The sequence below is a fragment of the Malaya genurostris genome, chromosome 2 (genome assembly GCF_030247185.1).
Source record: "Malaya genurostris strain Urasoe2022 chromosome 2, Malgen_1.1, whole genome shotgun sequence".
In the NCBI taxonomy this organism is placed as follows: Eukaryota; Metazoa; Arthropoda; class Insecta; order Diptera; family Culicidae; genus Malaya; species Malaya genurostris.
In genome coordinates this window covers 4428865-4573043 of record NC_080571.1, presented here as the reverse complement: position 1 = coordinate 4573043, position 144179 = coordinate 4428865, and the positions used below count along the sequence as shown (strand labels likewise).

General features: G+C 36.6%; 5 protein-coding genes across 10 annotated transcripts; 3 read left to right on the top strand and 2 right to left on the bottom strand.

The window, feature by feature from the left end:
- Nucleotides 1-2019: 2019 nt before the first annotated feature.
- Nucleotides 2020-6193, top strand: LOC131430287 (vam6/Vps39-like protein). Its single transcript, XM_058595145.1, has 7 exons — nucleotides 2020-2203; nucleotides 2273-2550; nucleotides 2599-2802; nucleotides 2861-3382; nucleotides 3447-4357; nucleotides 4425-4570; nucleotides 4629-6193. The coding sequence occupies exons 1-7, from the start codon at nucleotides 2134-2136 to the stop codon at nucleotides 5177-5179; spliced, it is 2682 nt and encodes an 893-aa protein (XP_058451128.1). The 5' UTR covers nucleotides 2020-2133; the 3' UTR covers nucleotides 5180-6193.
- Nucleotides 6194-15658: 9465 nt separating this feature from the next.
- LOC131432306 (intraflagellar transport protein 46 homolog) lies at nucleotides 15659-16994 on the top strand. The gene is made up of 4 exons (XM_058598507.1): nucleotides 15659-15797; nucleotides 15877-15922; nucleotides 16054-16415; nucleotides 16569-16994. Exons 1-4 carry the CDS (start codon nucleotides 15660-15662, stop codon nucleotides 16992-16994), a joined length of 972 nt encoding a protein of 323 aa, XP_058454490.1. The 5' UTR covers nucleotide 15659.
- Nucleotides 16890-18604, bottom strand: LOC131432305 (uncharacterized). Its single transcript, XM_058598505.1, has 5 exons — nucleotides 18344-18604; nucleotides 18158-18281; nucleotides 17890-18096; nucleotides 17585-17821; nucleotides 16890-17520 (listed from the first exon to the last, which is right to left on the bottom strand). Exons 1-5 carry the CDS (start codon nucleotides 18369-18371, stop codon nucleotides 17067-17069), a joined length of 1050 nt encoding a protein of 349 aa, XP_058454488.1. The 5' UTR covers nucleotides 18372-18604; the 3' UTR covers nucleotides 16890-17066.
- A 56147-nt stretch (nucleotides 18605-74751) lies between these two features.
- LOC131428259 (gastrula zinc finger protein XlCGF57.1) lies at nucleotides 74752-128135 on the top strand. 6 transcript variants are annotated; one of them, XM_058592058.1, is made up of 13 exons: nucleotides 74753-75100; nucleotides 108669-108744; nucleotides 109414-109499; nucleotides 109558-109596; nucleotides 109661-109699; nucleotides 109759-109891; nucleotides 121665-121742; nucleotides 121812-121918; nucleotides 121980-122026; nucleotides 122391-122522; nucleotides 122937-123351; nucleotides 126552-126686; nucleotides 127085-128135. In XM_058592058.1, the coding sequence occupies exons 1-13, from the start codon at nucleotides 75077-75079 to the stop codon at nucleotides 127283-127285; spliced, it is 1512 nt and encodes a 503-aa protein (XP_058448041.1). In that variant the 5' UTR covers nucleotides 74753-75076; the 3' UTR covers nucleotides 127286-128135. The 6 variants fall into 6 exon arrangements, with proteins under 6 accessions (XP_058448042.1, XP_058448041.1, XP_058448037.1 ...); XM_058592054.1 differs by having other exon boundaries at nucleotides 74755-75100; nucleotides 121980-122227; XM_058592056.1 differs by lacking the exon at nucleotides 74753-75100 and adding an exon at nucleotides 92217-92338 and having other exon boundaries at nucleotides 121980-122227.
- A 177-nt stretch (nucleotides 128136-128312) lies between these two features.
- Nucleotides 128313-129617, bottom strand: LOC131428261 (protein Vhl). Its single transcript, XM_058592060.1, has 2 exons — nucleotides 129501-129617; nucleotides 128313-129070 (listed from the first exon to the last, which is right to left on the bottom strand). Exon 2 carries the CDS (start codon nucleotides 129020-129022, stop codon nucleotides 128522-128524), a length of 501 nt encoding a protein of 166 aa, XP_058448043.1. The 5' UTR covers nucleotides 129023-129070; nucleotides 129501-129617; the 3' UTR covers nucleotides 128313-128521.
- Between the last annotated feature and the right edge of the window lie 14562 nt (nucleotides 129618-144179).

The following is a 144179-nucleotide window of genomic DNA, read 5'->3' as shown; positions in this document are numbered from 1 at the left end:
TTTTACTCCATCGACCGGACCATTCCAGTATGAAAGTTTCCATGTGTTCAACTGGATCGAGTGCCTGCGTGAGTCCGGAAGTTTACCCGCTCCTGCCGAATGCTTCAAACAGGCCGGCGGTATGAAGCTAGAGACACTGGAACCATGTAATGCGACATCAACCTGCATCGGTAGTGTTGTGGGAGTTCTTGGATCTCGACTTCGGCTTCGGTTGGATGGCAGTGACAACATAAACGATTTCTGGAGGCTTGTCGATTTGAGATACCACGACGTTATTAATTGCTTTTTAAGCCATTGGAATTATATGATAATTTACTGAAATAAATCTTTTATATTTCATGGCATTTTTCATTTCATAGATTTCTATCAAAATCTGGAATCTCCCTTTTGACTTCAACCAATATATAAAATAGTAATTTTCCGGTATCTAAATTTGATATGAACTGATAGATAAATGTGATATGAATAGTACATTACATTTTACCTATGAAACACGTAACTTTTACTGGATTATGCATTAAACAGCTTTTAAATGCCAGTCCATTAAAACTTACGTGAAAAGTAGGGTGGAAAATATTCACATAACTTTTCACGTAACTATAATATGATTATTGTTTTGAGTGTAGGTATTGAGGTTTCTATGCCCAGTGAAAAATGAACGGCGGCCCTACTGAAAAATGGGTGGCCTACACGTTTCCTGATGAAAACAAAACAATATGTAAAAGCGATTCACACGCAGCATCAAGCGACTATCGCCTGCATGGAACGATTACGGAACAACAACATTAATTGTAAGAAATTCATATGAAAGGACACTACGTCAAGTTCACGGATAATTTTAACGTCGGATACGTGAGCAATATTCGACTAAAAAAATTAATAAAAATAATCTGGACGTCAACCGAAGTTGATTGATCGTCTGAATCGTGTTTAATGCATGCGTTTCCTGATGAAAACAAACCAATCTCATTTGCATTTGTGGTTGTAAGTGAGCTGTCAGAGAGCCTAATACACCGTAGAATGGGTGCACTTCCATGTTATTTACAGTAGAGAACACAATTCGATTTTGCGCAGAAAATCAGATTCCGGCTACAAATAAAGAAATGCCTCAATAAAACATGAATATTTGAAGAAATATATCACACCGGAGTCCAATCAATTTCATGTAGTAGATTAGCGTTACGAGGATCTTTACTCCGTATTCTTGGAGGATTTCTTGTCATGAATAATCGTCGAACATTGAACAAATTTGTTCTTAATATCACGAAATTTCAGTAAAATATCGCTTAGTAGTTTTTTTCTGCATTCTTTTTCGCAGAGATCAAAAATAAGTTTTAGGTGTGTAAACAATAATAATTAACAATTTATTAAATTGAGATTATTTAATGAATTTAATCTATCGTTTCAAGTCAGCACGAGCTTCTCGGTGACACGTTGAACATCACACTAGAAAAAAAATGATCAATCAAGCTTAGGAGCAAACGTCCTTAAATGAATACAATTATATCTCAGGACTCGAAATTTTGCAATTGACATCATCGCAATTTGTATGTGAAACTATTTCGACCTCCCGAGTTTCTTGATGCGCTTCAACGTTTGTAATTTGTCCCTGGGTAGGCCTCGAGTAACGTTCGTAGATGAACACAGCATTGTTGCCTGAAGTCTGAAAAACTCAACCAGCGATAATCGTTTTTATCACGTTCATTGGCCAATCCATAACGTCGTTACTAGTACGCATATTCCATGTCGAACGTGAAAATAATGATTGCGCTGGAAATATTTTCCAGTTTCCATCTGCAACGAGAATATTTACAAAACATTAGACTAGAGTTTGAAATGTTCGGGGACAATAAATGAATTCTAGCAAAAAACACTATTAAATTTTCTATAACATTGTAATAAAATCTTGCAGTACCAGTTTCGATTGATTTGTACACCCCTAAACCAATTGTGTGCAACAAATATACGGTTCGGACGCTTTGCAACGCGACATTCTGCTTCGCGTTTTGACAAGTAACATGTATCAAAAGCTGACCGGACGAAATCAAAACAAAAGTGCTTTTTTATCAGTTCCTGCTGATTAGTTTATTTTCCTATTGTTCTTTGTGATCAAAATATCCAGTTAAAGCAAAAATGCATGAAGCATATATTTTATATCCCCCAGAGAAAATACACGTTCAAATTGAATCCATGACGGGATTTGGTATGTACATATTTGTTTTTCTTCACAATGTTCGTTCATTGGATTCGAATGAATCATCATACATTTTAGATAACAAACTGATCCTTGGTACACGTCAGGGACATCTGCTTATGTACTCGTTCGAGCCAAATCCGGACACGAATAAGCTGGACCTACAGTTACTGCAGTACGATAAAAATTTTAGTAAAAAACCAGTCACCCAGATTGAAGCTATACCCGAGTACAAGTTGATTTTCAGCCTATCTGACGGTATAGTCAATGTGAACGACTACAGCCGTCATGGGTTTCCACTGATTCATACGGCTCAAAAGACAAAAGGTGCTACGGAATTCGCATTGGACATCAAGGTATGTTTGCGTTTCAAACGATATTCGATACTAACAGGGATATTGTAGAAATCGAAGTCTCTGACCGGGGAGTTAGCTCTAGTCTGCCGTTTATGTGTGGCAGTAAAGAGAAAATTACAGTGTTACTATTGGAAGCAGAACGAACTGCTCGAGTTTGGCAATGACATCGACTTGAATGATGTGCCCAAAACGATTGCGTGGAACAATAACTATATCTGCGTAGGGTTCAAGACTGAATATGTCATGTATGATGTAAGTATTAATTCGTTTGTTATTTCTTACAAAATGGATAACTTTAAAGCTTCTATAGATTTCAGAAGATCAACCAAAAAAGATTGATTTGTTTCCAACCAGCTCGTCAAAATCAATAGAACCGTGCATTTCTCTGATTAAAGATGGCGTGTTTGCCGTCGCGAAGGACGAGTACCTCGTTACAGTCTATACCGAAAAGTATAAAACCGAAGGAAAGGACAGTAGCGGGGCTGTTAAACCAGATGCTTCTTTACTGACGACCAAGGATGCCAGAAATCTTAAATCGCTAATATGGAGCGAACCCTTTCATGGACTGGTCTGGGACGAGCCGTACATCATTGGACTGATAACCGATGCGGTGGAAATAAGAGTGTTTGACAATGTGGATATGACCGATAAAGGAACATTGATTCAGACCATTTCCCAGTTACCCAAAGCACGGTTTTTGGTGCGTGGTAAACAAGGTTTACTGTATGCAGCATCCGCTTCTCATCTGTGGTGCATTCAAGCGGTTGATATCTCTAAGCAACGCGAGTACCTCTTGCAGGAAGAAAATTTCCATTTAGCACTTCAGTTAACGGTATGTAAATGGTTGATACATCAGCATTATTTTTTGTGATATATTTTGCTTTCACATTTTCTAGAACATCTCTGACGAAAGTTCAGAGTTCAAAGTAACCAAAATAAATGAAATTCAGACGCGTCATGCATACAACCTGTTCATAAAAAAACAGTTTCGTGAGTCAATGAAGGAATTTGCTAAATTGAATACGGATCCTATTGATGTTATCAGACTATTTCCGGATTTGCTTCCCGACAGTGGCAAGAATAAGCTTAGTTCTTATTCGAAGAAACCAGCACCGGTACTTGATGAGAAAGATATTGAAAACGGAATTTTAGCGCTAATCGATTACCTTACCGAAGTTCGTTACAGTCTTCGACAAGAGTTGATCAGTAAGACCGAATCGAAACTTTCTTCGGGTAAAAACATTTCCGCGCTGCTTTCAATAATCGATACCACACTGCTCAAATGTTATCTGCAGACAAGCGATTCGATGGTAGCTTCAGTGCTGCGTATGAACTATTGCTACTTGGAAGAGTCTGAACGAGTGCTGAAAAAGTACGACAAATATGTCGAATTAATTATCCTGTATCAAACAAAAGGTCAACACAAGCGAGCATTGCAGTTACTTCAAGCACAAGCTGACACTCCAGGCTCGCCTCTGCATGGGCATGATCGAACCATTCAATATTTGCAGCATTTAGGAAACGAAAATAAGCATCTAATTTTCGAATTTGCTGGTTGGGTTCTAGCGAAACATCCGGATGATGGACTAAAGATCTTCATCGAAGACATACCGGAAGTCGAGAGCCTACCCAGAGCGGAAGTATTGGATTTTTTACTGAAAGATCACAAACAGCTAGTGGTTCAGTATCTGGAGCATATCATTAACGTGTGGGACGAGCAAAAGGCGCTATTTCATAACATTTTGGTACAACAGTATCGTGAAAAGTTGATTGCATTGAAAAATGATCCCGATACCGAATCTGATGTGTGAGTAGTTCAATCGTTAACATGCAATGCAATTTATGTATATCGTTTTTTTTTTTGTAACTTACAGTCAAAAGAAAACAGCCCGTGACACAATCAACAATAAGTTACTGAATTTTCTAAGAAAGTCCAAATATTACCATGCTGAGAAAGTTCTCGGAGAATTTCCCTATACAGATTTGTTTGAAGCGCGTGCCATTATACTCGGACGTCTGGGTAACTATCGCAATGCTAGAAAAATAGTACACTATTCTAGCCAAATTCATGTTTTCAGGAAAGCATGAAAAAGTGGTCGCCATATTCGTCCAGATACTCGGCGATTTCGACAAAGCCGTCGAGTATTGCAACCAGACGTATGATGAAAATGATCCAAAGAGCTGTGATGTTTATGTGACTCTGATAAAAACGATACTCACTCCGCCGGTTGCCCCTCCATACAGCGATCTAGAGTTGCATCCTCGCTGTCTAAAGCCAGATGTTGAGACCGTACTGAATATTATGGAGGCAAATGCTAAAAAGATCAACCCGTATGCGGTTTTGCAGATCCTACCGGACGAAACTCCTTTGGCTCGCATAAAAAATTTCCTCGAAATTGCTTTAAATCATCATTTGGAGCGCAAACGAAAGACTCAGATACTGAAGGGTTTGTACTACGCAGAGCATCTTCAAACTCACGAGCAAAAAATTCATTATGAATCGCAGCATTTTCTTGTGACCGAACTAAGTGTCTGCCCAGTATGTAAAAAGAAATTCAGCTACCAAAGTGCATTTGTTCGTACCCCTGATGGCAGTATAGTACATTTCTCGTGCCAAGATAAGATATGAAAATGACAGCTGGTGAAACTGTCAATGCTGAAATATAATGCACGCTATTTAAAATAATATATTATTTTCTATATCTTAGTCCCTTAATAATAAACAAAAATGCCGGTATCGTGAAACCTTAAAACGTGCACTCTAGTTAATTTATAACAGTAAAGGATGTGCCGTTTAAAAACCGCACACACTCAAATTGCTCTAACTTTTGACCCGTTGGTTAAAATAATTAAAATCTCGCTACACATAGACAAGTTCAATGTGTATTATAATCTGTGAGTTCATTTGATCAGGTATGAGAAAAAGTTTTGCATGAGTCCTTCAAGAACAAGGATCTGTTACATCGCGCCATCGGAAAAAATGCTGAGAATTGCAAATTCAACGGTGTTTAGTATCATAAAACGGTTCGAAGAACGTCTGATTGTTGTTCGGAAGCGAAGATGCCGTCCGGTCAACGTGAATGATCACAAACGTGTGGCTGGGGTCTTTAAACGGAGATCAAACACCTCAGTTCGAGATGCGGTTAAAAAGTTGCATATGAACAAGACTTTCGTGTAGAATACCAAAACTCGAGCTGGACTTCGTACGTTTAAACTTCAGAAGTTCTAAAACCGTGACAAGAAACACAATACGGTACGGCCAAAAGTTAACGATGCAACACTACTGCGTAAAGGATTACATGAAATATGTGAAAACACCCGTTTCCAAAGATGAGTGTAATGTTCCCGAAAGCCTCCGTACACAGAAGATGTCGAAGTTTGCCAAGAAGGTATTAATTCAGCAAGCGATTTATACTTGCGGAAAGCGGAGTACACCTTTCACTGCCATGAACGACCAGGTGTATTTGAAATAGTAGCTCTATAAGCGACTTCGACGTTCTAATGGCAAGTTTTGGCATCATGCCACTGCACACGTGCACTTTCGATTCTTAGGTGATGCAAATCCTTATGAATGAGACTAAGGCCCAGGTTCGTGCTTCAAATTTAAAGGCGAAATAAATTAATCGAATGATGTCAAAACCAACTTTGATTGTTTCATTTTACTATCTAAAAACTTGATGAAAATCGAATATAAACTCGAATTTTGATAACGGATTTCGTGTGCGTTAATTTTAAACGATACACGATTTGACGAAAGTCTGTGAAAAACTCGACTTTAAAAAGTCAAAAAAGTCACTATGCACTATTACTGAATCTGCAGATTTACAGACAAATCTACAGATCTGGCATCTCTGCGTATGACCATGAATAAACATAATAAATGAGCCCAACTTTGAAGATTGTTTGGTATCGTCATCTTCTATGACGATTTGAGCTTTGAAAACTCATCACTCTGTGATTCCAGAATCGAAATAAATTTCGGAAATTTTGTATGGAATTATAAGTTTTTTCATTTGACTTCGTTTTGACATTCTTGGGAAAACGATTGAGCTCCTCTGTTCCCGATATTATCGGAAGCCGATGCAGCCGAAGTCAGTTAAATTTATCTAAAGGATTGTAAATAATTTCGTTTGATTAGATTTTTTTAAAAAATCGATGTAGCCTTTGAGAAATCATGGTGCGTTTCAAATAAGACTTTTTGATACTTTCCTGAATCGAAAACTGAAATAAGTTTATTTGGTCATCGACTGTCAAAATCTGCAAATCCGATAAACTCGATTATTTAAGTGAAAATGAAGCTTTAATAGTTCCAGAATCAGAAGTCGGATCCAATTGAAATTAAGGAACCTTGTATGGGATCACAAGACTTTTCATATGAATCTAAGTGTATAAATCGGTTGAGCCATCTCCGAGATAAATGAGTGAAATTATTTGTCACATATATATTTACTGATTTCGACGAACTGATTCGAATGGTATAATGGGGAATGGGGGTAAAAAGTTATGTTATTCCAGCATATATAGCTGTAAGTAACATAACTCAAAATAAATATAAAATTGTTTTGAATTCGATAATACTGCCACTTTATTAATACACATGTCAAATTCGAACGAGTATGGTGCCAAAAACGAACCGTGCTAAAATCGAAATGAGGAAAAATGCCATGAAAAAGGTGTACAGTACAGTCTATTTGATGCTTGATAATCTTGTTTCACTTTGCTCCCAAGCAGAAAGTCCTACTGCTGGAATACGGGAAGAAGTTCCCGATCAGAAAAACACATCAGAATTATATAAAAATAGTAGCTCGTTTTGATATTTATTCCAAAAAAGACATATAACTGAGATGTATAGTTTTACAGTTCATAGGTAATTTTATTTAAATTGTACCAAAATTTAATTTGTTAATAGTGGTATTTAGTTATATGTAAAATAATGACAAAAAACTTTGTGTTTTAAACATTATAAAAAATTATAATTATTTTTCTCTACGAAGGGCTGGGGTCCACTAGGAGATTGATAGCACCTATTGTCTTTCTCCGGATAGTACCAGCCTAGATGCCGTGTGGAATCCGGTGGAAAAAATGATCCAAGAATAGATCCACTGGGTTCCTGCTCCCATGTCATAAAAGGAGACAATTGCAGGAGTTTCTTTTTCCTTTCAGTTCTCAGATATTTCCAACGTTTCACTTCTGATTACTCTATTTTACTAAATTTTCTCTTTATTCAACTTTATTAAACTTATCGATTTGTGGTTAGCTTCGGAGAAAAGTTGTATTTGGTATGTTTTCTTCTCTCATGTTATTACTTGTCTTTTATTATTATAAATTGATTGATAAAAATCAACTAAAGCGCAAAACCATTAATATTACAAAGTTAATAATAGAGATAACATATATCTTTATTGAATAAATAGTAAAAAATACTTGTTTGTTTGATAAATGAATAATTTTTTCTCGGTAGCCATATTAATAATTTTAATAAATAATAAAGCAATTATAATTTTATGATTTGTTTACAAGGACAATTGTGAGAAATGTTGAAAATTTTGACCTAAACACTCATATGACTCGAAAAGTAAACCTTACATTTTTCATTTCACTAATGTGATCAAAATAAACCTGAGATCTCGACCTCTTGGTTGACAGCACACATACAGACTCACACAAATGGACATTTGCTCAGTTCGTCGATTTGAATCGATTGGTATATGACAATCGGTCCTCCGATCGTTTCTAGTTTGAGTTAATTCTATATCTATTTTAAATATTTAAAATAACAATTTAACAAAAAAAATTGGCTCAATCGGCATGTAAAGCTTGTACGCAAATATAATATAATAATATAATAATATTTGATTAATACAAAAACTTCTATCTTAAATAGTTCCAAATCGTCATATGGACCCTGATAGAGTTACCATCATCTGAATTCGAACTAAATAAAGTAAATTCCGAATAGTATTTTTGTTTGATTTTCGTCCCGATTATGTTTCGGAACATACCGTCCAAATACGATGCTTCCATAGTGCACGGAAAATTTAACTGGATGGAAATACAGAAATTGTCACACTCTATCGAATCATATTTTCCTTCGAGCACGGCACCGCACAACACATCAATAATCATAATTTTAAAAATGCAACCTAGTTAAAATATAAACTTTCAAATATTTGGAATTCACTCTAATTTACCAGAAAAATGCTACTATATCTCTTTCCTGAAACTTTTACATGAGTGTTTTTGCCTTTGTCTATAGAAAGGTATTAGAATTGCTGGGAAAACCAACTTTTGAACGAAGCCTCGGAGACCCATAGTGTTATATACCATTCGACTCAGTTCGACGAGATCGGAAAATGTCTCTCTCTCTCTCTCTCTCTCTCTCTCTCTCTCTCTCTCTCTCTCTCTCTCTCTCTCTCTCTCTCTCTGTGTGTGTGTGTGTGTGTGTGTGTGTGTGTGTGTGTGTGTGTGTGTGTGTGTGTGTGTGTGTGTGTGTGTGTTTGTTTGTGTGTGTGTACTTTTCGAAGATAGGCTTAAGTGACCCAGTCGCTCTATGCGTCGTAACTATGATGATGTTTGTTTTCATATTAGTAACAAATCGTATACAAATATGCATAATATCGAACATCGAACAATCTCATAACACTTTCTGCGGATCTTTGTATTTGAATGGAGAAGTAATTTATTATATTCAACTAGCCTAATATTTAATTCTTTTAAGACGGTTTAATCTGCTTTAGAAGCAATCAAATCCAAAATTTTTACTACGCAAAACTTGCAAACTTTTGTTTATTCAGTTCGCTTTGTGCTGCGGTACGTATCACATCGTTTTTGAATACTGTGCTAGACGAGTTATAATTTTCTATACGTTCTATTGTTGATCGAACAATGCCGAACGCTTTGCCAGTCCGTCGTGTGAGAAAGTACAATTCCCAACACGAGGGCCCATATTTGGTGATTGCAGAAGCAAAACATGGTCATTTGCACTGTTCAAAGGTGGCCAAAACAATCATCCAAACCTTCGGAAAGGACTATGAACGAGCTATACCGATATCTAAAACAAAAATGAAGATTCTTATGAATAATGGAGAGGCGGCAAATAAGTTAGTGGACATAACCTATGAAAACGTTATATTCTCGATTCCTCAACGTTTAGTCGAATGCCTAGGAGTGGCTTACGTTGAACCCGAAGTAGACGAACAGGAACTGAAAACTGCAAATGCTTTTAATAAAGCCAAAATGGTACAGGAAGGAAACCCTGCTGTAATTGAAGTCCGCCGAATCGTGAAAAAAACGGAAGATGGCGAAAATAAACCATTATTTACCGTGATTTTTACATTTCAAGGTTTGAATCTACCATCTCACGTTGAAATTAACAAAGTATTATACCCCGTTAAGCAGTATGTTTACCCTACTCGCCAATGTGGTAAATGTTGGCGTTTGGGGCACGATAAAAGAACTTGTAAAAGTTCAATGCGTTGCAATAATTGTATCGGCGAAGTTGACGAATCTAATCACGAATGTGACCAATCCGCACCACGCTGTGTGAACTGCAAAGGTTCACATCGTGCTAATGACCACAAATTGTGCCCGAAAATTTCTCAACAAAAAAGAAAGGATGCTGAACGCCGACAAACGTTTTCTCAAGGTCATACCGACTGGTTCACCTCTTCTACAACTCAAAGTATGATCCTGTCCAATCAGGAAGAGAAAGATGTTAACCACCCAATTCAACCTCCACCGGCACAAAAACGTAAATATAATGCAAGCGCGGAGTCGGAAGACGAACTTCCACCGCTCGAAATACATATTTCGGATCAAGTCTGCAATGTAATTAAATCAAGCATCGGATCAGAAGAAATGATTAAACTAATGGCGGAAATTTTGGAAGTGCCACTTGAAGAGGACGATGTGAGAGAAAAGATTAAAACATGCATTCTATCGAAAATCAATTCAGTTGTTAACAATAACGTGAAGGAGTATATAACCTCCTTGAGGTTATGATAAACCAATACATCGGTCACCTCACAGAATGGAATCCCACTGCATTGTTTACAGTGGAACTGTAGAGGTCTATTAAGCAAGCGTGCATCTCTTATTAATATGGTTAACGAACTCAATGCCAATGTAGTTTTTCTCAGTGAAACGCATATTGATCGATACACCAACTTCAACATTCCACGTCATGTTATGTTTCGCAAAGATCACAGGAGAAATTCCATGGGTGTTGCACTATTTGTACGTCATGAATTGCAACCAAAGCTATATAACATAGCGTCTCCTCCTGATATCCAACAAGTTGCCTGTCAGATCAATTGTACCATCGGAACTGTGACAATGGTCTCATTGTATATACATCCCCAAGCATCAATATTCCTAACCGAATTTGAAGATTTTTTCTTATCTATTCCTTCGCCCTGCATCATAGCAGGAGATTTTAACGCGAAGCATTACTTGTGGGGTGACCAATTAGAAAATCGACGAGGTAATATTCTGTATCAGGCATTGGAAACTTGCAATCTAGTAGTTCTGAATAAAAACCAACCGACTCGGTTCGATGCTAATCGATCATGGAGTGCGATAGATATAACTTTAGTGTCCTCAGAGCTAAGTTTGGATTTTACCTGGGATGTTCAAGATTCACCGAACGGAAGTGATCACTTCCCGATAATATTCGGATCTGCAGCGACGACAGTCGATGCTCACCATGAATCAATCAACTTACGAAAAATAGATTGGAACAACTTTGCCGATGAACTGGACCAGTGCGGTAAAATTTCATTTTCAATCGAATAATATAAGATGAAAATGAAATTTATGGCCGCTGACCGTCAGCGTATCCCTACTAATTCATTTGACTTTTGTTGCCATTTTCAAGTGAAGCTCCCAGAATTCATCGTCAGTTGAATAGTCGTACCTAGTCATTTGAAGTTTTGCTTGCTCAGTTTCAAGTGCCAAGTAGTATAGCTGCTTCATTGTCTTCGCTCTTGGTAGTAAGCAGATTCGAACGAATAGAATTATAAATGGAGTAAAGTATTAAAAATGAAAACTGAAGGAGGAAACAATTAATTTATGTGTATTCTGTGATTGATATTTCATCTATCTGATTAGTCTTTCATCTATTATCTTGAACCAATTCGAATGTTTACATGAACCTCATCTGAAGGCCGCTTTCACACTATTGAAATAAATATTTTGTTACTTCAAGGGATCAACTGACGGTGGTTAAACTGAGCCTCGATTGAAGAGAAACGAGTGATGAACTAAATGCTGCTCGTTCGGGCCGTCAGCAAACATTGTGTGTGTCAGAGATTGAAGTTTACTGCAGTGGAGAGATCGTCAATGTGTTTCACATTCAGTTTCAATTGAATTGAATGAAATTTTACTGCACTGAACTGGACAATCGGTTAGTAAACCTTTCTTTTGATTTTTCCTTCGAAATTTTTTTCGAGCATATTTGGAACGCACTAAAGTCGTCCTGTCCAGCACCGAAACGAATAACATGTAATTCGAAAATCCCTCAACCATACTGGGATGAAGAACTCACTGCAGCTAAAGCGCTAACACGAAGTGCTTACAAAGCATGGAAACGTCTATTAACCACTGAAGCATATTTTGAATATACTGATTCTGAACGTTCCTTTCGGTTTATGGTGAAACGAAAAAAAGTGGAATACTGGCAATGGTTTTGTGATTCCTTAGATAGTAACACCTCCGTCGGTAAATTGTGGAAGATGGCACGTAGATTAAATGGACGTGTCTCTTCAAGTGATCGAAGTATTATGCCTGAATCGTTACTTGAGGAACTGTTAGAGCGGTTAGCTCCTAGCAATGTTAAACAATGTACAATTGAATTCCGAAATTGCAGTTGCAATGATCATGCAACTTCCGACTATTTCACAATGAATGATTTGAAGAGCGTACTGAAATCCGGAAAAGATTCCTCACCTGGAATTGACGGAGTACCATATTCAGTTATTAATCATCTATCGGCCAATGCCATGAAATCACTCCTATCTATTTATAATCGTATACATGGTGGTATGAGTATACCGCAGAGCTGGAAAATATTTAAAATTGTGGCAATCCCAAAGCCAGGCTTAGAGTTAAATAATGCGTCTTCGATCCGGCCAATTGCTTTAGCATCATGTTTCCGGAAAGTGTTCGAGCTTATGGTGAAAGAAAAATTAGAATGGTATATAGAAAGCAACGATGTCCTACCCTTGGAGATGTGTGGATTTCGCAAGGGAAAAGGTACGATGGATGCGCTTCATCTCCTGGTTGACCAAGCATCAAAAGCGTTACACCAGCGAGAACATCTTGTAATCTGCAGTATAGACTTGAAGAGTGCCTATGATAATGTGGATATCGATTTGCTGGCTCGAGAACTCCGAAGAACTCATGTATGTGAATGCATCATCCGTGACATTTATAAACTATTTGAAGAACGTATCGTTACCGTTTCCTTAAACAGTTGTGTAGTTCAAAGGACAACTTGGAAAGGTCTTCCTCAAGGCTCACCTCTCAGCCCTATCTGTTTCAATGTGTTTATTGCTGGATTGATGAAATCTATTTCAAACGCGGTCATAAAAATTGGTTACGCTGATGACATAACTATTGCAGTTCGGGGAAGACAGCTGAACGATGATTGTGAAATCCTTCAAGGCGCAGTCGACGATCTGATTAGAAATGTGTCCAACCTGGGTTTAGAAATTTCGTCATCCAAAAGCTATATGATGATAATTTCAAGAAAACAAATGGAAGATCAACCGTGTATTCAGATCAATGGCAAACCGGTATCATGCGTCGACTCGATGAAACTTTTAGGCCTTCATATAACCTCAAAGTTGACCTGGGGTCTTCATATCTCTGAATTGAAGCGCCGTACGATGCCATATGTGAAGTCAGTATTGGGGAGCTCACCCCTCGGCATTAATTAATATTTATAAATCATGTATTCGACCCATCTTGGAGTATGGTTCAATTTTTTTGAGCAATATTCCGAAAAGAGAAGCCATTAAGCTAGATCGTGTGCAGTGGGCATGCATTCGAATATGCCTTGGATCTACAAAGACTACTCACACTAGCTCACTGGAGGTCATGGCAGGTCTGACTCCACTAAGCTTACGTCGTGAGTCAGCGGTAATGCGTTTTGTTAACAAGCGTATCTCATTAAGGCCTTGGTATGATCGTTTTGCCTCGCAGGTGATTAGCCGAGAAAGCAATACTACAGCGATAAGCCACGCAATTTCGCAATTCCATGAGTACCAACCTGTACAGCATACCTTACCAAATCTTCCATGCTTTATGTTCGGTCCGGAAGTAAGACTACAGACATTGCAAATTGACCTAACTATCAAACGTTATCTAACTCAAGACAAACGACTGAAAGTAGCAGAAATTGTTCAAAAAAGACTGGAGGAAAAATATTTTCACGCAAAAATATTTGCGACGGATGGGTCTAAGGACGCTGATAATGTTGCATATGCTGTAGTTAATAACGTCAATCGTCCCACCATATCTACCAAACTTCCTTCTGCAATCTCAGTATACATGGCGGAATTACTTGCCATACGCAAAGCAGTACAAAAAATTGGTTCGATGAAACCTGCATGGTATGTCATCATAACGGACAGTTTAAGTAGTTTAATGAGCCTTTCTGTTACTAAATTGGATCCTACTTTACCAGTTGCATGGTATGATATTAAACGAGAAGTCGGCAGTTTTAAATCCAGAGGAGGAGAAATATGTTTCCTTTGGGTTCCATCACATGAGGGAATCATCTTAAACGAGCTTGCTGATCAAGCAGCCAAATCAGCCTTGGGAAATGGCGCCAGTGAAGAAGACTATCGTATTACTAGCTTTGACATCACATTCCCCTATAGACTACGCACTAAAGAAAGATGGCAGACAATGTGGACCGAGGGTAGTAAAGGACGTTTTTGCTACGATATTCTACCCAAGATATCGATAAAACCGTGGTTTGAGAATCTCAATCTTACAAGAAGACAGATAGTGATTCTTTGCAAACTAATAAGCAACCATTCGCGGCTACCCGCTCATCTGTGTCGCAATGGTATAGTCGACGATGCTATGTGTTCCTGCGGTTCTGCAATTGCAGACCCAAATCACATACTGTTTAACTGTATGGATTTTGTGGAGCAACGAGAGAAGATGCTGCGAGTTTTATGTAGAAAACAGATTCCACCGGATATTCAACTGATACTGAAGTCAAACGATATAGAACTTTTATTAATTGTAACTGAATTTATTATAGAGTGCAATATTGACATGTAATCTAAACTATCACAGTATTCCCACTTGGCAGGGCTATGTAATAAAAGTTAAGCCAAAAAAAAAAAAAAAAAAAAAAAACTTTTGTTTATTTTCTTTTGGTTTTGTAGCGTAACCATGGTATTTTTGCTACGCATTTCTATGTTTAACGACGCTTTTTAACAAGGGGCTTCTAAAAGTATACTTCTCGAGTTCACGATTACCGAACAAGTTTTGTTCTTCGTAATCTTGAGTTTATCTTTGATAATACTATCAATGTTTCAGTGCAAACCAAACAAAACGTGAACCGATGGTAGTAGCCAGAATGGAGGGTTGATTATGGGTTTTTGTTCAATTCAAGTCTTACCAAAAACTGATGAACAGCACTGACTGGAGGCTGAAGGTGCATGAACGGCCAAAAAAGGTTTATCAATTATCATTATTATTTTTACTATTTTTGATTATTCGACTCGTGTTATCAAGCGCTATCTGAACGATGTACATTGTTTTTATAACATTTTGTTTGGTTTCATACCAGCGCTGCTTTTACGTAATAATGGATCCGGGGGCAAGATTTTTTGTGTGCCCCTAGCTAACTGTGCTTTTTTGCTCGGTTGGTCCGAGGTCCCGTGGGCCCGGGGGCACTTACCCCCACTAACCCTATGTAAAAGCGGCCCTGTTTCATACCGTTTCAACTATACAAGTCTGTTAAGACTGGTGCCATGAAAGCGCATGTACAAATATTTACACGCCGGTCGGTTGGATGGTTACCATGGTTACGGCGCGATGCAAAAACAAAAGGGCCAATAGTTTGAGGAAGACATCTGTAGAAAACAAACATGGATTTGTATGATGAAATGTATGAAATTAAAAACGGTCGAGAAATTGACGATAGTCCTCCGCCGGATTTGGACGTTTCAAGTTCGTTGAAGTTTGTGCACGAAAAACATCCAAGTGAAGAACAAATTTCGGAAAAGGTAGTGTTAAACACTTTTGGCGAGCTGGGCCAATCCGCAAAACAAACTCTTCAGTAGTTAACTTTCCATGTTTTTGCAGGACGAAATTGTTAGCAAGATTGATGCGGATGTTCCGAAACCATCAAGTAAGTGTGTTAATATTGATTTACATTACTGACTGCAGTATCATCGTACCTGATAATAATCACATAGAACTCTGCAAACATGTTTTCATTTCGTGCGTTGAAAATATATTTCATTGTTTTGACGATTGCAGAGGTGAAAGACATCTATATCAAAAGAGATAGTTTGCAAAAACACGATTCACTGACGGACAGCAGTGGCAGCGTTTCTGAGGATGAAAAGGAAATTTCGAAAAGCTTGGTAGAAGAGAAAGAATTCAATCCCAAGTTCTATGAGAATATCGAGGCACCGAATGAGCTGAAGGATATGTTTCAGTACATAACTCGATTTTCTCCACAACGAATCAACATCGACTACAAGTTGAAGATATTCGTACCGGACTTTATTCCATCCGTCGGCGATATCGATGCGTTTCTGAAAATCTGTTCACCCCCCTTGCTGAGTGAGGAAAAGAAAGCGGTTTTAAGCGAGCATATCAAGAGACTCGGGTTGGAGGTGAGGTTTAGTAGTTTTTTTTGTGCTGTTTTCTCGAGAGCTCGGTTTGGCGGCAGTAGTTTTCTGTGAGCTTGTTTTATTCATGGATTTCAATTTGCTTAATTGGCTGTAGTTATTCGAAAACCATTTAACTTTGACTTCTCTTTCCCGAAGACATTGGATGAACCGTGTGGGGAGCAAAGTGATCGTGTGTTGCTGCAGATGAAAATGCGATCAATTTTCACCAAACCTCTGGAAACACCGTCGGCCATCGCAAAGAACCAGAGAGACATTGACCGCTGGATTACGGAGATACAGCAGCTGAAGACGAATCAAGCCACCCAGAACATTAATGCCCTGAAATCAACGGTCAATATTGACAATCTCATGTCTGAGTGGCCCGAGGAGGTCGAACGTATGTTGGACACGGTTGGATTTCCTTCAGCGGATTTGGACTGTTCTTTGACACAGTATATTGAAATAATATGCAATGTGTTTGATATCCCTGTGCAGCAAGGCAGTGACCAGGCAGGCTATATTCAGGCGCTCTATCATTTGTTCAATCTCTACTTAGCCGTTAAGCAGCAAAGTAACCCTTGAACGCATATAAATTTAAAATAACTGGACAGATCATTATACATTGTTTAACAGAGACTATGCTAATGCAATTGATTATTTTAATATTCTAACATAGGCATCTCGTACACCGAACTTGAAGATAGCCAAAAATGGGAAATAGGTTATCAGAAATCTTGAAAGTACCATCTGACTATTGAAGTACCATCTAAACACAATAAACCTGAGTAGTGTCTCATGCACGAGTAACAGAAAATACAGTATAAATCGACTATATCTGGTGAACTTTACGTACACCGTTTCACAACCCGGCGAGGGATGTTCTTCTGCCCAATAATGATAGCCGGGGACGTCTGTTAAACGCGACGTGAGAAAAACAAAAGCATCGTAATCCAGAAAAGGGTTGAAGCACCATAATCCATTGACCAGGGCATTTCCCATCTTCTCGAAATTTTCCTTTCTAGAGACTAAAGCTGGTCTCAGAATTTGTTCTTGAACTTGAGTCATACGTTGCTCAGTGGTGCTCAAGCGATCCGTACATAAATTGTAGCTAAAATATAAAAAACAGAAATCAATAAAAAAAGAGATGACAAACATTATTCAAGCATAGTCACCGATCTTGAATCCCAATCATATAACCGATGACACGCCAAAAATGTATCATAGCTTCCATATCTTCGGTTTGATAAACAATTCCTAAATTTTTGTAGCCTAAAACGATGTATCCCACGAAACCGAACTGCGTCACGGCCATATCTTTTTGCGAGATGATTCGTCCCGATAATTTCGAATGACTTCTTTTGCTGGTGGAAGCATGCATTCTCCGAACGTAGGCAATCGATTTCCAGGAGCTGAAGTTAAATGACATTGGAATGCACACGAAAAAAAAACAACACAATTCAATTCATACGAAACTTACGCAGAATTCGGCACCAGATCTTCGTAGTACCAATTAAGCACATGCATGATGGTCGCCACGTACCGACGGTATGCGGTGACGGCCGTAGACGACTGATTGGTATATATGAGAACATCCAGAATGCTAGGAACGGCCAATATCACCAACAAACCGCACATTTTGGCAACAAACATGGCAAAGAAATTGCGCTTGAAATAGCTCTGCGCTCTAGATAGTAAACAATTATGAAAAACAACGACAAAATTTTATCGGGGACGAAATGATTTACCTCTTGAATTTGCCATCGTCGTACCACGGTGGTAGCTCCAGTTCATAAGAATCCACATCGCTATCAACTGGCGTGATCGCTCCATCGGTCAACAAACTGTGCAGGAAGTTTGATTGTTCGTCATCTGTAAAGCCACAAAGAGAAAGTGGGTTACACGTCCGAAAGCTCATCAAGCCATTTGCGCACTTTTCGACAATTCTTTTTCTGCGACCATCACTGATTTATTCACTGATTGCGAGTCTAACCACTCTTCAAAAATGACATGCTAGTTCGAATTCACGTAGTAATTTCTACCGGGAATACGTTCAAAACTGTATTATCACAGCACGCTGTACCAGCATTCTTCTCCACACTCGGTACGATAATGAGCTTGTTGACCGGTTTACCTTGAGACGGCATGTTGCTTAAATCATTCCTGAAATATTTCTCAGTGAAAATGTTAACGCATGTTAAATGAAGTTAATGCAAATGAGAAATGACTGAGAAATTTACTGAGGACGGTCACTTTATGCAAAGATAATTAAACAAATACGGAAAACAAATTCCTAAACTTTTCACCTGTTGCTTCTATCAACATTTGTGGAACCATTTAAAGTTTAGCTTCTGCTCAAGCATGATGCCAATGATTTGCGCTGGTGGATGTTCGATCGTTACTTTCTCCATGCGTCAAGCGTAGAAACAAAACAAACTTGTATGCAATAAATTGTATGATACCGTGTGGCAGATGTTCCGAAAGAAAATGTTGCAACATGACGCAAAATCTATGCTGTGCTACATTGCGGCTATAGTATGTGTAAGGGGATTGTATCGTCAGTACTCGGTTCTTTAGATTGAAACAGGAACAATGCTAAACTTTATTACGTAGATAAAAATGTAAGCATTTACATTATCTCGAATATATTAGAGTTTTATTTATAAAAATAATTTCCCCAAACTGTTATGTGAACGGCAAAATGCAACAATCGGTTAAGTGCTACTTGGTTTAGAAAACTCCGGACAAAAACATTGAGTGCAAAAATCGGACACGACTTTAGCAATGCATAACTGGTTTAAAAACTTTGTTTCGCAAGACCCGTCAAAAACTCTAAATGCCTTTAAACCAGATAAAAATAGTTGTGATACGCTATGGTTAGTTTATTTTTTTATAATAGAGTAATCGTAAGATGACTAGACCCATCAGAAGATTGATGGCACTTTTTGTTTTTGAACGGAATCAGCCTAGAGATCGTGAGGTATTCGCTGGCCAAAATGTTTCAGCCAAAAATTGGTGTATTGGGTTGCTGCTTGTATGTCGTAAAATAGTCAAATCATGGAGTTACATTTTTGGCATTAAAAATGCCTTACTTCACTATATGGGGTCGGGTTGTCAATTAAAAGTTTCAAAAATTGTCGCGTAACCTTTTTGTGTCATAATTTTGAACGTTAATAACTCGGTCATGTTTTCATCCACCAATCCCAGTTGTACAAAATGACGTCAATTTCTTGTTCGGCATAGGAGGCTTTGCGTCATGCATAAAAAAAACACCGCATCGTTATGCGTAGTATGAAGAGAAATCTATAAATATAGGCTGCACAATATTTCTTTGCCTAGTTGATGTTTGACTGTGAATGAAACAAGTAGCTCGTCCAGTGAGCTGATGACTGGATTGTATATGCGTTCACTTACTGGATTGTCACTTTTGCATTATGTGTTGGTGAAATTTCCTGCTGTCTGCGCAACACCGTGTTCGCTTGAGTATCTTATATATCATCTAGCTATTGAAAAACCGAATCGGCGTGGTCACCGTGGTTATTTTGAAATATCCCATGTATTTATCAAATTTATGGTCGATTTTGCCATTAAAAATGCCTTACACTTCGCTTCCTGAGGCTGGGTGTCAATTTAAAACATGCAAAACTAATCGCGTAACATTTTTCTGTCATAATTTTGAACGCTTATAACTCAGTCATTTGTTGATGGATTTGTATAATTCAACAACCAATCGATTCGGAAACATTTAACTTAAACTTATGAGACAACGTCATTTGAATATTTCAATTGCATATCATTGAAAAATTGATTTGAATTGAGTATTTTATTTTGGTTCTCTGGTAACTATCAGGCCAATTTAGAATTATCGGCGATAGATTTTTCGGATCTAATTTGCAGCGCTTGTTCCTCGATGATTTGTTAATGGATTTTCCTAATTTAAATGATTCCAAAGCTTCAATATTGTAAGCTTAAAAATGTTTTAATTTGTCAACGGATCAGTTTGCATACTTAAATCTCAATTCCCATACGAACAAAACGTGACAATGTGACTGAACAAGTTGTTGTCCCACCAGGAATTAAACGCTTCAAAAGATTCAAAATTAAATTCTGAAACTTATCTAAAAGCGGTCTCCTCGGTTTAGTAGTATAATTTAGTTCCATAGGCTCACATATACAGTACAATTAGATGCAATATCATATAGTATCAAAGATAAACTCAAGATAAGTTTACCAGCGATTTTACATGTATCGTTTGAGTAGGAACCCTCGTAGAATTTGGTGAACCACCAGTTTCAGTTCAATTATTATTTTCTCCAAAACAATAAGCGTCTAATGGCTACACGCGTTGTAACTATGACAATGTTCATTCATGTGTTAATAACATTAAGTTACAATATGAACAAAATTTCGGAATTTTGTTCCGTATATTCCTAATATGCCAAAGCGAAAATAAGTAACTTAATATTTTATGCGGACTGTTTCACATGTTTTCTTTCTCGTATTGTTGCCATATTATTTACCGATACTTTCCGAAGATTATCGACGATTTTTAAGGATTAATAAAATTACACCATTACTGAAATTACTGGTACAACATTCCCTTGGATCGATTAACTGCTTATAAAGTTAATAAGTCCACCCTGTGAACGACCATTATTAGGTTAAAACAGGTTCTTTTGTTCAGGTTTAAATCTTTATCTTTTGTATCTAAAATTGAGCTTTCAAGTAACTTTGAAGTGTAGTGAAGTTTAGTGTATCATCATCATTATCATCTTTATTTTTGTATTGATTATGAAGACCCTAGAAACGTTTCATTTTTAATGTTATTGTGCTCGGTCGTGTCGTGTGTGTTTTTCCGGCTGCTCGGCCATCCATGGAAGTTGACCATCAATGTTAACTTCCCTCTCTGAGTAGCCTAGATAGCCGTGTAGTGTCGATAGCGGTTTCCCAACTGGCTAAGAATAACGCTACGGTCCACCTGTACCGGTGGTATAAGTCCACCAAACAGGTAAGCCGTGTGGCATCCGGCGGAATTATTTTTTACCAAGAATTGATCCACTGGTTTCCTGTTCCATGTCGTAAAAGGCCACAAAAATAGGAACTCCTAAGTCAAGGTGTATTTCCGTGCCGATGGCTGAATGGCTGCAGGAGGTTAAACATTGCAGTCGTGAACGGAATATCTTGGATTTTTCCCTTACTGGATACACGCAATGCTTAGCAATCAATTTCTTTGATCATCGCTTCGGCGAGCCAGAGATTAGAAATCTGAGTGTCTGTGGGTGTCCTCAAGGTGGTGTACTATCCCCACTTTTATGGAACCTAGTCGCTGATGGTTTGTTAAGGAAACTTAATAACCTTGGATTTCCGACTTATGGTTTTGCCGACGATTATCATATATTGATGACCGGTATAAGCATTAACACTCTCTTGATTTAATGCAGCAAGCCCTGCGATCTGTTGAACAATGGTGTTGTCAGGTTGGATTATCTGTAAATCCGGGTAGGACATCAATGGTGCTTTTCACTCATCGTAGGATAATCACAGGAGCTCGTCCGTTGCAGTTCTTTGGTTCAGAGGTCACTGTGGTCGATCAAGTTAAATACGTCGAGGTTATTCTTCACTCAAAACTGAATTGGTCTGCTCACATTGACTTCAGGATTGAAAGAGCTTGCATGGCTTTCGGCCAATGCAGACGAGCTTTTAGAAAATCATGGGGACTCAAACCCAGATATATTCATTGGATCTACACAACTATTGTTAGACCAATTTTAGCATATGGATGTCTTGTATGGTGGCAGAAAGGAGAAGTCGCGACAGTTCAGTCAAAGCTAAATCATCTCCAAAGGATGGTCCTAATGGCGATGACAGGAGCATTCACGACAACTCCTACTGCTGCTCTAGAGGCGCTACTTTGTATTAAACCACTACATGTGTTCCTAAAACAAGAAGCATTATCTTGTGGATACCGTCTTAGGGTTACAGGGCTTTGGAACAGTAACCCATTAGATTATGCTACCAGCCAAACTCGCTTGTGGTCTCAAATGGTTACGTGGGATGAGTATTTACTCGCTCCTAGTGACCTAACTCTCACATGCAATTTTCCTTTTAAAACATTCAATGTGAGCTATCCTCTTCGTTAGAAATGGTTGTCTGGTTGTCTGGAACGACAACTTGATGAACACATAGTTTGTTTTACGGACGGTTCTCTGTTGAATGGTCGTGCTGGTGCTGGTGTCTACTGTCGTGAAATGAGGCTGGAGCAGTGTCATTCACTTGGTAGATACTGTACTGTGTTCCAAGCAGAAATCTACGCAATTCTGTGAGGAGTACAATCGGCACTTCAGGAGAGGATCTGTGGTAAACGTATTTATTTTTGTTCCGACAGTCAGGCAGCCTTAAAAGCACTCAGTTCGAATGACTCACGGTCGAATCTAGTGATCGCATGTCGAACTCAAATTGAAGACCTCAGCATTTCAAATGCTGTTTACTTCTTATGGGTACCCGGCCATTCTGGTATTACTGGAAATGAATGGGCTGATGAGTTGGCTAGAGCTGGTGCAACGAATGATTTCGTTGGTCCTGAACCAGCTTTACCACTTTCAACTAGTTGGATAAAAGACAAGATACGTTCTTGGGCTGCATCCAAACATGCCAGCTACTGGCGCAGCTTGCAAACTTGCGCTCAGACAAAAGCATTTCTACCAGATTTAAATCTGAAAATGTCAAAGTGTCTACTGCATTTCTCCAAGTATCATTGAAGTATTCTGGCCAGAGCTCTGACTGGACATTGAAAACTTAATTATCACATGGCTACTATTCAACGTGCTGAGTATTATTCGTGTGATTTGTGTAAATGCGATTATGGTACTTCATATCATCTGATATGTAACTGTCCCGCATTGACGCAGCTACGTATCCGGGTTTTTGGTTCTCCATACATGGTTGAGTCTGTGTATGCGGAGCTAAAATTGAAGGATATTCTCTCGTTTCTCACCCAATGTGGAGCTATAGTCAGAAGGGTTCATCGTTCTTCCTGGAGTGAATGAATCCCTTCTGTATTCACCTTAAATAGGGTTTAGCAGATTGTTTGGCATCCTTTGGGGGTACCGAATTTACTTCTGCTCGTACATACTGCGAGTCGTTCTGCATTCTTCCGGGAGTGCAGAATGGTGTCGCTTTTGTAAGATCTCTAAATCCTCTCGGGGGTTGGAGGTTTTATTAACAGCAGACTGTTCGGGACCTCGTAGAGGTTCAGAATTTCCTTCTGCTTCCACTAAATGTGATCCTCAGCAGATTGTTCAGCATCCCTTACGGGTGCAGAATTTACTTCTGCTTTTATGTGTTTTTGTGTCGTCAATTTTTCCCATCCTCCTAGTCCAACCCTTACCATTTCCTTTCGATCCTTCCCTCTTATATATCGGGAAAATGATGCTAAAAACATATTGATGGCAAGGCACAAATCTCCAAATATCAAGGGGAACGTGCCATTTGAGCCAATTTGTTCTGATTCAGGTTTAAATCTTTATCTTTTGTATCTAAAATTGAGCTTTCAAGTAACTTTGAAGTGTAGTGAAGTTTAGTGTATCATCATCATTATCATCTTTATTTTTGTATTGATTATGAAGACCCTAGAAACGTTTCATTTTTAATGTTATTGTGCTCGGTCGTGTCTTGAATACAACCCTGTAATTTTTTACTTTCATTTCTCGTAAGTATTATTGAATTTTGTGAATCAATTTTAGTTTACATTCATACGTACTGCCAAAAATGGGAGCTTGGGATTTTTACTCCGAAGTTTTTTCTAAATATTTTTTAATCTAAATGTTTTTTGCCTTTCTCATTTAGATAGGCTATGCAATCGCTGTGAAAATTCGACTCAGTTAGTCGAAATCACAAAATGTCTGTGTGTGTATGTGTGTATGTATGTATGTGTGAATGTGACAAATATTGTCACTCAATTTTCTCAGAGATGACTGAACCGGTTGTCACAAACTCAGATTCAAATGAAAGTTCTAATGGTCCCATACAAAAATCCTGAGTTTCATTTGGATTCTCGGAAATTTCTCAACCGATTTTCACAAACTAAGAAGAAAATAAAAGGTCTCATTTTCTGAGGGTGCAAATTTTTATAAAACTTACTGCTAAATTCATTTAGTTGGCAGACCTTGTTAGTTAGAGAGTATATAAAACTATTTTGTGACTACTAGTCCCCAGTTTCCTCTTCCGAAAGCACCGATAATGGTGAAGAAAGTCTAGAAAAAAGGAACTCACTTCGATTTCTCAGCAACGGCTAAACGAATAATGGTTAAAATTAAAGCTCTCATTGTCCTTAAATGTATTGTGCAATTTCATCCAGATTCAACTTTCGGCTCCGAAATTATAACAGATCGGCTGAAAAGTTCGTATCGTTTCTATGAGAGGGCGCTACTAGAATTAAATCCATACCATTTTCAGTTAGTACCAACCTTCAAAAGATACGTGTATAAATTTGACAGCTGTCTGATTATTAGTTTGTGAGCTACTTTTGTTATTGTGAAAAAAATGGAAAATAAGGAATTTCGTGTGTTGATGAAACACTACTTTTCGATGAAAAAAAGTGCCGCCGATACCAAAAAATGGCTTGATGAGTGTTATCCAGACTCTGCACCGGGCAAAGCAACAATTCGTAAGTGGTTTGCATAATTTCGTACTGGTCATATGAGCACCGAAGACGATGAACGCAGTGGACGTCCAGAAGAGGCTTTTACCGATGAAAACGTGAAAAAAATCCACAAAATGATTTTCAATGACCGTAAAGTGAAGTTGATCGAGATAGCTGACACCCCAAAGCTATCAAAGGAACGTGTTGGACATATTATTCACGAATATTCGGATATGAGAAAGCTTTGTGCAAAATGGGTGCCGCGTGAGCTCACAATCGATCAAAAACAACAACGAATTGATGATTCTGAGCAGTGTTTGGAGCTGTTATATCGAAATAAAACCGATTTTTTTCGTCGATATATAACAATGGACGAAACATGGCTCCATCACTTCACTCCGGAGTCCAATCGACAGTCAGCTGAGTGGACTGCACGCGATGAACCGAACCCAAAGCGTGGAGAGACTCAACAATCGGCCGGTAAGGTTATGGCGTCTGTATTTTGGGATTCGCATGGTATAATTTTCATCGACTACCTTGAAAAGGGAAAAACCATCAACAGTGACTATTATATAGCGTTATTAGAGCGTTTGAAGGACGAAATTTAAAAAAAAAAACGGCCTCATTTGAAAAAGAAAAAAGTTTTGTTTCATAAAGACAATGCACCGTGTCACAAGTCGATGAAAACCATGCTGAAATTGAACGAATTGCTCCCTCATTCCCCGTATTCTCCAGATTTGGCCCCCCAGTGACTTTTTCCTGTTTTCAGACCTCAAGAGCATGCTCGCTGGTAAAAAATTTAGAAGCAATGAAGAGGTAATCGCTGAAACTGAGGCCTATTTTGAGGCACAGGACAAATCGTACTACAAAAATGGAATCGAAAAGTTGGAAGATCGCTATAATCGCTGTATCGCCTCTGATGGCAATTATGTTGAATAATAAAAACGAATTTTGGCAAAAAAATGTGTGTTTCTATTAAACGATACGAACTTTTCAGCCGAACTGTTAGGGCATTCAAATTGTCGTACAATGATGATGCAAATCTAGTACGCAGCGGCGTGCGGCTTTGCTCCGTTCGCAGCGTGCTTTGTTCATTTCCATATAGCGTGCAGTGTTGCCACATTTATACTTATATTTTTTAAATGAAAAAAATATAAATTTCTAAATCTTTTATTTAATTTGTACCTACTTGTTAGTGTTATGATAAGGCCACATAGTAAGGGTGGTATAAAAATTTATATTTTATTTTATCCATAATGATTAAAATGAGCTCTAAAGACACATCATGATGGATTAGAATAAATTTAGATTTAAGGACACATAGTTCTTTAGAAAATGTTCTATTAAAGAGCTTGCTACATATTTTGTCATCGGTATCACATTCACATTAACAATATGTTGGAAAGTTTCTTTTTTAGAGTGGTTCATTCGCTGGAGTAGGATATATTAACAACTTGTATTTAGACCGTAAAAAAGATTTGGCTTAAGAAGCATACAAAGTATTCTGAACAGCCGTTTTTAAAAAATTTCTCATACTTAAATGTTCACCCGACGCAACAGATCTAACTTTGAAGCAGTTCCTTGTACAGCTTGTAAGGTGAAATGTAGCGTCATAAAATGCGCGCAAAATTTTATCCGCTTCAGTTGAACGAACCGTCGCACAAAGCATACCAAGTAAAACGGACACATAGAAACAAGAACTTTTTTCAATGATTGAGCGCAGTGGGCTTGCCTCTCGTTATATTGGCTTGTAAACAAGACTGGACGTAATGGATTTTTGAATCCTTCACACTTTGAATATATGCTAATTCAATCGTTATTGTTATGCTAATTCAATCGTTATTGTTAGTGATTACTCTTACACTAAAGCTATAAATCATGAGTAATTATGAATGACTAACATGAGGTTATATGTATATGTATGGACCAACTTGCTAACCATGTATATGCCTGTTGTTTTTCAATGTTTATCACATTGTTTGTATCACGATAATACTTGGTTTGTATTTCATTCAGTAGCTTGTCAATTATGAAGTTATAGTTTTGCTATAAAAATTGCTACAATCAAAAATAATACCTGTTCTAGATATCACACAGCCAGGCTTTGTTGTTTCAGCAATATCAATGCATTGAACTCAACAGAATTGGACATTATTAGCATTTTAAATGACAGATACTAGCAATAAAAAAAATGCGAAAAAGTTTATGTAAACTTTTTCAAATTTCGATTGTTTTAGCTAATATTTTATAATTTTGAGTTGCATTTTCAGATTCTTTGTGAAATTCTGCTACAAACACTACTTTTCAGTTCTAAAATCATCCCCGTAGAACGGAACAGTTACCGTTTATACATTTCAAAAAGCAATTACGGCTCGGCAAAGCAAAATTTCAAAATTCTAAGAATACTTAGTTATGATAAATTTGATTTCGAAAACTTAAGTATTTATGGTTTTTCGAAAATCGGTCTAGTTTTTGAATAATTGATCAAAAACGCGATTTTCGCATTCCGCTACATTTCACCTTAAGCAGCGAAAAAGTTTTCTGTGCGTTCAAGTTGCCAAAAACTGCCACGCGAACTTTATAGCTCTAATAAAGTTGATATTTTTCAGGTACTGTGGAACTTTTGGTTGCTTGGAGAGACGACGCTTAAATTTTAATTTGATATTGATCTTACCAATTTGAACATTCTTCACAGAATATGAAATAATAAATGGCAGTCTCAATCCATCTATTCATCAAAATGCAAAGACCTTTGTGCTTCTACAACACAATCTTTTCAGTGATTCTTTCAAAAATTTCTGAATTCTTTCAAAAATTCTCACACTGACAATGACCAATATTATTCATCTGATTCCATCAACTGGTGAACGATATCAGAACTTTTTTTCCTGCCTACAGCGGTATTTCTAAAACAGCCATATACAATCCGCCAGTCATTTATGTCGTTTTTGATTCTAAACCCAGTCATTTATGTCGTTTTTTAAGATAGAGATAGTTGAACTGAAAATCGAGTCAGTTTCGAACCTGGTTTTTACATCAGGTTTGCTCAGATCCCCGTTGCTAAGTGCGAAATCAACACAGTTTCGTGAAAAGTGATGAAACAGAAACAGATGAAACTACCCTGGGGTCAGTTTCAGTTTTCTCAAGCGATTAGTAAGCAATAATTTTGATATCCGATTAAGCACGTGGCTCGAAATGGATCAAGTATGCATGTGAAATCTCCACACAAAACTATTCGTTGCGCGCCAAACGATTTTTTCAACGATCTAGTTTTCTTTTTTTCGACAATCAAACACTTATGCAACTCGTTGCGCGCCAAACATCAATCGTAGATCTAGCAATCATTGGCGACTTTTTCAGTGGAAAATTCCATTGTCCATACAAAACAACCTTATGGATTTTTCCCACTTTTCCGGCAAGTTTTCCTAATTCTTTTGATGTGCGAACCCGGTGGGGGTAAAAAATTATCAAACAAAAAAAGAATCATGTAAATTCGTCCATTCGTTCTTACGAATTACGCGATTACAAAGAATGATCTCTGCATTTTTATACATATAGATATATTAATATTCGAGCTCGAAGAGAAACTAACGTGTATGTTCCAAGTTACCAAAAATTAAATTTCTGACTTAAAGTTTGAAATATATATGTATATATATTATATATATATATATATATATATATATATATATATATATATATATATATATATATATATATATATATATATATATATATATATATATATATATATATATATATATATATATATATTATATCATCGTATAAGTTACGTAACCGGAAAATCGATCTTTTAACAATCTTAGGCACATTCTAAAGCTACTATTGAGTCATTGATTTGAAGTTCAAGTTGAAAGAATAAATGTTCCGTTTCTGGAGATGAAATCGTTTAATTCACGTAACCGGCCAACCACATCTTTTTCTTTTCTAATCTATTTATCTTGCTGTTCTAATTGCGCAGAGATGGCTAATCCGATTTCAACAATTTTACGTACGTTTAAAGGCTACAAGGGCTATTGTACCTATTTCCATCTTATCCTCCGAGCCAGTGGATCGAACAGATACAGCCATCCCAATCATATTAACGGGCGGGTAGGGTCTAACATTTTTGAAAAATCATTTTTTTTGTTTTTTTTATAGTAAAATATTTCAAGAATATTCTGTGAAATTTTCAAGCTTATCGGAACAAAACTCAGCAAGTTATGGGACTTTATCGTCGTTTATCTTATACTGAGGAGAAATAAGAACTCGGCTCATAGCCCCAAGACTTCTGCTTTGATTGACTTAAAAACGTGACAAAACATCCTTGTAATGTTTCATTATAATAAATTATAAAAATTTTGATTTTTTGAAAATATTAGAATCTACACGGAACGACCGAAATTAGCTCTGCGCCTAATTCGTATTACTGTTTTTGAATTAGTTGATTTTAACAACAAAATTTCCAAAATAACTATAGAATTAGTTAAAATTGAGAATTTACTTTACTGAAAAAAACTCTTATTTTTAGAGAATGTGTTTAGTTGGCGATTATTCTGGACACAAACCAGCAATATTTCAATCCAGTACGAAATTCTCATTGACAACAAATTCTGTTATTAAAATCAGAAAATTTGTTTCTATTTATCTATCACCTTCATTACTGAAGGACAGGACAAAGATAACAAAAATGAAATTGGTTTTATTAACATGTTTATTAGCTAAAAACTCATGATAAGTGTCAAAGCAAAACAATCCATTAAAAAGCTAAAAGGGACAGTCTTGTTGAAACTGCTTGCAAATTGTTTAGATGTTTTTCGCATGTGTTACGATATATCCATATATAAATTTCTAAACCGATATGTAAAAATGACGTAAACTGTTAGTGGAAAGTGTATTTATTCAGAATTTGTGCGCATTTAAAGCGCTTGTGCGTAATAATGTTTTTACGGGGAACAGTGAAGTGAGTTTCGAATGTTGCACTCTAATTGTACAAGTCAAATGATGTTTTTTGTATCTTCCAGCCTTCCGGGCTACGCCATCCGGTGTACTACTTGTATTCGGTTTTTGTTTTCCGAGTGCTCAAAGTTTTCAGTGAGATAATCAATTTCGCGAAGTCGAATGAAGAAAACAGCAATTGAGAAGAAAAATTATCAAAAAGAAGTTTATGTTTCGCTTATGTCTTTTTCTCCAATACAACATCGTATTTATACCTGCCTATATAGAAAAGATAATCGTGACTGAAATTTTTTTCGGTAGTCGTGTGCCATCTAGTGGGTAGTCGTGCGCCATCTAGTGGCTAGTAGTCATTACGGTGTTAACGTTTTTTTCGGTGACAGAGCGCCATATAGCTGCAAATGGCAGAAACCAATTCAACCATTTATGTTGGTTGAAAACAACGTTTTATTTCTCTAATTCAACTAAAAAATTAGTTGAATGGAGATGAAGCGTGCCTTAGCTAAGAAATGACAGCACGTTTAATTGGTGAATTCAACTAAAAAAATAGCCATTTCAACAAATATTTCATTATTATTAAGGGAATTAGAATTAAAAAATCTAGATTAGCAAAAATAAGATTTTTTTAGTTGTCTCAAAAAATAACTTACTAAAATCAGAAAATCAACTAATTTTTTCGCCAAAATGCTGATTTCGGTCTTTCCGTGTACTGGCTCCCTTGAGTAGTAAATTGTTTCCATTGATTTTACAGACAAAAAACTTTGAACGCGTTTTTCTCGAAAGCAGTTTTTGAAAGTCCTTGTCCATCGTCATTCAAAAACTACTGCACCAATTTTGTTTAAATTTTGCACACACTTTCTTCATATAAAAAACTAGACCCCAACGTTTTCCCTTTGTTTGTTACTTTAGGGAGGTTTTACAGCTACAAAATGGTAGATTTTGTTGTAAAAAATCGTGATTTTCACTTTGAACAATCTCCGAAAATTAAAAAAATATTTAAAAAAATCAAACAGAAACGTTGGTATCTAGAAAAACTACTACTCTAACTATGCTGCTTTGATTGGTTCACTTCTGATTAGTGTGCGCTGCGATACAGTAAAGTCTTGGCATTACATTCCTTTTGTGGAATTTGAGCTTTCTGTTTCAACAGACTTCGCAGCCGATTCTTAGTGTACAGAATCATTGCATGGCTAATACTATGGATGCTACTGACACTAAGAATGCTTCCAGGTCGGGGCTCGAACATACGACAACTGGCTTGTAAGACCAGCGTCCTATGCATTGAACCGCCAACCCGAGACACCCGGCTGAGATACAGTGGACACCGCAAATCATGATTCTTAAGAAGTGTCATCAAAAATACCCCTTCGCCGAATTATTTCTCAATATTTTTCTACGAAAAAATTACAAATGTTGTGCGAATGATGCTTTTTAACATGCAAAACATTTGAATTTATTTTGTTGAACGATAATTCTAAACAAAAATCAGGAAATGTGGAGGAACTGTTATACCGCATTCTTTTCAACTTGCACAATTTGATGTCTTAACCGATTTCGACACACTTGGGCTCGTTCAAGCGTAGCAAAGAGGTCAATGATATAGAATGAGCGACATAAGTATTAAAGCACATTTTTGTGAATCACCCGAATCAATATGGAAATTATTGGATCTACCTAAATTTGTTAGAAAAATAAACATTATAAATAAAATGTTATTTGAATGACAAGAGAAAGGAGTGGATTAAGAAACGGTGTTTTGCCTTTCTGATTTAGAAAGGCTAATCAATAACTTTTGAACCGATGTATTTGGAAAAATCTGCGAGAGTCTAGGAATGAATGCATGGTTCCAGAGAATAGTATCTTCGTGTTTTAAATCCGATCACAAAAGAATAACAAAAGTCAGCATATACGAGGTCTGTTCAAAAAGTTCCCGGAATATTTTAATTGCGCGTCTGGAGAGTCCGGTGGTCAAAATTTTTTTCTATTGTGTTGGTACATATGTCCCCAAAGGAAGGATGAAATTTTCAGCTGTATTCATTGTTTACATTCTGTCTTGTAGCGGCTGGTGTAGACGTGTTTTTTTGAGCTCGGCGATTTTTGTCTTGGTGACGTTGGGTGCTTCCACGTGGACGATTGTGCTTTTGTTTCGACATCATAACCGTACACCCATGTTTCATCACCAGTTATGACCCTTTCAAGTAAATTTGGATCGTCGTTGACGTCGTTTAATAGCTCCTGAGCGATGGTAATGCGTTTGTTTTTTGATCAAAATTCAGCAGTTTTGGAATGAATTTTGCTGCCACTCGTTTCATGCCCAAAACATTTGAAAAAATATGATGGCATGAGCCAACTGATATGCCAACTTCATCAGCAACTTCTCTAATAGTGATTCGGCGATCGTCCATAATCATTTTTTCCACTTTTCCCACATTTTCATCGATTATTGACGTGCTGGGTCGACCGGAGCGTTCGTCGTCTTCAACGTCTTCGCGGCCATCTTGGAAACGCTTATACCACTCGTAAACACTTGTTTTTTTCATAGCAGACTCACCGTAGGCTCTCTGTAACATTTCGCACACTTGGTTACACTTTATTTCATTTTTCACGCAAAATTTAATACAAATTCTTTGACTCTTCAATTCTTCCATTGTTTAAACTAACAAAAATCGCCGAGCTAAAAAAACACGTCTACACCAGCCGCTACAAGACAGAATGTAAACAATGAATACAGCTGAAAATTTCACCATACATTAGGGACATATGTACCAACACAATAAAAAAAATTTTGACCACCGGACTCTCCCGACAAGCGCAATTAAAAAATTCCGGGAACTTTTTGAACAGACCTCGTATATTTACCAACGCCATCTGGAAGACTCATGAAACACTCAATTCATCGACCACTGCCGATCGTCAGCTGAAATTTGGATTTACGAGAACCCGAGATGACATAGTCTAATGATACTATTCTAGTTTTAAGTTAATCGTTAATTAAGATTAGAAAATACCCTTGGCATCTTAAAGCTTAAGCAGTGTGCCTTAAATTATATTACATTATTGAATAAAAAAAAAGAATAACAAATATACCACAGAAAGTAACTTTCAAAAATAAAGAATATTATAGAAAATAAAAGAAACGTATTTTATTAAATGAGTCGTATTGTGAAGGTTCTTATACCACTTGTGCATGCTCTCAGTTACTGCATAGTGGAATGTAGGAAAAGAAATGAATCCTTATTACACTTACCTACAATACTATTTACTGCTACTAATATACAATACTCAACTATTTCCGTGTCTAGATATACAACTATATCTTTTGATAGAACTAATTACAATATGTTATTAACAACCTCTGTTTAAAAAAAATCGTTTTTTTAAACAACCGTCCGCCGATTGCCGCAACACGCTAATCAAACCAAAAGAAGCTCCCTTTCCTGTTCCTACTGGCTGTATTCCTTCATACTTCAAACACACGGAAGCCACCAAAGCGAAACCGTCCCGCGTAGGATTGTATTGTATCTACATACGACGAATTCCGAGCATCGAAAACATTACTGCGTTATAAAGGGGGTGGCGGCATAATGCCTTATCCCATTCCATTTTCTTTTTTCTTCGCAGCTATATACGTCTGCTGCTGTTCGTTGGGAGGGATTTACGATTTCAAAAATTGAGGGTGCACATTGTAAAGGCCATCGCAAGTAATGCATTTTCGAATCATTCGCACTAGGGTTGCTGGTTGCAATGTAGGCAAAATAAAAAAAAAACATCTGCGCCATTTTGCACTGCAGCGATGGAGGTGCAAATGAATACGAAAAGATTGAATGAAATTCAAAGAGATCATTTTCACAATTTTTTTATGGCATTAATCATTAAAATTTTATAAGCAACAACAACAATATTTTCATCACAACAATTTTATCATTCATTTCATTTCATTAATTGATTAATTTGTTCAAATATAATAATATGTTGCATGCATATAACAAGTACTACTGTGGGTAAAAAATAGTAAAACTTTGTTCATAATTTCAAAATTCTTTATTTATTCTTCCAAATCTATTACGCCCCCCTCAAAGTACACAATACACTTGTGCCTACGTTTTTTCCAATTCTCGAAACAGTTGTTAAAGTCAATTTCCGGAATAGCCTTCAACACGCGTAACGAGTCACGTTTGATGTCTTCAATTGACCCAAAACGGTTTTCCCGGAGCGGAGGTTGGAGTTTGCTGAATAGCCAGAAGTCACACGGAGCTAAATCAGGCGAATACGGTGGTTGCGGAACGATATTGGTTGAATTTTTGGTGAAAAACGAACTTAATCCAGCTTGCAGTGAGATGATACATTTTTTTTATCAATCCGCGTGCGTTTTTCGCATGAATATTCTTCGGTGTGCTTAGGTTTCATCGTTCCAAATGACAGCTTGAAATTTCAATCACTCATAACCTGCAATTTTGGTACTGCAAGTAAGATCGAAACGAAAAATTGTATGAAACCATAAAATTAATTCTGTGAATCTTAACGTATGAAAATCGATTAGGAATTTCATAAGATGTCGCAGTGAGTTCCACTGGATTTTCGGTCATTTTGGTGAACGTTTTTTGGTCATTATTTACGGTACTCTTGAAACGGAATTCGGGGACCAAAAAGCAAAGCCAATACATTACATTTCCTCTGTAGAATTTGGCCTTTATGTTTCAACAGACTTCGCAAACGATAATTAGCGTATAGAATCATGGAATGTCTAGTACTACGATCCTACTTATATTAAGAATACTTTTCATCATAAGCCGAAACGGTTCGTATGGCCATGAATTAACACGTCGACTAAATTGGAATAGTTTTGAGCTCATTGACGGTTTGAATATTTAAACAACTTATCACCCTGTAATTCCAGTATTGACAGTAGGAATCGGATACAATTAATCAATTTTGTATGGGACCGAGAGTTTCTCAATTGGATTTTTTGTTTATGAAATTCGATGTGGTCTTCTTTGAGAAAACGATTGAGTTATTCCCGAAGCCAGTTTAATTGACATAAGGGATTGTAAAACATTTCATTTGATGTGTTGTGGCCATCTTTAAGAAATCGTAGTGCATTCCAAATAAAATTTTAGAGTACATTCCGGGATCGAAAACCGAATACTGGTCAAACATAAATGAGTTAATTTGGTCATCGACTAATAAAATCTGCAAACCCGATAAACCCGATAAATTTATGTGAAATTAGGATTTTTACACTAATTACCCTGTATCTCCGGAACCGGAAGTAGGATCTGATTAAAAACAAGAAGTATTTAAGGAATCCTAAGATATCTTATATCAATTTTATATGGAAAAATCGGTTATGCCGATAGAATTGAGTGAAATTTTTTCTCACAACACTTTTGCTAAAATCGACGAACTAATTCGAATGGTATATGGGTGTAATTAGTTATATTCTTTCAGCAACCATTGCTGTAAACAGTTTAGATAAATAACGTGCTAAAATCGAAACGATGCCAAATGTCATGAATATGGATGCTTATGTCGTTATCGCTTGATACCAAACCTAACCCAGTTTTCACCCTAACTGCTGTCAAACCGTTTATTTGAAGCTAGTTTCGAACCTAGTTTTAACGTTGTTGAACTGAAAATCGCGTCAGTTTCGAACCTGGTTTTTATATCAGGTTTGCTCAAACTCCTGTTGCTAAGTGCGAAATCAACAAAGTTTCGTGAAAAGTGTTTGTTTGATGAAACTACCCTGGGGCAGTTTCAGTTTTCTCAAGCGAAAACGACATTAGAAACAATTGCCTACATCGCTGCATAATCGTGTTTCGCTTTGCTTCCAATCATCGCATTATCATACTGCTGATATAGAAAAGTCTCAGAAAGGAAGTATTTTAACAATCTATGGTTTGTTGAATAGCTATTATCGTGAGAAATCTAAGTCTCAAAACATATTTTGATTACAAGGACAATTATGGCAGATATTGCCAACAAACTGAAAATTTTCAGATAAAACTTCGTATAACTCAAAAAGTAAACAGTTGATTCAATAGCGTTCAGTTCGCCGTGGAGATGTTTTATTAGCGACTAGTTTGATTAAAATCGATTCAGCAATCTTTTAGAACTCGACCTCTTTGTTAAGAATTTTTTTTCGCTCATTTTACCCCTTTACTCCAGAACACCAAGTCGGATCCGGATAAAATTCGATAGGAAGGCATTGGATTTTTATTTGAATTGAATCGGTTGAGCGGTCTTGAAAAGTTTGATGCATATGAAATTCAATAGCAGGCTCTACGATTAAGATAACCTTCAATTACCTCTAAGTTTTTGAGAATTCGTGCAACCAACTCCGAGAAAAGCGACTACGTATTTCGTACACAAACCTTCTAACTGACAATCTCGGAGAACTGATTAGGGCTGTTCAGAAGTGTTCTAGTTCTAGATGCATAATTTATGTCGGTTTTAAAATTTAAATCTATAATTTATAACAAAATAAACTGGCAGCCCCAGCAGCGTTTCATTTGTGTTTCAAATATAGAAATAATAGAATGACAGTTTATACCAGTTTTAAGTTTGACAGTAGAACTGTTCGAATAAATAAAACAAAAACGGTTTGCTGGGGATACGTTTGTTTCAGTTATATTATAGACCACCCATATGAATCTTGCAGCTGCTGAATTTGCTTTATGGTATGTGACGATAGATTCGGAAGTATCTTCTCTCAGTTATTGCATAACATTTATATATAAGAAAGGCAAACAGGGTTCAGCTCACTGCACCAAATGTCATGAAAAGGATGTTGTACACTGTCTTTTAGGTGCTGTACACAGTTTTTCAAATGCATATGAAAATCGTGTTTCACTTCGCTTCCAAACATCGATTTATCATGAAACGCTCAAAACTCCTTTTGCTGAAATAAAGAGGAAAAGTCATTTTCACAAAAATGCCAATATTTCCATCAAAAATGCACCACATCTCGATAATTGAAGAAAACTGTCAACATTATTGATTTTCAACATGCTTTATCGTGTTTTTTTTAATCATCAGAATCAAATCAATCAATTAATCAAAACAACTTGTTCGTTTTGCAACATTCTGAACGTTTCGGCACCAGAAATTTAATTTTCGGCACTAGAAATTTAATTCCACACACAAAATTTAATGGAACTTCTTTGTTGAATAATTTCACTTATTGTACTAAACATACCAATGAATATTTTGACATGACACTTGGCACAGATGACACTGACAGTCATACCAACCTAGAAAAAAAAACTTTCGACCAATAAGGTTTCCGCGCGAAATATAACTCAAAAGTCTTTCTACTTTTCGCCCACAGTAGTAGTACAAAGTGTTAAGAGTGTCTTGTTTCAACAAGAAATCAGTAAACTTTTTTTTTCATCTCTGAGAATCTCCGTTTCGTTACACAAACGACTGAATGCAATAGTCGAATGAGTGCTACTTAGTTTGGAAAACTCTTTTAACTACTTTGGAATGCAAAATCTGGATAAAAGCATTAAATTCCAAAACCGGACATGGATTTTGCAATTCAAAAATCGTTCAAAATCGTATTTTTTTAGCAAGAACCGAACAAAAAAAAACTTTGAATGCAAAAACCAGCCCGGTCAGCCGGGTTTTTCGAAAACAAATGTTTTTTTCTGGCATCTCTGGCAGTGAAATGACCGCTAATAACAAACAAGCAAAATCGCAGCAGCAGTCAGTGAAAAAAAACTTTGTTCGCAAGAACCAGATAAAATCATTTGTTTCGAAAGAACTGGTTAAGTTTTAGTTCGGTTTTTGTATTCAACGTTTTTTGTCTGGTTCTTGCAAACATAATGTTGGTTAACGATGTTTGCATTGGAAAATCCGTGCCCGTATTTGCACTCAATGTTTTTATCAGGTTTTGGCATTCCAAAATACTTAAATGGGTTTTCTAAGAAGTGTATTGAAAATAAGCTATCCACATACACTTGTGTTGTACGCATGTATTTGTGATAGTTTTTTAAGCTCAGATCACAGCATGCTGTGCATTTGGCTGTCAGCTTTCGTTTGACTACTTGTTTGTGCGGTTAAAATTCTTCGTTTACAAAATTTGGCGTATTGAAAAGGAAGTGAAAATTAAGGTTCTGGACACATGGCTAAGTGAGAAGGGTATTACTGTGCGAAAATTAGTGAAGCGGTTTGGAATTCATCATGCCAGTGTTAAAACCATCATTAATAAGTTTTTTGGATCACTATTCTTCTGATGAGCTACCAGGAAGAGGCAGAAAATCCGGTTCTTCCAACTCCGAAACTAGACCAGAAATGGTATCTCTACTCATATAGAACAAATCGATGTCAATACGTGATTTGGTCAAAAAAGCAGGAACGAGTGTCGGAATGATCCAGCGTATCGAGAGGCGAAATCACCTGAAGACCTACAAGAATCAGAAAATCTCGAAACAAAGTGTAGAACAGAAAAAGCGAACAGCAACAAGAGCCCGGAAATTGTATTCGCGTTTTTTGCAGTGTCCGGATGCATGCGTTTTGTTGGACGATGAGACTTATGTAAAGGAGGACTCAAAAACCCTTCCAGGTCCACAATATTTTACTGTCGTTGTTGGAGAGGATGTGAGCGATGCGGACAAGTCGATTCAAATGGAGAAATTCGGACGGAAGGTACTGGTATGGCAAGCAATATGTTCCTGTTTTGGCCGGATTTAGCGTCGGCACACTATGCCAAGACCACTGTCAATTGACTTGCCGAAAAGGGGTATAAATTTCATTGAGACAAATATCAATCCACCAAATTACCCTCAGCTTCGACCCATCGAACGTTACCAGGCAATCGTGAAGAAGGTCTTCAAGAAGACTGGTAAGGCAGCTGGGAACATGCAGGAGTTCAAAAAAATTTGGGCTCAAGCGTCCAAAATATGCGATGCAACACTTGTCCGGAACTTGATGAAGAGCGTTCGATCAAAAGTTCGAAAATTCGTAAAGGAATAACTTGAATTTCATTCGGTTTTCGTTATGCTCAAGTTTAACCTCGTACAATAAAGGATCAATTTTTAGTTTGAATTAGATATCGTTTTTTTATCATAGTTTGAAAGAAAAATTTAAGGATTTCTTATTTTCGATACACTCCTTAGACTAAGTTGCACTTTTCTAATTTTTATATTCAGCCGTTCATATTCAGTTACAAAAAAATTCAGGTTTGCCTAAATCAAAATTTGATTAAAACCGTTCGATAACCTATTATTGCCGCCACTACTATTTTTCACGGAAGCCATCTTGGTGGTTCAATTTTCGACCACTTTTTCAAGCGTTTAAGGGCATATTTCAGCAATGAAACGTTGAATATTGATTTCCAAAGCATCAATCGTTGCTGGTTTTTCCACTTAAACCAATGACTTCACGTATCCCCACAAAACGTAATTGAGTGGCGTCAAATCACTCGAACGTGGAGGCAAATTCACCGGTCCATTTCTCGAAATAATGTTGTCGTTGAAATGTTCTTTCACCTCTTCAGGCCAGAGAAACTTTCTGACCCTATGCGCGGGGTTGGGAATTGAACCCAGGTGGTCTGCATAAAAGGCATCGATTAAACCATCACGCTACACTCGTCCCCGATAAGGCGATTGTTTTGGCTGCAGTATGACAAGTGGCACCGTCCTGTTGAAATCACATTTCGTCTACATCCACTTCTTGAAGATTTGGCATCAAAAATTCATTGATGATGGTTCTGTATCAATTTCCATCCACGGTAATGCGTCATTCTTCCTTATTTTTAAAGAAATAAAGACCGATAATGCCATCTGTCCATAGACCGCTCCAAACAGTGCATGTATCGGAATACATCGGTAATTCTTTAATGGTGTTGGGATTATCTTTGCTCAAAATACGGTAATTTTGCTTGTTGGCGTATCCATTCAACCTAAAATGCGCCTCGTCACTGTAGAGTATCTTCGTTCAATTGATTAAGAGACTAATTATTGAATTCACGGTGCATGCGATGGTTGCGTGGCTTCCATTCTTGCACCAATTTTGAATTTTGTATGGTAAACCCAAATCTTTACGCAAAATTTTCCATAAAGTCCAACTTCTTGCGCACGACGACGAATACACAGCAAAATTTTCTTCTGTACGCACTCTCCTCATTCTTGTCGATGGCTTGGCATCCAAAAGAGTGAATGTAGACCAAAATTTTTATAATTACGGAGACCACAAAACCATAAAATTCACGAAGTACTCTATAACCAGTTTTAATTGAACACTTATTTGGTTCGTTGTTCTGGAGTTAACCTATTCATAATGATTTGCGAAACAATACTGAGTAGAGACGTCACTTTAAACTGTCGAAACAACATTCAGACAATATAGTAATACCTATTTAAAAAAAAACTCCTAAAAAACACTCGCTATATTTGAATCCTGCTTCGAAGATATTATCAAACGACTATTGCGCTTGAAAATTCAAGTTTTTGCACTTTAAGGATTTGTCCGACTTCCTGCATCCGATATTTGCATTAATATTTCACTTTGCACATTCTCGTCTTATTACAATTGTCTCCTTATGTTCGTTTTTGTATGAATGTCTACAGCTAGACGGCTCAAAAATCATACTATTTTTTTCCTTGTTTGTTGGTCTAAATGTGATTGATAGTTTCAAATATCTATTACATAACTTTTTTCCAAATCACTCGTTTGATTATCACTTATACTTCAACTCACAACAAATTTTGATTTCTGATGCCTGTCAACTGTTGATATTTATTAACTGTTCTAGAGGACCAATTCGTCAACACTGATTCAGGAAAGGCTGATTCAACAAACGTTGTCCTTCGCCTCCTGAAATTTGCTAGCCCGAAAGTTTCCCCGATACAAACAATTTTGCGTGCGACAACCATTAATGCAAAGCTATCACAGCTGGGTCATCCTTAAAGGAAACCCGGCACGAAGGTTTTGACGGACAACTGGCACGAAATAACCCCTTCCCTTTGTTGGACATTGTGTCATACGTGTATTCGGCTAAGAAAACCGGTTCTCACGGCCCTTTTTCCAGTAACGGTTCAAGCAGGTAGGAAAATCTGACCGTGCCTTGCCGAAAACTGTCCGTTAAACCAGTTTTTACCCTTCAACACTAGCATCGTATTTACTTTACTAACGCGCGGGGAATATGGTAAGCTATGTTCTAATGTCCGTCACATTAATTGCCCAATCTCACTATCTATGCCGGTCGATTCCGCTTTGTATTTGAATCAAAAATTGTGCCCAAACATCACATCCAATCATTCGAGGCCGAAAAAAGCAATTTCCTCAGCGGAACGTTATTTAGGAAACCGTGGAACGAACAATTCATCACGTGGGAACCGGTTTCCGGTCGATATTTTTTTTTTAATTTCGCCTATGACCAAGAACCAGTGTCCTGTATCAAAATAATACCCCATTCGGTCCAGCAGCGAAACCAGTTCCCGTGGTGTCCCCGTTCGGAAAAGGGACGCTAATTTGCATACTGCAATCCTCGAAAACCAGTTTTAACCCTTCCGTTGTTCCGTTGGAAAATAGGCACGAACACGAGCACCGGGTCAGTCCGTGGACCTTCGACTCCGTTGTTAGAGACAACAACAAAAAATGAAGAAAGGTCATTGTGTTCCTAATTTATGCACAATGTGAATCATCTGCCCGGATCAGGTAACGAAGCTGATGATATAAATTAAACACTCCTGTCGAGATTCGTACCGGTTTGACCGATAACACGCACGACGATGGTGCCGAGAGCGAGACGAAGGTTTCGTCTAGGGGGTTGGAAATTCGTTGGCACCCCTTTTAAGATTTATTTCTTACGCGGTGCATAAACGCGGTTTCGGTCTTGCTCTACCGAATGAACTTCGTCCGATTGACTGCTAGGAAAAATAAGAATGTGGTTTTAGTCTAAACAAAGAAAAAGAATTATCACCACTTTCTGTTTTTAGTGTGTGTGTGTGTGTGTGTGTGTGTGTGTGTGTGTGTGTGTGTGTGTGTGTGTGTGTGTGTGTGTGTGTGTGTGTGTTCGCACGTGCTTGCTCACCATCTAGCTTGAGTTAATGAAAGCTATCGATTTGACTAATGAACCATGTACAATGTAATGTAGAACAATTTTTGAATCCCAACCTCAAACAGAATTAAAAAATTCGTTTATGCCGATCAACCTCAGTAATGATTATGAACAAGTACACTGGGGTCTCTTTTTACGCGGTTTTTTTATGCGGTTTCTTTTTACGTGGATTTCCGAAGTTACGCGGTTTTTTAAACGGATTTCCGAAGTTAAGCGATTTTTTTCGGCATCAAAAAAAAATTTCGATTTTGAAAGTCTCAAAATTTGCGTATGTCCTACAGTCGATTTTCACAAAAAAAAAATTTTGAGATTACGCCAGATCTGGACGTTTTATGCATTTCTACACGGAAAGACCGAAATCAGCATTTTGGCGAAAAAATTAGTTGATTTTCTGATTTTAGTTAGTTATTTTTTGAGACAACTAAAAAAAATCTTACTTTTGCTAGTTTAGATTTCTAATTCTAGTTCCCTTAATAATAATAAAATATTTGTAGAAATGGCTATTTTTTTAGTTGAATTCACCAATTAAACGTGCTGTTATTTCTTAGCTAAGGCACACTTCATACCCATTCAACTAATTTTTTAGTTGATTTAGAGAAATAAAACGTTGTTTTCAACCAACACAAATGGTTGAATTGGTTTCTGCAATTGGCAGCTATATGGCGCTCTGTCACCGAAAAAACGTTAACACCATAATGACTACTAGCCACTAGATGGCACACTACTATCGAAAAAAATTTCAGTCGCTTTTATCTTTTCTATATTGGCAGGTATAAAAACGATGTTTTATTGGAGAAAAAGACATAAGCGAAACATAAACTTCTTTTTGAAAATTTTACTTCTAAATCGCTGTTTTCTTCATTCGACGTCGCGAAATCGACTCTCTCACTGAAAACTTTGAGCACTCGGAAAACAAAAACCGAATACGTAGCCCGGAATGTTAGAAGATACAAAAAACATCATTTGACTTGTACAATTAGAGTGCAACATTCGAAATTCACATCACTGTTCCGCGTAAAAACATTATTACCCACAATCGCCTCAAATGCGCACAAATTCACAAACAATTTGCAAACAGTTTCAACAAGACTGTCCCTTTTAGCTTTTTAATGTATTGTTTTGCTTTGACACTTCTCATGAGTTTTTGGCTAATAAACTTATTAATAAAACCAATTTCATTTTTGTTTTCTTTGTGCTGTCCTTCAGTAATGACGGTGATAGATAAATAGAAACAAATTTTCTGATTTTAATAACGAAATTAGTTGTCAATGAGAATTTCGTGTTGGATTGAAATATTGCTGGTTTGTGTCTAGAATATTCGCCAACTAAACACATTCTCTAAAAATAGGAGTTTTTTTCAGCACAGTCAATTCTAAATTTTAACTAATTTTATAGTTATTTTGGAAATTTTGTGGTTAGAATCAACTAATTCAAAAACAGTAATACGAATTAGGAGCAGAGCTGATTTCGGTCGTTCCGTGTAAGATATTTGGCATAAAAAATTTGTTTTTCTTTAGTTCGGAGGTTTTTTTTACGCGGATTTCCGAAGTTACGCGGTTTTTTTCGACATCAAAGAAAGTTTTTCGATTTTGGAAGTCTCAAAAGTCTTTTATTTCAAAGTCGATTTTCCCAAAAAAAATTAAATCGATTTTCACAAAAAAAAAATTGTTATATTTGGCATCAAACAATTTTTTTTCTCTAGTTTGGAGTTTTTTTTACGCGGATTTCCGAAGTTACTCGGATCCCCGAAGTTACGCGGTTTTTTTACGCGGTATGTATCCCCCGCGTAAAAAGAGACCTCAGTGTGTCGATATGATCAATGCCAAACTTTATAATCTGCCATATGTAAGCCAAACATCTTAGGCCATCTAGGGCTGTTGAAAAAATATTAACTGCACTGATGAAAATGACAATTTTTCATCCTGATAGTCGGACAGACAGAGGTCTGTGACATACAGCGGGTGCGATACTATTTTCATGTTGCAATATAACTTTTTCATATCTTTGGATCCATTTCGACCATTTCTCAATCAGTGCTTTATTCAGATTAATATTTTATTAACGGGGAAGATGCGATTTACTTGGAGCGAAACTCGATACTATGACGCTATTACAGTGCTGTTCGAAATAATAGCAGCGCGGAAATTTTTTTGAGAATCGTGTCTCGACAAGCCTATGTTGTAATTATATTTGCTATTTTTAATTGTATTAGTACTAGTGCTTTTATGAAACAATGATAACAGATTTGAAGAGAAAGTGATCACATCACTACAATAATTTATAAAGTGTTATAAGTTTATAACACATGGATCAATAAGTCCCGAGACTAAAGCAGATATGGCGCTCGTACACGGAACGCCCGAAATTAGCTCTGCGCCTAATTCGTATTACTGTTTTTGAATTAGTTGATTTTAACAACAAAATTTCCAACATAACTATAAAATTAGTTAAAATTTAGAATTTACTGTGCTGAAAAAAACTCTTATTTTTAGAGAATGTGTTTAGTTGGCGAATATTCTGGACACAAACCAGCAATATTTCAATCCAACACGAAGTTCTCATTGACAACTAATTTCGTTATTAAAATCAGAAACTTTGATTCTATTTATCTATCACCGTCATTACTGAAGGACAGCAGTGTCAAAGCAAAACAATCCATTCAAAAGCTAAAAGGAACAGTCTTGTTGAAACTGCTCGCAAATTGTTTAGATGTTTTTCGCATGTGTTACGATTTATCTCTATATAAATTCTAGTTTTTACGCGGAACAGTGAAGTGAATTTCGAATGTTTCACTCTAATTGTGATGAAGTTTTTTTGTATCTTCAAACCTTCCGAGCTGCGCCGTCCGGTGTACTATTTGTATTCGGTTTTTGTTTTCCGAGTGCTCAAAGTTTTCAGTGAGAATGAAGAAAACAGTGATTTAGAAGAAAAAAAATTCAAAAAGATGTTTACGTTTCGTTTATGTCTTTTTCTCCAACACAACATCGTATTTATACCTGCCAATATAGAAAAGACAACCGCGTCTGAATTTTTTTCGGCAGTAGTGTGCCATCTAGTGGCTAGTAGTCATTAAGGTGTTACCGTTTCGGTGACAGGGCGCCATATAGCTGCAGATTGCAGAAGCCAATTCAACCATTCATATTGGTTGAAAACAACATTATATTTCTTTAATTCAACTAAAAAATTAGTTGACTGGATATGAAGTTTGCCTTAGCTAAGAAATGACAGTACGTTTAATTTGTGAATTCAACTAAAAAAAATAGTCATTTCAACAAATATTTTATTATTATTAAGGGAATGAGAATAAAAAATCTAAATCAGCAAAAGTAAGATTTTTTTAGTTGTCTCAAAAAATAACTAACTAAAATCAGCAAATCAACTAAATTTTTCGCAAAAATGCTGATTTCGGTCGTTCCGTGTAGTAAACCAGTAACCACGTCTTTCTAGAGTACTAACCTTTGCTTGAAACGGGTCAAAAGTTTAAGTCGATCCGACCAGAAACAGCTGAGTTATCGAGGTTGGAGTAAAGTCGTTTTGTAGTGTGTTTAAAAAATGGAAAAAACCGAGTTTCGTGTTTTGATAAAACATTGTTTTTTAATGGGTAAAAACACCGTGCAAGCGAAACAATGGATTGAAAAATGTTATCCGGACTCTTGTCCTTCAAAAGCAACGATTTGTCGGTGGTTCGCCGAGTTTAAACGTTGTCGTACCGACACAAATGACGCGGAACGCTCGGGTAGACCAGTGGGAGCCGTTACACCGGAAAATGTGAGTGAATTGACAAAAATTATAATGAAAGATCGTAAAGTGAAGCTCCGTGAGATTGCTGAGGTGACACAAATATCATATGGAAGTGTATTTACTATTACTTCATGAAAAATTGAACATGAAAAAGATTTTTTCCAAGTGGGTGCCGCGATTGCTTTCGATGGAACAAAAACAGCCTGGCGAAATTGAACGAATTGGGCTTTGATCTGCTTCCCCACCCCCCATACTCGCCAGATTTAGCCCCCAGTGACTACCGGCTCTTTGCTGATCTTAAAAAAAACTCCAGGGAAAAAGATTTGGCTCAAATGAGGAGGTCATCGCTGAAACTGAAGCTTATTTTGAAGCGAAAGATATATTTTTTTATAAACATGGTATAGAAAAATTGGAAAAACGTTGGAACCATTGTATCACCCTAAAGGTGATTATGTTGATGAATAAAAAAATTTTGCAAAAAAAAAATTGTTTCCATTGTTAGTCTCGTGACTTATTGATCCATGTGTTAAAGTGTTATAACAGCATGGAACAAAAAAATTCCTAGCTTATCTAAACACTGTCCCAGAAAGTATGGACGCACTTTGATTTCGCTGTAAATAATTCACAAGTGTTAGCTATTCAAATTTTATTCGATATACTGATAAAATTAGACTACAACAACAGAATATTATTCTCAACATTTGCTACTTAGTCATTTTAGACTAGCTGGCGCACCTTCTTGCGAACGTTCTTCATTAAATTCCGTACAGACTTCTTGGCGACAAGTTTTGATACTTTTTTCCAATCTTTTTTGAACTGTTAAATGGTTTCGGCTGTCGAGAGATGTTTCCTAAGCCTTCGTTAATGCCCAAAATTCCTCAATTGGTCGAAGTTGTGGGCAATTTGGTGGATTCATGTCTTTTGGGACGAAAGTGATATTTTTGTTAGTATACCATTCTACCGTTGATTTCGAGTAGTGGCAAGAAGCAAGATCTGGCCAGCAGACAACAGAATCCTTGTGGCTTCGAATCATGGATAGAAGTCGTTTTTGTAAACATTCCTTGATGTATATTTTGCTGTTCATGGAAGCAGTGGTGATGATGGGTTTCGAAATCTTACCGCAGCTACAAATTGCTTGCCAGACCATAGCTTTCTTACCAAATTTTTCGACTTCAATCGATGTCTCGGACTGGTTTAACACTTGCCCTTCTCGCACCGTATAATATTGTGGTCCCGGCAAGGCTTTGTAATCGAGTTTCACGTAGGTTCCGTCGTCCATAATTATGCAGTTCAAATTTCCAGCAGGAATCGTATTGTACAGCTTTCGAACCCTCGGCCTGATCGACGCCTCTTGTTTCGGACTACGTTTGGTTGTTTCTGCTTCTTATAGGTTCGAAGATTCAAACGTTCTTTAGAACGAAGAACATTTGACTTCAGAGTGCCTACTTTTTTGGCCACATTCCGAACTGAAACCTCCTTTTTTTGCTCGAACGCTTTCAGTATACGTTTATCCAACTGAGGGTTAGCAGGACCTTTTTTCGACCCGTTTTAGGTTTACCCTCAAAGGTAAACCCCCTCCTCACCGAACTTCCTGATTGCATTTCGCACGGCTTTTTCACTTACTCCTTCCATTTTTGCTATCTTTCTCAGTGACAGTCCGCGTTCTGTGCACTATTTGTACATAATTTTTCGACGTTGTTCTGCTGAAAGTCCACGCATTCCGAATCAAACTAATGAAAACGAATAAACAACTGCACAAGTGGTTAGAGAAGAGTGTAAACAATAGGACGCAACCATAAACCGCCATTGACAGATTCTGAACCATTGCGAAATGGCAGCGGTTTTTGGTTGCGTCCATACTTTCTGGGACAGTCTTTATTGGAATAGCAAAGGGTTATTACCGATATTTCATGTAATAATACCATAATTTAGCATTAGGTAGCACAATAAATAAAAAATTGGAAATATAATTTTGATCGTCTTTTCTCTCGACTTGCCAATTTTCCATATGGGACTGATATGCAAGTATGAGCAGTGTAATAAACACACGAAACATTATTTGCTTAAAAAAATCGACTTTCTCAAGAAGGGAAGAAGAAACCCGGCGCAACGAATGTTTTTGATTTTTTGCTAACATGAATCTTAAAGTTAAACGGATTGCAGCAACGATTTTTGATTTTTGGATTCATTTTTACACCGCGATCTTAACTGTGACGTTGCTAACAATAAACTGTCAAAGTTAGAATTCGATCATTGGCCCGACATGTGTCGGCAAGTTAAGTCCGTATTCGATCGAGTTGCGCTGCGGTACACTTCGCGCGTGCGGGTCGTGATAGAAAAATTCACTGCTCTGAAAGTATTAATCTTTCCACTCTGAAACTTTGCCAAAATTGAGTTAAACATCTAAGGCTTCTTTTTTCAACTAAAAATATCAGGCCCAAGTTTGATTTTTTTTATTCGTTTAATAATTTTTAACTTTTTTCATTAAATTAACTTTAAAAGTTGTTTTATATATTTGCTTATTTGAAAGCTAAGGAAAAGACGCACATTTCATGTTTTGGACGAATATTTGTATCTTCATTAGATTTTACAGCAAAGGCTGTTGAAAAAAGGCTCTTTTTGTAAACAAGAAACTTAAAAAAATCATATCTCGAAAATTCCACATATCATATTGAAATAAAAAAATACGTGTCGAATATTTTCGAGTTCTTTACCGAAAAGAAAAAGTTTGATGAAAAAAAAATTTTTGTGTGGCTGATTTTGCGTGGAATGCCCCTTATATATTCTCACTGATTGCATTCAAAACCGACATGACTCACATATATTCAAGGAAAATATAATCAAAATGAGAGTTTATTTGTTGCGAAATTCATTCCATCCGAATAAATTTAATGTTAGTCGTAAAGCTGGTTTCAAAATTTCCCTTGAAATCATTCCGAAAACGCTGGATTATACTGATTCTTCACTTTATCCTAACAGACACGATTCTTTTTGCCATTCTCATATAGAAAGGTTATGCAATCACTGTGAAAACCGACTTTTGAACCGAGGCCCGGAGAGCCGAGTGTCATATACTATTCGACTCAGTTCGTCGAGTACGCAAAATGTCTGTGTGTATGTGTGTGTGTATGTGCGTATGTGTGTATGTAACGTTTTTTTCACTAACTTTTCTCGGAGATGGCTGAACCGATTTTCACAAACTTAGATTCAAATGAAAGGTCTTGTGGTCCCATACAAAATTCCTGAATATTATTTGGATCCGACTTTCGGTTCCGGAATTATGGGGTAAAATGTGCAAAAAATTGTGAAAATAAGTGCACTAACTTTTCTCAGAGATGGCTGAACCAATTTCACAAACTTAGATTCAAATGAAAGGCCTTGAGGTCCCATACAAAATTCCTGAATATTATTTGGATCCGACTTCCGTTTCGGGAGTTATGGGGTAAAATGTGCAAAAAAAAGAAAATATGTGTTCTAATTTTTCTCATAGATGGCGTGACCGATTTTCACAAACTTAGGTTCAAATGAAACGTCCTGTGGTCCCATGCTTAATTCCTGAATGTCATGCGGATCCGACTTCCGGTTCTGGAAATATAGGGTAAAGTGGGATAAAAATTGTATACCATCACTGAAAATGGGGAAAAACCTTAAAAAAATTTCTAAATCGACCTCAAATCTTTTCCAATTGATAGTTTTTATCAGTAGACGGTCAAACAAACCGAGTTCGGTTATTCTTTTAAGAATCGAAGAAAATTATTTTGAAGAATACCACACGGAACGACCGAAATCAGCATTTTCGCGAAAAATTTAGTTGATTTGCTGATTTTAGTTAGTTATTTTTTGAGACAACTAAAAAAATCTTACTTTTGCTGATTTAGATTTTTTATTCTCATTCCCTTAATAATAATAAAATATTTGTTGAAATGACTATTTTTTTTAGTTGAATTCACAAATTAAACGTACTGTCATTTCTTAGCTAAGGCACACTTCATATCCAGTCAACTAATTTTTTAGTTGAATTAAAGAAATATAATGTTGTTTTCAACCAATATGAATGGTTGAATTGGCTTCTGCAATCTGCAGCTATATGGCGCCCTGTCACCGAAACGGTAACACCTTAATGACTACTAGCCACTAGATGGCACACTACTGCCGAAAAAAATTCAGACGCGGTTGGCTTTTCTATATTGGCAGGTATAAATACGATGTTGTGTTGGAGAAAAAGACATAAACGAAACGTAAACATCTTTTTAAATTTTTTTTCTTCTAAAGCACTGTTTCTTCATTCTCACTGAAAACTTTGAGCACTCGGAAAACAAAAACCGAATACAAATAGTACACCGGACGGCACAGCTCGGAAGGTTTGAAGATACAAAAAACCTTCATCACAATTAGAGTGAAACATTCGAAATTCACATCACTGTTCCGCGTAAAAACATTATTACGCACAATCGCTTCAAGTGCGCACAAATTCTGAATAAATACACTTTCCACTAACAGTTTACGTCATTTTTACATATCGGTTTAGAAAATTATATAGGGATATATCGTAACACATGCGAAAAACATCTAAACAATTTGCGAGCAGTTTCAACAAGACTGTCCCTTTTAGCTTTTTAATGGATTGTTTTGCTTTGACACTGCTGTCCTTCAGTAATGACGGTGATAGATAAATAGAATCAAAGTTTCTGATTTTAATAACGAAATTAGTTGTCAATGAGAATTTCGTGTTGGATTGAAATATTGCTGGTTTGTGTCCAGAATATTCGCCAACTAAACACATTCTCTAAAAATAAGAGTTTTTTTCAGCACAGTAAATTCTACATTTTAACTAATTTTATAGTTATTTTGGAAATTTTGTTGTTAGAATCAACTAATTCAAAAACAGTAATACGAATTAGGCGCAGAGCTAATTTCGGTCGTTCCGTGCACAGTATTATTATTTTATATTATTTTGTTTTATAAACAACTAGAAATAAATCTGTTTCTCTTGCATAAATGATTGTATATCGTAAAATATATAACATTGTTAAAATAAAAAAAAACTTACTTGCACGATTGAATGAACTAGATTATATCATAATGGAATAAAATAGATTTTATTTTCATTGAAAACGATTCTTCTAGTATCTGTGGATTACGCACTTGAGACAAGTATCTTGATCAATTTGACATATCATTTGAATGTACCAAAGTGAAATTTCGGATGGTATCGGTTTTATAAAAAAATGTGCATTACCACACGGAAAGACCGAAAGCAGCATTTTGACGAAAAAATTAGTTGATTTTCTGATTTTAGTTAGTTAATTTTCGAGACACGTAAAACCATTATTACGCACAATCGCATCAAATGCGCACAAATTCTGAATAAATACACTTTCCACTAAGAATTTATGGCATTTTTTCATATCGCTTTTGAAAATTTATATATGGATATATCGTAACAAATGCGAAAACACATCAAAACAATTTGCAAGCAGTTTCAATAAGACTATCCTTTTTAGCTTTTCAATGGATTGTTTTGTTTTGACACTTCTCTTGAGTTTTTGGTTAACAAACCAATCCCATTTTTGTTTCCTTTGTGCTGTCTTTTAGCCATGATGGTGACAGATAAATAGAGTCAAATTTTTTAATTTTAATCACAAAATTAGTTGTCAATGAGAATTTCATGTTGGATTGAAATTTAGCTGAATCATGTCCAGGATATTCGCCAACTAAACACTTTCTCTAAAAACAAAAGTTTTTATCAGCAAAGTAAATTCTGAATTTCAACTAATTTAATAGTTATTTTAGAAATTTTGTTGTTAACATCTACTGATTCGAAAACAGTAATACGAATTAGGCGCAGAGCGAATTTCGGTCGTTCCGTGCACGTAAAGCTTAAGTAAATATTTTTTTAAGTGAAAGCAAAACAAAATCATTGTGGGGTAAATCAGCACAGTACGGCGAATGAACGCGATGCTTTTAATGTCGGCGAATCAATTCGATGCTTTTAATGTTCAAAAAGTCATTTATTTAACGTGAAGCGTGAGATCTTGCTTAGTAGTGATGGAGAACTATTCTTCTTTTACGGTCGTTCTCTACCGGAAGTTTTTAGGGTCCTGGTTGGATTCAGCTTTAAAAAAATGAGTCGGTCGGGTTTCGGATATTCAAACTTGGAACCTAACTCGAAAACGAACCCGCCCGGTGCGGGTCAAATTCGGACTGAGAAATGGGAATTTTGTCGGGCTTTGGTAAAGATAAAATTTTTATCGGATCGAGTTTGGGTTCGGAAAAAAAATATTTTCAGATGCGGGTCGGATTCGGGTTTAAGAAAGCTGAAACGAGTGTACCTTTACACCGATGTTAAAATAAACCACGGCAAAAGTGTTAACCAATTATTGCACAAAAATTTTCGCGAGATAATTTACAGCGAACCGAATTCTGCAAGTCAATATAAACAGCACAAGTAAACTCAATTGACAAAGTGTTCTGAGTACGCATACCATTAAAAAACAACAACTATTCAATGGTGATGTCAGATTTGACATTGGAAATGTTGGAGCGGCGCTGAAATTAAATATATGAATTTATCTACTCGAATCGAAGCGTAGGAATATTTCCAAACAGTAGGTGTAATGATATCGACAATCTGTTTAAAAACTGTCGTTCCGTAACGACTGTTCAAAACCGAACTACTATTTGTACGGTCTTATTCTCCGTACTTTGAATTCTCATCCCTATATAGAAAACAACGACGTAGTCCTACGTCACAGAAATAACTTGCCAGAAGAATTGATTGCCTTCGATGTAGAAACTTTTTCGTGAAGCTCCACTTTTCACTCTATATTTGTTCTATATTTTGTACTTCTCATTGTTCATTTACAATTTACACTTTGCACTATTCACTCTAACTCTTCACTCTTCGTTCTTAACTCTTAACTTTTCACTTTTTGTTCATCAACCTTCACTCGTCTTTCAATAGTCCATTCAACACTACTCACTTCTCACTACTCACTATTCGCAATTCATCATTCACTATTTCTTTTTCATTAATAACTGTTCGTTCAATGTATTATTAAAGAATTATATCTATATCGTATCTCTTTTTAAAACTTGTTAAAAATTTTATTATTGTCATCACTATTCACTATTCTCTTTTAACTTTTCACTCTTAACACTTCAATTTTCATTTTTTACTTTTTACTCTTCACTCTTTTTTTCTCTTCACTGTTTACTATTCACTCTTCCTTCTTCACAATTTTTCATTCACTCTTCTTTATTTAATCTTAACTTTCTACTGTTCATTTTTCATTCTTCACTCTTCACTCTTCACTCTCTACTCTTTACTATTCACTTTTCACTTTCCATTTTCCACTCTTCAATGTATTATTAAAGAATTATATCTATATCTTATCTCTTTTTAAAACTTGTTAAAAGTTTTTATTATTGTCATCACTATTCACTATTCTCTTTTAACTTTTCACTCTTAACACTTCAATTTTCATTTTTTACTTTTTACTCTTCACTCTTTTTTTCTCTTCACTGTTTACTATTCACTCTTCCTTCTTCACAATTTTTCATTCACTCTTCTTTATTCAATCTTAACTTTCTACTGTTCATTTTTCATTCTTCACTCTTCACTCTTCACTCTCTACTCTTTACTATTCATTTTTCACTTTCCATTTTCCACTCTTCACTTTTCTTTCTTCGCTCTTCACTCTTCATTCTTCACTCTTCACTTTTTTCTCTCCATCACACTTAACTCTTCACTCTTCATTCTTCACTCTTAACTCCTAACTTCACTCTTTACTCTCTACACTTAACTCTTCACTTTTCATTCTTCAGAATTCACTCATCACTCTTCACTTTACACTCTTCACTCTTAACTTTTTTCTTTCTTATCACACTTAACTCTTCACTCTTTACGATTCACTCTTCACTCTCAACTCCTAACTTCACTCTTTACTCTCTACACTTAACTCTTGACTTTTCATTCTTCACTCTACACTCTTCACTCTTCACTCTTCACTCTTCACTCTTCACTCTTCACTCTTCACTCTTCACTCTTCACTCTTCACTCTTCACTCTTCACTCTTCACTCTTCACTCTTCACTCTTCACTCTTCACTCTTCACTCTTCACTCTTCACTCTTCACTCTTCACTCTTCACTCTTCACTCTTCACTCTTCACTCTTCACTCTTCACTCTTCACTCTTCACTCTTCACTCTTCACTCTTCACTCTTCACTCTTCACTCTTCACTCTTCACTCTTCACTCTTCACTCTTCACTCTTCACTCTTCACTCTTCACTCTTCACTCTTCACTCTTCACTCTTCACTCTTCACTCTTCACTCTTCACTCTTCACTCTTCACTCTTCACTCTTCACTCTTCACTCTTCACTCTTCACTCTTCACTCTTCACTCTTCACTCTTCACTCTTCACTCTTCACTCTTCACTCTTCACTCTTCACTCTTCACTCTTCACTCTTCACTCTTCACTCTTCACTCTTCACTCTTCACTCTTCACTCTTCACTCTTCACTCTTCACTCTTCACTCTTCACTCTTCACTCTTCACTCTTCACTCTTCACTATTCACTCTTCACTCTTCACTCTTCACTCTTCACTCTTCACTCTTCACTCTTCACTCTTCACTCTTCACTATTCACTCTTCACTATTCACTCTTCACTCTTCAATCTTCACTCTTCACTCTTCACTCTTCACTCTTCACTCTTCACTCATCACTCATCACTCTTCACTCTTCACTCTTCATGGTCGATGAGCGACTATAATTAGGTTGAAACCGGGTATAAATAAACGATAAAAAATAGTATTGCCATATCTATTTTTATTTGTTTTGGAACGATATTGAGCTAGGTTTTTCGAAAAATTAAACGTAGATTCAATTTCAATCGATTTTTTGTTTATAAAATTCGTTCGTGAAATGAATAATTTGTATGTTCCGGTACACATTTTTATAATTTGTTATATAAGAAATGATAACTGATAGCTATTGTAATGTAAACGATTGATATATGGAAATGTATCGATAATCATATAGAACATGAAGAAATAGTTATCTTCCCGTTTCTGAATCAAATCATGTCATAGTTGAACGACTATGTTGCGAAAACCGAACCGTACTAAAATACGAAACGTACCGAGAACCAAAGGAAGTGGTGCCTAATCTTTTCAAACCCTCAGGTCATTATAAGAAAGTAAAAAAAAATACTGCCAGATGAAATACACTCCAGAAGAACTCTTGTTAGAAATTGCTAAGTTTAACTTTTCGTTCGACTGACAGACGAAGCATGACAATTTGCTTTCACGGTTTGCCAAAGAATTCCCAAATTAATGACGATCCAAAAACAATCCAGCAGCAGAATCGGAGTAGCAACAAAAAAAACTCTCCCCCTGCTTCAGAATGAATTATTTACAACAAAATTCAATTTCACCGAATTTAATGTCCGTTGCGAAACTGTCGAGTCACTTGCCGCTGTTCTGCTTTCTCTCACTCTTCACGGACGGTGCTACGGGATACTACATAGGACCTTCCTTGGGTATATAAGAAAAATTTTCTTTCTTGAAATGGATGCTCTGTATCTACACTACAAGAAGCATTAATTTCGTGAAATGTAAATTTATTTTTTACCCACTCTTTCGCGACGGGAAGATAAAAAATTGAACTACGGTGCGCCATTTCTGAGTGCGATTTTTGTGGAAAACGGACAATGAGAAATAGTTTTTATTAAAAATTACTACCGAAATTTTACTGCGAATAATATGGTATACTATGACAATTGCTGCAAGTCTGATTGATATTAATGTTTTGTTAGAATGATTGCAATCCTTCTGTTTTGGCATAGGATCCCGCGATTGCTAATATTCTAGTTATGATCTGCTTTCAATTTGGTTGTTTTGAAGAAAAAGTAAAAAAAAGTGCTTGGAAAGCAGTATAAATCGTAAACAAAATTAGCAAAATTTACAATAAAACACAGCATCCTGCTGGCCGCAGTAAAGAAACGTGAAACAGCGATCGAATAATTGCCCACCCAAGCAATACGGATGATTTTCGTGTCCTGTGCCATTTCTCTCACCACCACCCACCCCTCCCATCTGGTAAGCCCTGCTCTGGTCTCGAGTATTTCTTCAATCATTTTCCCTAGTCATTAGGAAAATTTTTCGTTTTCGTCGTCCTTCCTGGTATTCCTGTTCCAGCGACTCCCTTTTCAAAGCGCGGATACTCTTTTCGTTTTTCAAGCGAAAAAGAAACGGGCAGGACTCTCACCCTCGCGCACGATGTTCGCCTTACTTCTGCACTCGCCGTGTTACGCTCATTCAAATCTTCATGCATTTACTTTTATATGGATGTATATAAATATTTTTTTCTCCACTTCTCGGGCTTTCACTTTTGTTCTAAGCCCACACCGACCGTTGCTGTTGGTGGTATTTATATTTTCCTCAGCCATTGTCGACGAAGACGAAGCTGGGATGGATGCGTTAACCACCGCCCACTACCAAACCATTAGAAGGACAAGTATAAAGAAGAAGAAAAAAAACGGGAAACGCGTTTGGCCAAATTCTACGCTGACGCAAGTGACAGTGGTAGGGGTTCATTATGACAAGCAAGAAAGAAGAAATTGCTTGGGGCGCTAAAAAGGACAGTACAATCTCTTGATTTATCAGGATAGATCCGTTCTTTTCGTGGTCCCGTTTCCTGACCAAAACAGAGAAGTTTTAAAATGAAACAATTGCTTGCTAAGTGAAATGTTTGTCTGTATGCAAGTTGGCGCTAACTAGCACATAAATATAATGATTTAATAATATAAAAAATATAACACAAGACGAAGTTTTCCATTACTGCGAAAATTTGGTATAAGGTTTTGATACAGCTTGACCTTCAGGTTTATTGGAAGTAATTCCATAAATTACCAGCGAGAAAGGTAGAAAAATAACGATTGACTTTCTTCAATTTGGATGAAACCTTGAAAACGTTATCAGTATAGCAAACCATTCATTTCGTACGAACAAAGAACACAGAACACACGCTACTTGTACAAAAAATGAAGTTCCTGTAGTCATTGATAAAAATAAATAGGCACGCTCAACGAATAAAAATAATTTAAAAAAAACATCTTTTTGCTTCGTATGACTATGGCTTTGATTTCTGTATATCAGAACAAATTGGCTCAAATGGCACGTTCCCCTTGATATTTGGAGATTTGTGCCTTGCCATCAATTTGTTTTTAGCATCATTTTCCCGATATATAAGAGGGAAGGATTGAAAGGAAATGGTAAGGGTTGGACTAGGAGGATGGGAAAAATTGACGACACAAAAACACATAAAAGCAGAAGTAAATTCTGCACCCCTAAGGGATGCTGAACAATCTGCTGAGGATCACATTTAGTGGAAGCAGAAGGAAATTCTGAACCTCTACGAGGTCCCGAACAGTCTGCTGTTAATAAAACCTCCAACCCCCGAGAGGATTTAGAGATCTTACAAAAGCGACACCATTCTCGGAAGAATGCAGAACGACTCGCAGTATGTACGAGCAGAAGTAAATTCGGTACCCCCCAAAGGATGCCAAACAATCTGCTAAACCCTGTTTAAGGTGAATACAGAAGGGATTCATTCACTCCAGGAAGAACGATGAACCCTTCTGGCTATAGCTCCTTAGCACATTGGGTGAGAAACGAGAGAATATCCTTCAATTTTAGCTCCGCATACACAGACTCAACCATGTATGGAGAACCAAAAACCCGGATACGTAGCTGCGTCAATGCGGGACAGTTACATATCAGATGATATGAAGTACCATAATCGCATTCACACAAATCACACGAATAATACTCAGCACGTTGAATAGTAGCCATGTGATAATTGAGTTTGCAATGTCCAGTCAGAGCTCTGACCAGAATACTGCAATGATACTTGGAGAAATGCAGTAGACACTTTGACATTTTCAGATTTAAATCTGGTAGAAATGCTTTTGTCTGAGCGCAAGTTTGCAAGCTGCGCTAGTAAGACGGTATGCACAAGATAATGCTTCTTGTTTTAGGAACACATGTAGTGGTTTAATGCACAGTAGCGCCTCTAGAGCAGCATTAGGAGTTGTCGTGAATGCTCCTGTCATCGCCATTAGGACCATCCTTTGGAGATGATTTAGCTTCGACTGAACTGTCGCGACTTCTCCTTTCTGCCACCATACAAGACAACCATATGCTAAAATTGGTCTAACGATAGTTGTGTAGATCCAATGAATATATCTGGGTTTGAGTCCCCATGATTTTCTAAAAGCTCGTCTGCATTGGCCGAAAGCCATGCAAGCTCCTTCAATCCTGAAGTCAATGTGAGCAGACCAATTCAGTTTTGAGTCAAGAATAACCCCGACGTATTTAACTTGATCGACCACAGTGACCTCTGAACCAAAGAACTGCAACGGACGAGCTCCTGTAATTATCCTACGATGAGTGATAAGCACCATTGATGTTTTGCCCGGATTTACAGATAATCCAACCTGACAACACCATTGTTCAACAGATCGCAGGGCTTGCTGCATTAAATCAAAGAGAGTGTTAATGCTTATACCGGTCATCAATATATGATAATCGTCGGCAAAACCATAAGTCGGAAATCCAAGGTTATTAAGTTTCCTTAACAAACCATCAGCGACTAGGTTCCATAAAAGTGGGGATAGTACACCACCTTGAGGACACCCACAGACACTCAGCTTTCTAATCTCTGGCTCGCCGAAGCGATGATCAAAGAAATTGATTGCTAAGCATTGCGTGTATCCAGTAAGGGAAAAACCCAAGATATTCCGTTCACGACTGCAATGTTTAACCTCCTGCAGCCATTCAGCCATCGGTACGGAAATACACCTTGACTTAGGAGTTCCTATTTTTGTGGCCTTTTACGACATGGAACAGGAAACCAGTGGATCAATTCTTGGTAAAAAATAATTCCGCCGGATGCCACACGGCTTACCTGTTTGGTGGACTTATACCATCGGTACAGGTGGACCGTAGCGTTATTCTTAGCCAGTTGGGAAACCGCTACCGACACTACACGGCTATCTAGGCTGCTCAGAGAGGGAAAGTTAACATTGATGGTCAACTTCCATGGATGGCCGAGCAGCCGAAAAATATAGGCATTACCAGCGAGAAAGGTAGAAAAATAACGATTGACTTTCTTCAATTTGGATGAAACCTTGAAAACGTTATCAGTATAGCAAACCATTCATTTCGTACGAACAAAGAACACAGAACACACGCTACTTGTACAAAAAATGAAGTTCCTGTAGCCATTGATAAAAATAAATAGGCACGCTCAACGAATAAAAATAATTTAAAAAAAAACATCTTTTTGCTTCGTATGACTATGGCTTTGATTTCTGTATAGGGGTGCACATAAAAAATACGGAAAATAAACTGTACAAACAGTTGGTTTGAAAAGATATTCGATATCATTACTAAGATAAAGCTATGTACATTGTGCGATTAGTGGCCGCAAATTCAATTAAGAAGTATATCGAAAATAAGCTATCCACAAAATTTTTCTTTCAATGATAAATGAAATTTAAGCTATTCCTTCACGAATTTTCGAACTTTTGATCGAACACTCTTCATCAAGTTCCGGACAAGTTTTGCATCGCATTTTTTGGACGCTTTTTCTGAACTCCTGCATGTTCCCAGCCCAAGTAACAATTTTCGTTTTAAAACTAGCAATTAGCAGTTTGAAAGATCATTTCATAAAACTAGTCTTAAAACTGCAAACTCCACCATAACCGACTGAAAACCATTATGAGGCCATGTTCCAGCAAAGTGCACCAACCATCAGAAGGTTTATAAAGCATTGTTAAATCTCTTAACCAGTGGTTTGATATTGCTAGAAGAAGTTCTTAAACCCACTTTAAGGTAAATAATAAACCTTCTTTAGGGTCAAAATGGATTTGTAAAAATGAAACTGTCATTCTGAGTCATTAGATACAATAAATAATGTTGCGTCTTTGTGGAACATATTTATGGTGATGTGTGTTTCACATAGTTTTGGAAAAGATGATTGTGTGAAATAATATATATATGATGTAATAATATTTTATATACCACTTTTCTGATTTCTCTAGAACATAAAAAGGCATGCGCTTCAATTTTTATCGTGAAAATGGAGGTAAAAAACAGTTTTTCATTTGATCGCCCTCAAAAATATGCAATTTCACCAAAAACCTACAAATATTCTAAAAAATAATTTCAGTGATTCATCTCCATTTTGGTATGAATCAATTTTATTACATTGAGCACTGACCACATAAACAAATCATATTAAAAATGGAACATGATATTCATTCATTTCCTCTCTTTAATTATAAAGTTTAAATCATATTTCATGTTAATAAAAGATACGGTAGAATATCATAATGGCGGTCATAATTTTATTTTTATAGCTTATGATACTCAATTAAAGTTGTGATAAATCATAGAGCTCTCAACAAATCAGCAATAATGCTACCTTAAAATCAATTTACTTTTAGTGCAACTGTCATCTTGTGAACAAACACACACATGTACATCTGAAAAATAAATCTGGATTAATATATGAAACAGTCGTGATTCTAAATATCACGCAGTAAACAAAATTTTCAAAACATTGAATAATTTTCATTAAAAAAATTAATTGCAATTGTTGCAACTATAATCTTTGAAGCAATATATGAGTGCATAGTCTGAAAAGCGACTCCTGAAGGAGATATTTTTTAATAATTCTTGATGTGTTGACAATACTTTCGATTGTGACAATTGATAGTGTGATAGAAAGTGCCCCTGTGCACTCAAATGGAATTGATATATTGATCAAGACTAAACAATACTGAATATTGCCAATCATATTTTTTGTAGAAGGCGCTATATACACACCATAGAGAAATCGTGCAATATTCGGATGACATCTGTCTATTGTAATTGTATCTGATTGTTATGCAAATATCGATTTTTTAATTTTGACTATTCGAAAATTTTTATTACACATTACTGAGATCATTGCTTTTATGTAATTGTGTTTTTTTGATACTTCTAATTTGAAACAACTAATCTAATCATCTTTAAAATGGGAAAATGATTGTATTTTTTGCAGAATCGAAATTATGTTTTATCAATATATAACAAAACCATAATTCCGAAATTTCCAAAATAATATATACTCGCGAAAAAAATAAAACTGTTCTTCATACGCTCATTTCATATATTGCTCTAGAATTGGGGCCCTACCCAAGTAACAATTCGAATGCCTTATGGTTTTGATTATAATTTATAGGAGTTTTGTAATTGATTTTTCAATCACTACCTGTTTTATGACATCTATAATAAGTGTCTCTTTTAACCAGTAATAACATAGTTTTCAAAGCTTCTATAAAACCCTTTATCTACACTAAAAATAAAATAAAAATAAAACAATTTGCACTAGAATAAAACCATGCAAACACATTGTCAGTTAAATTTTTCATAAATCTAGTTTTGTGTGTGTGCGTGTTCATTCAATGACAATTTCACTCAGAGTAAATTTGAGGGTTCTAAAGTACATTTATGACACATTAGTTGTAGACTATTTGATTTATTGCTTCTTAGGTTAAGTGTAATTTGCATTAAAAGAAATTTCATGGCCTCCATTATGATGTTCTATACCGTAGCATTTATTGACATCAAATAAACTTCGAAATGCAAAAACGAGGAAATATGTTGGACTTTCATGATTCATTTTCAGATCGTATGCACAAGTTTTATCGCCACAGAATAGTTTTATAAAAAAATGACGATGAATCACAAAAAGTAATTTCCATAAATCATGGAGACTTTCGCAAAAACCGCATTTATTTCAAGGCGATTAGTTATAATTCTTTTTTTTATCCTTACATTCACGACAAAAATAAAAGCGCATGAAGTTTTTACGTTCGGAAAAGGTCTCAAACTCGTAATTAAAATATTATATATTCTTACTGATTGCATTCAAAGTAGACATGACACACATAGTTAAGAAAAATATCATTAAAACGACAGTTTATTCATAGCGGAATTCATTCCATCGAAAGAAATTTAATATTGATCGTAAAGCTGGTTTCAAAATTTTCTTGAATTTGGAGTTTTAAAGCAGGTTTATGCTGATTCTTCATTTTGATTTATAAACCTAATGAAGAATGGTCCACTTTGCAGGAACATGCTCTTATAAAGGTTTTCAGTAGGCTTTCGTGAAGTTTAAAGTTTTATTGCAAGATTTATTATGTAGCATTGAAGACAGCTACAAGTATTTAATAATATTAAAAATGTTACTTGGGTATGCAGCGTTGCCAGGTTTACCGATTTCTCAGTATTTATACAGATTTTTGACCTCTATACCGCAATACATATGTGTACTCTGAAAATACCGATAATTCACGGATCGTACAAATAAATAGATAAATACCGATTTTGGTTTTTAACTTGAATAGGGTGACAGAGGTATTTTGGCCACTTCATATATTTTGGCCCACCTAACAAACTTGATCGATTTCATCGGATTTTATCGATGTTAAGTAACTCATTTTGCATCAATTTGAAGCTAATCACATTAAATTACCTATTGCGGAAGGGGTTTTTAAAGATATTACAATATTTGGTGGATATTTTTATAAAGTAGGCCAAAATAAAATCAATCCTAAAGTGGGCCAAAATACCTCTGTTACCCTACACATTAGAAAAGGTTGTCGCGGGTCCTTTTTTTTTGCTCACCTAAATGAGTCTTGGTATCATTTTCCTAGTACTTATGTACAAGAGATTTTGATACCAATATAATGCAGATTGATTTTTGCACCGAGTACAGATTTTTGAAAAAATGACCTGGCAACACTGGTCCTATGAAAGTTGGCACCAATACTACACTATTAAAAGTTTATTAGTTTATCGAAGTTGTTTTATTGAGTTTTTCTGAAGTTGAAACGGATTTATGTTCAGTATTTCAGAGAAATTTATCTTCACTTTCCGCTTGAAGGTACCGGAATTTTTTATTCTTCTCCAGTAATTTTCACTGGAATCCACGTTTAAATATAATTTTATAAATGGAATTTTACAAAAACTAGCAAAAAATTAATATTAACAGTTTTATGAACGGCTTTCATTACCAATATGGTTTTAATGTAGATATATTGAAAACGTCTTTGAGTTTGTAAGCATTGTTTTATGATAGCGTGATCTATATTATTTTTGATTTACTACAATGCAGTAATCAAACCTAGAATAAGGCTAAAATCTAGCAAAGGAAATGGTCTTTGAAGAAGATTTTATAAAAGCACTAAAGACAATTTAAAAACAATTTAATTGCTTGAAATAGGATGCATTGAATAAAACTGTCATAAAACAGGTGGTAATTATTAAATGTATAATAAAACCCTTAAAAAATTTATTTGAAACCAAAAAGCATTGAAATTGTTACTTGGGAGCTGCCTTGCCAGTCTTCTTGAAGACCCTCTCCACGATTGCCCAGTAACGTTCGGTGGGTCGAAGCTGAGGGCAGTTTGGTGAATTGATATTTTTCTCAACTAAATTTATACCCTTTTCCGAGAGCCAATTGCGAGTGGTTTTGGCATAGTGAGCCGACGCTAAATCCGGCTAAAACAGTGGAGGTGTACTATGCTTCTTATATAAAGTCAGCAATCTCTTCTGGAGATACTCAGATCGATAAATTTCTGCATTTATAGTTCCGGCAGTGTAAAAAAATGGTTGACGCGAATACAATTTCCGGGCCCATGTCGCTGCTCGCTGCTTCTGTTCTACACTACACAAATCACGTATTGACATTAATTTGTTCTTCATGATTAGAGATACCACTTTCTGGTCCAGTTTCGAGCTGGAAGAACCGGATTTTCTGCCTCTTCCTGGTAGCTCATCCAAAGAATAGTGTTCCCCAAACTTATTAATGATGGTTTTAACACTGGCATGATGAACTTCAAACCGCTTCGCCAATTTTCGCATAGTGATACCCTTTTTACTTAACCATGTGTCCAGAACCTTAATTTTCACTTCCTTTTCAATACGCGACATTTTGAAAACGCAGAATTTCAACCGCACAAACAAGTAATCAAACGAAAGCTGACAGCCAAACGCACAGCATGCTGTGATCTGAGCATAAAAAGCCATCATAAATACATGCGAACAACACAAATGTACGTGGATAGCTTATTTTCGATACACTTCTTAATAACATACAATATCTAATTTTTCCTGTTTTCATGCCACTTTTATGGACGTCAGAGACGTCAATTTCGCATATATCAGATCTCTTTGCAATTAGTTAGTATTGTTGCTTATATTTAAGCAAGGCCCTGCAGAAAACCTGCAGAAGACGTATTTCGCTTCAGTATTCCTTCCGAACTTGTTTGATATGACATCGTTCTTTATTTTGCGATTAAGGGATGCGCATGGTTTTGTCGTAGTGTGCTGATTTTTGTCTTAGCAATTATTCGATGGTCTGCTAGTTCGTCAAGACCTTCAGCTCTCGAATTATGGGATCGAAGATTTACATGCTTCTGCTTTCAGGCATTGAGAAGCGTTTTAATTTTCTGCTTTTTTTAATTTTCAATTTGTGCTGATGTTTGAAAGCTAACTAGAGTTCTTATTTGGCATATGTTCTAAAATGGCAAACCATCTGCAACATCCTTCATACTGGCCTATAGAGTTTAGAGCAGAATGATAGACGAAATAACCATATGCATGTAAGCAAGAAGTATTTTATTTTAGGAAAAATTAAATATGAAGTAATACTTTAGTTTTGTTTAAGGCCATCGTGGGTGGTTTTAGGAAATTTTCTATGGAAAATTGGAAAAATTTGCCAAAACCGAAAACATATAGACCTTTGAAAAACTTTTATCTACAAGGTGAGATGAAAAAACTGCAACAAAGTAAAACGCCATAATTTTTTCATTTTTTTTTTAAATTTTATTGAATGAAAGCAAAAAATGTCGGAAATAACATCAAATTTGAGAATCGGTTTAGATTTGTTCGAATTGGCCACCTTTGGCACGAACTATGGCCTTCAAACGGCCAATGAAACCATCACACGCTGCCCGAAAGTGGCTCTGCGGTATTTTGTCCCATTCTCGGCGAAGCGCTTGCTTGAGATGATCGACACTTTGGTATTTTTTAGTGCCAACCTTGCTTTCCAAAATACCCCAGGCACAATAGTCCAACGGATTGGCATCCGGAGATTTTGGTGGCCATTGTGCGGTGGAAATGAAGCGAGGAACCTCATTTCTTAACCATTCTTGGGTGGCGCGTGCTGAGTGCGATGGTGCTGAGTCCTGTTGGAATGTCCAAGGTCTGCGGCCGAAATGTTTGCGTGCCCAGGGCTTCAGAACTCCCTCCAAAATATTTTCGCGATAGATTTGCGCATTTATTTTGACCCCACGGTCGATGAATACGAGCGGCGAGCGACCATCGGCTGTTATGGCGGCCCACACCATCACCATGGCCGGCTTTTGAGTTCTGGTGGCCAACCGAAGTTGCAAATTTTCAGCTGACCTCTCTGGCAAGTAAACACGATCATTTTGTTTGTTTACAAACTGCTGGATAACGAATGGTTTCTCATCGGAGAAAACCAAATTCGGCAGTTCACCACTTTCGGCCAAGCGAAGCAACTCTTTAGCTTTTTCGAGTCTAACTTTTTTTTGCGCATCAGTAAGATCTTGCACTTTTTGGAACTTCAATGGCTTTAGTCCAAGCTCATTTTTCAATATTTGCCGAATGGCATATTGCGATATGTTCAGCTCACGAGCCATTTTTCGGCCACTGCGACGCGGATTTCGTTCAATTCGCTTCTTCACTTTTCGAACCATTTCTGCCGATGTTGCTGTTTTTTTTCGTCCACTTCCTTGACGTCGGGCTACGCTACCAGTATCACGGTAACGAGCGATGGTACGAGACACAAAAGATTTATTCACTTTTAAATGCTGGAGGGCTCTAACGATAGCCACTTGTGGTTTTCCAGCCAAATGCAAAGCAATCACACTATCACACTTGAATTCCATCACAAATAACTTTTTTTCTGAAAAATTCCCACCAAAATGCTTTTGTGCGCTTGTAAATAATATAATGAGCTGTCACTAGAATAAATCTGACAGCTGTGGGACGAGCGGTTTAGAAATGACAGCAGTCTGAAGTTGGTTGCAGTTTTTTCATCTCACCTTGTATCTCCAGGGCAATAATGGCTGGAAAATTCGGACGATTTTTCGTGTGTTATCAAAAATAGATTGGAGTGTTATCAAAAATAGATAAGTGTTTTTGTCATCTCTCACAATCAGAGCTTTAAATTGTCACACATTCTCAATGAAAGAATCCAATCCAACAGCCTCATTTTCAACATTTTACTGTCTCATTCGTAAATTATCAAGTTATTTTTGGTAACACCAAATTTTTCAGCCATTTGCACCCTGCAGATAGATAAAAGTTTTTCAAAGTATCATCTAATCATCTAACGATTCCCAATCAGTCCTTCGTTGGGTATTGGTTATAAGTTAAGTTAAGCAATGAATATTTTATGTTATAACGAATTAAATCATATGAATCCTCAGGAATTTTCTAGGCTGACAATGCCGGTCGAGATCCGGATCTATAAAATATTTTATTAGTAATAGCCAAAGAATATGTCATTTTTCCCATTGTCTTTACTCATCGAAAACACTGCCCTGATTTACAGCGCAAACAAAATTTTTGCTTCGTCCAACCGTCGTTGCTGTCGACGACGACCGAAATGTCTCGTATAGCAATCGGCGAATAAAACGCGTACACTGTTTTTTTTTCAACCCCTTTCGAAGTCATCCCCGAGGGGTGCAAAAAACAAAAGAAAATCTACCCGATGCCCGGTGGAACGGGCCAGCTCCTTCCTGAAGTAACTCGGTAGTATTGGTGCTCGAGTAGGTGGCGGCAGTACATAAGGCAAAGGTCCGTTATGTATCGTATCGAAAAATATAAGAAAATGAATTAATGAGACGAAAAAGGGAAAAAAACTTGCCAGGCGCTAGAAAATTTCCAAGAAAAGAAGCAAGGGTTGGATGAAAAATTATGGACGACGAAAAAATAATTGAAGCAGAGAGAAGCCAGAGTGCTGGTTTCTTGCTTGCTTGTTGGCTGCCTGGCTGGCACCGAAGGGGATTAGAAAGAAATATTGAAATTAAAAGTAATTATTCCTCCCCTCCGCCGGAAGGGCTGCTGTTGGCGGGACGAGCGAAATGGTTCTTTTGTTTTCTTAATTTCAAACTACTTTAGACGAGTTTCATAATCAATGATTCTAACGGTCGAGATCTTCAGGGAAACATTAGGCTATTATCGGACCTTTAAAATCCGAACAGACAATCTCGCTAGGCCTGATGTTTTTCTTTCAAGCTTCAAAGTTTGTATGAACCGAATAATGAAGGTGTTGTTTCATGAGTTGCATCGTTGCTCGATAATAATTGAGATTAAATCATGAACAAAATTATTCACTGAGATCGTTATTCATTTCGGCCAAAGCATTCAAGCAACACATGGATCAATAAGTCCCGAGACTAAAGCAGAGATGTCGCTCGTAGTAAACCAGTAACCTATAGTACTAACCTTTGCTTGAAACGGGTCAAAATTTTAAGTTGATCTGACCAGAAACAGCTATCGAGTTATCGAGGTTGGAGTAAAGTCGTTTTGTAGTTTGTTTAAAAAATGGAAAAAACCGAGTTTCGTGTTTTGATAAAACATTGTTTTTTAATGGGTAAAAACACCGTGCAAGCGAAACAATGGATTGAAAAATGTTATCCGGACTCTTGTCCATCAAAAGCAACGATTTGTCGGTGGTTCGCCGAGTTTAAACGTGGTCGTACCGACACAAATGACGCGGAACGCTCGGGTAGACCAGTGGGAGCCGTTACACCGGAAAATGTGAGTGAATTGACAAAAATTATAATGAAAGATCGTAAAGTGAAGCTCCGTGAGATTGCTGAGGTGACACAAATATCATATGGAAGTGTATTTACTATTACTTCATGAAAAATTGAACATGAAAAAGATTTTTTCCAAGTGGGTGCCGCGATTGCTTTCGATGGAACAAAAACAGCCTGGCGAAATTGAACGAATTGGGCTTTGATCTGCTTCCCCACCCCCCATACTCGCCAGATTTAGCCCCCAGTGACTACCGGCTCTTTGCTGATCTTAAAAAAAACTCCAGGGAAAAAGATTTGGCTCAAATGAGGAGGTCATCGCTGAAACTAAAGCTTATTTTAAAGCGAAAGATAAATTTTTTATAAATATGGTATTGAAAAATTGGAAAAACGTTGGAACCATTGTATCACCCTAAAAGGTGATTATGTTGATGAATTAAAAAAATTTTGCAAACAAAATTTTGTTTCCATTGTTAGTCTCGGTACTTATTGATCCATGTGTTAACAGCGCTCCTATCAACCAAGAGTAATCTTTCAGCACCCGCATTCGTTTTATTATTCTGATCTCACAAGATCAAACCAGTTAAATTCGAAATTCTTCATACAGTTTTAAGACTCATATGCAAGTGAGTCGATTTTAATATCTTTTAGAATAACCCGCGGTTTAAAATTACTCCTAGTGTGGCTATTTTAGCCGATTTCGTTGAAACAGTACTGAAGGAAGAATATACTATCATGAGTATTCTAGAATTTCCAAGAGTACACGTGGCATATTCGTAAGATAAGGGCAATCCGTTCAAATTTCCAAATCAATAAATTGGAACACGTTTAAACTTGCGCATATCTATACGCAGAATACTCGTGCAGCTATTTCAAGAGTAGTTTTGATTCAGTAGTAGTCATTTGCCTTTCAGTACGTACAGTACACAATGTCCGTCATAATCGTTACTCCCGCCAGCTGTGATGTTCACAAAGTAATATTATTTTTGAAAGAAAAAAGATCTTTGGCACTCTGTCAAATTTGTTCGCTACGTAAAAATCAACAGCCACAATATGATCCTAATAAGAGTTTGATGAATTGATGCGTCGCACTGGTAAACGGAGAAAAGCGCTATTGCAAAGAGTTCTAGATCGAACGTTAATGTTGATATCTCCAAGCAGCAAATGACAGTGGACTCTACCTCTCAAGATATAAAAAATCAACAATGAACGGAATAATGTACGCCGGATGTGCAGTGTGTTCAATACACCCAAACCTCCGTTTACGTAATTTTTTTCCGTTACCTCTTTTTACGTAACTCTTTATACGAACAAAATCTCAAATAACATAAACTTTTGTTACGAACCTACTTCGTAAAAAGAGGTTTTGGCATACAATGAAAATCATTTGCGGCTCATTTATATTCCATGGAAATTACTACAATATAAGTATTTTTGGAACTGGTTTGATGAGTACTTGTCAGAAAACGATGCTTGAGGTGAGTCAGAATTCCAAGATGGCGACTTCCGGTTTATTGATATTTCTTGAAAACCCTTATAATTGGCTATTCTTGGAACGGGTTTGATGAGTAAATATCGTAAAACGATGTTTTATGAATAAAGCGGCTCATTTACGCCTATTCAGAAGTTATAGGCGTAAATGAGCCGCTCAGAGGTTTGTCAAGATGGTTGCTTGCACGAAATTAAGTTCAGTGTATTCACTTAACTCCTTTTTTCACTAGTGGAAAAAATTTTACTTCCTTGTCACACTGTAGTCATTCCTTTGTTAACCTCTCAACCATTTCCTTGTCGGCACGGGGATGAAAACGAGATAGATACACCCAAACCAGTGAAAGAGTCGCGACGACCACACAGTTGTTACCGTCCATTGGGAAGGTTATTATCAGATTCGAAATCGTCCACAAGACGGCGTTCCTTTTCACACATTTTATATGCGCTACGTTATTGTAAAAACCAGAACAATCGATGAAATCGGTTTTAGCACAGCAATCGCAAGCAGTTTGGTTTGGTGTGAAGGGAGCACCGTTGTCCTTTGGTGTATTTGTCTCCTTGTCCAGCTTTTTGGCTATATTGACATGTGGCCAGCAATCGCAAGCAGTTTGGTTTGGTGTGAAGGGAGCACCGTTGTCCTTTGGTGTATTTGTCTCCTTGTCCAGCTTTTTGGCTATATTGACATGTGGCCATTTGATTGTCATAGGTAACAAGTGATTTGCACGGTATTCTTGTATCTTGACCGAAAGTCACATAAGAAGGTAGCATCTTCAAGCGCATGCGTAACAAACGTACGCCATTTAAAATACCGGGAAAAAAGTTCTTCCACTTTTCTTTTTCGATGGAGAGAATCTCTCCGTATTGGGACATAGTTTTGCGAATATAAGGATCGATGACGCTTGAGGGAAGATCATGCACACGCACTTTTATAGCACTATCATCCATATATACTGGAATGTTGCACTTAATATTTTCGTTCACATTGTTATTGTCTTTTGCGAATTGAAATGCACACGTTTAAAGTCAAGATGTATTTGCTCTTTAAACAAACATTCAAGTTGTCGTATCGAAGGTCAAATTTTGCACTGCCTGAAGTCAACAATAATTGTAATCTTTCGTACCGGCGGTAGCTTTTGTTCATTTGGTTCACCCATTTCGAGATCGTTCTATCGTTCACTACACAATACTGTACTTGGTTTCTTCCGTACCGAACGTAAGCGGTTTTGTTTTATCGTCTGACTTGGATGAGATGTGAAAGCGAACTGAAACTGGGGCTTTGAAGAGAATGAAGTTTATGTGGAAAAATAAAGTTGATTTGTAGGAAACTTCTAATGAAATTTCTTTCATTAGACTTTTTTCCATGACAAAACGGCCTTCACTTTCCGAATATGCCTCGTAGTAGTTTAACAAATTGTTTTAATGATGGATTTGAAAATGTCCGTGGCTATGCTCAGATAGTAAATTATTAAAAACAGTCAGATTGGTTATAATTATGTTTACTTGGATTACCTTTCCAAAAACACGAAAAAATAATTTCCTCGTTCGATCCACCGTGTTTATCAATTCGTTAACACAAATTGCCATTATACAAAATGTACTATTTCACGGGTAGAATTGATTAAACTAGCTTAGAGTGTAATGTTTACATGTGCGAATTATCGTCTTAGGCTGCTGTCAGAGTGAAAGCGTCACGCGAAGCGAAGATAGGCAATGTGTTTAATGCGATGCACTGTCATCGCATCAAGTTCACTGTGACATAATAGCTTTGATTGCATGAAACAAGCTCGCATGCGCGTCTTGACGCTTTGCGTTCCGTGCTCACTCTGACGACAACCTAAAGCATTCAAGTGGTTATCAAAATAGCTTCCAAAGCAATAAGTGCTTCGACAAAACAGTTGCAAATCGAAAATTCTACCATGTGCCGAGTATTAAAACCGTTCAAGGAGAAACGGAACGCCCAGGAGTAAGCTGGCAAATGAAAAAAAGTGATGAACTACAATCCCGTGAACGCGAAGAAGGAGATGGTGGTCCGTCTAGTTCACCCTGCAGACAATGGAGCCGGCCGGACTTCTTGTTTTTGAGGTAAAGAAAGTAGGGTAAGGTGTTTGGTTGCCGGCAGTGTTCGATTGCTGGCACCCCACCGTAACTTTTGACAGAAAGCAGATAGCGTCATTCTGACAAATGTCATGTGCACGTTCTTTTTGTGCCGAATACCAAAGCAAACAGACGCTTGTACTTTATACTGCGCTCAAAACAAATTTTAATTGCGTAAAAATCTACTCATTTTTTTTCTCCTTTTTTTATAGTATCATAAATTGAAGTGCATCAATCGAACAGGCGAGTGGATGAAATATTTATGAGGTGAAATCGATCTATTACGTGATTTAATACCAGATTCTACCAAAAATTTCGCAACCAAAATTTTTGTCGGCAAATTCATCAAGCCGTATATAATAGTGCCCCCGAAGCGCCTATTTGCTTTTCTCAAGTTGCACAACGCCTAAACAGTGATTGTAACTTGTTGAATTATGCGCGTTTCACAAACATTCGATAAGTTGTATGGTGATTACCGGAAATATTTTCCAAGCAATGTTTTTGTACCGAAGGAGGCAAATCCCATACTTTGCATACTTCGCCCAAGTAGCATGTTAAATTGCTGTCCTGGATATTTCTACCGATTGTGCAATTTATCAAGTTAGTTTATATCACTATTCTAGTAACTGTTGTGTTATGGAAAAAGCGCAATTTTTCTGTGTTGTGGTCATACTTTCAAGTTCATCCGTTATTACGAACATTTATTCACAACGATTGTGCAACTGATACAAAAACTCATGCGTCGATCCCATCAAAAAGGCAGTAATAAAATCAGCGAAAAAAACAATTGTGAAACTCGTGCAATCTACTACGTAATGTAAACAAGAAATGGAATGACGTTTACAAAAACATAACAAACATAATTTCTAATAAATAAGTTTCACATTTGATTTTCAATACAACTGCTCTCAACACAAACATGGATCTTGTAAAATAATCTGCACGTGAAAAATGATAATGCCCATATTGTAGAATTAATCATTTGTGTTTTTGTAAATGAAAAATCGAGAATGAACTGCATTTTTATGGTGAAACATGTATTCGTACGCCCGAAATTTTCAAGCGCCTTTAAATCAACGTGTTTTAATGATTGTACACAAATTTCTGTGAAAATAACAGTCTATTATTTTGAATGAGAATCATCGGAATGGTGTTTAAAATACGTGTATTCAAACATTCTTTAAAATTCTTAGACGATTTTGATCAAACTAATGTGTAATTAAACCTGAAAAAACTCGAAATGATTTTTTCTTGAATATTTTCCAATATGGCATCGATTGTAACAGTGAGTTGAATAGAAAATGGTTCACCCAACGTAATGACATATATTATCTAAATAACAGGTAACATTAACATGTTAATATTTCGGAAAGATATTCTCTACGTTTTGTTTTTTATTAGTTTTAATCTTCTAGTTGAATTGAATAACAATACAGTACAGTCATTTATCTTAGAAGGCCCGACTTTTATGATACGCACTGTAGGTATTATTTTGGAAGTCCGTGTGCTGGAGTTGCAAAAACAAGTTGCACAAGCGGTAATATATAACTATGGGAGTAACTATGATGAAATTAACTTTTCGTTCAATATATTTGAAAAGTGATTTCTGCTTATTTTTTTTCGCGAGATGGAAACCGAATACAAATTATCTGATTTATTTTTGTTTTCATTGCGTATATAACGCTGTATTCCTGTAACTTTTATGATAATAATCTCATGTCTGCAAGTTTTGCGTTCAATTCAAATATCTTGCACAACTTTTTTGCAAGTTTTGAATTTTATATCAATGTTTTTCTAAAACTGAAGAAAACTGCGCACACTGATCTGAAAATTCATGATGCAGCCAAAACAATGCGGACTCAGCAGAAAAATATTTTTTACAGCAAGGTTATCAATTCGGCTTAGCATTTTTTGCCTTGCGGAGAGCATCAATCGTTTCACTAATTTTTCTTCCACAAGAGATTTATAGCAATTTCGACGTATATTGTGCCCGGTACAATTATGACAGTCGTTTGGAAAGTTTTTGATAAGTTGCACAATGGTTATAGTTACTCCCGTTTTACATGACGATATGAATTTTTTTGTAGAGCTTCTAGTGAAACATTAACAAGTTGGTGATTTACTGCACAATTGTTTTAGATGCACTTAAAGTTGTCCTACAGTGATTTTTTCGGTAGTATTGTGAAACTTAACAGTGATAAGTTGCACAACCAATTTTAATATATATTTCTAAACATATCTAACATAGATAACATTTATAAATCAATTGTTAAACATCTTGAAAGTTCAATAAGTTACATTTGCTACTTGGGTCGCTTCGAAATGGTTTTAGGGTTTTTCTAACGAAAATGTTTTCTTGTCCAAACTGAAATATTTTCTTCAGTGTCGTTTTTATCGTTTTCATCTAAGAATCCAACTTTATTATGTATGAGTGTGTGTCAAATAATCTCACTAGGTTTACTCGGAGAATGCTGAACCGACAAGCTTAGATTCAAATGAAAGGCCTCAAGGTGCCATAGGGAAATCCTGAATTTCATCCGGATCCGACTTCCGGTTCCGGAGTTATAGGGTAAAGTGTACACCGTCACTTAAACCGGTGAAACAAAAACCGTAAAAAAATTTCTAAACTGGTCTCAAAAGTACACAAATTTAAACCATTATTTAAATTGAGTACGATGGTCAAATTGCCAATAAGAGAAGTTATGTTTGCAACAGAAATTTCGCATATTGTTTCTAAAAAATTCATAAGGCTTCATTCGTTCCAATTTTTGTGATTTCATAAGGCGGTCTTATGACTCACATACGATATTCTTGTGGCTAACAACCATACGAAATCAGTATGAAATATCAAATATTTTTGCCTGAGTGCAGAACAAATCCGTCAACAGGCCTAATAATGGTTTCCAAATTACAGCCACTGTGAAAAGATAACATAAGCTCTGTCATCTGATTCTATTAGCATTGTGACTTCCGAAGTTCATTGGAACATTAGAAGTTTTCGAGGCCTATTGAAATAGAATGCCAAATTTCGTTGCAGAATGTAATAGCAAAATATTGATTATTGACTATTTAATTTGTAATCTGTGACACGTCACTTTGAGATCAGGCATTCCAGTTTCAAGGCTAAAACAAGAAAAATCAACATACACACTTGCACATACTACAAACGATGAATTGTATCAACAAACTGCAGAACCCTTACTTAACGCAACATCCCCCAGTCATACATGCAACCGTCAAGCAAAACATTGATCGCCGCCTGCTATGTGGAATTAACGTACATAGACGTACCAATCGAGTGACCAAAAAGGGGTTTTCTTTATTTACTCAAAACGAAACGGACGGTGAACATACATGTGTCTGACCGGCTTTCTGTTGTCCTATGTTTATCGCAAAGTATACACGCAATGAAATGCATCCTGGCGGACGCGTGAATCTGGTCAGTTTTGGTTGCACACTCAGTGGTGGGTGACCTTCACGTAGTCGATTCTCGTTGCATTGTTATCGGCCGATATGATCTTGAAGTAAGGCATTCCCAAGACCGTCATGTAACAGCTTCGGGATAAGGCACGGGACATCTTCTGCACAATTCGTGCAATAAATAGTTTTCCTTTTGTGCTTGAGTAGTGAGTTATGAATTAAATGATAGAAGAAATGTTTTTTTTTATTCAGTGATGGTTGTTCAAAAATGATGGCAGAAGTACGAACAAAAATTTAAATTTATTCAAAATTTTGAATAAATCAAACGAAGTTAATTATTAGGGAGGCTTTATTGGGATGAAGTTCGAAGGAAACTTGATGGTAAGCATTTAACACTTTGTGAAATTAATAATGGAAGATACGGATTGGTGATGAACGGTGAATGGTCACACTAAACCTTCGAAAACTTACCTTCGAAAACATCAAAACGTTTTCATTGCAGAAGCATGTCGAAATGTGTATCTTATCATGAAAGTTTTTTTTACACGAAGTATTTGTTGTGCATGAGAATCCAGTGTGAAATTAAAACCAATCGTACGGTATTTTGAATTGGGATATTATTTTTTTTAATTCATTATATGTAGCTTTGATATATGTTTTACTCTACAGAGTGAAAACTATTTAGATCTATTCCGGCAACGCAAACAAAAAGGATTTCCGGAAAAAAATTCAGTTCCTGCGGTAACGAAGATGTTAAGAGTGAAAAATCAAGTTACGGTCAGTTCGATATTCCAAATCTACTGTGTTCTATAGTTGTTGCCTCAGAATGTATGGGAACACTTTAAGTTCGCTATAAAATATGGTTTTTATTTATATAACCTATTAATATTACATATAAATATTCAATATTACATTGAACAGTTCTTGAATAGTTTAACAACAGTTCATATATAGTAAATTATTAAACATGATCATTGTGTCCAAGTACATGAATCCTTTAAATTGTCCTAAAATTTGTCACAATAAACGATTGTAGTATCTGACCATTCGTATAAATTCGTATAAATTTTCTGCCAAGTGATGTTGAGAAAAAGTTTAAAAGAAATCGAACAAAAGCGCAAATACGATTTACGTTTGTTACCAGTCTGGGACCAACTCAGCGTAAAGGCACGAAGAATTTTCAAGTTCATGAATCAGCTAGACATTTTTTCTAGCATTGAAAGACGAAATTATAAGCTTAAATTACTTCTTTTACTTCGTAAATATTCCACGCGCGCAAATTGCTTGCCAGATCGTAATATTTTTACAAAATTTTCAATGGATACTGCGGAACTCGTCTTGTAAACATCATCCATCACACGAATCATGCCACGGTTAAATTCCGAATACGTTTCGTCATCCATCGAGATCCCATACTGTGTTGTATAGTTTTCGTATCTCTGGTATCATGGTATAGTACACCTTAATATATGACTGCTTCAATTTTTGTACGTTCTCAGTTTTATACTCCAGTTTTATCGTCGAACGTAGGACTTCTAGGTGTTCAGTTCTTTAGTTAAATCGTGATCGGGAGACCTTTTTGCCTTAGAGAATGCTCGACCTTACCCGACCTATTGTTCATCCTCTTTATGGCAGGTTCACAAGGGAATATTTCATGAATAGTGTCTTCCAAACATTTGTAACCCTCTCACTCGGCTTAGCTTCGTCTTACAGTTCGCATATATTTCAATATCGATAAGTCTTAACACATAAAAACTTCGGTGCGTGCACTACAGGGACAGATACGTACAGGTGTAATCATTTGCCTATCCGCGTGTATAGTAAACAATGTCCACGATAATCGTTGCCTCCGACATCTATGAATTTCTCTCTGTGTTACTTCATTTCCCATTGTGATCAGTAATTGATCGGGAGTTATGTTTATTTATTGAAATTACTGTAATGAGCAATGGAAAGGTTGGACAGTGGTGCTGTGTTATAAACCATAGACTAATTCATGTTCATGATAAAGAGCGGAGTGATAGGTCCAGTATGTGAGTTTGTTTATTTGGTTGACCAAAAACTACGCAGCCCATCTGGGTTCGAATCACAACTCCGCACATAGGGTCTGAAAGTGTTCCAACCCGAAAAGGTGAATGACCTGTGGTTAAAACCTCTACAATCGAAACCAAAAAGTTAAATTTTGCAGACATGAGGACAATAGTCTTTCTTAAATGGTTCGAATCATATCTGACCGATCGAAATATAACTATGAAAATTGGTGACAACTTTACTTCACCATTCATCGCGAGTTCTGGAATTTCACAGAGATGTCATCTGGAAGTTATTATTTGCCGATGGTTTAAAACTGTTTTATTTCTACAAGGATCCTAAAACCCCACTTTTTTGCAATCACAGTTGGATGTATTTTCTAACTAGAGGAATATAAACAGAATGTTCCGTCATCTTATTATCCTTCAAACGAAAAACGATTACATATGACTACACTGTTGCGAAAGTGGTTCTGAAACGAGAGTCCTATATTTAGGAGTACTATCTGATTCAAAAATTAATTCCATAAATCACTATCTATCACTATGAATATACAGGGTCCGCCATCTAACTTTTTTTTACTAGCGGTTATTTCGACATTGGTAATCTTAATTTTCATAAATACGTTTATTTCTTAAGGCAGTTTACATAAGTTTTTCTTCGCCGTAGCATCACTTTTACATAGTATTCTTATCCTAATTTAATTCTAACATAGTCACAACGTTTTGCATTTATTAAAACATATTCTCTTATTACTTAAATATCATCTTAGGTAACTCGTCATTAATTATGAAATCTACTCGGAAATATTATTTGAACCAAACGATTAACTTCTATAAATTATAAAATAAGCTGTTATTTTCAGACATTTTGTTAATAATTTCATAAACTGTTTCGAGTTTGTTTGTTTGTATCATTACATTATTTTTATTCTAATTTAGCTATTGGTTGAACTCATGGACGCAGCTGGGATCAGAACTAAGTCTTGAAAGGGGCCTTTATTAAATTGAAACTCCAGTTTTCTTTATGAAATGATAAATAAGTTTCATGTATGAAAGGTCACGACAAGCAAGAATGTCTCGAACTGGGATATTGGATAGTCTACCTTGGGTACGCAAAGAATTTATTAGTTGAGATCTGACATCACGATACTCCACGCATGTCCAAACGACATGATCAATATCTCGATAACCTTCGCCACAAGCACAATGATTAGTCTCGGAGAGTCCAATTCGAAGGAGATGTGCATCTAACGTGTAGTGATTGGACATGAGTCTAGACATCACACGAATGAAATCTCTACTCACATCCAGTCCCCTGAACCATGCTTTTGTCGATATTTTCGGAATAATTGAGTGCATCCACCGACCCAGATCATCTTTATCCCAAGAAGCTTGCCAGCTGGCAAGTGTTCTTTGGCGAGACGAGCTATAGAATTCGTTGAAAGCAATTGGTCTCTCATAAATTTCACCCTCAATAGCACCACGTTTGGCTAAAATATCGGCTCTTTCATTGCCAGGAATGGAGCAATGAGCCGGGACCCAGACTATAGTGATTAGATAATTATTGTTCAATATGTCGTTCAGGCACTGTTTTATTTTGCCCAGGAAAAACGGTTCAGTCTTGCCAGTCATGTTTGAGCGAATGGCTTCAATTGCACTCAGACTATCTGTGAAGAGGAAATAATGGTTTGGAATTAATGTGACGATTACACTCAAACTATATTGAACTGCTGCTAGCTCTGCTATATAAACAGATGCAGGTTCTTGAAGCCTAAATGAGGCCGAAACATTATTGTTGAACATACCAAACCCTGTCGCTTCTTCAATTCGCGATCCGCCGTGTAAAACATTTTCTCAGAGTCAATATGCCTGAACTTACTTGAAAATATTTTTGGGATTTCCGTCGAACGTAGATGATCCGGGATTCCACGCACTTCGCGCTGCATGGATGTATCGAAAAATAAAGTTGAGTCAGGGACATTTAGGAGGCTGACACGGATAGGAATATATCTTGAAGGGTTGATTTCCTGTGACATATGGTTAAAATATACTGTCATGAATTTTGTTTGAGATCGAAGCTCGACTAGTCGTTCGAAATTATTAATTACCATGGGATTCAGCACCTCACATCTTATTAGCAGGCGTGATGAAAGCTCCCAAAATCGATCTTTTAATGGAAGAACTCCCGCCAGAACTTCAAGACTCATTGTATGTGTCGAATGCATGCACCCTAAAGCAATTCGCAAACAACGATACTGAATTCGCTCCAGTTTGATAATATGAGAGTTTGCAGCGGAACGAAAGCAAACGCATCCATATTCCATCACTGAAAGTATCGTTGTCTGATACAATTTTATTAGATCTTCCGGATGAGCACCCCACCAAGATCCTGTTATTGTTCGAAGAAAATTTACTCTTTGTTGGCATTTTGTTATCAGAAACCTAATGTGTCCTCCCCACGTGCATTTGGAATCGAACCACACCCCGAGGTATTTAAAAGTTAAAACCTGTTGGATCATTCTTCCCATCATATGGAGCTGAAGCTGCGCGGGATCATGCTTTCTTGAAAAGACGACTAACTCTGTTTTCTCCGCAGAGAATTCGATACCAAGATGAACAGCACAATCGGACAAGTTATCTAAGGTATCTTGCAATGGTTTATGCAGATCAATAGCTTTGGGTCCAGTAACTGAAACCACGCCATCATCTGCCAATTGTCTTAGTGTACATGGGGTTACTAGACAGCTGTCAATGTCATTTACGTAAAAATTATAGAGGAGCGGACTGAGGCATGAGCCTTGCGGGAGACCCATGTAACTATTTCTGAGTGTTGCCAAATCGCCATGTGAAAAATGCATGTGTTTCTCTGACAAAAGGTTGTGCAAATAATTATTTATAACCGCTGGGAGTCCATTTTGGTGAAGCTTGTCTGAAAGAACATCAATGGAAACTGAATCAAATGCTCCTTTAATGTCTAAAAATACAGATGCCATTTGTTGCTTTTGAGCGAAGGCAATTTGGATGTCAGACGAAAGTAATGCAAGGCAATCATTCGTCCCTTTATTTCTACGGAAGCCAAACTGAGTATCTGACAACAAACCGTTCGTCTCGACCCAAGTGTCAAGACGTCGTAGAATAATTTTTTCGAACAATTTTCTGATGCAGGACAACATCGCAATGGGTCTATATGAGTTGTGATTGGAAGCTGGTTTCCCCGGTTTTTGAATGGCGATAACTTTCACTTGTCTCCAGTCAGGTGGAACAATATTTTGCTCAAGAAACTTGTTGAACAATTCCAACAAACGTCTTTTTGCGAGGTTGGGCAGATTCTTCACCAAGTTGAATTTAATTCTGTCCAACCGTGGAGCGTTATTGTTACAAGACAAGAGTGCTATAGAAAATTCCATCATTGAAAATGGGTTATTAATAAAACCATTATTTGGAGGAGATTCCCGTATAATGCTCTGCGTAGGAACAGAATCTGGGCAAACTTTCCTAGCAAAGTCAAATATCCATCGGTTCGAGTATTCATCACTCTCATTGCCCACGGTACGATTCCTCATTCGTCTGGCCGTGTTCCAAAGAGTGCTCATTGAGGTATCTCTTGACAAACCTTCGACAAAATGTCTCCAATAGCTACATTTTTTGGCTCGAAGTATGCTCTTGTACTTGGTTTCTAAAACCATAAGTTTTTCAAAATTCTGAGGAGTTCCTCCTCCCCGTTTTAGAAACGTCTTGCAAGCATTTTGTTTTGCGAGTTTAGCCTCTGAGCACTCTTTGTCCCACCAGGGGTTGGGAGGCCTTCTGTTAGTCGTTGGCCCAGGAAAGCGTTTAGTTTGGGATTGTTCTGCTGCCTCCAGAATCGAACAAATGAGGAAGTCATATTCTTCAAGTGGAGGGAGCTCTTCCATTGAATTCAAAATACTAGAGATTCTACTTTGGTATTTAATCCAGTCGATATTTTTTGTCAAATCATATGGAATACTAGCGGAAGTAGCAATGCAATTGCTACTGCTAATTGAGATGATGATTGGTAAATGATCGCTACCGTGTAAATCAGGCAGTATTTTCCAGGTGCAATCTAGTCGAATTGATGTTGAGCAAAGAGATAGATCTAATGCACTTGGGCGTGCCGGAGGTCTTGGGATCCGTGTCATGCTACCCATATTTAATACCGTCATGCTAAAATTGTCACAAATGTTTTGTATTAAAGATGATCTGCTATCATTGTAAACGGAACCCCACATAATACCGTGCGAATTTAAATCCCCCAGAATCAATCGTGGTGCAGGAAGGGCTTCAACCATTTCATTAAGCTGTTGCTGTCCAACTTGTGCTTTTGGAGGAATATAAACCGAAGCTATGCAAATATCTTTGCCTTTAATGTTTATTTGGCAAGCAACAACTTCTATACTAGAAGTTGAAGAGATGTTTAATCTATAAAAGGAATAGCATTTCTTAATTCCCAAAAGCACTCCACCATACGGAGAGTCTCTATCGAGACGTATAATGTTAAAATCATTAAAATTTAAAGCTATGTTTGAAGTAAGCCATGTTTCGCATAAAGCAAATACATCACATTTTTGACTATGCAATAATATTTTAAATGAATCAAGTTTTGGCATGATGCTTCGACAATTCCACTGCAGGACAGTGATTGTATCATTTGCGACGGGTGATAAATTATCCATCAAAAGATACAAAACCTGAGACAATTGGCCATTGAGCTGATAACTGCTTCAAAAAGGTTCTAGCTATTGGAAGGAATGCCATTATGAGGGTCTTTAAGGGTTCAGATATATTGAATGCTGAGAAAATCCATTCAACAATTTCCGAAAACTTCAGTAATCCTGTTGGTGGCTGTGAAATGGAGCCCACTGGATTATTATCTTTTTCTGTACTAGATCCTGGATTGGTTTGTGAATTTGACAAACCAGGAGGCACAGTCTTTGGTTTTGACTTTTTTTGTTTAACACGGGGATCTTTTTTTGAAGATGAAATTTTAGGTGTCTTTTTTGGTAATTTGGAGGAAGACTTCTTTCTCTTAACTGACCCTTGGGTAGTGATAAACGAATTACCTTCACTATTTTCGTCAGAGTCAGAGTCCTCTGGTTCCTCTAGATTTGAAAACCCGTTTTCGGTTTCCAAAGGGGGGACATCAATGACCGTTTTAAGCATTTCTGCATATGTGCGCTTAGACCGTGCTTTTAAAGAAAGCTTAATTTTGTCTTTGTGCACTTTAAATGCAGTGCATACTGAAATATCATCATGAGGACTATTCCCACAATAAATACATTTTTCAATTTCCTTGTTGCAATCATTATCTTTATGAGGCCCTTCACACTTAATACATTTTGGTTTATTACTACAGTAAGTAGCTGTGTGGCCGAATTTTTTGCAGTTCGTACAATTCATTACATTTGGAACAAAAAGCCGAACAGGGAGGCGAATTTTATCGACATAGACATGGGACGGCAACGCAGACCCGGCAAATGTCACTCGAAACGAGTCTGATGGGCGATAAACTTTCTTTCCCTCTTCATGAACTACTGAGTACAGTTGTTTGCACTCCAGTATTTTCACACCCTCAAGCATAGAGTTCTTGAAACGACCAACACCATGCTTGAGTAAATCATCTACCGAAAGACTCGCTTCGGTAACAACACCGTCAATTTCGACATCTTTGGAGGGTATGTAAACTTTATACTCTTTATTGAAATGTTCCGAAGAGACAATATCATTCGCGTGTTTCAAATTATTTACCACAACACGAATTTTATCGTTATTTACTTTTATGATCTCTTTGATTGAAGAGTATCGTGATGTCAAACCTTTATTAATTTGAAAAATGTTTAATGGCTTTGATATACGTCTAAAAAAGACTATCCAAGGCCCAGAAGAGCTCTCCTGATATTTTTTCGTTCGTGGGGGTATCGGATTCATGCTAGGATTTACGTCCATGGATTCATCCATTACATTAAAATTTTTAACTAAACTTTAAAATAAAATTTGAAACCAACACTACACAGTACTCAATCAAAAGGAAAAGAAAAAACTTCTACCTTGAAATTGTTGTCTATCTCCGTTGCACTGCCGTGTAGATCCTCGTTGCTCTAGATGTTCTTGTTGGATGTATCTGGACGTTGATACAATGCTGAAGCTCACTGTAGCGATAGAATATGATGTGATGCTACTGCTACCTGACATCCAGCACCACTCGAATTCCGATTTGCTTTCGTCTTCGCCAGCTGTAACCAGCGCAGGTCACCGGTGTATACCTGCGTGTTGTATGGCAGTGGAAAGACCGAGTTGTCTTGTCTCCTTCTTCCTAGTGCTCCGCACCGATATGCTTCTGCACCGAAGTGCCTTCGCACCGGTGTGCCTTTGCACTCTCCTGCTTCTATGTGCCTTTGCACTCTTCCTCTTCGATGTGCCTTTGCACTCTCCTGCTCAGCACTGGTGGCTGTATATTGCGGCCTGGGTAGAGTTTGGGAAACGCCCTTTGTTGTTTCCTTCACCAGCTTGGCCCAGCACTAGGGCTCTCTTATGCAGCACGACTATACGTTTTAACGGCTGCTGCCAACAGGTTTCTACCTGTAGTTCAACCGTTGTCGTATTTAACGCGTGTAAACCAACCAGCGTTATTAAACTGTACGCTTCTATACACAACCTTCTCGGTTGAACGGCTATTACTGAATGATTGGTATTCTTAATATCACTTCTGATTTGACAGAATCTTAGTTTTATTTTTCCGCTGAACGAAAATAGTTGTGTATACGCTCGAAGAACGCGTGAAAATAGTGTCAACTGGGCTTGCGATCAGCTTGAAGAAGACGCCGGGGACGGAAAACCCGCACGTTATCATGGAGAAGCCGATGCATCCTCAGAGAGTGACGGTTTGGTGCGGATTTTGGTCTGGCGGCATTATTATGCCATCATTATATTTGAAGAGGAAAACTTGGACACCATTTGGTTCCAACAAGACGGCGCTCCGTGCCACACAGCCAATGCTACGATCGATCTTCTGCACACAGTCTTCGAAGATCGAATTATCAGTCGAAATTCCGATGTCGTTTGGCCGCCTCGGAGCTGTGATTTGACACCGTTTGACAATTATCTTTTGGGGGTTGTCAAAGATAAGTGTTATGTGGACAAGCCAGAGACAATTCAAGCCTTGAAGGACAACATTAGTGCAGCCATAGCTGAAATAAAGCTGCATACAATCGAAAATGTACTAAAAACTGGACCGACCGTATGGCGTACTGCAAGGCCAGCCGAGGCAACCATTTGAATGAAATTATATTCCACAATTAACCGGAAGGATTGTACTCCAATATGAAAAAATAAATTTTGAAATCGGATGAAAAAAGTTACATGGCGGACCTTGTACTATCTCCATGGCTTCGAAGATGTAAGGGCTCATGGCCCGTATTTTAAAGAAAATCGACAACATACTACCTTGATCAAAAAGTTCCAGGAATTTATTCAGGAAATTAAAAACACAAGATTATTTATCAAAATCAATTTTGTCCCCTTTGAAGTACTCCCCATCGACAGCAACAGACTTTCGCCAGCGCTTGATCTAATCCAGGAAACATTTTTTATATTCAGTTTTCGGTATGACCATCAGAGCCATCTGCGATTTTTCCATAATCTTATCTCGGCTGCGATTTTTCTATAATCTTATCTCCTTGAGTCGACCGAATAGGAGAAAGTCGCAGGGAGTCAAATCAGGTGAATTCAGTGATTGCTGAATTGTATTCGTTTCGTTTTTAGTCAAATGTTCAATGATAACGATGGCATTGTTTGACAGTGTCATTTTTCTGCTTTGATTTTGTTGATGTTTTCGTCGGTTTTCGATGTCGATGGCCTGTTTTCTTCAGAGTATCGTAACCGAAACACTCTTCTAACATTTGCAATGTCGTCGCACCATTAAAACCGTTTTTAATGCAAGATTTAATGCAAAAGTGTTGTTGCAAACTCAATTCCGTTTTGAAAATTCAATAGAATATTAATGACAGATGTGGCAAAATAATAAAAAATCTAATCGGGTGACTGAGAACGCCACACGGTGTGATACCTGGAACTTTTTGATTAAGATAGTATACTGCCTAAAATCGCTATGTTGCACTCTAGTTCGTTCAACCTTTGAGTATGCTCTCGTTGTTTAGGCACCATGTTGTCCGATGTAACCGATAAACGGCGAATGGAAGCTGTTCAGCGAAAATTTGCTTCCCGAATTGAAACAGTGCATTTATCACTTATTGACGACACAAAAATAACTCAGATCAAATGAGAGTAAAACAAACAAATTTAATCGTTGTTTTTTTTATAGTTTTACATAATCATAGGAGGAAAACTTCGCACTGTTCTTTGGGGAAATTTTAAAGGTTTCGAAAAAAACCAATTTGTGAAATTTATCCGATGTTTACAACTTTATCTAAACCAGAAAATTGAATTCTGGACTGGATAGTAATTTAAGAGCTAAATTCAGAATCTAGCTCCGAATTCAGTTTTTAGGCTCTGAATGTAGATCAACAATTCAGTTCATGTCCTAGTATTCTGGAACTGCGCTAAATTGATTCTAGAACTGAACCTAAGTTATGAATTCTGTTCCAAAATCTACTTCCAGAACACAAGCCCTGAATTGAATTTTATTTTTGGTTCTGAGTTCTGAACCAGAATTCTGATAACGAATTTTGATTCTGCATTAAGGAATGAAATTCTGAAACTGAATTCAGGAGTAAATTATGTTTCAAAAGTCAGGTGACAAATGCTGGTTCGGAGTTCAGAGCTAAAATTCATTTTCACAATCCCGATCTAAAAGTCATATTACGAATTTTCTTCCATAAATCTGAAATCGAATTTCTGAATAAGAATTCTGGATTCAAATTGCGATCATATATTAAGGAACTAAATTCAGTTCCACAATCTAGTCAAAAAAACAACTTTAGTTTAGAAATATAGTTCCAGAGTCCAGAATTGAAAATCATATCCAGAATTTTAGTTTTAAATTTAAACCATTGTACTGGAACTGTGTTGAATTCTTGAACTAAATTCTAAGCCGGAAATTAAATTCAAAATTCAGTTCTGGAATTGAACCCAGAACTCAGTTCCCCAATCCAATTCCAGTATTCATAATCGGAATATGTTTACTTATAACCTGTTGCTGCTGCTGCTGGTTGAAAAGGCGACTGTTCACCACGACATCCGAAAAGCGTCCTGTGCATTTGAGGCTTCATACAACGCAGAAGGTCTGTTTTTGTTGCTGTTGGTGTAAAATCATCAACACGACGCACAAGATTTCCGAAAAACTTAACTTTTGAATTGTTCATGGTTATCTTATGTTATTAAAAATTTGATCATAAATTGCTGATTATATTTCTGATCGCATGGTGAAAGAATTATATTGTTGCGTTTAGTACAACTCGAGATATTTACGATTAAGTTCTACCCATTATTTCATAGGGCGGGTTTTGAAAAGGCGCCCTATAGTAAAGTAAGACGTATTCTTGTCAAAAAACGTCCATTGTGGCAAAACTCAAAAGCAGTTTCGTTCGTTGTCTTTGAATGGAAATCCGAAAGACAAATATCAGGAGGACTGCTTTTGCGTTTTTCTACAATGGTAAAATAAGCCTTGGTATTACATTCCTGTAGTGGAATTTGACCTACTGTTTCAACAGACTTCGCAGCCGTGTAATATGAGCATGTAACACTAAATCTCCTCACACATTTCAGACCATGTAAAATATTCAAGATTAAATCTTTCCCACACTTCAGACCACACGCACTTGACAAATTCCCATAAAACACGTACTCGACAAATTTCCACTCGACACCATGTCATGAAACCCAGAACCCACTTGAAATATAAACTTCACTTACATAAGGCGATTAAATTGTCAGCACTTACTTCGACTCAACGAAAACACCGCGTTCATACGACAACAATAAATAAGGAAACATAAGCATCAAATATCACCCAAAACAAAACAGTTATGTCATTTCCCGTTCCTCCACGTTCCACACCTCTCTCAAACAAGTGCCATACGGCATGACCTAGAATAACAGTAACTCAGGAAAACACACTTACTCGAACCGACACTCACGAGAGTTAAACCTGACTACTCTCAACCTCCCCTTTCTGTATCACACTCACACACTTGTCTAGAAACATTACTCACTCTCTCCTACTCAAATACAATACAATGAGACATGTCATTGGTTAAATCAGACTTACGCTGCGCGTTCTAACTCCTCCCCCGGATTTTTAGCAATCCATACTGTAAAAATCAATTAGCTAAGTTAGGAGAGGATAGGATATAAATAAGTGATTGATTTAAATAAAACATCATTATTATTCGTTTAAACTTAAAGACATGCTGTTTATAGTAAAGCCGATTCAGAGTGTACAGAACCAGTGCATGGCTGGTGCTACGATTCTACTGACACTACGAATCCTTCCAGGTCGAGGCTCGAACATACGACAACTGGTTTGTAAGACCAGCGCCCTATGCATTGAACCGCCAACCCGGGACAATGGTAGTTTAAATGAAATTGTGAGTAGAACTTTAATGCAAATTACACTCAACCTAAAAGTAATAAATCCTATAGTCCACAACGCATGAGTCATAGATATACTTTAAGTCACACATTGACACGAAAGAAGTCTTGTGAGAAAATTGAACTAACAATGTTCAATTGTTCAATTCTTGCTCTAATTATTTTCTTTTCGGTGAGCTGTTCCTACTAAGTTGTTAGACCATACAACATGTTTTACGAAAGCTTCAAAAAGCGACCTAAAAACTATTACATCACCTGTAAAAAGATGAATTGAATGAATTTGAAATTTGCAAAGCGAACATATTTTTATGCAAAATGAGTTTATAATATCGGGATTTAAAAGGTAAAAAAAATTCAAAATTTGTGTTTTCCAAAAAACAACTCTGCACGTCTTGAAATATTGAAGGGGCTGGGGTCCACTAGGAGATTGATAGTACCTATTAGCCTCTCTCCGGACAGTACCAATCTTGATGCATGTGGAATCCAGCGGAAAAAAAATGAACCAAGAATAGATCCACTGGGTTCCTACTTCCATGTCGTGAATGGCGACAATTGCAGGAATTTCTTTTCCCTTTCAGTTATCAGATATTTTCAATGTTTCGCTTCACATTACTTTATTTTACTAAATTATCTCTTCATTCAACTTATCAATTTCCGTCTAGCATCGGAGAAAAGTTTTATTTGAAATGTTCTCTTCTTCCATGTTATTGATTGTCTTTCAGGATTATAAATTGAATGATAAAAATCAACTATTGCGCAAATCCGTTGATATTACAAAATTAATAACAGAGATAACATATATCGGTATATTGAATACATAGTAAAAAAAACACTTGATATTAATATTTCAAACAATAAATTAATATTTTTCTCGGTAGCCGGCTGCCCAGATCAACCAATATAACCAATTAATAATTTTAATAAATAATTAAAATAATAAGGTGGAAATAATAAAGGATCAGGACGCGCGGGAGGTCTGTTGACCTTTGTTTGGTGATTTAAAATGATTTTATAACAACTGCTTAGAATATGTCAATGCAATGAATCAACTATTTTGTCTAAATCCTATTCACTCGTTTATTTTGTATCACGTAATTTCATTTATAAAGAGCTGTGAATCAAGACTTCCCGGGACTTCAATATAGGATATTGCTGAAACGTTCACTCGGGAAGTCAGTGAGTTGAGTGGTGCATCTGAGCATCTTGAATCCGGAACATGCTAAATCGCGCACGAATACTATCATTACTGAAATTTATACTAACAAATATCCCTTTCACGTGACACTTGTGGAGTGCGCAGTAGTATGTATATACGGCCTTTTGTAACAACAAGTGTTGGACTAACATCCCTTCCGTTTCCTTAGACGATCTACGTTCGGGCCTGGCCGGCGCCGGTACTGATCAATGAATTCTGGGGTTACCAGAAGATGTACATTGAAGGATGATTTACCACAGTCCCAGGTTGGATCATATAGAAATTCCCTGTACAAATTCAACTAATCCCGATCAGTAACGGAGTAGCAACCAGAGGTGGTCGCTCAAGCTCTACAACTCTTGAAATTTTGAGATTTTCGAAATCGAAGGAATTTGCTCATACCTAAAAATTCTTAGAATTGCATAAAACGTCGAGATCTGGTGTTATCTCAACGTTTAGGGTAATTTTAAGATATTTGGCATCAACAATAAATATACGAACCCAGTGCTCATTTCGATTGTGTCATGAGGCTCAGTTTAAATAGTCGCGTTCATTCTACAGGGTCCGGCACTCGAAGTGTAACCAATTAAAAAGGCCATAAATTCAGTTTGGAAAATTACTTTTACTTAATTCAAAGTACAAAATGTGTAAAAATAATACAAAATTCAGAATCAATTCACTTTTGCTCGATATGACCACCTTTTGCCTTGACTATGCTTTTGAGACGGTCAAAAAACGAATCGCAAGTTGCCGAATGTGACTTGCAGGTATTTAGGCCCACTCGCGGACAATAACTTTTTTCAGCGCCTCGAGACTGGTGTATCTTTTAGTTCGGACTTTGCTCTCCAAAATGGCCCAAAGAGAATAATCCTTTGGATTCGCATCTGGTGAATTCGAGAGCCATTGTGTGGACGTGATGAAGTTCGGAACGTTGTTTTTCAGCCATTCTTGGTTCACTCGAGCTTTGTGAGACGGTGCCGAGTCCTGCTGAAACGTCCATGGTCTGCCACCGAAATGTTTGTCTGCCCACGGCTTCAAAGCAACCTCCAGAATACTTTCCCGATAATATGTCGCATTTACCTTGACGCCAGGCTCGATGAAAACGATTGGAGAGCGCCCATCTGCAGTTACAGCGGCCCAAACCATTATCTGTTGCGGGTGCTGCCTCCTGGTGGCCAATCGATGACTCAAATTCTCGTATGAATGGTCGGTCAAGTAAACCCTATCGTTTTGAGAGTTTACGAATTGCTCAATTGGAAAAATTTTCTCGTCAGAAAATACAATGTTCGGAAATTGACCGCTTTCGGCCAAACGAAGCAACTCCTTCGCTCTCTCAAGTCAAGATTTTTTTTTCGCGTTAACTTTTGGCAAAATGCTTTCTTGCGCTTGTAAACAATACAACTCCGAACTGTCATTTAGCAAATTTCTAGAGAGCTGATGCCCGTGCGTCAGCTGCGCGAGCGGTCTGAAGTTGGTTACACTTCGAGTGCCGGACCCTGTATGTGAAATGCAAAGAGATTTAATGTATACGAAATTGTCGTCTCTGATAGGGAAGCTATGAGTACGGCTTGGTAAACATGGAAAATTATACATTGTTCGTTAGTTATTAAAGTTCCGACCACCAACTATCTCAAAAATATAGTTTCATCTATTTGAATCGATACGATCTGACCACTGTTTGCTCGTTTTTTTTTTTTTTATATTTTGAATTCGCATTCCTATATAGAATTTAAAGAGTAGTCCTATGTGAAAACGTGCGATATCAGTGCATTTAATAGCAGAACAGATATCTACGCACTTGCACATTTGATTAAATTTGGATCTCCCAATAGTTCAATTTCGGGAATGGTAATCCCTTTCAGGAAGGAAGGGGAACTTTCTGAATGGCTCATAAAGAATCTAAGTTTTGCTCTTTAAGTTTTTTTTAGCAGTATAATACTAATCTGAAGCTGAATCTTATTTAAATAGTTTCCCAGAAGTAACCGCAAGAAATTAATGTTTTCTTAAAATTAATTGTACAATAAATTTTTACAAATTCCATCATAGTTGGCGCCCCCGGATTTTGGCGCCCGAGGCGGTCGCCTCAGTCGCCTCACCCTCACTACGTACTGCATTATTCATTGCAATATGAATTAAATTTGAATTGATATGACTTCAGTTGAATGTTTAGTCCAAAGTGGTGACTTTGCAGTCCAATTATATACATGTTTTGGCTTCCTTCGGGGTTTCTTTAGTATTTCAGCACAACACAAGCGGTTGTTTTCAGCATCTTTAGCAATTTAGCCCGCTTGGAATCTCAGTTATTCTCTCTAGAAGTGTAAGCAAACCACTGTTAAAGATTTCCGAATTCCAACACAAGAGGCACAATAGTAGCAGGAGGCGTGCCAATTAACTTTTATTCGGCCTTTATAAATATGCATATGTTTTTCTTTAATCCTTAGCAATATCAATAAGCAAATCTAACTGCTAGGTTAATCTAGCTGATATTATTCATGTGTCACTGCGGCATCTTTTTGATTTGTTTTAAAACTTTACAAATATAGTCGGCTATCGGACTGAAATGCGAGGTGTAGCATGTTTTTTTTATCTTGAGAGATCCTACAATTTCATTATATTCTAAAATTCAAAGCTAATCAAATGTATTTTCAATACATTCGAGATCCTACTCGTGAAATCGATTGCACATATTTGGCAGATAATAATGCAATAAACAGGCCCCTAACATGTGACAACAGCTTGCAATCATTTTGGAAAACAACAGTGTCTGTAAGATTACTACTTTAATAAGTTCATGGTTTACATTTTTTAGTATGATGAAAATGTCTCCTGAGCTCCATCATCAAACGAAACTGTCCCACAAAGAGCCTTCATTTTCTCGCTCACCAAAAAACAGGTTATTGTTGTATTTTTTTTTTTCAACGTTCGCCAAAGATAAAACAAATGCGAAGCCTTAATTGGCCTGTAGCCATCTCGTCCTTATATAAAACAATTCTTTACGATGTCCCGTTTCCTCCCGCCGAACTAACGGTCCAACACATTGCACTGGGAAGGATCCACCCCATCTAGAGTAGAGTAGAATGGTGTCCTCTGGCAGGACGCCGATCCACCCTTCATCTGCTGGTGATTTATTTTTAAACCCAGTGCCAACAACCGAACACAGCCAGTAGATTTTCTTTTCTAAACATTTTATGATAATATCTGTGATAACCACTACACTTTCAGGTTTATATCGTCCCCTTCTCATTTTACTTTTTTATTCGATACCGTGAAAAAAGGAACTCTACGCAATCTCCTTGTACTTTTTGCGCTTTTCCTGTGGAAATGTTTTTTTTTCATACTTTTACCTAAGATATTTCCATCAGCAATTTACAGTCAGCGTACCCGATAAAGAAAAGCCTTCGGAATGGTACGTTAACTGGACTTTAGACTAAGGCTTCTAGGTAAGTACCATTCTAGGCACCTACTACCAAACGCGCCAGCGATGGAATGAAACTGTGAGCAAGGCGAGATCAACGCCCGCGAGCGGACCAGAATTCAGATGCAGGTTTTTTAAATTTCCCCGTAAGTTGTTTAATAACGAAACAAGTGAAAGGAAAAAAATATCACGGTTTGGAATCTTCCTTTTTTGGTTGCACATTTTCCACGAGGGTTTTTTGTTTTTCCTCGCATAAGAAGGGTTGCTTCGATTCTATCGAGTTGAAGGAGCGCCAGTAAGCAATAACGAGTGGAACTGGCGCGTCTTCAGCCTCCTACGTGTTTGCCGATAGTGGCGGTGGTGATGGTGTTAAAAGTTGCGTCTGTGTGTTGGTAAATTTTTGTTGTTTAGTGGTGAGTGGTGGTAGCCTGCTATGGTTTGCTGGTTTGGGCTGTGAAAAAAAAGTAAAGCCAAAGGAGTGTAAAAGTTGGAGCGGGGTTCATGTATATATTTTTATTACGCTTTTTAACGCATCTCGAGTACACAAAGTTGGCCATTTCAGAGCATGATTTCTGATACATTTGTCTTTCGCAATGCTAACTGTACCAACCTGCCATGGGCTTCCCGATGAGTCTGTACGCATAAGGTTGAGCACGGGGTTGGGTTGGACGGGTTGAAGGGTCGAATAAAGGAAAAGATTCTCTCTTCGGCCCGTCCTGCCACCACTTTTTTCGAGTAGGGGGTGGTGGCTGGGAGGACAGTGGAAAAAAAATGGTCGCCGTTACGGAATAAGAAAACCTGGAGATTTTTTGGTGTGCGCCTTAGGTAAATAAGAAGACGCTACGATGATGGTGATATATACAAGCGCGCCTTTTGTTATGTACTCTTTTTACTTTTTGGTCGTTTCGAAGGTTTGGAGATTTTAAAAATTTGATGAATTCTCAGTCTTATTATTCAATTTGCCAGCATCTTACGCGTTTTCCGTGGCTCCGCTGCTGGTCGGGATCTACATCTCATCGGAGCTTTCAATTGTTCTCGAAGGAAAAGTTTTTCAATTAAACCGTTCGGAGGTGTTAATGTTGTTGATTATCTAGACATTAATATTTAAGTGCAGTACGATTATCCCGATTGGGACCGGAGAAATCGGGTTGTTAATAGTTGGAGCAGCTCACGCTAGTGTTTCGCAGCAGACGAGGAATAATAATTTTTGTGGTAATATGATTTAAGTCATCAGTAAAAAGTTATTGGTATTTACAAGCGTATGAAAATAGTAAATATTGAACTGTTGTTTGATGACGAGCAACAAGTTTTTAAAAGAGACATATACGACAATTGGTTGATTTGGTGAATAGTTTGAGATATTGTGTAATTGAGTTGCTATTTATGTAGTTTTACAATATTCCTGAGTGTAAACCAGAAATCGATGAGTTTGAACAGTAATTGAAAATTTAAAAACACTAGAGATGTCTCCACTCAAGATTACATTAGTGATTTTATATGCAAGTGATTCTAGTAAATAATTAGTAAAGCTTATGTCTAGGCTCACAAACCAGCACTTACTGGGAGCTCCGAGAATAATGGATTGCTAGTGCATATAGTATCGAGTGTTTAGGCCTACATTTTTAGCACTTCTTACTAAAGACATTTCAACCAAAAGTTACCGTCAATTTTTCCACATGCCCCGGAAACCTTAAATACAGTTCCTTTTTTACTGTGCATGAAATTTTTCTGAATCCAAATAAACTTCCGATGAGTTGGTCATGTTTCTCCCTAAGGGCAAAGAAATTATTTCATTTTTGCACTCAATTTTGTGGGTGCTGGACTTCAATTTAAATTTTAAATAACTCTTTTTACAACATATCACAGCTGTCTTATGAACCGAGTGATCATAAATTTGATACTTATATTCCATTAAAGAAAATCATAGTTTCTTTTTCTAGCGTAGAATACAGCGCGCTTCATATTAGGCATATGGAAATGCCACCCAGTTTAAAACTGCGAAATGCGTATAAAAGAAATTGCTTGAAGAAATGGGATACATTTTGTGTATGGTGGCGCTAGGATACTACTGAAAAATACTGTATAATAAGTATCGAGTATTATCAATCACTACACAGTTCGAAAAATTCTTGTGATTTTACATGTTATCAGATGCACATAAATGGAGCGTCATATTTCACACAAATTTATATTCAAGAACATGTAAAATTGTGTGATTTGAAAATTACATGGCTTCAAAACGAATGGAATAAAAATCAAAAGATCAACAGCAACAACGCGACTTGAACCGAATAACATTAGATCACGAAGCCCACCAGTCGGACTGAGCCACCAAAGCACATATCTGCTTGGCTGGTAAATCGTGCATATAAATTCATACAGTCAGTAAATTTCTGTACAAATGGAATATTGCGTCATTTGAGAAGTTAAGTAGTTATGAATTGTATCGTTTGTAGAATTATGTCACCTGTAAAATTCATAATTTTTTTCTGTGAGCTCTTCCTACTGAGTCAGTTTCAACATCGCATGATCGATCATTTATTCAGCCGAGATTCCAATGGATGGGAATGTTGGAGACTGTTCAGTACGCATATATATATATATATATATATATATATATATATATATATATATATATATATATATATATATATATATATATATATATATATGTATGTATATATATATATATATATATATATATATATATATATATATATATATATATATATATATATATATATATATATATATATATATATTTATTTATTTATTTATTGATAATATAATTTTTAAGGCACACTGCTCTAGCTTGTCCGGGTCGGCGGTTCAATGCATATGACGCTGGACGGATTCTTAGTGTCAGTAGGATCGTAGTACTAGCTGGGAAGTCTGTTGAAACAGGAAGCAAGGATGGCTTTTATCGTATCAAAGAACGCTCACTAGCAGATCTTCACACGATTCAATCAGTGCCATCAAAGAGAGACGGATATCATCGCAGCAACAAAACTCCGGCATGGTTCATTTAACATAGAGTACACACCAGTGCGAGAGCGAATTTCTCTCGATGACCTGTCTGAGAATCAAAGGTTAGCTCGCTGCTGTGGGGATTCTCTCGCTCTCGGGGGTCGCTTATTATCATTTCGTGATCCAATTCTGTACGGGCAGTGGATAATTGCGATAGAATCATTTTACTATTGCTTATTATCATTTCGTGATCCAATTCTGTACGGGCAGTGGATAATTGCGATAGAATCATTTTACTATTGCCGCTTATTCTAACTATGTGCATATAACCTTTGTATAAGTTGCGACTATGAAAATGTATGTGAATACTTCACACAAGGGTTTTGAAATATTGCAACCTAGTATGAGAATCATCAATCGATTTTCTGCGATAATTGTCAACTTGCGATTCTCTCACACTTTCACACAGCATCACTATCATTATCAGATTGTAATTTTTTTAAGGACCGTGAAATACTCAGAGTATGAAGTGGAGCGAAGAAATGTAGAAAAATTCTCTCGCGGTTCCTTCATTGAGAGACACGAGTTCTTGTAGCATCTTCTACCGGATTGAACATGTTGTACGAGGTCTGTTCAAAAAGTACCCGGAATTCTCATTTTTCTAAAAAAATATTTATTTATTCGTCTACATCTATATGGTCCCCTTCAAAGTAATCCCTCCTAGATATAATACACTTATGCTAGCGTTTTTTCCAGTCTTCGAAACACCCCTGATAGTCACTTTTTGTATTGCTCTGTAGCACTCTCAGCGATTCTGCCTTTATCTCTTCAATCGATGAAAAACGCTGTCCTTTCATGGTTCTCTTCAACTTTGGGAACAGGAAAAAATCACACGGAGCGATATCTGGTGAATAAGGAGGTTGGGGTATGATAAAAGTCTTGTTTTTAGCCAAAAAAGCGTTTGTTGTTTTGATCAAAATTCAGCAGTTTTGGAACGAATTTTGCTGCCTCTCGTTTCATGCCCAAAACATTTGAAAAAATATGATGACATGAGCCAACTGATATGCCAACTTCATCAGCAACTTCCCTAATAGTGATTCGGCGATCATCCATAATCATTTTTTCCACTTTTCCCACATTTTCATCGATTATTGACGTGCTGGGTCGACCGGAGCGTTCGTCGTCTTCAACGTCTTCGCGGCCATCTTGGAAACGCTTATACCACTCGTAAACACTTGCTTTTTCATAGCAGACTCACCGTAGGCTCTCTGTAACATTTCGCACACTTGGTTACACTTTATTTCATTTTTCACGCAAAATTTAATACAAATTCTTTGACTCTTCAATTCTTCCATTGTTTAAACTAACAAAAATCGCCGAGCTCAAAAAAACACGTCTACACCAGCCGCTACAAGACAGAATGTAAACAATGAATACAGCTGAAAATTTCACCATACATTAGGGACATATGTACCAACACAATAAAAAAAAATTTTGACCACCGGACTCTCCAGACGCGCGCAATTAAAAAATTCCGGGAACTTTTTGAACAGACCTCGTATACAATATAGATGAATATCAAGCAGCTTCTGTCAAATTATCGGCAATCACCAACACTGACAGCAAGGTCAAATTTCACGTAAGGAATATAATGTCACTTTGTTTTGCTCTGCTTTGCTTAAGCTCTAAGATGTCGAGGGTACTTTTTTAATTTCAATTAATCTAATAAATGTAATGTCGGATTGGGTTCACTGTGATTTACTCTGAAGAATCCAGGCTCCAGGTCATAAATAGTTTTTTGATTCAAAATCATATCAGAAGATGGGTATTTAAAATTTCATGCTTGACAGAGCTACGACGCATAGGAGGGAGCAATTCTTCTAAATTTGGCTGAAAACTGTTCCAATTTGTAGGTTATGTTAGCTGCTGGCCACAAGAAACGATTTTGGCTATACCGGTTCCCAGTTCCCGGTTTCAGAAGTACCGGAAATAGTAGTCAAAAACATCTGAACGGATGTCACTTGATTTTCTCAGAGATAATTTGAGCGATTTTTACAAACATAAGTTCAAATGAAAGTTTCCATTCCAAATTCATGATTTTTTATGATCCAACTTCTACTTCCGAAATTACAGTAGGCCACGATACAAAAGAGGGAAAATTTCTTCTTAATTGGGTTCAAAACTGTTCTTCATTATTGATTAGTATACTCAAAAAAGACCCTCACTAAAGTTTAAGTATAAAATTTGTACATCGAATTAAGCCAATGATTGAAGTACGAGGTCTGTTCAAAAAGTTCCCGGAATTTTTTAATTGCGCATCTGGAGAGTCCGGTGGTCAAAATTTTTTTTATTGTGTTGGTACATATGTCCCTAATGTATGGTGAAATTTTCAGCTGTGGAAAAAATGATTATGGATGATCGCCGAATCACTATTAGAGAAGTTGCTGATGAAGTTGGCATATCAGTTGGCTCATGCCATCATATTTTTTCAAATGTTTTGGGCATGAAACGAGTGGCAGCAAAATTCATCGTTGCTTATTCGTGATTTTTTGGCTAAAAAAAGACTTTAATCATGCCCCAACCTCCTTATTCACCAGATATCACTCCGTGTGATTTTTTCCACAGTGCTACAGAGCATTACAAAAAGTGACTATCAGGGGTGTTTCGAAGACTGGAAAAAACGCTGGCATAAGTGTATTATATCTGGGGGGGGGGGGGGGGGATTACTTTAAAGGGGACCATATAGATGTAGACGAATAAATAAATATTTTTTTAGAAAAATGAGAATTCCGGGTACTTTTTGAACAGACCCTGTATTTGTTTTATTTTCAATAATATCAACCAAAATGGCAACCCTTTTTTCCCCAAATTGAGTCAATCAAAAGTTGTTTTTGAGATTTTATCGAATTTATATCTTCGTTTATGGTTTTAGTAAAATCTACATTCTGTTCGACAATGCCAATACTAAGTCTGTGAACCATTTCGCGAATGATTTTAGCTTTTGGTTAAAAATTGACATTTCTATGGTAATTTTTATTGAATAGTTATATTTACCTAAAACTATTATTTAAATTTTTGTGTGTATTTGTGTCTGTGTGTGTTTCACCTAACCCTAGCCCCAACGTTTGACAACGGTTTACAGAAAAAAGATATTTTTATTTGTTTCGAAAATAAGTTTAGTTCAGGGCTCAGGGAGGTATTAACTTAATCGAATTCCGATTCCGTATACAGCCAAATCGTGTTCCGAGGACATCGTTCCACCGACCAGCCCTGCCTTAATGAAATGTTTGCATCAGATGGATACAAACATTACAGAAAAACTTTCGATCCCTTGCAAATGGCAAGCAATTGACGCGTATTAAGTAAGGAGTGTATAGAGAAGTAGTTAGCAACATTGATTATTGAATAAAAAAGCGAAAAAAAACATATTTTGACATCAGTTTTCGATATATTGTAGAAAAGTTACATTTTTATGCATTTCACTGATTATATTGAAGAAAATCCTAGTTTCTGTGAAACGCTCGCACTTTGGACTTGACATTCTTCATTAAATTTTGCACAGTTACTTTTGTGACTTTCCTGGTGGCAGTTGTCCAGTTTTTTTTGAACTCCTGCATGTTTTGGGACACTGTACCTTCCTTCCAGTTTTCGCGCTCTTGTTTTGGCCTGAACTTGCTGTACTAGGGACTTTTTCGGCACTTTCTGTTTCTTGTACGTTTTCAGGGATCCGTTGAATCATCCCGATGCTGGTGTTGAACTGCTTGGCGAAATCCCGCGTCGACACCGATGGGTTTTTCCTGATGTACTCAACCACTTTTAAGTTCCGGCCGGGCTGGCTGGGACCCGTTTTTCCACCGGATCGGGGCAAATCTTTCATGGAGAGGGTCTTACCGAACTTCTTTATAATATTTTTGACACTGGTGTGGTGCACTTTCACCCGTTTTGCAATGTCGTTGTACGTGACACCACTTTCTGAGCACCAAGTGTGCAGAATTTTCTTTCGCGTTTCCGGATCAATTCAACTCATGATTGAAACGATAAACCGTACCGAAACCAATCGATTGCGCGGCTGTTATTGACATGCAAACGAACATGTCACCGCAAAACACACTGCAAAAAATTAAGCCATTTCAGAGTAATAACTGTTTGTTGATGTTGATAACTACTTATCGATACACTCCTTATATGGTCTTCAGTTTTGTATAAATAATTACCAGGGGCTGGGGTCCACTGGGAGATTGATAGTAGCTACTATTTTTCGGACAGAATCAGCCTAGAATTTTTTCCTATATTTCTCCGAAATAAATCAGTTTTCGGAATCAGTCAATTACACTCTCTGGACATAATATATTGCACACACCTGAATATTTTTCCTATTGACGATAATAATACACTAATAATAAGAATAGAAAAATTATCTATACCAAATCATGTACTCTTACTCATAAGACATATTTGATTAAAATGTTAATTTTTGGATAATGCAAGGAATGAAAACAAGTTTACAAAAGTGCTGGATAAATTAACGTCAATTTAAATCCACATTAAAGTGTACACATCAGCAATAGGACGTCAAACCGAAATAGTTGATCTATTTGAGCGATTTAAAATAATTTGCACATATCAAAGGAATTATTACATATATACAAAATCGCACACTCTCATTCTGCTACTAACGCAGAAGGCTATAGTACCCAGTCGAAGCCATTCTATTAACCAAATGTCTTCAAAGACACACGGGGAGGCATGAGATAGGAACTTATGAGCATTTAGTTATATCACCTTTTGACGACCAACGAAAAGTTACTTGGATTTTCTCTGAAAATAAAATGACAAGAAGTTGTGCAGAAGCAATTTTTACAAAAGATTTGAAACTAGTATTTTTTGCAAGATTTCTTTCTGTGACGGAAAATAGCTATCGAACTGTCAAAAACAACCATGCTTTGGGGCGCGGTTATTTTTGACAACAAATTGAATAACTGTCAGATTATAACCAAACGTTGAAATAATTCGCAAAATGTTCACAACTTAAGAAACCAATAAGATGATGATTAGTAGAGAAGACGGGGGCTAGACCGTAAGCTGGGTTAATTCGGACAGCTTAAATGTTTTATTACATTTGGTATGCTGTCAGCGCTGACAGATGATCTCAACGGGAAACGATTCCAATGGTTGAAGTGTGCAACTCGCTTTCACCGCGGCCGTCAGTAGAGACGATTTCGACTAACCACGCTTCGCATGTTCGCGATTATTGCGTTAAATTTATAAAAGAGCCTTCTGGCCGGTTAAAACTGCATACAAAAAAGAAACAATGAATTGTAAGCGAATCTGAATGCTAGTGATGGAAAAAAACCGTTTCTTTTAAATGAACGGCTCAGAACTTGATACTTCTACCAAAGAACTAGTTCTGTTGAACCGTTCTTTCGTTCTTCTGAAATTTTGCATGCTTTGTGAACTTTTTTAAAAACCGCGAATGCATGCAGCTTTTGCAATATTCCTGAAATCTGTGACCGTTCCAAAATATGCAGCTACTCACTCAAAGAATTCGATTACTTTCAATTCTGTTGAAAAGAAAAGAAAACTATCATTCCGTAATAGAGAACTCATTCTTCTAGAAGAATTACACACCTAGAAAAAATCGTGTAAATTTACGTCTTCTGAGACCGACATATATGGAACAAATAAAGATGTAAAATTACACGCTTAACCATGTAAATTTACACGTTTGCTTGAAAAGCGGGGTATGTTTGACGTATATTTATATCATTCTTGTAAAATTCAGTCTTTTCACGGATTACGTTCTTATGAATTGTGTCATATGTGGATTTGCGTCACCTGTAAATTTCATAATTTTTTGCTTTGTAGCTCTCCTGAAATGTTTTCGAACGGATTGCCCAATCACAGCTTGCCATAATTGTGCCATCCGCTCGACCGTTATGAACAATACGAACTATCGCACGAAAAATAACCTTTAAATACATGATTCGTCACATTTATTTTCTCAGTCAATGTCTGGCTGTGAGCGAGGTGAGTAGTTTGATTAGCGAGTGGACTAAACTGAAAGTTACATCCAATCGCTCGCTGGGTAGCCGCATTTGCAGTGTGGACGGTGTATGGATGCAATTTTCTTTCTACTACACACTCGAGTATATCGAATACTAATAATTGTATTTCGGTGATATGTTGATGGATTTGCTATATTCAACTTGATTCGAAAGCATTACTTCAATATTGTACTCTTAAAAATAAATTGAGTTGTCTACGAAGTCGTGTGCATACTCGGATCTCATTTAACGAGCGAAACAGTGGCTCGGAAACGGAAACGGAGTACTATCTTTCAGCATAAGCCCTTAGCTACTATTATTGAACAAAACAATGTTCATGTAACTTACTTTGGACGCTTTAGAAACGCGTTCTGATTGGCTGGTGTTGACATGGGTCAAATGAGACAGGGTTTTCAATAGTGTTCTATTGAAATAGTTCAATGCTGTTGCTGTACACGTTTAAGTTGAAAAATTTCGATTCTATTGGTAGTTAGATTATTTAAATCCTTTCACAGATCACTGAGCTATGAGCTTTAAAAATACGAGAAAGGCAAACGCGCGTCATGAATTATCTTCTTTGATACTCGTTTTTACCAAACATTTCAGAAAAGTTTAATTTTGAATTATTTGAGATTTGAAAATTTTATCATAAAATTGTTATCATATTTCCGATGGCATGTAGTAAAAATTTTGTTGATTCGTTAGATACAACAAGAGATATTCACGATAAAAAACTTATCACTCTCTCAGAGGGTACACTTTGAAAAGGCGTCCCATAGTAAAGTAAGTCGTATTCACGACAAAAACCACGTAACTTTGGGAATCCGTGTAAAAAAGCGCGTTACTTTGGAAATCCGCGTAGAAAAAACACGTTACATGGAAATCCGCGTAACTTCGGACATCCGTGGAAAAAACTGCTTTTATTCTAGAATTTGCGTAAAAAACGGATAATTTTGGGCACCGGCGTAAAAAATCGGATAACTTCAGAAAGAGGTGTAGAAAAAATGAACCGCGTAACTTCGTAAATCCACATAAAAAACGCATATCTTCGGAATTCCGTGGAAAAAACGGGTAACTTTAAAAATCCGCGTAAGAAACTGCTTTTATTCGGGAATTTGAGTAAAATAACGGTTAATCTCTGATATCTGCGTAAAAACCGGGTTAACTTGAGAAATCCATGTAAGTTCGTAGAACAGCGTATAAAAAACTGTGTAGCTTTGGAAATCCGTGCAGAAAAAACGGGCTTAATCCACCTTGCAGTGAGATTTCCGCATAAGAATTATGCGGTTTTTTTCTATGCTGATGTCCAAACTTACACGGAATTCCGAAGTTCACCGAATTGTTATGCGGATTTCCACGAAGTTACGCGGTTTTTTTACGGTATAAATATAAAAAATAGGTATAGAAATGTCCGTGTGTGTGTGTGTGTGTGTGTGTGTGTGTGTGTGTGTGTGTGTGTGTGTGTGTGTGTGTGTGTGTGTGTGTGTGTGTGTGTGTGTGTGTGTGTGTGTGTGTGTGTGTGTGTGTGTGTGTGTGTGTGTGTGTGTGTGTGTGTGTGTGTGTGTGTGTGTCTGTGTCTGTGTGTTGTCGCAAATGAAAGGTCTTCCCGTCACCCTGAACGCTATTGAATAGTTTGAGATAGGATGTTTACTTTTTGAGTTATACAAAAATTTATGTAAATATCTGTCACAATTGACCTTGAAACTAGTATATGTTTTTGGACTTAGATTCCGCACGGTAACAACTGTCCAACTAGCCATAGGTTCTCAAAATCCGTCCATTTTTAAAGGATATATCGATATTTTTGTGCAAGCTACTTTTCACCTTATTCCAGTAGAAGGAGTTTAACGCACTTGATGATAAAGCGATGTTTCAGAGCAAAGTGAAACACGCTTTTCAATACTGTTTAATGCAATTTTCTGGTACCTAAATGACTATGCACAGCACCCTTTTTCATGACGTTTAAATTTTAGCACGGTTCGTTTTTGGCAACATAATCGTTCGAATATGACATATCTATTAGAAAGATGACACTTTTTTCAAATTCATAACAATGTTCAATATTTGTATTGATTTATACTGCTTGCAGCAATAATTGCAGGAAAAAAACAACTTCTTACGCCCTTATACCATTCGAAGAAGTTCGTCGAGATAAGCAAAATTGTGTGTGATTTCTGAATTCCCTTTGAATCCAATTTCGGGTTCCGGAACTACAGGATGATATATGTAGTAAAATTATAACAATTTTGCTAGTAGATGGCTCAAGTAGTATGTTAAGTTGCTGTCCTGTATTTTTCTACCGATTGTGCAATTTATCAAGTTAGTTTATATTACTATTCTGATAACAGTTGTGTTGTGGAAAAAGCGCAATTTTTCTGTGTTGTGCAACATATAACTGATACAAAAACTCATGCCTCGATCCCATCACAAATGTAGTAATAAAATCAGTGAACAAACAATTGTGAAACTCGTGCAATCTACTACGTAATGTAAACAAGAAATGGAATGACGTTTACAAAAACATACACGGAACGACCGAAATTAGCTCTGCGCCTAATTCGTATTACTGTTTTTGAATTAGTTGATTTTAACAACAAAATTTCCAAAATAACTATAAAATTAGTTAAAATTGAGAATTTACTTTGCTGAAAAAACTTTTATTTTTAGAGAATGTGTTTAGTTGGTGAATATCCTGGACACAAACCAGCAATATTTCAATCCAACACGAAATTCTCATTGACAATTAATTTTGTTATTAAAATCAGAAAATTTGTTTCTATTTATCTATCACCATCATTACTGAAGGACAGCACAAAGAAAACAATACTGAAATGGGTATTATTAACAAGTTTATTAGCCAAAAACTCATGAGAAGTGTCAAAGCAAAACAATCCATTAAAAAGCTAAAAAGGAGAGTCTTATTGAAACTGCTTGAAAATTGTTTTGATGTTTTTCGCATGTGTTCGATATATCCTTATTTAAATTTCTAAACCGATATGTAAAAATGTCGTAAACTGTTAGAAAATCGTATTTATTCAGAATTTGTGCGCACTTGAAGCGATTGTGCGTAATAATGTTTTTACGCGGAACAGTGAAGTGAATTTCGAATGTTTCACTCTAATTGTGATGAAGTTTTTTTGTATCTTCAAACCTTCCGAGCTGCGCCATCCGGTGTACTACTTGTATTCGGTTTTTGTTTTCCGAGTGCTAAAAGTTTTCTGTGAGAATGAAGAAAACAGTGATTTAGAAGAAAAAAATTCAAAAAGATGTTTATGTTTCGTTTATGTCTTTTTCTTAAATACAACATCGTATTTATACCTGCCAATATAGAAAAGACAACCGCGTCTGAAATTTTTTCGGCAGTAGTGTGCCATCTAGTGGCTAGTAGTCATTACGGTGTTACCGTTTCGGTGACAGGGCGCCATATAGCTGCAGATTGCAGAAGCCAATTCAACCATTCATATTGGTTGAAAACAACATTTTATTTCTTTAATTCAACTAAAAAATTAGTTGAATGGAAATGAAATGTGCCTTAGCTAAGAAATGACAGCACGTTTAATTTGTGAATTCAACTAAAAAAAATAGTCATTTCAACAAATATTTTATTATTATTAAGGGATTGAGAATAAAAAATCTAAATTAGCAAAAGTAAGATTTTTTTAGTTGTCTCAAAAAATAACTAACTAAAATCAGCAAATCAACTAAATTTTTCGCGAAAATGCTAATTTCGGTCGTTCCGTGTAACAAACATAATTTCTAATAAATAAGTTTCACATTTGATTTTCAATACAACTGCTCGCAACACAAACATGGATGTTGTAAAATAATCTGCACATGAAAAATGATAATGCTACATATTGTAGAATTGATCTTTTGTGTTTTTGTAATTGAAAAATCGACAACGAACTGCATTTTTATGGTGAAACATGTATTCGTACGGCCGAAATTTTCAAGCGCCTTTGAATTAACGCGTTTTTAATGATTGTGCACCAATTACAGGGTCCGGCACTCGAAGTGTAACCAATTAAAAAGGCCATAAATTCAGTTTGGAAAATTACTTTTACTTAATTCAAAGTACAAAATGTGTACAAATAATACAAAATTCAGAATCAATTCACTTTTGCTCGATATGACCACCTTTTGCCTTGACTATGGCCTTGAGACGGTCAAAAAACGAATCGCAAGCTGCCCGAATGTGACTTGCAGGTATTTTGGCCCACTCGCCTCGAGACTGGTGTATTTTTTAGTTCGGACTTTGCTCTCCAAAATGGCCCAAAGAGAATAATCCATTGGATTCGCATCTGGTGAATTCGAGAGCCATTGTGTGGACGTGATGAAGTTCGGAACGTTATTTTCCAGCCATTCTTGGTTCACTCGAGCTTTGTGAGACGGTCCCGAGTCCTGCTGAAACGTCCATGGTCTGCCACCGAAATGTTTGTCTGCCCACGGCTTCAAAGCAACCTCCAGAATACTTTCTCGATAATATGTCGCATTTACCTTGACGCCAGGCTCGAAGGTCTGAAGTTGGTTACACTTCGAGTGCCGGACCCTGTACTGTGAAAATAACAGTCTATTATTTTGAATGAGAATCATCGGAATGGTGTTTAAAATACGTGTATTCAAACATTCTTTAAATTTTCAGACGATTTTGATCAAACTAATGTGTAATTAAACCTGAAATATTTCGAAATGAATTTTGCTTGAATATTTTCCAATATCGATGGTAACAGTGGGTTGAATAGAAAATGGTTCACCCAACGTAATGACATATATTATCTAAATAACAGGAAACATTAACATGTTAATATTTCGAAAAGAAATGCTCCACGTTTTGTTTTTCATCAGTTTCAATCTTCTAGTTGAATTAAACAACAATACAGTATAGTCATTCATCTTAGCGGACCCGATATTTGTGATACGCACTGTAGGTATTAATTTGGTAATTCCGTGTGCTGGAGTTGCAAAAACAAGTTGCACAAGCGGTAATATATAACTATGGGAGTAACTATGATGACATTAACTTTTCGTTCAATATCTTTAAAAAGTGATATCAGGTCTGCTTATTTTTTTCGCGAGATGAAAACCGAATACAATTTATCTGATTGATTTTTGTTGTATATAACGCTGTATTCCTGCAACTTTTATGATAATAATGCCATGATTTTTTTTGCAAGTTTTGAATTTTATATCATTGTTTTTTTTTTTAAACTGAAGAAAACTGCACACACTGAGATAAAAATTCACGAGGCAGCCAAAACTATGCGGACTCAGCAGAAACATATTTTTACAGCAATGTTATCAATTCGGCTAATCATTTTTCCCTTGCGGAGAGCATCAATCATTTCACTAATTTTTCTTCCACAAGAGATTTAAAGCAATTTCGACGTATATTGTGCCCGGTACAATTATGACATCCGTTTGGAAAGTTTTTGATAAGTTGCACAATTGTTATTGTTACTTCCATTTCACATGAAGATGTAATTTTTTTGCAGAACTTTAGTGAAACATAAACAAGTTGGTGATTTACTGCACAATTGCTTTAGATGTACTTAAAGTTGTTCTACAGTGATTTTTTCGGTAGTATTGTGAAACTTAACAGTGATAAGTTGCACAACCAATTTTAAAATATTTAAAAGTCTTTCTGAACATATCAAACATAAATAAAATTTCTAAATCAATTGTAAAACATCTTGAAAGTTCAATAAGTTACCTTTGCTACTTGGGGGACGAACCGATTTCGTTTGGAACGCACTACGATTTCTCTAACATGGCCACACTGATTTTTAAAAATTTCAAATATAATGAAATGGTTAACAATCCATTAGGCGAATTTGACTGACTTTGGTTACAACGTTTTCTGAATTCCGTTTCCAAAAGTATCGGGAATAGAGAAGCTAAAAGACGGCCAAAACGAGTTTAATAAACCAAAATTCAAAATAAAATCAATTTATGGTCCCATACAAAATTGGTGAATTTGATCCGGTTCCGACTTCCAATTTTGAAATTACAGGGTTAAAAATTTTTAAAATTAAAACCGTCATAGAAGATGACGATACTGAAAAATCTTCAAAGTTGGGCTCAAAACTATATCAATTTATTCGTCATACTAACTCATGGATATACGAACTATTTTGTGTTATGCTGGTCTCTGAATACCGTTTCATAAATAATGCCAAAAACTTTAACGAAGAATCCAATTCTACAACTCATGTATCGATTATCACACGTTTAGATTGAACGGAATAATTTTATGTTTCATACAATTTCCATCTTCGATTAGTGTTGCAGTTCCAAAATTGTAGTTACACATCATTTAAAACGACGGTCATTAAAATAATTTCATGAAAACTAAACACAACGACGCATTATTTTCGCGTAGAAAAAAACATCGTCGTAAAAATTTTGTTCACTTTGGAAATCAGTGTAGAAAAAAACCGCGTGAGAAAACCGCGTAACTCCGGGAATCCGTGTAAAAAAGCGCGTTACTTCAGAAATCCGCGTAGAAAAAAACACGTTACATGGAAATCCGCGTAACTTCGGACATCTGTGGAACAAACAGGTAACTTTGGATACCCACGGACACCGGCGTAAAAAATCGGATAACTTCGGGAATACGTGTAGAAAAAAAAACCGCGTACTTTCGGAAATCCACGTAAAAAACGCTTATCTTCGGAATTCCGTGGAAAAACGGGTAATTTTGTAAATCCGCGAAAAAAATTGCTTTTCACCAGGAATTTACGTAAAAAACCGAGTAACTTGGGAAATCTGTGTAAGTGTAAAACTCGTGTAAAAAAACGCGTTACTTCTAAAATCCGCAGAAAAAAGGGTGACTTTGGAATTCTGCGTAAAAAACTTCATTCGGAAATTTGTGTAAAAAAACGGATAATTTCGGATGTCCGCTTAAACAAACTGGGTAACTTCAAAACTCCGCGTTAAAAAACGCGTAAACTTTAGAAATCCGCGTATATAATACCTCAGTGTACTTTCAAATTCAAATAATGTATTAAAATTTGTTCAATTTATCGATAACAGCACGTTCTACCCGCCGTCAACCATTCGCGCCTAGTGCGGCGGCGAGACTTTTTTTTAAACAACTTGTAATTTTAAACGACTTTCCTTAGACAACCCACCCAGCTGATGCTAGAAGCAGAGCCTCTAACGCGACAGAAAGCAAAATACAAAGTTCACCGAAGCCATAGATACGCGCATAGATACTTTTGTTTACGTAAAATGGGGCGAGTTTACATGTTAGATTATTCCGGGATGCAATTTAGGGCTGGAGCCATGTACGCTAACCCATGCCATGTACATAAAGCGTAAAGCAACTGGACTGCACTTTGCGGCAAAGTGTCTCGCGTAAAAGATATACTTCCATTCATAGAGACTAGATGAAGCACACATTCGTATGTGCTTGACATATAAAACACCCCACAGCCTGCTTAACCATGACGGTATATGTGTAGAGAATTTCCGCACACACCCTGATGCTTGTTTATGTTGTATCAGATCAAAAACGCGTGTTCTGCCGACGGTCTTATGTACTGAGCATATGAGTAACGCATACGGTAGCTAATGTGTATGTGTGAGAGAATAACAAGGACTGCAAGTTGTACGCAAGTTATGCTGACAGTGAAGCAAGTTGAAGTTGTTGACAATTTCATACATGCATAATTTAAACTTACGTTAATTTCGTACTAACATATTATATATTTTCGTTTTTTTTTCATAACAGAAATCCGGAACCGGTCAATGCGCTTATATGGACGTTGACGCTATATATTTTCAACTCTTGCTTCTGCTGAAACAAGGTAAGGTGAGTATCCGCACATGCACTTGACGTTTACGAAATAGGACCGTTACAAGTCGAATTTTTCTTGCGGTTTGAATTTTATCGGTGATTTTCAATCTCTTCATTGCATAGCAGAGTTGCATGCAAGACGTTACAATTTTTGCCGGTTTCGGGCAACCACACTGAAATCCAGAGACACCACCGGTCGAAACGAGAACCATAATTTCTTTCACGATATTCTGTCAAATTTATAGATTGCCTCCTTTCGTAATGAATAGCAAAGAATACCATTCCAACGCATAACAAAAACATTTTTTTTCTTGCATCGCGACTCGTATATAAGGTTTTCAGTACCCGATATTTAGTTATTGTGAAGTGTAATTCCCAAAATCAGTGTTTCACTATGGTTTCAACTTGTTCAAAATGGTAATTTTTCGTTTGTTTTCTGTTCTCATTGCGTACGCTGTTCTGCATTCTTCAGAACATGATACCCTTTGTTGACAGACAACAACGCGTGAGATAGTTTTTTTTCACGCTATTTAAAAATAAACACGCTGTTACTTTTAGGAATCGGACTAATCTTTAAATTGTTGTTTTCGTTCTTCTTCTCTTTCGAATGTTCTTGTTTCAGTTGTATCAAATACACAGGTTGAGTCAATTGTAACATCTAATCATCAATGTTCTGAAGGCATTTCGAAAGGGATGATGCCTAATTTCTACGATCATTCACGCCCCACTATGGTACCCACGAGCTCGGCAATGCTTGGGCCTCCGGTGAGTAGGAGTATTTCTGTCTGTGTAGCAGTTTTAGTAATAGTTTCCTATTTTCCAGACCATAAGTGGGGAGCAGCATTCAAAAAAACAGCAGATTGTAAGTATTTGTACCGTCACTGGCGCTGGAATATTTAATTGCAATATTTTCAAACCTTTCGCAGGTCCCGTTTGATCTGGAAGCAACACTGCAAGCTGTGGATGTAAGAATTTTCTAATCTCTCTCGATAATTGGAAATAAATAGATCCTATCTGTTTTCAGAATGAAGTACTTGAAGGCGAAGAAGGCAGTTGTCCTATTTGCAATAAAACTTTCAGCCGGAAGACATCTCTGTTGAATCACATACGGAACCATACCGCCGAGAAGAAGTATATTTGCGAGTATTGTCAGAAAGGTATGTGAAATTGAATTAATTCAGTACCTGATTTCAGCCAGAATCAGAAGAATCGCGATTGTTTAAAGCAACAGAACGATTATTTGTCTATCAAACCAAAAAATAAGTTGTTTTAAACCAATATATAGTAGCCTTTACCTAGCCTTTTAGTAGTTTTGAAGCAATTTTTAAACAAATGTTGATTGTTCCGGAAAAAAACATTGGTTGAATCAAACACGAATTGTCAGTTATTTAATATTTAAATATTAAAACAAAATTCGCTGGAATTAGCTGGAATTGATTTCAACAATAAGATAATAATCAGTGAATGCTGAATTGTAACGATGCTTTTGATTTGTGAGAAGCTTTTCGAGATTTCCGAACTCAAAGCAATGAAAAATGTTTAGATGATTTTAAATTGAAACATAAAGGGATGCTTTAGTTTCGCATTGATCAATTATACATACAGGAGAACTGTCAAGCATTGTTATGTCAACAAGTTGGAAAAAGTACAACGGAAATTGAAATTCAATCCGAGAGCTTTTTGAAAATATATGAGCAAGCAGCCTTCTCTAAAGAAATTTGGAAAGCTTAGTGGTTTCTGAGCGCAAAAAATCTTTATCGGTAAAATTTGCCCATACTTTTTCAACAAATTACACTCGGTGCGCTCAACGTTCCTGAATCTAATAATCCATTAAACCTCATTTACATTGATGAGGATTCTATGCGAAGGGTGATTTCTGGCATAAAGGTTTCTACCTCTTCTGACTCTGACGGATTACCGGCAGTTATTTTGAAACAGTGATCGATTGATGTCAACGCTCCCCTTTGTCGATCATTTCGTATGTCATTATTTAAAGAAGTTTTTCTCAAGAAGACAAAAAGACAAGAAGACAAGAAGACAAGAAGACAAGAAGACAAGAAGACAAGAAGACAAGAAGACAAGAAGACAAGAAGACAAGAAGACAAGAAGACAAGAAGACAAGAAGACAAGAAGACAAGAAGACAAGAAGACAAGAAGACAAGAAGACAAGAAGACAAGAAGACAAGAAGACAAGAAGACAAGAAGACAAGAAGACAAGAAGACAAGAAGACAAGAAGACAAGAAGACAAGAAGACAAGAAGACAAGAAGACAAGAAGACAAGAAGACAAGAAGACAAGAAGACAAGAAGACAAGAAGACAAGAAGACAAGAAGACAAGAAGACAAGAAGACAAGAAGACAAGAAGACAAGAAGACAAGAAGACAAGAAGACAAGAAGACAAGAAGACAAGAAGACAAGAAGACAAGAAGACAAGAAGACAAGAAGACAAGAAGACAAGAAGACAAGAAGACAAGAAGACAAGAAGACAAGAAGACAAGAAGACAAGAAGACAAGAAGACAAGAAGACAAGAAGACAAGAAGACAAGAAGACAAGAAGACAAGAAGACAAGAAGACAAGAAGACAAGAAGACAAGAAGACAAGAAGACAAGAAGACAAGAAGACAAGAAGACAAGAAGACAAGAAGACAAGAAGACAAGAAGACAAGAAGACAAGAAGACAAGAAGACAAGAAGACAAGAAGACAAGAAGACAAGAAGACAAGAAGACAAGAAGACAAGAAGATAAGAAGACAAGAAGACAAGAAGACAAGAAGACAAGAAGACAAGAAGACAAGAAGACAAGAAGACAAGAAGACAAGAAGACAAGAAGACAAGAAGACAAGAAGACAAGAAGACAAGAAGACAAGAAGACAAGAAGACAAGAAGACAAGAAGACAAGAAGACAAGAAGATAAGAAGACAAGAAGACAAGAAGACAAGAAGACAAGAAGACAAGAAGACAAGAAGACAAGAAGACAAGAAGACAAGAAGACAAGAAGACAAGAAGACAAGAAGACAAGAAGACAAGAAGACAAGAAGACAAGAAGACAAGAAGACAAGAAGACAAGAAGACAAGAAGACAAGAAGACAAGAAGACAAGAAGACAAGAAGACAAGAAGATAAGAAGACAAGAAGACAAGAAGACAAGAAGACAAGAAGACAAGAAGACAAGAAGACAAGAAGACAAGAAGACAAGAAGACAAGAAGACAAGAAGACAAGAAGACAAGAAGACAAGAAGACAAGAAGACAAGAAGACAAGAAGACAAGAAGACAAGAAGACAAGAAGACAAGAAGACAAGAAGACAAGAAGACAAGAAGACAAGAAGACAAGAAGACAAGAAGACAAGAAGACAAGAAGACAAGAAGACAAGAAGACAAGAAGACAAGAAGACAAGAAGACAAGAAGACAAGAAGACAAGAAGACAAGAAGACAAGAAGACAAGAAGACAAGAAGACAAGAAGACAAGAAGACAAGAAGACAAGAAGACAAGAAGACAAGAAGACAAGAAGACAAGAAGACAAGAAGACAAGAAGACAAGAAGACAAGAAGACAAGAAGACAAGAAGACAAGAAGACAAGAAGACAAGAAGACAAGAAGACAAGAAGACAAGAAGACAAGAAGACAAGAAGACAAGAAGACAAGAAGACAAGAAGACAAGAAGACAAGAAGACAAGAAGACAAGAAGACAAGAAGACAAGAAGACAAGAAGACAAGAAGACAAGAAGACAAGAAGACAAGAAGACAAGAAGACAAGAAGACAAGAAGACAAGAAGACAAGAAGACAAGAAGACAAGAAGACAAGAAGACAAGAAGACAAGAAGACAAGAAGACAAGAAGACAAGAAGACAAGAAGACAAGAAGACAAGAAGACAAGAAGACAAGAAGACAAGAAGACAAGAAGACAAGAAGACAAGAAGACAAGAAGACAAGAAGACAAGAAGACAAGAAGACAAGAAGACAAGAAGACAAGAAGACAAGAAGACAAGAAGACAAGAAGACAAGAAGACAAGAAGACAAGAAGACAAGAAGACAAGAAGACAAGAAGACAAGAAGACAAGAAGACAAGAAGACAAGAAGACAAGAAGACAAGAAGACAAGAAGACAAGAAGACAAGAAGACAAGAAGACAAGAAGACAAGAAGACAAGAAGACAAGAAGACAAGAAGACAAGAAGACAAGAAGACAAGAAGACAAGAAGACAAGAAGACAAGAAGACAAGAAGACAAGAAGACAAGAAGACAAGAAGACAAGAAGACAAGAAGACAAGAAGACAAGAAGACAAGAAGACAAGAAGACAAGAAGACAAGAAGACAAGAAGACAAGAAGACAAGAAGACAAGAAGACAAGAAGACAAGAAGACAAGAAGACAAGAAGACAAGAAGACAAGAAGACAAGAAGACAAGAAGACAAGAAGACAAGAAGACAAGAAGACAAGAAGACAAGAAGACAAGAAGACAAGAAGACAAGAAGACAAGAAGACAAGAAGACAAGAAGACAAGAAGACAAGAAGACAAGAAGACAAGAAGACAAGAAGACAAGAAGACAAGAAGACAAGAAGACAAGAAGACAAGAAGACAAGAAGACAAGAAGACAAGAAGACAAGAAGACAAGAAGACAAGAAGACAAGAAGACAAGAAGACAAGAAGACAAGAAGACAAGAAGACAAGAAGACAAGAAGACAAGAAGACAAGAAGACAAGAAGACAAGAAGACAAGAAGACAAGAAGACAAGAAGACAAGAAGACAAGAAGACAAGAAGACAAGAAGACAAGAAGACAAGAAGACAAGAAGACAAGAAGACAAGAAGACAAGAAGACAAGAAGACAAGAAGACAAGAAGACAAGAAGACAAGAAGACAAGAAGACAAGAAGACAAGAAGACAAGAAGACAAGAAGACAAGAAGACAAGAAGACAAGAAGACAAGAAGACAAGAAGACAAGAAGACAAGAAGACAAGAAGACAAGAAGACAAGAAGACAAGAAGACAAGAAGACAAGAAGACAAGAAGACAAGAAGACAAGAAGACAAGAAGACAAGAAGACAAGAAGACAAGAAAACAAGAAGACAAGAAGACAAGAAGACAAGAAGACAAGAAGACAAGAAGACAAGAAGACAAGAAGACAAGAAGACAAGAAGACAAGAAGACAAGAAGACAAGAAGACAAGAAGACAAGAAGACAAGAAGACAAGAAGACAAGAAGACAAGAAGACAAGAAGACAAGAAGACAAGAAGACAAGAAAACAAGAAGACGCCAAGAAAAGAAGACAAGAAGACATCTTCTTATCTTCTTTTACGTTCCAGTCTATAAGAAAGAAAACAACTAGCGTGGTATCACATCTCTGAATGCCGATCCAAAATTGTTTGAAAAGGTTATTCTAACATCGGTTGAAAATGCAAGCAATACATGCGTTCAACAACTACCAACCTTTTGTCATTTATGTCCTACGTGATTCTTAAAAGGTTTACACTAATCGTTTCTCTGACTTTAATACCATTAATCACGATATCACTATTGCTAAACCGAAAAGACTTGGATTCGGTTTGAACATCATTCGATGGCTGTAATTCTGTCTTTGGAAATTGCTCCAAAACCTGGTCTGGAACTGCCGAAAATTACTTAAAAAGCTGCTCGAAAACTACATGGAAACTCACTCACAAAACTGCTCAAAAAATTACCTCAAGCTACTATAAAAACTGCCTAAAACGCTGCTGGAAACTGTTCTAAAAACTACAGGTTTCGACCTGCTTAAAAACTGCTTAGCAACCGCGCCACAAGTTACTAGAAAACTGATCAAAACCTGCATGAAAACCGCTTGAAAACTGCTTGAAAATTGCTCTTAATACTGCTTAAAAAACTGCTCAATAAACAGTTCGAAAACAGCTCAAAAACTGCACGAAAAACTACTCGAAAAACTCCTCAAACAGCTGCTCAAAAATTTGATTTTTCGACTGATTTACAAATGAGTACTTTAACAATTACTTGTTCTAATAACGATGGTCTTTGAATTTTTTTTTCAAAGCATCGTTTGAAACCTTTACTTCAAATATTCAATATTATTCTATTATATTATGGCTGTAATTCTGTCCTGTTCTGTTCTCGAAAACTGCTCTTAAACTGCCCGAAAGTTATTTCAAAAATCTTCTCGAAAACTGCACAAAAATTTACTGGTCAAAAACTGCTCGACTACTAAAAAACTGCCCGAAAGCTGCTCTAAAAACTGTTTAAAAACTGCTTGGAAAATCTGTTTGAAAATTGCTCTAAGAACTGCTTGAAAAAACTGCTCAATAAACTGTTCGAAAAATGCTCAAAAACTGCACGAAAAACTACTCGAAAAACTGCCTAAAATACATACTAGGAAAACTACTCGAAAAAGTTCTCAAACAGCTGCTCAAAAATTTTATTTTCGACTGTTCTAAAAAAATTCTAAAATTCTTCACATAATGTTTGACTAATAAATACTGTAAAAATTACTTGTTCTTTGAATTGTTTTTTCAAAGCATCGTTTGAAACCTTTACTTCAAATATAATCAATATTATTCTATTATATTGTGGCTGTAATTCTGTCTTGTCCTGTTCTCGAAAACTGCTCTTAAACTGCCCGAAAATTATTTAAAAATCTGCTCGAAAACTGCACGAAAATTTATTGCTCAAAAACTGCTCTAAAAACTGTTTAAAAACCACATGAAAACTGCTTGAAAATCGCTCTGAAAACTGCTCAATAAACTGTTCGAAAAATGCTCAAAAACTGCACGAAAAACTACTCGAAAAACTGCTTAAAATACATACTTGGAAAACTACTCGAAAAACTTCTCAAACAGCTGGTCAAAAATTTTTTTTTTCGACTGTTCTAAAAAAATTCTAAAATTCTTCACATAATGTTTGACTAATAAATACTGTAAAAATTACTTGTTCTTTGAATTGTTTTTTCAAAGCATCGTTTGAAACCTTTACTTCAAATATAATCAATATTATTCTATTATATTGTGGCTGTAATTCTGTCTTGTCCTGTTCTCGAAAACTGCTCTTAAACTGCCCGAAAATTATTTAAATATCTGCTCGAAAACTGCACGAAAATTTATTGCTCAAAAACTGCTCTAAAAACTGTTTAAAAACCACATGAAAACTGCTTGAAAATTGCTCTGAGAACTACTTGAAAAAACTGCTCAATAAACTGTTCGAAAAATGCTCAAAAACTGCACGAAAAACTACTCGAAAAACTGCTTAAAATACATACTTGGAAAACTACTCGAAAAACTTCTTAAACAGCAGCTCAAAAATTTTATTCTCGACTGCTCTAAAAAAATTCTAAAATTCTTCACATAATGTTTGACTAATAAATACTGTAAAAATTACTTGTTCTTTGAATTGTTTTTTCAAAGCATCGTTTGAAACCTTTACTTCAAATATAATCAATATTATTCTATTATATTGTGGATGTAATTCTGTCTTGTCCTGTTCTCGAAAACTGCTCTTAAACTGCCTGAAAATTATTTAAATATCTGCTCGAAAACTGCACGAAAATTTATTGCTCAAAAACTGCTTTAAAAACTGTTTAAAAACCACATGAAAACTGCTTGAAAATTGCTCTGAGAACTGCTTGAAAAAACTGCTCAATAAACTGTTCGAAAAATGCTCAAAAACTGCACGAAAAACTACTCGAAAAACTGCTTAAAATACATACTTGGAAAACTACTCGAAAAACTTCTTAAACAGCAGCTCAAAAATTTTATTCTCGACTGCTCTAAAAAAATTCTAAAATTCTTCACATAATGTTTGACTAATAAGTACTGTACAAATTATTTGTTCTTTGATTTTTTTTTATTTCAAAGCATCGTTTGAAATCTTTACTTCAAATATAATCAATATTATTCTACTTACTTAAATTAAATAGTTTTCAAGGGTCTTCGTGTGATTGAAAGAATAGCCAAACTCTCTTCTTGTGACTTTACTCGCCCATTTCTATTTAATTCAATCGTACTCTAGTAGAATTCAATGGAGAAAAAATATTATGCTCATGAGTTTACCCTACTAAACGCTCAAGTGACAAATTATAATAGTAAAAAGCAGAGTTGTGTACGAGACCCGACGGGTCACGATGACATTGAAAATGCCATTTTCAAACGAACTCATCAATAGATTTAAATTTGAAAAATAGACTGTGAAATACTACAAGGCTTTTAAAGAAAATATTAGGACTTAATATGACATTAGTTTCAAATCCTACTTTTTGAATTTTAAATCCTGTTTGCATATTGAATACTCTCGAATTCGGAAAAAAATTAACAAACCAGGAACAGCAATTTTGGATTTGAAGAAGTTAGACCCTTCAATTACTGATATATCATCGTCAATCGCGTCCAAGAAGTATCTATAAGAATATTCATTACTACTTTTTTGCGAACTTTCGCTTTTCTTTGTAAATAGAGAATTCTGCTTCCGAAAAGCGCCACCGGTAATTTATTTATCTTTAGTATAACGTTCCATAATGGTCGTACGCAAAGTCTACAACAGATTAGTGTTTCCGACGAGCCTGATGTGAAAATTTCCAACACTGACGCATATTTACGGATTTCTGCTTCCACTGACGTATATTTATTGATTTTACTTCTTAGAATTCATTTATTTGGGTTTATTTCTTCACAAGACTACAGAAAATTTAAATAGAAAATAAGTCAATTATAATCAGGCAATTTTTAAATGCCAAATCAACTAAATAAGTTTTCTCCCGGATTTCCTCCTACAATCCAATTGACACCGATAAGAACGTTTTGATAAACTGCATTGATCGCTTAGAAATGAATGGGCATTAGCTGAAAAACCCCCTTTCCTACTTGATTTGACAATCTAGGAAGCCGCCTTCTTGGATTTGAAATCTTAAATATATTGAAAGAATGTGCAATAACCTGGATTAGAGTGCTTATAACCAGAGTGAAGACAGCGTTTGGAATGACAGCTTTGTTCCTTCTTCTTCTTCTTTTCTGATTGGCGTCACCTCACTTGAGATGACGCCGAATTGATGGCACAGCAACTAAGGCTATATTGCCAGTTGATTTTCGTATATTGTCCAGTGCACTTTCTTCTTACTTGACTACAAGCGAAAATCTCGCTGTGTGGCTGCGTCGAATCGTCAAAGTACGGCTGAAAATTCTTTCTTTCTTGCGAAATACTCGAATTTTCTCCGGACTAACACGATGCAACGTGCTCACCCGTTGAGAGTTACACGGAAGTGCAGCTTTGTTCCAAACGAGCAAACGAGCTGTCAAATACAATGTAAAGCTAACGAAACTGCCAACATATTTTGAATTGTTGCCAACATTACGGATGAGATGTCGTCACTCTAATTTCAGAAGACTTCAAACAATAACAATTCAATTCAATCTATTAAATGTACGCTTATTTAGCTTTTTATTCAAATTATTTATCCCCGGCTTTAACTTCATGAGTCATTCACTGGTATCTGTTTGAGCTAGATGTTTGAGAGCCTATAAATCCATCTATAAATCACGAACAGCAACAACCCCGGCCGGGTTCGCACATCAATAAAAGTCAGAAAATTTGTCGGAAAAGTGAATTTCGTCGATAAAAAAGTTGTTTTGTGAGGACAATGGAATTTTTTGTTTAAGAAATCCTAAATTAAGTTGATCTATGATCGTTGAAAAAAACATTGCGTGCCAAACGACGTAATGGTTTGGATATCGTTCTACCAGTAGATGCATTGTTATCAGTTGAAATCAGTTAGGGGAATAATATTGGTCATCGACTAACACGTTGTGCTCTTGAAGCAAACAAAGAGATTTTCCTTGCATTATACTTTCAAATTATTTAGATAAGCGCACATAATAAGTAAGATTTGAATGCCAATGATGGTTACCATAATGGATTGATACTGGTATTTTATATTGCATATTTTTGTGGAGGATTTTAAAATTTTTAAGATCAACGTCAAATTAAAATTATAGCGGAGTTCCAGAACCTAGTAAAATTTGCGCCCGGGGCAAAACTTGATTTGCCGCTCCCATCAATTTAGTGAGTAACTTCAACTCCATCCTAAGAGAAAATGATTTGGCGAGTAAAAAAAAGTCCGCCCTCCAATAATCGTTGCACCCGGGGTGAAGGCCCCCCTCGTCCCCCTGGATACGCCACTGCGGAGTTCAAAAGCAAAGTAACCAACAGTTTCACAGTATCTGGAAAACGACCGCTTTCTTGTTGCTTTAAAGTAGTCAAGGAATGTTTGGCAACTTGAAGGTACAGAACAAGCTCTGAGCAAACTTTCTCGCTGTTCAGTCGCGTTAGGTGTTTTCTCAAGTGAGGATAATAGCTTCAAAACGGGTTACTTATGATACAACGTTGAAAGCTGCTTAAATCAAATCGTTTCCATCTTCCGAACTTTGAGTTTGAGCATGCTCCACATCATTAGTTGTGAGATTTACTGTCCCTGTTCAACCCATTATAACCCAGAGGGTCTCAAATTTGAACCAAATGAGCAGATATCATCAATACCATCATATTTTGTGTTGAAGATCTTGGGAAATACCAAATCACTATTAAAAATCTTTTCGAAACGAAATTATCCTATGTATGATAACATATCATACGCTGGGACAATACTTTTTGAAAATGGTGTTTATATACACTTCGTCCAAAATATACCTTCGTTTCGGTTTTAGCGGATTGTTATTGATAATATAATTATTTGTATATATAGTCCCATATCGATTTTCGCCAATTTTGAGTTAGCTTGAGGAATGAAATCTATCCTCAATATACTTTCAGAAATTGCAATAAAAGTTGAAGGTTTGTTCAGTAAAATATGGAAAAAAATATCAACTCATGTCTGTCCCATATGCAAAGTACTCGCATATCAGTCCCATTCAGTGCAAATTTCAATAATTTCATTTGTTGCAATATTGGAATAGTAAAGGTGTATTACCGATATTTCAAGTAATAATACCATGATTTAACATTAGGTAGCACAATAAATCAAAAAAATCGGAAATAAAATTTTAATCGTCTTTTTCTCAACATGCCGATTTTCTTTATGGGACTGATATGCAAGTATGGGCAGTGCAATAAACAACTTAATTTGTCGAAGCCTTCTATTCATCCTACCTGGGTTCGATTCCCAATCCCGCACACAGGGTCAGAAGATTTTTCTGGTCCGAAGTGGTGAATGACTTTAAGGTTAAAACCTGTGTAATCGCAAATAACAAATAACTTCATTTGTTTCCATTGCTTCATTTTTAGAAAAAAAAAAGATTACCTATTTGTATTTGTATGATATTCGAGATATTTGTACGATTTGTTGAGAGTATCGTATGCTCATTTGATAGTTTTTCGAATGTTTAATAAGTCTTAGAGGTCCACGTGTTCGACCAATTCTAAAGAGTCTCTATCCTTATCACTATTTTTTGCAGCCATGTTTTTGAATATTACACATTTCGAAGATATAACAAAATGGCAAATGATTTGGCAAGAAATTTTCGAAAGACTTCAACTAATCAGAAACTTCTTATGCTCAAGTTTATCGGTTAACGATACGCTCTGGAAAAAATACTGCTGTATTATCCCACCGTATGATATATCATACGTTCAAATGTTAACAACATTTTTTTATTGTTTAATATATATTTTTGGAATTTCGCTACAGATTTAACTAATTTGAATCTTTGGCAATGGTTTATCAAAAGATGGTAGTATTACCATTTTGTTCCGAACATACCTAAGATTCACCCGAATATGTTGCCTACTTTTCTTTGGTCATTTGTGTGAACTTTACAAGGTTATAATACAAATAAAACGTTGACACTTGCAAAAAATTTCAATATACAAAGAAATTAGATATGTAAACTATCAAGTAGTGCTCTAGTAAAGCTCTTAGGTAATAAACTTCTAAAGTAAACATGTATTAAAATACAGGAAGTTTTGCGTAGGATATATCATACGCTAGGACATAATGGGTTAATGCATTGGTTCAAAATAAAAGACAACCGATCTAAAACAAATCCTTCCAATTCTCCCAACTGCTCAGGCCACAATTATGCCTGCGCAGGCAATGGCAAACAAGTCGCGAGGCATTTGAATATATGCGGAATCACTTTAGAGTAAACAACTCAGGTTCACCATAAATTTTATATGTCGAAACCATAAGGTGTAGAGCGATCTGCTATCGCCCAAAGGATAAGATTGGTTTATTTTTCTGTAACAGAAGTATTGCACAGTAATTTAAGGTGATATTTCATTTTCAAGCCGAAATCATTGTGTTGGCTCTGGAATCGTTGCAACCCGTTCATTGTTGTCCAACACAATGGAGAGAAACGTTAACGACGTTAGTCGCTTGACAATTCTGCCGTTCAAAAACATAAATTCAAATAATATTTTGGGTGAGACGAAGTTCGACGGGACAGTTAGTTTATTCATAGATTCCGTTTTGTACGAAAATTCGTACTGCACAGGAAGTTGCGGTATTTTTTCATGCATGACCAAAAATTCTCTATGCCGACCGAAGCAGAACTGCTACTGTAAGAAAAGCGAAGCGTAAAGCAACGAATGAAACCTTCGGCCATGTTAAAGTAATCAAGAGAATGGCGTTATTATGGCATACTATGATTGGCTTGTGAAAACATAGGTCAATTCAAACCGGTTTAGCAATGGTGTGCTATTCAAATACTAAAACGACGTTGCAAAACATGCTTGAATTAAATGTTTCCGATTCGATGAGTGTTAAATTATATAAATCAATCAACAAATGAATAAGTTATCAGGCTTCAAAATTATGACAGAAAAAGGTTACGCGTCTAATTTTGTATCTTTTAATTGACACCCGGCCCCGTATAGTGAAGAGTAAGACATTTTTTATGTCAAAAAAATGTCCTACATTGTAAAAAAAAACTCAACCATTTGATGTTTACTTTATCATTTTTTTTTATTTTCAGGATTCTCCCAACAAGCCAATCTTCGCAATCATGTTCGCATACACACAAATGAAAGACCATACGTTTGCATAGATTGCGGTAATTATAGCTGAGCGATTGTCAAATGAATACCAAAATTATGCCATAATTATTTTCTTACTTCACCAGGTAAGGCCTTTACTCAAATCACGAATCTCAACAATCACAGACGGTTGCACACTGGCGAGAGACCTTACGTGTGTATCGAAGCCAACTGCGGACGTTCATTTGCACAAGTAAGTCGACCGTCTAGATCCAACGTTTAATTTCACCTAATTTGATTTTCTCCTGTTCCAGGTGACAAACTTGAATAATCATATGAAAACGCATCACAAAACCCAACAGTACGTATGTAACCAATGTCCGAGACGATTCTATCAAGCGACACAGTTGAACCTTCATTTGATATCGGAACATAGTACCACGAAAACATTTTTCTGTCCCCAATGTCCCGACAAGCGTTTCAAGTCCCAGTCACTTTTTCAGCACCATCTCAAAATCCATGGTTCTAACTTTGGGTACCCGTGTTCGAAATGCGACGAAAGGTACGCCCACGTAGCACGTTCTTTGCTTTGTCTCTGTTGCTGTTTTGGCCGATTTATGTTTCCTTATGGTTTCCTAAATTCTACCCATTTCTGTCTTGTTGCTGAGCCATTGGAGCTGGTAATCGAAAGTTAACGTATATCACTTATCTAAACGGTGTTGCAGGTTCATTCAGGAATCTCATCTCATACTACACATGACACATCAGCACGGAGATTACGCGTGTAACATGTGCTCGATGACGTTCAACGATGAAGTTTTGCTGAAAAAGCATGTCCAAAGGCACTTGGATGGAAGGTAAGCGAAACTTTCCTACCGCCCAATAAGGCCTGCTTCGATCGAACTGATTTTACACCCGACGCATTTTGACGCATGTTTAGTACAAACCTAAATGAGACTCTGATTGCAATGAAGTGGTTTGAATTACTTGGAAGCGGTTGGAAAGGAATGACAACTGCACTGATTGTTTTAGAAAATTTTTGAAATTCATTTATTAACGCATCTGATATCAGGGATTGTTTCTAATTAGTGCTACGATGTAGAACTTGTTTTGGGAATTCAATCTTCACTCTTTTTTTACAAACCTTTTTCACATCAATGTGAATTTAGCGCATTTCATGAATGCTCAGAAAACCATCATTGTTATTTTTACTAAGGACATAGAAACTGTACCATAAGTTGTTCATTGACCTTTTTTCTTTCGTAAACTAGATTTCTAACCTGTCCGGTGCTGGGCTGCAACGAGGGATTCACCATGAAGAACCATTTGACGAAGCACATGCAGATGCGTCACCCAGCGATCGATCTCAAGAAAGGTTCGGCTGTCTCCACCGTGGAAGCAGCTAAACGACCTCCGAAACACTGTTGCCATTATTTTAACTGCAATGAATCGTTTGATACCTCCGATGGACTGAGCCAGCATCTGCGAGCAGCCCACGGGCTTCCAATTGCCATGCCGGAGGAAAAGAAGGCACCGGCCGTAGATGGTGATGTTAGTATGGTACACGTACCCCATTCGACACCCGCAATACTAGGGGCTAGTTTTCAATCCTATCAGCAGCAAATCAGCGAAGCACAACATCAGCAATCTCAGCTGCAGGCAGCCGACAAGCAGAAACTGTATTCGGTAAGTTGATTTTCACTTTTTATATAGGTGACAAGAAATTGTGTCAATATCAAAATAGTTTAACTTGATTATGTAAGGAAAAGTGGAACCACACTTTGATGCAGACTTATCAGAAAGACAGACCCTAAAATAGAACCAAAATGCCACGTTATGGTAGTTGCAAAAGTTGAAACAACATTCGCTTTTGTCATTTTGAAAACCCGTAGGAAATTTCGAACCCCTTTACAAAGTGTTGTCATTTGAGCAAATATTGATGTGAACCATTAATTTTTAATTTCGCAATGAATCAACACAGAATTTTAATGAAAAATGTTGATAAAAAAAGGACGGGTGTGTAATGTCAGAGACATAACTGGATGTCGTGAATACGAATAAAACTGACACGATTTCTTTATACTTTCGAATTCGAATTGATCGATTGTGTGAATTGTGAAACTTTTCCCCTTTTCACTACTAGAATTTTAAACGATTTTTGACATCGATTATCTCATTTCGGATTTGCATATTTCATTGAAAGAAACTGTCAAGATGCTGTACAGGATTCATTTCTGCCTTTTAGAAGGACCAAATTGAGGAATTCTCTACGATATTTATCACAGTTCGGAACATTTTTCTCGAACGATTTTTACCTTCGATTTGCAAAGAAGTAATCTTAATCGTTCTTTAGATAACATTTAGAGCCATTCGAATGGCTGATTTTATATAATGTTGTCCACTTTTCGTGTTTCGTTTTCTTTCTCTCCAATGCAAACGACCAGCAGCTCTGTTGTATGATGCAATTGTTCTTGTTTGAGTTGAAACTAGCTGTGCATACACACCAAAACATATCCGCTCGCAGTACCAAATGATGCGAAACTGGTTTAATACGTCTTCTCGCCTTGACGACCGGAAGGCAAATGAGTACTACGACCTGAGCGTTTGAGGTTTTCAACCACGCGGAAGGTGCGCTCTCCGATGCCGCTGTTTGAATGCGTCTTCTCGCCCCGACGTCTGCTTCCATCCAACGCACAAGATGAAATGATCGATTTTTGACCACTGTTCCCCTTTTATACGCAGTCAGTTGAAGATATGTGCCTGACTACCACAAAATCGTCGTCCTTGCGCGAAAAACCCAAGCAAAAGTAAGCGGTTTTCCGCGTTGTTTTCAAATTTTGAGAAAACTTAATTTTTGAGTTGTTTGTGGTTATCTCACACTGTTCAAAATATTATCCCAAATTCCTGATCATATTTTTAATGAAATAGTGAAAGAATTATGTTGCTGCCATTAATACAAGTCGAGATATTCACGATTCAGTTCTGTCCATTCTTCCGTATGGCTAATTTTGAAAAGACGCCCCATAGTAAAGTAAGTCGTATTCACGACAAAACCTATGTTGTTTCCGATCGATCACATTATGCAATGTAATACGACACATAAGTGATAAATTATACAGTGGTTCGACATTTCCTATGAGCAACGTTGTTCAACATAGATTCCCATGACACAGAAGATGATATGGAATCGGGTGGACTTCTTGCATCATTTCATGTGGTTCATTTCGTTATCACTCGTAAAAAATCAGTTCAAGAGATTTTCGAAAAAAAACTCAGTGACTGTAAAAATCACTTCCGAGATTTTTATTCATGAAATAACCATCCACAAAACTCTGAACCTCAAAGTTCACAAGTGATTTTTTTTGTCAGCGAAACTTGATGACGAATTTTCACCCACATAAATATCGCTAACGAGACAATCGAAAGGGAGAAGAGTCTTCGATGATATTTCGATGCTTAATTTACAATTTTTTTTAACCAGCTGCATAACATGGTGTGTGAATGTTTTTGTTAATCTTTTATTATCATTAAGTGCTGAGGCCAATCTCATTTTCTCAGAAACGGTGACGAATATTAAAAACCTCAACTGACAATCTCTTAGAAAATTAGTTTTGATTATTCTGTGAAAATTTCAGAATGATTCATTGACTTTAGCGGTCGGGAAAGTCTTTTTTCTGAAGGAAAAATTGCTTAACTGAAAACGGTAACTTTCAATTTGTTCATTGAATATCTCGCCTTCAAAAGCAGGGATTAAAAATCTATCCTGACAATGTCTAGATAATTTAATTTAGATGCGATTAGTGCATAAAAACATATATGTTGTCGCAATAAAAATGAAGTGAAAGTTATTTTTGTGAAGGTAAGGTTATTTCGCAGCGGCATTTCAGTTCCCTGGTAACATAACGAAACATGAGAGAGAAATAAAATCGCCTCAATGAGGCTGCCAAAAAATCTTCAGTTCGAGAATCATATCTGATATATTCAATATGCGAACTTTTTTTTTCGTGAATATCATCGAGAAGAATGTTCGCTAGTGCACTTTTTACTACTGATTTTTTGTCATGTGAGATCAGTTTCAGTGAGAATTGTGCAGTGAGTTTTCTGTTCGATGATTTTTTTGTCTGAAAATTACTTGTGAAAAGTTCGGAAGCCACTATTATCGTTCCGGAAATATATTGCCATAAGTGACGTAACCGACAAATCAAATTATTTTCCATCCGTTTGAGGAATGTTGCCGAATATGTGACGTATGCACTGAAACATGCTTTGGCGAACTATTCGGATCAATTTGAATTAATTTGTATCAAAAGTGTGCCCCAATTCATGTCAGAAATTAGCTTAATGAAAAACAAAATATTCCAATGTGTGAACGAGAAGAGAAAGGCATTGTCCCACCGTTGGTGGATTAAGAAGAGGTTTTTATCGGGTAATTTGAAAACTTTCACAACGATTTGAATGAAGTACATGCAAAAAGGCATCCGCCATTTTAAGAGCCAGTCTTCAGCGAAATTGTGAAATCCATACAAATAATCGGTTTACCAAATTGAAACGTTTATCCAATTCGAAGCAAATCACTCTAGATTTGGTTACCTTTACTGTTTATGGTTTCTGAAATTACTCAGTAACAATTAAATTGATAGGTTTCAAGTGGGCAGCGTTGCCCAATCCTTCTGGGAATGTAATGTATACAATCAGTTCTATAGATGTTACGACCTGCGAACCTGACCTGACCTGACAACCTGACATCGCTTGATTTCAGTGCTGCCAGTAGTTCCCAATGTTTATTCATGTGCATTGTAATCTTTATCGATTGTACTGAACTACACTGTGTAAATTTTAAATAATACAAGGATTTTATCAATCTGTAACATTTTGTCCACTTTCAGGTTTCAGATTTACTCAGTATGAGTGAAGAACTACAGCAGCATCAACATCATCAGTTACATCAACAGCATCAGCAGCAACAGCAACAAAAACGTGCACACCACAACGGAACGGCCGATGTCGAGCAAAATATAGAAGTAAAAGACGAAACAGAATAAAACTTGACAATGCTCTATATTATTTTTGGTTCAGTTTAATGGATTGAAAGTGTGAACTTTTTCAATGGCTTATTCTTAGTTTTTATTTCTATACAGACTGGTTTCTTGCCTGACTGATTGACGACTTTAGGACTACCCTAATTTATAGTTAAGGTCCTAGTACACGGCATGCAATAATAACTCAATTTGACTGCTTTTAATCGTAATAATCTTTGTCATAGACATTTTATTTACTGTTCTAGCTTAATTACGAACAAAGTATAATAAATATTTATTCGAAAGCTCTAATTTCTGCTTGATTTTACGTTCGTTTCTAATAACATTTACCATTATTTACTAATGTACGATATGTTCGACTAATGGGAACTATTTTCCAGGACAGAGTTAACAATCTAAGCCGCATTAAAACGGAACTGCAAACCAACATGCAAATTCACAGTCTGTTCGGGCTAACGAACTCGATGTGTATCAATTCGTTCACGACGCCGCCGGTCGCGAAGCTGGTGTGCAGCTTTTGCTACAACGTCTACAAAACGCCGCAAACCCTATCGAGGCACATCGAAAAGTTTCACAGCTAAACGTCGACAAGCCGTCGTGTGTGAAATGTTTCCTCGTCACGATGCTGTATCGCAGCCGTTGCATGCAATCGTGTAGTGTAGTGTAGCAGTGGATGTATGTCGTGCGTCCTTTGGTCGTTTCCTTGACTACTACTGAATATTGAAAAGTAACAAACTGTACATATATATTCATTAGCATTTAATGAATAGTCATAATTTGATAATAAATCAATCATTGTTGACGTGTCTAGACTTCGAATTAAATTACGCATAAATTGTTTAAGGTACCGACTGCTACATTGCATCTATGGTTGCGATACGTTGATTTATTATAAGAAAAGTACAAACTGCTCACCAAAGGTGTCGTTCCGAAAGTTCAAAATCGCGTAATTTGAGGAACACATCTTTGCCAGCAAATACACAGACACAAAAACGCATCGAGTATTTAAATTTTTTGTTCAACATGGTTGCAATATGACGTCTACAATATATAGTACGGTGTTTTTAGCGAATACAAGGTCTATTAGATGGCACATACCCGAAAAATACGGAAGTAGTATTTAGATATTTTTAATTTAATGTTTAAGGTTTCTTTAGCTATTTACTTGACGATAAAGGGGAAATGTGTAATGGCGGAGACAGTTCAAGTCCCGCCCCCATTATGGTGGGTTTTATCAGTCGACTAAATGTGCTAAAGATACAGATGTTTGGGTAAGACGCCATGATCCAGGGCAAAATCAAAAGAAGAACCTTTTCCAGTCAACTGTTTCGAATAAGATTTATCAAAGACTATTTTTGTATTTCGAAACTGTGTTACTCTATTCAGGAATATTTTGTGAAACTGAATGAATAAAGACGATGTCTAGTCCAAGCTCGATTTCTTTTTCTAAACTAAGAAATGATCCATTGAAAGAAAATTCGCATTACTTTCTTTGTCTACTAGTTACAAATCTTCAGTTCATCGAAACGACAATATTATCTTCTTTTTAAGTTTTTGAAAGCAACCAATTTTTGGGCGACTTCAACGTGACAGTCAAAACAGAGACAATTCTATTCACACTTTATATTTATTAACAGTAAAATAATTATCCTTATTCGTCTTCATGAAGGAATGCTTTTTCGGCAGAATATCATTTGTATTCATAGTAACAACGGAAACGTCAAATGGCAGTCGAGCCACATTAGTTCGAAATAACAATCCGTCACAATGCAGAGTAAAGTCGAGTATAAACAAAAAAAAACATAATATCACTACGATCACTTAATCAACTTATTTGACATTAGAAAGAGATTATAACATTCCCGCAGCTCCTCTATCAGTACTTTTGGAAGTTCTAGTTCAGTAAACCGTTGTTTATCCGTCAGGGTTGCGAAAATTTTCCAGGTGCAGATATTCCGCAGATTTCGCAACGGATAGTGTATCTGTACTTCGATTCGAGCCAGTTTCCCGTTGGGGTCGATGTTGGTGTACCACGGTTCCGGATAGTAAACAGCTTGATTTCTCACCAACATTCGCTCACCGGTAGACTTGTCGATAAACACCCACGGATGGGTGACATACGTGTTAACGGGAACCTGAGCGGAAGGTTCGAGCGCCGAGTAGTGAATGAATTTTGACGAATAATTTACCCAGAAAATTTCCACGGTCCGTTGGGTCAAATTTTTAAACAGAACAAAAGAACGAATCTCAGCGTGATCCGATTTTAAGTTGGGATCTCCTTCCATAGTCAACGTAACGTTTGTCCACTCCGAATTCATTTCATATTGTGATACTAGAAGATTGTTAACATTTCCATGCTGAACGATCTGAAAACATATTTGGAAAAAGAGAAAGATCGTTATTATAAAAATCGGACTGGTACCATTGACTACGTGACTCTTTCTCCTTCATTGTCGCTTCGATATTGCAGAAAATTAAATCAGTGCGATAGTGTAAACACAATTACTGTGCAATGATATGGTGATAAGGAAATACAACTACAGGTGAAAAGGTTGATTCAATCGAAATAATTAGGTAAGTGGTTGGAAACGACATTCATCCCTGAACCCACTCTGTTTATTCTTCGGAACCATTTGTAATCAACAGTAAGCGTTCATTTCAATCAAAAGGTATCTAATCCTAATGCAGCCCATTCAAAACAATACGCACAATTTAAATCGCAAATACGTGTAATTACGGTTACAAACAAATCGCAGGTTACAAACATTTAACTAAGAGACAAAGGATAATGCGTACCAGATAGTTCACATTAATTGTTGAAAACACAAAATACTACATGTCTATTCACTAAACATATTTTCAAATTATCACCGACGAACCGATCGACACACCTCGAATGGAAACGTCATCTGCGAACAGTGTGTCATCTTAATCACAAAAACAAAACAATCGCGCAACACTTTTCCACATTGGTGCGCAACATATCGGCTGTCGGCCATATCTTCCAGTGCTACTCAAAATGTTCAAATTGATACTGCGCTACCTACATGAAGCATATTTTTATGTTACGTGCTGTAAGTGCACACAACATGTTGCATTCAACTGTTGCCAGTTTGCCAAAACGTTCACATATCGAATTTGACTACCTTTCATTGAAAATAGGGTAACAGAGGTATTTTGGCCCACTTTAGGATTGATTTTATTTTGGCCCACTTTATAAAAATATCCATCAAATATTGTAATATCTTTAAAAACCCCTTCCGCTATAGATAATTTAATGTGATTAGCTTCAAATTGATGCAAAATGAGTTACTTAACATCGATAAAATCCGATGAAATCGATTAAGTTTGTTAGGTGGGCCAAAATATATGAAGTGGCCAAAATACCTCTGTTACCCTAACTATCGAGAAACGGATTGATTGGCGTATTGTCGCAAAACTGAAATATAGAGGCGCTGCTTGTTTAGAGATGATACTTTCAGCAAGAGCTGTCAAATCGGTAGGAAAATTTCTAATTACTCCACCTTTTCAACGATTTCATATAAAAACGGGCAAATTCAAAGGTAGTAGAAGTTGAAGAAAAAGTTTTTACTCTGAGGTGGTAATGGTGATCTCATTTTTTTGTGCGAAAATTAACGTTTATTTAGAATGGAGTATAATACTTGGTTCAATACCATTTTTCAAGTGCCTGGAAATAACAAATAAAGTATCCAAAATAAATAGTACTCGATCGCTATACATTCTAGTACTCGAGAAATCAACATTACACTGGTTTCTGTTTAAAAAATATTGATCCGGAAGAACCTAACCTTACCCAATTTCACGCATTTCTGAAGATTTTCCATGTTCAATCGTAGTTTACACTAAAAAAAGTAGTAGTAATCGCTTTGAAATCGATTTTCTTCTACTCCGAGTGTACTTCTATTGCTGATATCTATTTGTACTCTTTAATAAACGATAAAAATGTTGCAAATCACTACTGCCAATATGAAAATTTCCAAAAGATCCTCCTTTTCTTGGTTTCATTTTTCATTGGCAGGTGTCGCTACCGGTAAATCAGCTTTGCGACAATGTGCCAATATGTAATTTAGTGTATGAAGCAAAAATAATTTCCGTTTTCCTTTTAAAACATTATTACTCAACAAGACAGTGATCCGACAAAATTTATTTATTTAACAGATCGGCTGAAAAGTTCGTATCGTTTCTATGAGAGGGCGTCACTAGAATTAAATCCATACCATTTTCAGTTAGTACCAACCTTCAAAAGATACGTGTATAAATTTGACAGCTGTCTGATTATTAGTTTGTGAGATATTGCATTTTGAGTGAAGCTACTTTTGTTATTGTGAAAAAAATGGAAAAAAAAAGCAATTTCGTGTGTTGATGAAACACTACTTTTTGATGAAAAAAGCGCCGCCGATACCAAAAAATGGCTTGATGAGTGTTATCCAGACTCTGCACCGGGCGAAGCAACAATTCGTAAGTGGTTTGCAAAATTTCGTACTGGTCATATGAGCACCGAAGACGATGAACGCAGTGGACGTCCAAAAGAGGCTGTTACCGATGAAAACGTGAAAAAAATCCACAAAATGATTTTCAATGACCGTAAAGTGAAGTTGATCGAGATAGCTGACACCCTAAAGAAATCAAAGGAACGTGTTGGACATATTATTCACGAATATTTGGATATGAGAAAGCTTTGTGCAAAATGGGTGCCGCGTGAGCTCACAATCGATCAAAAACAACAACGAATTGATGATTCTGAGCAGTGTTTGGAGCTGTTATATCGAAATAAAACCGATTTTTTTCGTCGATATATAAGAATGGACGAAACATGGCTCCATCACTTCACTCCGGAGTCCAATCGACAGTTAGCTGAGTGGACTGCACGCGATGAACCGAACCCAAAGCGTGGAAAGACTCAACAATCGGCCGGTAAGGTTATGGCGTCTGTATTTTGGGATTCGCATGGTATAATTTTCATCGACTACCTTGAAAAGGGAAAAACCATCAACAGTGACTATTATATAGCGTTACTAGAGCGTTTGAAGGACGAAATTTCAAACGGCCTCATTTAAAGAAGAAAAAAGTTTTGTTTCATCAAGACAATGCACCGTGTCACAAGTCGATGAAAACCATGCTGAAATTGAACGAATTGAGCTTCGAATTGTTCCCTCATCCACCGTATTCTCCAGACTTGGCCCCCAGTGACTTTTTCCTGTTCTCAGACCTCAAGAGAATGCTCGCTGGTAAAAAAATTTAGAAGCAATGAAGAGGTAATCGCTGAGGCCTATTTTGAGGCAAAGGACAAATCGTACTACAAAAATGGTATCGAAAAGTTGGAAGATCGCTATAATCGCTGTATCGCCTCTGACGGCAATTATGTTGAATAATAAAAACGAATTTTGGCAAAAAAATGTGTGTTTCCATTAAACGATACGAACTTTTCAGCCGAACTGTTATTTATTTATTTATTCGTCAAACAAATGTAGGCTACAGAAAAAAAAACTACAATGGTTTCTTATATGCTATACATTATTTCTACGATTTGGTTTCAATTTTTCTTTTATTTGTTTCCTGGACATATTTAGATCAATTTTTTTGGCAGTTTTCGTTATAAAAGCGCATCATTTTTGGCATAATTTGTTTTATATAATTTTTCCGAGAGTATTTGACGACTTCTGCGATTTCGACCAGGAGCATAAAATTTTAGTTGTGAAAGGTTGTGAAAGCAATGATTCAGATTGTACTCGTTGAGAAATAATGTCGTTGATAAAATAAAGCATTGTAGCTTTGCAGCGTTCTTCGAGTGTTTGTAAGTTTATGAGCATACAACGCGCTTTATATGATGGAAGAGGGAATGTAGTCCAGTTTAGTCTACCTAGCGCATACAGTAGAAATTGTTTTTGGACAGATTCGATGCGTTCTACATGTCCGAAGGTACATGGGTTCCACACTATGCTGCAGTATTGCAAAATTGGCCTGACGTAAGTTGTATATAATAATTTTTCTGTGTAAGGGTTCTGAAAATTATGACTAAAACGTTTAATGAAGCCTAACATACTATTTGCTTCATTGACAATTGTATTATAATGCTTCACGAAAGTAAGTTTTGAGTCTAAAATTACGCCGAGGTCTCTAATAATTTTACATTTTTTTACAGGTTGGTTTCCTAAATATATGTTAATAGAGGGAGACATGATTTTTCTGCCAAACGTTACTGAACTACATTTCTTAACATTTAGTTGGAGTAATTTTTTATTTCCATAAAGAGCTTCATGTCGTCTGCATATACAAGTACTTTTAGATGTTTGAGTAAGAAGAAAATGTCGTTTACGTACAAGATAAAAAGGTGAGGGCCAAAATGTAAACCTTGAGGGACACCTGAAATGACATTTATTGATTTGGAGTATGTGTTTTGATAGCGTACAATTTGTTTACGTTTTGTGAGATATGATTCAAGCCATTCCAAAAGTTTTTGTTCAATGCCATATTTTTTAATTTTGAATTGTAATAATGGTATGTCAATTCTGTCGAAAGCTAACCATTTGCTGAAGTCAGTATAGTGAGTTTCTACAAAATTTTCATTGTCCATAGCTTCCAAAGTGAATATAATGAATTCCAAGAGATTTGTTGACGTAGAACGACCTTTGAAAAAGCCATGTTGTTTTGCAGTTATGTAATGTTTTACTTGTTGTTTTTCCATTGATAATTTTTTCAAATAATTTTGGAGTGCACAAGATAATGGCAATTCCTCGATAGTTACGTATGTCTGATTTTGACCTTGATTTAAATGCCGGTACTAAGAAGGAGGATTTCCATGTTTCTGAAGTTGATGTTTTCAAGTGCAGTGAATATTTCTTGCTTTGATAATTGATTGGCACTGATGTCATTAGGAAGCTCCGGTATGAAGGAAAAGTAGTCACGTTCACGGCATATGATATATATATTTCTTGGAAAAAATTAATTGTAAATTTCAGTGCTATTATTTCCAGTAGTTCCGTCTAGGTTCATCTGGAAAGGAAGGTTGTTATTCTTCAGTTTTGTTATAACATAGCTAAAGAAATTTTTAGGATGCTCTTTGATTTCGCTTTCAACTTTAAGATTATATTCTTCGTGTGACGAGTTGATTGCCATTTTCAGGTCATTGCAAATGTCGAGGTAGTTTTGTAGATTGATAACACTTTTATCTTTTCTATAAGTCTTATTGAGCTTTCTGCTTTCTATTTTCCAGGTTTTTCAATTGCGGGTTGAACCAGACAGGCAATTTGCTATAGTGACTTCTTCTTCTTCTTTTTACTGGTACAATTTACGAAATTAAGTTGTTAATAATTAGATAGAATTTTTCCACTTCTTCATTGACGTTTCCTTCTATACCCAAAATATTTTGCCAGTTTAATGTACTTAGTCTACGTTTTGCTTCTTCGAAATTTGTTTTGTGGTATTCCGGCACTTCCTCGTATTCTATTAGGGGAGAGACATGTTATTCAATTGCTGTGTGAAATGCTTCATTTTTCCAGAGGGGATTTGGTGAGGCATTTACACAGAAGTCTTCGGTACAGTTTTTGAAAAGAAGATCAAGATATGGATTTTATTTGTTTTTCACCGAATTTATTAGATTCAAGCCGAATAAAGAAATTTTGTTGAGAAGAAATTGTAGTGTTTCATTTTCTCCTCCAATTGGAAGTAGCTTAACCGGCTGCTCGGCCATCCATGGATAGCCTAGATAGCCGTGTAGTGTCGGTAGCGGTTTCCCAACTGGCTAAGAATAACGCTACGGTCCACCTGTACGGGTGGTATAAGTTCACCAAACAGGTAAGCCGTGTGGCATCTGGCGGAATTATTTTTTGCCAAGAATTGATCCACTGGTTTCCTGTTCCATGTCGTAAAAGGCCACAAAAATAGGAACTCCTAAGTCAAGGTGTATTTCCGTGCCGATGGCTGAATGGCTGCAGGAGGTTAAACATTGCAGTCGTGAACGGAATATCTTGGGTTTTTCCCTTACTGGATACACGCAATGCTTAGCAATCAATTTCTTTGATCATCGCTTCGGCGAGCCAGAGATTAGAAAGCTGAGTGTCTGTGGGTGTCCTCAAGGTGGTGTACTATCCCCACTTTTATGGAACCTAGTCGCTGATGGTTTGTTAAGGAAACTTAATAACCTTGGATTTCCGACTTATGGTTTTGCCGACGATTATCATATATTGATGACCGGTATAAGCATTAACACTCTCTTGATTTAATGCAGCAAGCCCTGCGATCTGTTGAACAATGGTGTTGTCAGGTTGGATTATCTGTAAATCCGGGCAAAACATCAATGGTGCTTTTCACTCATCGTAGGATAATTACAGGAGCTCGTCCGTTGCAGTTCTGTGGGTCAGAGGTCACTGTGGTCGATCAAGTTAAATACGTCGGGGTTATTTTTGACTCAAAACTGAATTGGTCTGCTCACATTGACTTCAGGATTGAAAGAGCTTGCATGGCTTTCGGCCAATGCAGACGAGCTTTTGGAAAATCATGGGGACTCAAACCCAGATATATTCATTGGACCTACACAACTATTGTTAGACCAATTTTAGCATATGGATGTCTTGGATGGTGGCAGAAAGGAGAAGTCGCGACAGTTCAGTCAAAGCTAAATCATCTCCAAAGGATGGTCCTAATGGCGATGACAGGAGCATTCACGACAACTCCTAATGCTGCTCTAGAAGCGCTACTGTGTATTAAACCACTACATGTGTTCCTAAAACAAGAAGTATTATCTTGTGCATACCGTCTTAGGGTTACAGGGCTTTGGAACAGTAACCCATTAGATTATGCTACCAGCCACACTCGCTTGTGATCTCAAATGGTTACGAGGGATGAGTATTTACTCGCTCCTGGTGACCTAGCTCTCACATGCAGTTTTCCTTTTAAAACATTCAATGTGAGCTATCCTCTTCGTTAGGAATGGTTGTCTGGTTGTCTGGAACGACAACTTGATGAACACATAGTTTGTTTTGAGGACGGTTCTCTGTTGAATGGTCGTGCTGGTGCTGGTGTCTACTGTCGTGAAATGAGGCTGGAGCAGTGTCATTCACTTGGTAGATACTGTACTGTGTTCCAAGCAGAAATCTATGCAATTCTGTGTGGAGTACAATCGGCACTTCAGCAGAGGATCTGTGGTAAACGTATTTATTTTTGTTCCGACAGTCAGGCAGCCTTGAAAGCACTCAGTTCGAATGACTCACGGTCGAATCTAGTGATCGCATGTCGAACTCAAATTGAAGACCTCAGCATTTCAAATGCTGTTTACTTCTTATGGGTACCCGGCCATTCTGGTATTACTGGAAATGAATGGGCTGATGAGTTGGCTAGAGCTGGTGCAACGAATGATTTCGTTGATCCTGAACCAGCTTTACCACTTTCAACTAGTTGGATAAAGGACAAGATACGTTCTTGGGCTGCATCCAAACATGCCAGCTACTGACGCAGCTTGCAACAAAACAAAATATTAGCCGAAACTTTGCCTATGAAAAGAAGAAGAAAAAATCATAACAGCAAATTACCTGTATGGTTCAATTCACAACTAAAACATTTGAAAAATAGGAAACAAAAAGCACACAAAACTTACAAACAAGAAAAAAGTGACGCTCATCTTCAAAATTACTTAAATCTATGCAATCAACTTAAAATAGCCATTAACACAGCACATGAAGAATATAACCGCAAAATTGAAAACGAAATAAAGACTTGCCCTAAGAACTTTTTTAACTACACAAAAACTAAACTAAAAAGCAACAATTTTCCATCTCAAATGCACCTCGACGAACATGTAGGGAAAAATACTACAGAAATCTGCAATCACTTTGCAAATTTTTTCCAAGAAGTATATACATCTTATTCAGAAACTGACCGTGACCGTGAATACTTCTCTTTCATACCTGCATTTTCCAACTCCATCTCTGTAAACTATCTATCAGAACATGACATTTCGACAGCACTGAAAAACTTAGACGCCTCAAAAGGGCCTGGACCTGACAGTATACCACCAATATTTTTAAAAAATCTTGCTGAAGAACTTACACTACCACTACAACTACTTTTTAACCTATCACTTAATAAATGTACTTTTCCTAAAGCATGGAAATCTTCCTTTCTTGTACCAATATTTAAATCTGGTGCAAAATCTAACATTCGGAACTACCGTGGAATAGCCATTATCTCATGCATTCCAAAATTATTTGAAAAAATTGTAAATGAAAAACTTTTTCATCAACTTAAAAATGTAATAACAAACAAACAACATGGCTTTTTTAAAGGCCGCTCAACTACAACAAATCTCTTAGAATTTATGACATTCACTCTGAATGCAATGGACGCCGGAAACTACGTAGAAACTCTTTACACTGACTTTAGCAAAGCCTTCGACCGTATTGACATACCATTACTTCTACACAAACTACAAAAATATGGCATAAAACATACTCTTCTGGAATGGCTCAAATCATACTTAACGAATCGTGTACAGGTAGTCCGCTTCCAAAACATTCTGTCTGAACCAATTAATGTAACTTCTGGCGTACCTCAGGGTTCTCACTTAGGGCCTCTCCTTTTCATTTTACATATAAACGACATTTCCTTCATACTCAAAAATCTGAAAGTGCTTATATATGCAGACGACATGAAACTCTTCATGGAAATTAAAAATATTAACGACGCTGTAATATTCCAGAACGAAATCAATCTATTCCACATTTGGTGCTGCAAAAGTCTACTCCAACTCAATGTAAAAAAATGTAACTCAATAACTTTCAGTAGGAGAAATGAAACTATACCTATAAACATACATCTAGGAAATCAACTTGTAGAAAAATGTAAAATTGTAAGAGATTTAGGCATAATCTTAGACTCCAAGCTCACTTTTGTGGAACACTACAATACCATAATCAATAAAGCTAATAGCATGCTGGGCTTTATTAAACGCTTCAGTCATAACTTTCAGGACCCATACACAATTAAATTATTATACACTACATATGTCAGACCTATTTTGGAATATTGCAGCCTAGTATGGAATCCATACAATATTATTCACGAAGAACGCATCGAATCTATTCAAAAACAATTTCTTTTATATGCACTTCGTAAATTAAACTGGACAGCATTTCCTCTACCATCATATGAAGCACGCTGCATGCTCATCAATATACATACACTTAAAGAACGCCGCGACTTTGCAATGCTTTATTTTATCAGCGACATTATTTCTCAACGCATTCAATCAGCTCCATTATTATCGCAATTAAATTTTTATATACCTAGCCGTCAATTACGTTCCAGGAAATTATTTTTAGAAAAACAAATTATGCAAAATTCAGTCCAGTCAATCGAATAATGCGCCATTACAATCAATACTGCGAACATCTTGACCTTACTATGTCAAAAAATCAAATCAAATCTCAGCTTTGTCGTAGAAATAATGCGTAGTATGTAAGTGAACATTGTAAACAATTTATATGTAGTCTACATTTGCTTGACGATATAAATAAATAAATAAACTTGCGCTCAGACAAAAGCATTTCTACCAGATTTAAATCTGAAAATGTCAAAGTGTCTACTGCATTTCTCCAAGTAGCATTGAAGTATTCTGGTCAGAGCTCTGACTGGACATTGCAAACTCAATTATCACATGGCTACTATTCAACGTGCTGAGTATTATTCGTGTGATTTGTGTGAATGCGATTATGGTACTTCATATCATCTGATATGTAACTGTCCCGCATTGACGCAGCTACGTATCCGGGTTTTGGGTTCTCCATACATGGTTGAGTCTGTGTATGCGGAGCTAAAATTGAAGGATATTCTCTCGTTTCTCACCCAATGTGGTAAGGAGCTATAGTCAGGAGAGTTCATCGTTCTTCCTGGAGTGAATGAATCCCTTCTGTATTCACCTTAAATAGGGTTTAGCAGATTGTTTGGCATCCTTTGGGGAGTACCGAATTTACTTCTGCTCGTACATACTGCGAGTCGTTCTGCATTCTTCCGGGAGTGCAGAATTGTGTCGCTTTTGTAAGATCTCTAAATCCTCTCGGGGGTTGGAGGTTTTATTAACAGCAGACTGTTCAGGACCTCGTAGAGGTTCAGAATTTCCTTCTGCTTCCACTAAATGTGATCCTCAGCAGATTGTTCAGCATCCCTTAGGGGTGCAGAATTTACTTCTGCTTTTATGTGTTTTTGTGTCGTCAATTTTTCCCATCCTCCTAGTCCAACCCTTACCATTTCCTTTCAATCCTTCCCTCTTATATATCGGGAAAATGATGCTAAAAACAAATTGATGGCAAGGCATAAATCTCCAAATATCAAAGGGAACGTGCCATTTGAGCCAATTTGTTCTGATTCCTGATTCCTGATAGATTCAAGCCGAATAAAGAAATTTTGTCGAGAAGAAATTGTAGTGTTTCATTTTCTCCTCCAATTGGAAGTAGAATTGATTCATTTTGTTTATCGGTGATGAAGTGAGCGTTTCGTTGGTTGAAGTCACCTGGTTCCATATTCGACATAATTTTTTCTACGGTTTAAAAAAATAGCTCGAAAGTTGTTTAGTTAGCATTTTCAGGGGGAAAATACACAGAGGCAAAAATATGCTTTTCTCCTGATATAAATACTTTGGTCCAAACATCTTCAAATTCTTTGTGTTTATTTGTTTCAATTTTGTCGGATGAAAAGTCAGCACTTACTGCAATGAAGACTCCATCTCCAAATTTTTTATTGGATAGTTACGGTCATGGCGGAATACGTTATAGTTAATTCCTAAAATTTCTTCGCAGTTTACGCTTTCGTCCCAACTACTTTCAGTTCCAAGAATAACTGAGAAAGAAGATGATCAAATATTTTGTTGAATTTCCTTCATTTTGGCTGGGCTTTTCGTGCGAATGAAATTCTGTCAGTAGACGAGAATTTCAATCGCATTCTGTTGTAAATGCGAAGAAATTTTAGAATTTGAATGAAGTGTAGTGTCACTTTTGATGCTTTTTACCATGCAAAACATTTGAATTTATTTTGTTGAACGATATTTCTGGGAAAAATTCGCAAAAATAATGATTTTTTTCATCGTTTAGACCCGCTGCACTGGTGTAGTGTAGCACCGACTATAGGGGAAACCCGGGCTAGTTGGCCGAACGGCCGATTGGCAGATTAGCTTTCCTGATAAGGCTAATATGGGCAGTGGCTACATCTATAATGATTTTGGTGGAGCATTAGGTCACCCACGTACCGACGTAATTTTAGGTGTTTCTGTGTTGTTGTTTGTGCAGGAGTACGTTTTTTCTTTTTTCGGCACTTGTGAGTAAATTTCGTAACGTGGATCAATTTATATTTGATTTCCAAAAACGTGGTACCATTGGAAAGGGTATTCAAAACTTTACAAAATGGCATATTGGTTTTCAGTATAATCTTACTTTTATTTTTATTATTCGTGATTGTTCTCGAAAACATTAATTGGGGCAGGTTGGCCGAGTTTTGTGCGAGGTTCGTTGGCCGAGTTGTAATTTTAGCTTAGAGTAAAGTGCACTTGAATATTCGTGCAATGTTATCCTTTTTTGGACGGAATTGGATTGTATGTTTATATAGATGATTATAAGAAATAATATACCTGAGAAATAAGTAATAGAAATAAATTAAAATCATTGACAAATAAAAATAAGAGATTAGAATCATTAAAGTTTGGAAATTGTCGATAGAAAAGATGTTTCTAATATTTTATGAATCAAATGCCATCAAAACTTCTAGCATTTAGAGTTCCTGATAGGATTTCTCGCAGATTGACTCAAACCGGAACAAAACTCGTCCATCAGTATAGAATCTGCTGCAGATGTAAGCCATCCTGAAAATAACAGACTTCTCTCCATGGCTGATTTGGAGGAGCGTCAAGGTCGTGAATTCCGAATTAATCCAAAATTTCTGAAAAAAGCAGTATTGGAGGAGTAAAAATGAAACCAAGCGTAAGCGCGAACGCTGACGGAGGAAAAGGTAGAAGGGAAACTGAAAAAGTTCTCTGATGCGGCCGAAACTAATTTCAGAATAGTTAAAAAGACTCAAAAACCAAGAAGGTGAGTTTTTCCATGTACTTACATAATAAAAATGATGCATACTAACTTCTTTAACTAATGAAAACGTTTATCGATACAATTAATGTGTTTCACAATTTTTTTAAAAACTCGGCCAACCTACCCCGGCTCAGGGGTTGGTTGGCCGATTTTTGTCTCTGCATTTGATTGTTAATAACTATTTTCCTGATTTTCATACAGGAATGAAAAGATCACATATGTACTTAAAAGGTGAATCTTCATGACAGAGCAAAGCGTTGACTAAAATGTTTAACCAGAAAGCGTACAGAAATTCCGAAAGCGAAACCCAGGAAACTAGCCCCGGTCTCCCCTATAAATAATCTATCGTGTGCAGATTCTAACCCATTTCTACCCGCATTTATTTTTTCCAAAATATTAAGAACGCGTGGTGATTGAGGGGTCGTATTTCACTGATGCATAGAAAAAGGATGAACTTTCCATTTAGAGTTTATCTTTGGAAATTGTTGAATAACGCGAAAGCAGTTTTTCGCTGTCGCTGATCGAAAAATGGAAAAATAAATATCAGTTCATTTTTCTGAATGAAATGAGTTATTTTTCCCAAAGATTTATCTAGCAATAGCGAAGAAAACGGCTTTTGCATGTTTGAACGAAGCCTGTTTTTCTAATATTGTTAGTAGAATCTTAAGGGGTTACACCACTGTAGAAAAAAAAGAGGACTTTTTAATATTATATTTAAGTACAAAAAAATGATCAGTTTTAAAAATTGAAAAACAAAATGGCGGCATTTCCGGCAAGTGCTTCATTTTGACAGCCGGAAATTCAGCTTCCGCAATTCTCGATCTATTCTCGCGGAAATGCCACCAAGCCGCCATTTTGTTTTTCAATTTTTAAAACTGATAATTTTTTTGTGCGTTAGTATACATATTAAAAAGTGCTTAATACAAAATTCAGATTACTCAATTTTTTGTATCCCAAAATAATTCCTCAAAAAAGTCCTTCTCTTTTTTTTCTACAGCAATGTAACCCCTCAAAAGAGAAACGAAGTCAATAGCAAGCAGGGGGTCTTGCCGACCTATCATTTGAGTGTGAATTCATGACAATCGGGATTATCATCTTTGAGGAAATATTTTTATATGTTTTTTTTATATTGCCATATTGTTCAGATTTAAGTGAGATTTAAAATCATAAGTGGTGACATTTCAGCCCTATTGTTTCTCCGGGGAAATGAACCCTTTTCCATTTCATACACACACACACATAAACAAAAAAAACCAACGTTTCCTCTTACCTTGGCAATCGCGGAACAACATTTACTAGGCTGTCAGAAATACTCTTCGATTTATTTACGGGTATCGTCGATGTTCATGCCAATACCTGTCTGCAATAGCGAAATCGACAAACAGACATAAAACTCGATATTTTATACTGCTAAAATAGAAGCTAACATGCGAAATATGTTTAGTTGTCTTATAACGATAGAAGATGTTTGGACTTAGTTCAAAGTAAACCGATGTGAGTTAGACTCAGATGGTTTTTCAGAATTGAAAGAGAGAAATGATTCGGATGTTTAATCGAACAATATTATTTCGTAAATATTAAAAGTAATACGACACCAGCGATGAAAAAAGAGGAACTCCGACGAACTTTCATGTTGGCATGTCTGTGATAAAAGCTTTGCACAGAAGTTAATAGAACAGTGACAACCGAGCTTATCAGATTTAATTGTGATTTCCATTTTACGCTTGAGTTTTCCTTTTTCTGCAAACGAACGCACATTGTGTTCCCGGAGTTTTCCAACTTGTTTATCAGCAATCGATATTGAAGCTCAACTTGTGACTTCGCATCGACGGAAGTAAATGCATTGTGTCGCGCGAAATTGGGACGTGCGATTTAAATGATAACGGTATAAATTTGTAGCTCTTTGCAGCACTTTGAATGTGCTTCCCACCAAAGACTTCAGATAGATTTATGCTGCATCTTATCTTCTTTTCTGTTTGTTACGAATGCTCAGTCTACGGGAATATTATGAATCAACATTGCGAAATAGGAAGTCGAATTATTCGCTACTGCAAATGCTATGGAATTTTGTTTAGTTGTTTGTTTCGTGACTTTTCGGACTGCTGAACTACAAACAAACGGATTTGAATCCCTTGACGCTTGTGGAAACCACAAAAAGTAAGTCAAATAGGTTAATGTCTCCGATTTACATTCTAGAAGTACAACCATCAGTCTATGTGAAAAGTTTGGTGAATGGCCACTTTGTTCAGTAAAGCAACAACAGACCAGCTAAACTCTAACGAGAGCAATCGTTGGTACACGCAGAAAAATTTCAATTGTTTGAGACGATTAGATGCCTATCAAACAAAAACAAAACAGTTGTCTCAAACCGATGTATGGTTTCAACCTGTAATCTGCTTTTTACCTAAATATCGTACATTGAAACAATAACGCAATTGATTTGAACTTAAACAAATTTTGATTGTTTTAAACAAAAAAAACTATTGTTGAATAAAAACAGAACTGTTATTATCACTATATTAACAAACAAGAAATGGTTGGCATTACCCAGCGTTTATTCGTATCTACACTTTTTTTCCGGTGTGTACATTTTGAGAGAAAAGATAGACTCTCGATAAATGAGTCCCATATGAATCTAGCAAAAATTACGATTCAGTGTCAAGAGGCGTATCCTTTTGAACACACTGAATTTGCTTAAAAATTATACTTTTTGGATCCATTGTCGTAGTTCTCATCTCACAAGCTAGTATACCCGGGTAGGTGTAAATAGCAAACAAAGATCAAAATAATAACAACTTTTACCATCATATCTTGGCTTGATGTTTTTGTGTTGTCACAGCGACACTTGATATTTTTGTGATATTGCATCCAAGGAATCAAGAAATTATACAATATCTGTTTAACATCAAAATTAATTATAATATCTTATTTCGTTATTGATGAGCTATTCCAATTTCATTAAGTAAATTGATCCAGTAGTTCTATCTTCAAATAAAATACTATTGAATAAACTGCATCAGAATCAGATAAGAGAAATACTTATGATATTACCCTATTCTGAATGCTAAAATATAAAATAATTGAGAAATTCGTCTTCTATAAATATTTTGTTCTTGGTTTCATATTACAATGACAGAATTTTATATTTTGTAGCTATTTTCTCATGCAAGTTTTGTTATGATCTTTGATATTTTAACTCTTATTTCAAACTAAATAATGTTAACTTCTACCATTGAGATGTTTGGTTTTAATAACAGAATTTGTTATTGGTTTGCAAATCACTTCTACCCGGGTATGTTCAACTTTAGTTATTGCATGTAATTTTAAAAACGAATTGTAATTCATTTAAATTACGGATTATATAAGGCCTTGTCCATTTAAAACTCCA

Bases quoted from the DNA above. Each gene is read 5' to 3' on its own strand.
- LOC131430287 (XM_058595145.1), top strand. From the start codon at position 2,134: ATGCATGAAGCATATATTTTATATCCCCCAGAGAAAATACACGTTCAA. The intron at 4,358-4,424 runs GTGAGTAGTTCA...TGTAACTTACAG, and splicing joins CCCGATACCGAATCTGATGT to TCAAAAGAAAACAGCCCGTG. The intron at 4,571-4,628 runs GTAACTATCGCA...TCATGTTTTCAG, and splicing joins CATTATACTCGGACGTCTGG to GAAAGCATGAAAAAGTGGTC.
- LOC131432306 (XM_058598507.1), top strand. From the start codon at position 15,660: ATGGATTTGTATGATGAAATGTATGAAATTAAAAACGGTCGAGAAATT. The intron at 15,798-15,876 runs GTAGTGTTAAAC...ATGTTTTTGCAG, and splicing joins AAGAACAAATTTCGGAAAAG to GACGAAATTGTTAGCAAGAT. The intron at 15,923-16,053 runs GTAAGTGTGTTA...TGACGATTGCAG, and splicing joins GGATGTTCCGAAACCATCAA to AGGTGAAAGACATCTATATC.
- LOC131432305 (XM_058598505.1), bottom strand. From the start codon at position 18,371: ATGGTCGCAGAAAAAGAATTGTCGAAAA. The intron at 18,097-18,157 runs GTAAATCATTTC...TTTACTATCTAG, and splicing joins GACGATGGCAAATTCAAGAG to AGCGCAGAGCTATTTCAAGC. The intron at 17,822-17,889 runs GTAAGTTTCGTA...ATTTAACTTCAG, and splicing joins GATCTGGTGCCGAATTCTGC to CTCCTGGAAATCGATTGCCT.
- LOC131428259 (XM_058592054.1), top strand. From the start codon at position 75,077: ATGAAGTTCGAAGGAAACTTGATG. The intron at 121,743-121,811 runs GTAATTATAGCT...TTACTTCACCAG, and splicing joins ATACGTTTGCATAGATTGCG to GTAAGGCCTTTACTCAAATC. The intron at 122,228-122,390 runs GTACGCCCACGT...ACGGTGTTGCAG, and splicing joins TGTTCGAAATGCGACGAAAG to GTTCATTCAGGAATCTCATC.
- LOC131428261 (XM_058592060.1), bottom strand. From the start codon at position 129,022: ATGAATTCGGAGTGGACAAACGTTACGTTGACTATGGAAGGAGATCCC.